This window comes from Rana temporaria, chromosome 1 (genome assembly GCF_905171775.1).
Source record: "Rana temporaria chromosome 1, aRanTem1.1, whole genome shotgun sequence".
NCBI classification, from domain to species: domain Eukaryota; kingdom Metazoa; phylum Chordata; class Amphibia; order Anura; family Ranidae; genus Rana; species Rana temporaria.
The window spans coordinates 531428074-531572252 of NC_053489.1; the positions used below are offsets into that span (position 1 = coordinate 531428074).

The 144179-nt window shown below is 43.3% G+C and overlaps 2 protein-coding genes across 4 annotated transcripts; one reads left to right on the forward strand and one right to left on the reverse strand.

Moving 5' to 3' along the window:
• The first annotated feature begins 7554 nt into the window (after positions 1-7554).
• TDO2 (tryptophan 2,3-dioxygenase) lies at positions 7555-28968 on the forward strand. 2 transcript variants are annotated; one of them, XM_040332186.1, is made up of 12 exons: positions 7555-7658; positions 7744-7849; positions 11490-11580; positions 15728-15798; positions 17833-17960; positions 18183-18369; positions 18738-18845; positions 21566-21677; positions 24142-24199; positions 24308-24387; positions 26579-26669; positions 28678-28968. In XM_040332186.1, the coding sequence occupies exons 1-12, from the start codon at positions 7624-7626 to the stop codon at positions 28829-28831; spliced, it is 1221 nt and encodes a 406-aa protein (XP_040188120.1). In that variant the 5' UTR covers positions 7555-7623; the 3' UTR covers positions 28832-28968. The 2 variants fall into 2 exon arrangements, with proteins under 2 accessions (XP_040188120.1, XP_040188126.1); XM_040332192.1 differs by lacking the exon at positions 7744-7849 and having other exon boundaries at positions 7593-7658.
• A 416-nt stretch (positions 28969-29384) lies between these two features.
• Positions 29385-82664, reverse strand: CTSO (cathepsin O). 2 transcript variants are annotated; one of them, XM_040332205.1, is made up of 8 exons: positions 82325-82664; positions 74115-74220; positions 58716-58855; positions 57540-57707; positions 54487-54608; positions 44920-45083; positions 42055-42147; positions 29385-31609 (listed from the first exon to the last, which is right to left on the reverse strand). In XM_040332205.1, exons 1-8 carry the CDS (start codon positions 82523-82525, stop codon positions 31575-31577), a joined length of 1029 nt encoding a protein of 342 aa, XP_040188139.1. In that variant the 5' UTR covers positions 82526-82664; the 3' UTR covers positions 29385-31574. The 2 variants fall into 2 exon arrangements, with proteins under 2 accessions (XP_040188139.1, XP_040188147.1); XM_040332213.1 differs by lacking the exon at positions 42055-42147.
• Positions 82665-144179: the final 61515 nt, after the last annotated feature.

Consider the following 144179-nt stretch of genomic DNA (forward strand, 5'->3'; position numbering starts at 1 on the left):
CGTAAGCGCGCCTAATTCAAATGAGTATGAGGGGGCGTGTTTTATGTAAATGGGTGGTGACCATCTTATCTTCAATTAGGTGATAGGATAAATGCTACTTACTTTAAGGTGTGAATTCCATTAGGCTGTAATCTTTTCCTATCACAATAAACAAACAAGGTGGCGTTGATCCCAGTTTACACAAACGTGTAGAAGTTCAAATTCCTTGGGCCCCTAGGATGTGTATTCAGTATTTAGTCTTTGGTGATATTATGAAGTTGGCACAAGTGTATTGTGAAATAAATGCGGATTCCATTAAATACACATACCAAGTGCCGGTATTGCTGACACCTGAAATGCCCCTCAATTTTATGTCCCCTCTCCCTGCCATAGTCCTCTCCCTATGGACTGTCACTTTCGAATGTAGAGGGCGTACCCTGAACCCCCTCACGGAAATAATATGATATGCTGAGATATCAGGGATTTTATAATCTCTTAACAGGCTATAACTGCTGGACTATAAATGGTTGAGGATACATTATAGACTTGCAGTTATGTGTTTCAGACGTGATGAAGATAGGCATTTTAAAAGGGCTAACCCTTAGCTAGTGTGGAATCTGGATGTGATATGCCTTCTATTTTTGCATTGATGGATAATAATACAAACGTATCTGCTTTTGTCCTAATGCAATTCATGTTGTGGAAATTGCGTATTGGTTTTAAAATCTTTGTCATTTATTTATTCTTTGTCAAAAAATGGCAATAAACCTATTGAAACAGAAAAACATAGAATAGCTAAAAATACCTAAATAGATTAAAGTACTCAAAGTGATCTACTGTTAGGGCCAGCAGACCCACACAAATCATAAAAAGGCTTTCTGTATCAGCCATAAGTTGTATGGCTGCAGGCGTCCAAAAAGGATTGGCATATATTAACATAGCTTGTAGATGCCCGACATGTTTCGTGACAAAGCGCTTCCTCTGGAGCTTGAGCTTAAATTCTATATGGATGATAATATAACTTAAGGCAGAGGACAACGGTCTGATGGACCGTTTTCATCAGTCAAAACCGATCGTGTGTGGGCCCCAATGGTTATTTAACCATTGGTTAAAAAAAGCCAATTTGCTTTAAATTTAACCAATGGATTCCTAACCGATGGGAAAAAAACGATCATTAGTAGGCACAACCATCGGATAAAAATACACGCATGCTCAGAATCAAGTCGACGCATGCTTGGAAGCATTGAACTTCGTTTTTTTCAGCACGTCGTTGTGTTTTACGTCACCACTTTCTGACACAATCGTTTTTTTAACCGATGGTGTGTAGGCGCGACGGACCATCAGTCAGCTTCATCGGTTAACCGATAAAACCGGTCCATCGGTCCGTTCTCATTGGATGGACTGATCGTGTGTATGCAGCATAAGAAGTTCTCTCAAGTCCCTGAGGAAGCGCTTTGTCGGGCTTCTACAAGTTACTTTATTATACGCCAATACTTTTTGGACACCTACAGCCCTACAACATATGGCTGATTAGTGAATACCCTTTTAGGATTTGCGTGGGTCTGCTGGCCATAACAGTAGCTCACCTTGAGTACTTTAATCTATTTATGTATTTTTAGCTATTCTATGTTTTTTCAGATATGAAATAAAAGTTGTTATATTTTATTTAAACCTTTGTATGTCTTGGTGCCTAAAAAGTTTTTTCACTTTCCAAGGTTTGGATTTAAGAGGATGTGGTCTTTCCTACTGGTTTAGGTATCTACAGTACCACCCTGTGATGATGCAACACATCCATTTAATAGTTCACTACGGCGTGGCAGCGACTAAAAAAGTCCTTGATTAGAGGCCAGGATGGTTAGGACATGGAGGGACAAAAAAATTATCACTTCCTGAAATTTGAGGAAAGCTCCAATTCTTCCAGTACCTTGTTAAATTACAAATGTATTGTATAGAGCTAATTGAAAAAATATATCAAGACAAAATTCTCCCAAGGGCTTTTAGGCAGCAGAAAAGTTAAAACTAAATCATAAATGGATATAAAAAATAAATGTATTGGTACAAAATGACATAAAATATCAATGACACTTTAAAAACATATGCTCTGGTATGCATGACCTCCATATGTGACCAGAAAAGATGTCCTTATATATTGGCAAATAACAATATATAGAAATATCACACCTAATGTTATCGCTCAGTCCTTGCTGAGTGATAACATTAAGTCTGGGTTCACACCATTGCGAATTGGATGGGGAATCACTGCATCCAATTTGCAATAGCAGGAGATTTTGACGGGCTTTCCTTAAAGCTGGTTCACATATCACTGAAGCAGGTCCCATGCATCTTTTGGTCCATTTCAGGTGTGAATTCAGCCCAAAATTTGGGTTGAAAACTGACTTGAAACGGTAAACCAGCACGCACCGGACTCCTGCTGTGAGACGGACCCGTCTTAGGTGTGAACCAAGCTTAAAGCGGGGGTTTACCCTAAAAACGATTTTCTAACATTACATCCAGCTCATTCTCTACATTGACAGTATGCCGTTAGTTTTTTTTTATTTGCTGTACATACTTCATACAGCCATTTTCTTCCCCGGCTTCCGGGTAGGGCCTCCCGTGGGAGTGGACGTTCCTATCCAGCAGGTGATTGACGTGATGACAAAAACAACCTCCACCCATGGCATAAGGAGCTGCCGAAAGAAGCCGAACGTCGGTGCGAAGGCGCCGTATAGCGCCGACTCGCTGTTCGGCTTCTTTCGCCAACCGTGACGCTCCTTATGCGACGGGTGGAGGTCGTTTTTGTCATCACGTCAATCACCTGCTGGATAGGAATGCCCACTCCCGCGGGAGGCCCTACCCGGAAGCCGGGGAAGAAAATAGCTGTACGAGGTATGTACAGAAAAAAAATAAAAAATAACGGCATACTGTCAATGTAGAGAGTGAGCTGGATGTAATGTTAGAAAATCGTTTTTAGGGTGAACCCCCGCTTTAAGTGTGTAATCTCTGTATATTGTTATTTGCATAAGCATATAAGGACATCTTTGCTGGTCACATATGGAGGTCATGCATACCAGAGCATATGTTTTTAAAGTGTCATTGCTATTTTATGTCATTTTGTACCAATGAAAATTATTTTTATATCCATTTAATATTGAACTTTTCTGCTGCCTAAAAGCCCTTGGAAGCATTTTATATTTGTCTTGCTTCTATTTTCGAAGGTTTGAGTGAGTAGCAGTCTATTTTTATCCAAGTGGATAGGTTCCGCTTTTTCCTATTGAAATAATATATAGAAACATTTGGTACCAGTGTCTAGCTCTGTGGGAGGGCAAATACAGCTTCATCATTTGGTTGTTGAAGTCTGCACCTCCCATATTTGGAATTAGGGATGAGCCGAACACCCCCCAGTTCCGTTCGCACCAGAACATGTGAACAGGCAAAAAAATGCGAACACCGTTAAAATCTATGGGACACAAACATGAAAAATAAAAAGTGCTAATTTTAAAGGCTTATATGCAAGTTATTGCCATAAAAAGTGTATTGGGACCCAGGTACTGCCCCAGGGGACATGTAACAATGCAAAAAGACGTTTAAAAACAACCGTTGTTTTTAATAATGCTTAGAGTGAAACAATAAAAATGAAATATTCCTTTAAATATTGTGCATGGGGGGTCCCCTTAGTCTGCTTGTATAGTGGCGCATATGTATGATGTGTTTTACAGTCCCGCAGCAAAATTAAATTTCTAAAGGAAAAAATGTCATTTAAACTTGCTCGCGGCTGTAAGTTTTTGCCGGCTCCCAGTAATATAGATAAAAATCAAGGAAAAAAACATGCCCAAAGCACCTTGCCCCAATGTTGATAGGGACAAAGGCCTCATCCCCACAACCCTTGCCTGATGGTTGTGGCGGTCTGTGGGCAGGGGGCGTATCAGAATCTGGAAGCCCCTTTTAACAAGGGGGACACCAGATCCCGGCCCCCCTGTGTGAATAGGGAATGATGTGGTCCAAGGCACTATAAGTAATTAGCCTCTATCCCAAATTTGAACAGAAAGAGAGAAAGTTTGGTCGGCGGGACTTTGAATGAGGCCAATCACTATATAGAGTAAGCATGTGGGATATAAAACACAGTATTGCTTATATGGGTTCTGACAAAAAAAGGGGATGTTTGTTGGGGACTTTGAATGAGAGATGTATACCAAAAAGCAGTCTTAGCAAAGAACATATTATTATACCTTGTGAGATCATGTACAGCATACTGAATGACAAAAAAAAGCAAACACAAAATCGCATAAACGCAGGGCATGCTAAAAACCACATATACATATTGACGCCATGGTACATGGCATATCATGGGGTAAAGACAAGTCCTGCACAACATGGGTCACTAGAAGCTGGATGGTGTTGTAAAATTTATAGTAAAACAATATAAAAGACATAAAATCATCTGTATGGACATCATGCATCTATGTAAGCCCGACACGTTTCGTGGGGGGACCAACTCAGGGGGGAATGCAATGGTGATCTATAAAAAAGACATAACCATATGGTATAATATTGTAGCTGAATAATAGGAATAAGTAATGGGCATAAGGGACAGAATCAACAGCTCTGATCCTCTGTTCACATCTATGCAGTTGATGTGAGTATTGATAGAGATGTCAATCCTGTTTCTTACACCCATTAATTATTCCTATTATTCAGCTAATGTCTGGTGATCTGATGACCGGTGGGGATATTTTTACAAAAAAGCAGGAGAGATTGAGGAATCATATGCCACGGAATAAACAAGGAAATATCAGGAAAAACATAGAACTGCAGGTCTTGAGAATCCTCTTTAGAAATCCCTTAAAGCGGGGGTTCACCCTAAAAAAAATGTTCTTTATCTACCATCCCATCCAGCATACTTGCGTCAGCTATAGTATGTTTTTTTTTTGCCGTTGTATTTACCGTTTAATCGTCCAGTTTCGTTTCAGACTCCGGCGGGGAAATAGGCGTTCCTATGAAGAGGGGAACATGATTGGCGTCCGGCTATGGCGCGTCACACGTTCCGAAAATAGCCGAAATAGGACTCGGATATATACGGCGCCTGCACAGTCAGCTACTAGTCTGTGCGCAGGCGCCGTATAGCACCGTGAAGAGCCGAGTCCTACTCCGGCTATTTTCGGAACGCGTGACGCGCCATAGCCGGACGTCAATCATGTTCCCCTCTTCATACTATAGCTGACGCATCCCTGTATGGGATGGTTCATAGATGTTTTTTAGGGTGAACCTTTAAGAGGAACTACAAGTGCATATCATCAAATCCCATTCCACATCTTGTGAGAATAGAAGTTAGAGGTACAATGCCTTGGCTGTTCTCAAACTGTGGGTATACACTGGTCAGCCATAACTTTATGACTACTGACCGGTTAAGTGAATAACTGATTATCTTGTTATAATGGCATTTGAAAGTTAGAGGGCTGTATCAGGAAGCAAGTAAACATGTTGTCACAGAAGTTGATGTGTTGAAAGCAGAAGAAATGGGCTTCACAGTGTGGTGTGTATGGGGCTGTGTAGATGAAGACCATTCAGTGTGCCCATGCTGACCCATGTCCACAGTCAAAAGCACTTACAAGGGGCATGAAAGCATCAGAACTGGACCAAGGAGAAATTAGTAAAGGTTGCCTGGTCTGATGAACCATGTTTTCTTTTACATCATATCGGTGACCGTGTGCATCCCTTACCTGGGGAAGAGATGGCACCAGGATGCAGTATAGGAAAGCAAGCTGGCAGAGACAGTGTGATGATTTGGGCAATCTTCTGCTGAGAAACCTACCCACCTACCTAAACATTAAAACCCTTCATGGAAACAGTATTCCCTGATGGCAATATACTGTAGCTATCAGGCTATAAAGCAGGAATGCCTAGACACAGTCGCATTTTAGGAAATGCACTGTTATTTTTGAGGAAGAATTAAGGACAAAAGGTACATTTGTAGAGAGTACTGCTTAGGTCAAATTGACATCCCTAAGTGTTCTATGTTCTTCCCTTTTTGAGTTAATTTTCAATTTAACCAACCTATGGTTTAAAAGTTATTTTTTTTTATTTGTCTAGAGTTTAACCACTTAAGGATCGCCTCCTGCACATATACGTCGGCAGAATGGCACGGCTGTAACGGCACGTGACCCGCGATCGGTCACAGGAGCTGAAGAACGGGGAGAGGTGTGTGTAAACACACCTTCCCCGTTCTTCACAGTGCCATTGTCATTGATCGTCTGTTCCCTGATAAAGGGAAAGACGATCAATGACATCACACGTCCAGCCCCGCCCCCCTACAGTTAGAAAAACATATGAGTTCACACTTAACCCATACAGCGCCCCCTAGTGGTTAACTTCTAAACTGCAATTGAAATTTTCACAGTAATCAATGCATTTTTATAGCACTTTTTGCTGTGAAAATTACAATGGTCCCAAAAATGAGTCAAAATTGTCCGATGTGTCCGCCATAATGTTGCAGTCACGAAAAAAACCGCTAAATACCGCCATTAGTAGAAAAAAAAATTATTGATAAAAATGCCATAAAACTATTCCTTATTTTGTAAACGTTATACATTTTGTGCAAACCAATCGTTAAACGCTTATTGCGTTTTTTTTTTTACCAAAAATAGGTAGAAGAATACGTATCGGCCTAAACTGAGGCAAAAATATGTTTTTTTTTATATCTTTTTTTGGGGATATTTATTATAGCAAAAAGTAAAAAATATTGAATTTTTTCAAAATTGTCGCTCTGTTTTTGTTTATAGTGCAAAAAATAAAAACCGCAGAGGTGATCAAATGCCACCAAAAGAAAGCTCTATTTGTGGGAAAAAAAGGATGCCAATTTTGTTTGGGAGCCACGTCGCACGCAGTTAAAACGACGCAGTGGCGAATCGCAAAAAGGGGCAAGGTCCTTAACCTGCATATTGCTCCGGGTCTTAGGTGGTTAAAAGGTAAGTGTATATTTAAACAAAAACTAATTTATTTATTAGATATTCAATAGCCATAGGTAGCTGAAAATGAACATGAATGCATACTTTTTTGAAGAAGAAGATGTAATTTGGCACTGGTTGGCCTGACACAGATCTAATCCTGGGGTTGTGGGTTTTGTTTGAAAGAATAGTTATATACTGAAGAATACGCATGTTATTGCATACCTGTAACAATTGACTATCTCGAAGATAATCCCAAGTAATACAGACGTGTTGAGGTGTGACTACCGGCACTAATAAGAATCCTCTTATCTTTTGGCTTGTACTGGTCTTTAAAGGAATGATCTGTTTTCCGTTATAATGAGATTCACCAAATTCCAGGAAGCATCTGATTTCATCCGGGAAAAGGTTTTCAGACATTTAGTACCGTTGTAAATACTAGCAGCATCAGTATTTGACGGCCTGATGACATACATTCTATTACTGCAAGTAAATATTACAACTATGTTGGTTTGAACAGTGACAGCAAACAGACACAGAGATAGCCATCTCGGTTGCCTTTTGATAAAGTTTAACATTATATGGGCAGAATGAAAGTGTGGAGAGGTGATTGGCTAGCAAAGCACACACCGCAGGTATAAATAACAGTACAACTCAAGAGCTTCAAGTTTGTTTGGTTATCGACTACAACATAAAATACACAATGAGTGGATGTCCGTTTATGGGAAGGAGATTTCAGTAAGTAGGAAATTTTGGCTATAACAATCATTAGAATAAGTCAATGTCACAGTTTATGTAATTGTAAATATGTATTCTTTTTAAGCCATACATTTAACGAACTATCTCTAGAAGACAAAAATGGGGACAGTGCACAAGATGGATTAAATAAAGCTAGCAAGGGAGGGCTCATATATGGTGATTATTTACAGGTAAGTCTTCTTATTTTGGTAAAATAAAAACACAAAACATTAAAAGGCACTATTAGGTTTTGTATATATATTTCAAATCAAAAGAATATGATTTAAAACTTCACTGTGTGATATTGAAAGCTATTACGAGTGCTGGTCACTAGCAGCAGTACGTGATAACTTAGCAAATTGTAGTAACTCACAAACATTTTTGTTGCTAATAATTATGGTTTATATTTTTAAATAGAGCTTAGCTACTACTAATGCCGCGTACACGCGATTGGTTAAAGCGATGAGAATGGTCTGATGGACCGTTTTCATTGGTTAAAACCGATCGTGTGTGGGAGCCATCGGTTATTTATCCATCGGTTAAAAAAAAGCCAACTTGTTTTAAATTTAACCTTTAACCGATAGTTAAAAACTGATCGTTAGTAGGCACAACCATCGGTTAAAAATCCACGCATGCTCAGATTCAAGTCGACGCATGCTTGGAAGCATTTAACTTTGTTTTTTTCAGCACGTTGTTGTGTTTTACGTCACCGCGTTCTGACACGATCGTTTTTTTTAACCGATGGTGTGTAGGCGCGACGGACCATCAATCAGCTTCATCGGTTAACCGATGAAAACGGTCCATCGGTCCGTTCTCTTTGGATGGACTGATCGTGTGTAGGCAGCATCACAAATATTGTTTCATGCCCATATTTTTACAGCTGCCTCGCTTAAGCTAAATTTAAATTATAGATATTAGAGGGCTGTATAACATAAATAATGTATATATAATAGTATATTAATGGGGGCGCTAGAGAATTAATTAATAACATTTTTTTTTTTATATTTTTTTATTAATTAATTCTCTAGCGCCCCCATTAATATACTAATATATATTATTTTTTTTCACTACGTCTTTCCAGTTTGGTTAGTTGGGGACAGTGGCTTATATTTAATATTTTTCATTTCACTTATTAGGCGCAAGATTTTTACACTTTTTTCATAAATAATGTATGTAAGTTATTCACGCTTATATCCCACTGGCATAAATGTCTATAAAGAATGCAGTCATGCCCAGCGCTATCTAACAAACTTCTGTTGAATGTACATGCTGGAAAACCACCATTCCGCCAGTATTTTCAGTCAATGGCTGCTAGCGCTGATCAGTGTATTCTGGCAGGAGAAGATACCTGTCTCAACATCATTTGTGTTGATGTCAGGATCTATGAGTATTTTCTTTTTTTAGTTAAAAAACTGTGTGTATATACCAAGCGTTAGCCAATGCCAGAGGTGCCTGGTTGTAATCCCCTATTTTGACATATATAAGCATGCACATTGAGGGGATTTAACCATGCATGTGTGTGCACCAATCTGTATAAAGTATTTTCAAGACATCAGATCTTGCTGTAGCATTAACCGGCAGCTAAATGTCCATGGGCATCTCTAAAGGGCAGGTGTTTATTAAGGTTGGCAACCAATAAGTGTATATATGGTGGAATATCTGCGGTAAGAGAAAATCATATATATATATATATATATATATATATGCGCGTAAAAGGTGAATATATATATATATGTGTGAAAAAAATATAACAATGGGTGTTACAATTAAAAAAACTAAATGTTCAGCTCATACAAATGTGTAAAAAAATGTGCTAACCCAAAAATGAAATTATTACTGCTTATAAACAAAGAAAACATGTGTGATAATCAATGATTGAAATAATAAATTAGTCCATAGATTGCTTTGCAGACCAATGAAGACAAAGCTTGACAGAAGACTAATCAAATGTTCTGTTCATCAACAACAGCAAACAAACAGCACCGCTTACCAGATTTGCTGGATCTCAGGTTACAGAGATCCTACGGGCATACACAAGAGGGATCACTTAGCCAGGGATGATATATCCACAGACTCCTCCGATAGCGGGATCTCTCCTCTTACTGCTGTGCCTTCATTGGTCTGCAACGCAATCAATGGACTAATTTATTATTTGCAATTATTGATTATCACACACTTTTTCTTTGTTTATAAGCAGTAATAATTTCAATTTTGGGTTAGAGCAATTTTTTTGTTACACAACCAATAAGTGTAAAAATATGTGAAAGATTAGTCTAATTTACGGCAAATAAATATATGTGTGAAAGGTATGTAAAACTTTGTGCACACTCACCGTGTGGAACTCCATCATCTCCAGTTACCATCAATTTTCTCCACCAAAAAATGCGCACAAGGCAAACACAGTCAAAAATGTATCGCCATTACCCACCACCGCACAACCCAGGGCCACTTGCAAGGAGATGGAACACTACATATTAAAATTCAGAGCCATAGAAGCATTTGTGTTATGCTGCATACACAAAATCGGTCAAACCGATGAGAACGGTCTGATGGACCGTTTTCATCGGACCAAACCGATCGTGTGTGGGCCCCATAGATTATTTATCCATAGGTTAAAAAAAAGCAATATTTTAAATTTAACCGATGGATACCTAACCGATAGAAAAAAAACGATCGTTAGTAGGCACAACCATCGGTTAAAAATCCATGCATGCTCAGAATCAAGTCGACGCATGCTTGGAAGCATTGAACTAAGTTTTTTCTCAGCATGTCGTTGTGTTTTACGTCATCGCGTTCTGACACAATTGTTTTTTTAACCGATGGTGTGTAGGCACGACTGACCATCAGTCAGCTTCATCGGTTAACCGATGAAAACGGTCCATCAGACCGTTCTCATCGGATGGACCGATCGTGTGTATGCGGCATTACTCTTTGCACTGTATTGCCTCTCCTTAATTGGCTGTCCAAATCTTAATGTGAAGGTATAGAAAACAAAAAACAGAAACACAAACATCTCATTTTTTTTAACACTGGCTTGCATTTACTTGAAATATCCAATTAGGTTTAGAGTATTTGGGGAAAGAAAATCAAAGTCTTTGCCGACGCTAAATGGGTATTTTTTAAGTTAACATGAGACAGTGTGAAAATTACTCACAACGTGGGTGAGATAGATACTGTTACAAGGTAATATGTATGAGAATCATTAAAAAAAAAGATCGTACTTGAGTTACTAAACAGAGCTGTACCATTAATCTCCTGCAGATTAGGTCCCAGACCTGGCTGTGCTGTTTTGTTGCTGTAACTAAATCACAAGACAGACTCAACAAAAATAATTTTTTAATAGGCTATTATAATCTCAAGAAAAATGATGTCATGTAAAATTTTTAGACAGTTGCAACCACTTTCAGTCGGATTTCGACTAAGAAAAGAATCAAAGGGAGCTACAAGCAACAGTTTTGATCATGTCATTGATAGGTGTTAGGTCGATTTATTGGACAACTTTCATATTGGGAAGTGGATTAAAAGGTGTTTAAATTGTGTGAAAAACATATTGTGCTATGTGTATGCTGAATGTTGTTCCCTATTGATTATATGTATGGACTAAATGAAGCATTATTTAAGACTTTAAACTGCTGATGATGTGTTCTTGTCATCTTTACTTCACAAAGTTTTATTTTAAAGCTGAATTCTTGCCAAGCAGCTAATTACAGAGAGGGGAGCTGGTTTCCCTGCCAAGGGATAATCTATTTTTACAGAAGTGAAGTAAATACGTTTTAGTATTTTAACAATAAAAAAATGTAGCAAAGCATTAAATATAGTATATTTTTATAGCTTGATAAAGTGCTGGACGCACAGGTACTACAGAGTGAGCTGAAGGGAAATAAAATCCACGATGAGCACCTTTTCATCGTCACTCATCAAGGTAAGCAAATAAAGCTGCATACAGAATTTAGAACTTTTCTTTTTATGTTGCCTTTTCAATTGTTATTAAGCCCAGGTTCACACTGGGTACGATTTGCTTTGATTTGAGATGCGATTTCACATGTGCGATTTCACATCGGCAATGACACCGTCCTAATCGGTGCGACGCCGCATCTGCGGCGCTGCACCGATTTCAAAAAGTAGTTCCTGTACTACTTTTTCCGATTTCGGCCCGCGATTTACATTGACATCTGTGCAGAAACCTGCACAGATGTCTCTTAAATCGCGGCCGAAACGGGACTGCCAGCGGGAGTGAAGCCGTGCGAGTTCAGCTCCCGCAGCCCAGTGTGAACCAGGGCTTAGTGTCATACCTGTACTTGGCAACAATTTCTTCAATATTGTTGTAACCTACTGGGAATGCAGCAATCTATTTATTATTCCAAGTATCAGTATCAACATGGAGCATGGAATGCTAGAACTTCTGCGACAGGGAAATTGCCCTTTACTTCCTATTGTGTCATCAGGACAGCAAGCGATCAAAAATGTCTCCAAGTAGGGCACAGACCGTATTAAAAAAATCGAAATAAAGCCAGAAGGTTTCTATGTATTCTATGCATTAAGGAAAAAATAAATAAAAAAAAAACATCTGTGTGCAGCAGCCCACCTAATGCTTACCTGAGCCCCATTCTCGTTCCAGCGCTGTTGCACCATAATATCGGCTGTCTGGAACTCTCCCTTCTGATTGGCTGAGACACAGCAGTGAGCGCCATTGGCTCCTGCTGCTGTCAAAGTCTGTGAGCCAATCAGGAGCGAGAGGGAGCAGGTCCAAGCCACGGCTTAATGTCTGAATGGACACACAGAGCAGTGGCTCAAATTGTCTGCCCCCACAGCAAGCTGCTTGCTGTGGGGGCACCCAGCAGGAGGAATGGGTCAGGAGAGCCGACGGGGGACCCAAGAAGAGGAGGATCTGGGCTGCTCTGTGCAAAACCACTGCACAGAGCAGGTAAGTATAACATGTTTGTTATTTTTAAACAAAAAAAAACCAAGACTTTAAATATCACTTTAAGTAGGGAAGAGATTGGACATTTGTCAGCTGTATGATTTCTCCTCACTTCCTGAGGAAAGAGTACATAGTCACATAGTAGGTGAGGTTGAAAAAAGACACAAGTCCATCATGTCCAAATTACGTGAGTGGTTATATGTCAGTATTACCTTGAATACCCCTGTATTTTGTGGTCGTTCAAGTGCTTATCTAATAGTTTCTTGAAACCATCGATGCCCCCCGCTGAGACCACAGCCTGTGGAAGGGAATTCCACATCCTTGCCACTCTTAGGCCCCATACACACGGGAGGATTTATCCGCGGATACGGTCCAGCGGACCGTTTCCACGGATAAATTCTCTCGAGGATTTCCGCGGATTTCTATGCGATGGAGTGTACTCACCATCGCATTGAAATCCGCGCCGAAATCCTCTGGCGATGACGTGTCGCGCCGTCGCCGCGATTATGAAGCGGCGACGTGCGCGACGCTGTCATATAAGGAATTCCACGCATGCGTCGAATCATTACGACGCATGCGGGGGATCCCTTCGGACGGATGGATCCGGTGAGTCTATACAGACCAGCGGATCCATCCGTTGGGATGGATTCCAGCAGATGGATTTGTTTGGCATGTCAGCAAATATTCGATCTGCTGGAATCCATCCCAGGGGAGAAATATCCGCGGAAACAGATCCGCTGGAGTGTACACACCATAGGATCTATCCGCTGAAACCCATTTGCTGGGATTTTTCAGCGGATGGATTCTATCGTGTGTATGGGGCCTAACAGTAAAGAACCCTCTACGCAGTTTAAGGTTAAACTTCTTTTCTTCTAATTTTAATGTAGTGCCAGGAGCTCTTAAAGAAAAATAAATAAGTAAATATAACACAACACAACTGCTGCTGTTTCCCTACTGTTAGCCTAAATTACAAAAGTAAAATATTTCTATATTGTTTCACTCTAATTTTAAGATTTCAATAAGAGATGTAAAAGGATCATAGGGCCAGATTCACATATAATTACGTTGCTCCTGGGCAGCGTAACATATGTGATTTACGTTACACCGCCGCAGGTTTACAGCGTAAGTGCCTTATTCTCAGAACACTTACCTGTAAACTTGCGGCGGTGTATCGTAAATGCGCTCGGCGCAAGCCTGCCCAATTCGAATGGGGCGGGCACCATTTAAATTAGGCGCGTGCTTTGCGCTAAATGACGTCGCACCGACGTCATTTGCTTAGACGTTAACGTAAATGGCGTCCAGCGGCATTCACGGACGTCTTACGCAAACAACGTTGTTTTTTAAATTTCGACGCGGGAACGACGGCCATACTTAACATGGCTTAGGACAACTAGGGCTAAGCCCTAATTTTACGTGGCGCAACTCAACGGAAACAACGTACAGTTAGATCGACGGGCCGTTCGGACGTTCGGGGATCGCCGTAAGTATTCATTTGCATATTCTACGCCGGCCGCAATGGCCTCGCCACCTAGCAACCGGCCTAGAATTGCATCCTTAAGATCCGACAGTGTAATTCAATTACACCTGTCGGATCTTAGGGCTAGCTATGCGTAACTGATTCTATGAATCAGTCGCATAGTTAGGACAGCCCTAACACAGAGATACGACGGCGTATCAGGAGATACACTGTCGTATCTCTTTGGTGAATCTGACCCATAGATCTTCAGGGTGATTACCAAGTAAAATGTTTCATAGTAACACAAATTAAAGGGGTGTTTCAGTCATTTTTAATGTTTATTAAAAGTCAGCAGCTACAAAAAGTGTACTCACCTGCTCCACGTTCCAGCGACGCGCCGGCTGGGGCTCCGCTCCTCTCCCCCCCTCTCCGGCCGGCGTCTTCATTCTAAGTGTGGGCATCCGGCCGTGACAGCTTTCGGCTTCATGGCCGGGCACCCACTGCGAATGCGCGAACGGTGCTGCGCCATCCGATTGGACAGGCGATCGCCTGGGACCTGTCACGTGTCCCAGGCGATCGCCTACAGGGAGGGGCTGCCAAAAGGCTATATGCTTATTCGCCTTAGCAGCCCCTCGGCGGAAGGAGGAAGTGGGACAGGAAGTCCCACTCCTCCGGAAGCCCCCACTCCCCCCCAAAAACAATTACATGCCAAATGTGGCATGTAAGGGGGTGAGGAGTGGATTAAGCGGAAGTTCCACTTTTGGGTGGAACTCCGCTTTAACAACTAACACTAGAAATTTAAATGTACAAGGAAAAGTCAGCTAAGCAATGCAAACTTAATTTCCAAGTGTACTTTACTTTTAGCACATGACCTAAAGGATTTGTAAAGAGAATTAAAAGAAAAAGTATAGCCAAAGCTTTTTTGGCTACACTTCTCTTGGAGATGACAGGAGTGCAGTTCGTTCTGCACTGTAACCTGTTTTCAGCCATCACTCAGCTGAGCCAGGCTTGGGACAGAATTTGACTTTACAGTCGATCTCCACTCAGATGCCTGGACTAGCAGCTGGCTCAGCCTCTCAGTGAGGCGCTGCGAGGCTGAACCATCCCCTCCCACCCTCTATAGCCCAGTACTCCAGTGAGTGTTGGAGAGGCAGAGCAGAGAGCCGGAGACTTAGGCCCCGTACACACGACCAGTTTCCTCGGCAGAATTCAGCTTCCGACCGAGTTTCTGGCTGAATTCTGCCGAGGAAACTGGTCGTGTGTACACTTTCGGCCGAGGAAGCCGATGAGGAGCTCGGCGAGGAAATAGAGAACATGTTCTCTATTTCCTCGTTGTTCTATGGGAGCTCTCAGCCCGCCGAGCTCCTCGGCGGCTTCAGTTCTGAAATGGCCGAGGAACTCGATGTGTTTGGCACGTCGAGTTCCTCGGCCGTGTGTACGAGGCCTTACAGTCACTGGCTTTCTGCTCACTGAAGGCTGGGAACCGAGTGATCCGCAGTGTTTGATCGATTGGTTCTCAGTGTTAGAGCTAGCAGCGGACAGATGCAGCATCAGATCGATGCTGCATCCATCTAGGTGAGTACAATTTGTTTTCTCTTTTTAAACACCCATACTTCTCTTTTAATATCTTCTCCTTTTTAAATCGCAGAATAATAATAATTTATCTGATTATTTTCTTGAATTTTATTGCAGCTTATGAACTTTGGTTTAAGCAAATTCTTTGGGAATTAGACTCTGTTCGGGAAATCTTTCAGAATGAACATGTAAGTAAAAACATTACACAAAGCACCAAGTGAATAATAGGTCGTCTTTTACATTGGCACATACACCATAGGCACTACTATTTCTCTGCAGTCTGTTGTTAAAGTGTATCTAAACCTAAAAACAAAAATGTAATACATTGGTGGCTATTTACGAAAGGCAAATCCACTTTGCACTACAAGTGCACTTGGAGGTGTAGTCGCTGTAAATCTGAGGTATAAAATGAGGGGAAGCTCTGCTGATTTTATCATCCAATCACATGCAAGCTAAAATGCTGTTTTTTATTTTCCTTGCATGTCCCCCTCGGATCTACAGCGACTGCACTTCCAAGTGCACCTGTAGTGTAAAGTGGCTTTGTCTTTAGTAAATAACCCCCAAAGTTTACTAATCCTTAACCCCCTCAGTGGTATTCCCCATTCAGGGTGGAATTTCAGCACCAAAAGCAGTAACCCCGAGCCAGACTCGGGATCGCCTCGCAGTGTCCACAGGCAGAGTTTACTTACCTTGTCCCTGGATCCTGCGATGCCTCCCCGCTGTGATCGAGCTGTGTCCTCACTCGATTCACAGTGCCCGTGTGCCGCCGAGCTCCGTTCCCTGCGACGTTACGGCGCACGGGGGGCGGAGATCGGCGCCAAATTCAAAAAAGTCAATACACACAATACATACAGTATACTGTAATGTTATAGATTACAGTACTGTATGTAAAAAATACTGTTCTTTCTGCCTGGAAACTGAAGGTTATCCATAGCAACCAAAAAGTGTCCCTTTATGTCAAAAGTGGTTTTAGACCAGCTAGAAAACAGCGATAATAAATTAGAATCACTGGCAGAATTGTGCGATAGTGATTTGTGGGAAAATTCGTCATCAAACAATAAAAGTAATGACAGCGACAATTCTGCAACTGAGAAAATGTCAGTGTTTTATTTATTATATTATAATTAATGATTTTGTTTTTCAAACTTTATCATACCCGGGATGTCTACTAGACTCTGGTTTGGTCAGATTTAAGCGAGTTATTCCTAAGAATTACAGGCCTACAATATAAAACACTAGCATTCCAATCAGATAAACAGATATTTCCCTGTACTTGGAGAAAATGTACTAAAAATCTAAAAAAAATGTAGGGCACTGAGGAAGGGAACGGAGCTTGGCGGCACACGGGCACTGTGAATCGAGTGAGGACACAGCTCGATCACAGCGGGGAGGCATCGCAGGATCCATGGACAAGGTAAGTAAACTCTGCCTGTGGACACTGCGAGGCGATCCCGAGTCTGGCTCGGGGTTACCGCTTACCGTTACCAAGGGCTTTCACACTGAGGCAATGCGCTGGCGGGAGAAAAAAAATCTCTTGCAAGCAGCATCTTTGGAGCGGTGAGAGGGGCGGTGTGTGTACCGCTCCTTCACTCCTCCTTCCCATTGAAAACAATGGGACACCGCGATAATACCGCCGGCAATGCGCCTTTGCCGAGGCGCATTGCCGGCGGCATTAACCCTTTTTTGTCCGCTAGCGGGGGTTAATACCGCACCGCTAGCGGCCGAATACCGCCGCAATTATGCTGCAATTCCAGCGATATAGCGCTGCTAAAAATAGCGGCGCTATACCGCCACTGCACATCCTGCCCCAGTGTGAAAGGGGCCTAATTCATCTTTACCTGAAAGCTATTACCATGGACTGCACTTTCTTGCAAACCTTCTCATGAACTGCTATTATTTTTATTTTATTTTTTAACATCATCTTAACAGATATATGAGCTTCTATAAAATGGAAAGCAATAAACATCAGGTCTTTTTTATTGCCTTAATAAAACAAAAATTAAGACAAAATATTAAAGAATCAGGTGAAAATGTGGCCCGTAGCGGATTGCGTTAAAATGGTCAGTTGCAACGGTCGTGTTCACTAATTTTGTGTGTCCTCATCTGATTTATGTTCTATATTGATAAGAATGTCAGATATTTTTGATCGGAGCACAGATTTCTGTTTATCTATGATTTCTATCTGTAAAGTGCAGTCACTCTTCTATTATGATCTCATGTAGGTGAGAGATGAAAGAAACATGCTGAAAGTTGTGACACGTTTTCACCGGATTTCTATGATTTTGAAACTGTTGGTAGAACAGTTCTCAGTTCTAGAGACCATGACCGCTATGGACTTTTTCGAATTCAGGTAGGACTTCGCTTTTAGGAGATAATGTTCCCATAACCTGAATCTCTTTATTGAAAGAAAATATTCTTAAACTGCAATGAAAAATGTATTGTCATGTTAAAGGCTGCAATAAGATAGGGCACATTATGTTTATTGTCATAGTCACTGGTCAGTTGCTTCTTCTTGGATGGGTCCTAAGTCACGTACAGAAAATATTATATTTGTTTTTCTTTTAATCCAAAGGGAGTATCTATCCCCAGCCTCTGGCTTCCAGAGCCTGCAATTCCGACTTTTAGAAAATAAAATTGGTGTTCCAGAAATTCTAAGGGTTCCCTATAACAGACGTCATTATCGTGATAACTTCAAAGGAAAAGAGAATGAAATACTGCTCAAGTCTGAGGAAGAACCCACCTTGTTGGGTTTGGTTGAGGTAAGTCACTTGATCTAAACGTAACACTGTTTGATGTCACTGGTCTTATTCTGTATAGCGGAACACAGGTCAGCTAATATGCAGCCATAGTATCCAATCAGATTTTACCATAGTCAGATCAGTTCAGTGATTGAATGCTTAGTTATTGCACATGTCAATCATATTTATGATAGTAGTCCTATAGATCTATATCTCACTACTACATCAATAAGCAAGTAGTATATAACTGGATAGTTTAGTATATGAGAGTTCAGAGATACAAATTATTTAAAAGAACAGAAAAACAGACAAATTGTATCATTCCAACCATCTAATAGGTAGATACAAATGACCATGATATTATATTCTAATATTTTACTACTTTTAAGGCATGGCTAGAACGTACACCTGGATTGGATGAAGCAGGATTTAATTTCTGGGGGGAATTACAGACCAATATATTTCAAGGATTAGAGGAAGAGCTCCAAAAAGCAAAGGTATGTATACAGTAGGTAGCCATTTTCATGACTCTACTATATAAACAGCCTTTCATTTATAATGCCAATTTCTTAATGAGGGTTGCTTATATCTGCTTTATTCATCAAACCTTACTACATGTTTGCTCATCATTACATACCTCTAAACACTTCGGGGCAGATCCACGTAGCGCGGCGCATTAATGCGCCGGGCGTAGCGTATCTAAGATACACTACGCCGCTGTAACTTACTTTTTTTTGTTTGAATCAATAACGAATTTGCGCCGTAAGTTACGGCGGCGTAGTGTATCTGTTGCGGCGTAAGGGCGCGGAATTCAAATGGAAGTGATGGGGGCGTGTTTTATGTAAATACGTCGTGACCCAACGTAAACAATGTTTTTTTTTAACTGTGCATGCGCCGTCCGTGGGGGTATCCCAGTGCGCATGCTCGAAATTAAACCGGAACCAGCAAATGCTTACGACGGTGACGTCATTCTACGCAAATTCCTATTCGCGAACGACTTATGCAAACGACGTAAAAAATTCAAAATTGTACGCGGAAGGACGGCCATACTTAACATTGAGTACGCCTCAGAACAGCAGCTTTAACTATACGCCGGAAAAAGCCGAACGCAAACAACGTTAAAAAATGCGCCGGGCCGACGTACGTTCGTGGATCGCCGTAACTAGCTAATTTGCATACTCGATGTGGAATTCGACAGGAACGCCACCTAGAAAATTTGCAGCTTAGATGCAACGGCGTACTAAGACATACGCCTGTCGGATCGATCCCAGATGTCGTCGTATCTTGTTTTGTGGATACAAAACAAAGATACAACGCGAGTATTGAATCTGCTTACCAGATTCCCGGTGGTCTCTTAGTTAAAAGAAGACCCCAGGTAGCATGAAGATTTTAAACTCTGCAGAGTCAACGCTTGAAGGGCAATCAGGCAAACGATCTCGGTTGCACTCCAGTGTTAGGGGATACGGTGACCATACTGCCGAGTTCCTTCAAAAACCTGTGTGCAGGTCTACCTAGAAGAGCTGATGCTGGTTTGAAGGCAAAGGACGATCACCCCAAATATTGATTGGATTTGGATTTCTCTTCTCTTCATTTACTTTCCATTTTTATGGATACACGATCACATGACCTTCTCCCACAGAGAGAAAGAGAGAGCGCCATCTTTTCTGGTTGGACAGAATGCAACGCAGCCAATGCGCTAGCTTGGACACTGACCCGTGTAATCGGTAGAAACCAAAATGGAAAGTAAATGAAGAGAAGAGAAATCCAAATCCAATCAATATTTGGGGTGATCGTCCTTTGCCTTCAAACCAGCATCAGCTCTTCTAGGTAGACCTGCACACAGGTTTTTGAAGGAACTCGGCAGTATGGTCACTGTATCCCCTAACACTGGAGTGCAACCGAGATCGTTTGCCTGATTGCCCTTCAAGCGTTAACTCTGCAGAGTTTAAAATCTTCATGCTACCTGGGGTCTTCTTTTAACTAAGAGACCACCGGGAATCTGGTAAGCAGATTCAATACTCGTTTGGTGGAGGTCTTCTCTTCTTTTGGATTGTCACTTATCAATACGGATTTTTCTTTTCATAATCACTGGTGAAAGGACTCTTTTTGTTTTCACTAAGGACTGTTTTTGAATATTTGCTGTCCATTCACATTCCACAATTATTCACGGATGATTTATTTCATTAGAATTTGGATACTTGTTTACATTGTATTATGTGTAGCGCATCTTGTTTTTTTCCATATGTTTCACTGTTTGTATATATCCAGTAAGACGCAGCTTCACTTGTATCACATTTGATTGCCACTCAGTAGTAGTCACTTTTTATCACCTAATTTATTAGCGCGGTTGCTTTCCCATTTTTAAAGATACAACGCGGGAAATTTAAAATTACGCCGGCGTATCAGTAGATACGCCGGCGTAATTCTTTTGTGGATCTGCCCCTTCTTTTCTGAAAAACTGGTGTTGGGAATAACAAGTGTATGCAGATCTGACCTAGAACATTCATCGGGGGATGGAGCTAAAAGTCCAGTTTTCACTAAGAGCTACTGAACCTTGTATTTGAAATTGTCTATTTTGTAGGTACAGTGGAACCTCGGTTTAAGAGTAACTTGGTTTGAGAGCGTTTTGATTTGCGAGCATCTTTTTTTTTAAATTCTGACTCGGTTTGTGAGTGTTGACTCGCAAGACGAGCAGAATTCAAGCTAAATAGGCCAGCAGTACCTCATTTGGTCTGAGGTACGGGGGCGCAGAAGCTGAGCAGAGCCCAAAATAGGCCTGCAGTACCTCATTTGGCCTGAGTAACGGGCGTGCAGGAGCCGAGAAAAGCCGAACATTGGCCTGCAGTACCCTATTTGGCCTGAGGTACGGGGAGCAGGAAATGAGCCGAAGTGTCCCCGGGCCTTTTCGGCCGTTTTCGGCACTCTCTGGCGCCCCCCACTTCTGGCCTCATTCATTAAAGTCAATGCGGAACGATTATTTTCGTTTCCATTGACTTCAATGGGAAAACTTGCTTTGATATGCGAGTACTTTGGATTACAAGCATACTCCTGGAACGGATTATGCTTGTAATCCGAGGTTCAAATGTACATTATTCAGGTAAATATTCTGATATGCCATCTTATACAACTATGTCGATTGTAAAGCATACTGGACTTAGAGAAAGAAAAGTTTGGTGTTTAAAGCATTAATTAAACAAAATTAATTCATTTTGTTAAGGCTAAACCAGATTCAGAGGATAAAGAAGAACATCTGGCAGAACTGCAGAAGCAAAGGGAAGTCTTTACTGCTTTATTTGATGAGAAGAGACATGAACATCTTGTTAGTAAAGGTACTAGTACTATTCTTTATAAAATCTTTAAATCCAAATATGTGCACTCTGCAGTCCACACATAACTACTAAATGTAAAACAAAATAAAGGTAATATGCCATTAATAAAGATAATTTTTTTTCTGATCCATCTATCTTAGCTATACATCACAAAAGATACCAGATGGAATGTACAAGCGCAGATGAAGTCCTCAAACCGTGAAAGCTTTAGGGCCCTTTCACACCAACAGACCGTATGTCCGTATTTCATCCATCTGTTTTCGGATGAAATACGAACATAATGGGATAAAGGGTGTCAGCAGATTAACATCCGCTGACACCCGATCTCATCAGTGTCCGCTATGCTCCGATTCTGCAGACGGAGGAAAATCCTATTTTTCCATCCATCTGCGGATCAGATCGGATGAACACGGACAGACGGTCCATGTTCATCCCAATCCCCTATAGAGGAGAGCACAGATCTGATAGGGCGGTCATCTGCCGGTTTAGCGGGGATCAACGGAGCGATCCCTGCTGAGCAAGCGGATGAGAAAGTACGGATCCTCATGGGATCCATACGTATGAAACGGCCCTTATTCTGTTTTCTGTACATTACATAATAAATTCTGATGCATGCAAGTGCTCATTTTCATATTCCAATTAACCCCTAAATTGCTCAATAGGAACTAGATTGTTGAAATCAGTACTTGAATCTAGCTCATTTCTAGATTTAGGCTGCACATGCTCAGTTTGGGGTGTATTGTTAGAGAGTTTTTTTTTGTTCTTGTCCATGTTATCAGCACAGGGCCAATCAGCACTGTCCAGACATAGGGTCAGGGGTTCTGTATCCTGATAGGACAGCCAGTGCAGTATGAAAACTCTGCCTAAAATCTTTAACCAGGCACTGATAGAAGTCACACGACTGCTATATACTGCTAAAAGTATAGAAGTCACACTTTATATTTACTGAAATAATTGCATTCTGTGTACTGTGAGAGACCAGATATAGTGATTGCAGGGTCCTGGGTTTAGTAACACTTTAAGTCCCACCTATATGTGATTGATAATTATGAACTAATTACATACAAAGATGGCTCTCCTGAGAAAATCCACCATAGATGGTATCTGTGGAAAAGAATAAGGCGCATTCCTTAAAAAACTGAGTATCTTTGAATTTTTGTATGGTTTCTTTCCATCACTTTATAATAATGTCCTCAGTTTCTTGCTAAGATGTGGATAACTGATGGAATGTGTTTCAGGCCTCGTACACACGACCAGTTTCCTTGGCAGAATCCATCAAGAAACTTGGTGGGAGAGCTTTTTTGCCGAGGAAACCGGTCGTGTGTACATTTTTCATCGAGGAACTCGACGAGCAAAAAAGAAAGCAAGTTCTCTTTTTCCTCGATGGGAGTCTCAAATTGGCTCGTCGAGTTCCTCTTCGGGCTGGTTTCCGACGAGAAACTCGAGCGTGTGTATGCTAAGAAATCCGCGCTAGCTCAGAATAAAGTGTGAGACGGGAGTAAAAGTAGCATTTGTAATGGAGATAACACATTTTTCAAGCTGTAACAGACTGAAAAGTGCAAATCGTCTCTTAACAAACTTTTACTTAACACGCAAACACATGAGATTAGCAAAACCAGCCCCAAGAGTTGTGCCAGTGGAATCGAACTTCCCCTGCCGTTGTATGTGTTGTATGTCACCGCGTTTGAGAACGAGGAGATTTTTGTCTTGACCGTGTGTACGCAAAGCAAGCTTGTCCAGTTCCTCGACAGGCCTAACAAGGAACTCAACGAGGAAAACAATGTGTTTAGCCCAACGAGTTCCTCGGTCGTGTGTACGAGGCCATATGCTCACGTGCTGTCTTAGACCCCATACACACTATTATATTTTCTGCAGATTTTTGTCTTCAGATTTACCAAAACCATGTAGTGCAAGGGCCTGACTGATTGCATACGAATTAAATCTCTAAAGGTTTGACCTCATATTATATGGTTTTGGCAAATCTGAAGAAAATCTAAAAGTGTGTATGGGGCCTTACTCTTTAAACAGCTGTGAAGTGACAGATGTTATTATGGCAAGTTTACGATGTTCTATACATTGTGTTTCTTAGACTACGTTGGCCAATGTTTGTACACTTTATTAAAACCCAATAAAATGTATTTGAAAGAAAAGTACAACCAATGAGCTACATTATTCTAATTGCTTTATACTAATGACAAGGGAATCTCATTGGCTGCTAAAGATGACTGTATTGGGCATGTCATCGCAGTATTATGTGCGGTTTTAAAATCCCCCCCAGAAAACATGTTCTCTTCACACATTTTACAAAATTAGAAGCAATTTATGTAAGCTTAAAAAAATAAACAGTATAAAAAAAAATGCAGTGATAATTATATCCATGTATATAATTATAATATCTAAATATCTAAATGTAGTGGAATTATATACATATTATAGGTTTTAAATGTGTAATATTTTTAAACAGGTGAAAGAAGGCTGTCATATAAAGCTCTGAAGGGGGCTTTAATGATCTACTTCTACAGGTATGCTAAAAATTTCCTACATCCAGTAGTTGTGATTTACGTATTTATATACTATATGTACTGTATATTCAGTTACCTAACAATTATTATTGACCTCTGTCGCACTAGGGAGGAACCGCGCTTCCAGGTCCCATTTCAACTGCTCACCTCGCTAATGGACATTGATGTACTGATGACCAAATGGAGATGTGTGTATTGCATTAAGCTCATTTACAGCAGTTAGCTCATATGTTCTTAGTGTTTTCAATTACAATGATATCAGGATACTCTATTATCACCATGACATGAGGTTTACATTTGTATTACAATAATCATTGTAATCGTTTTTTTTTTGTGTAGGTACAACGTGGAAGGTTTAGAAACTCTGTAAGGTTTCTTTGTTACTGCTGGAAAACTGGCCCTAGATGGATCGAAAAATGGGCCAGGAACCATATGAATTTTGATCCATGTATCAATATTCTCATTTGAGAGCTGTCAATCTTATAATCGGCTTCTCTTGAACAGGAATGTGGGAAATTTTTCATTTGATCAGCGTAGGCAGCCACCTGGCTGTAGCGCTGATCAGTGTATTCTGATAGCAGATGAAATCCCACTGTTGGAATACAATAGCAAAGCAGGGAAGATTCCTCAACCAACCTTGCTTGTGTGGGAGAATCTGTAAATGTATTTATTTTTTGATCAGCCCACTGGCTGATCATAAGAAAAAAAAATAAAGAAGATCCATCTATGGACAGCTTTACTCTATGGGGATGATTGATTTACTAACGTTGAAGAGCACAAAATCGGGTGCAGCTCTGCATAGAAACCAATCAGCTTCCAGGTTTTATTGCCAAAGCTTAATTGAACAAGCTGAAGTTCGAAGCTAATTGGCTACAGCTGAAGCAGATTGTGAGTGCACCAGTTTTAGTAAATCTTCCCCTATTTGTTTTGGTGCCCATTGTTCCTTGGACAAAACCACTTTCTGTTGTGCCTCCTAGATATAAAAGGAAATCTCACATAAAATAAAAAAAATAACCTTACTGGGCTTTAGTTTCGATTCACACCTAAGCAGTTTGCATACTCCAGGTGTATGGTTGCGTTATTTCAATACACGTTTTTGATCCATTGCAGTCTATGGAACCATAAACCAAAAAAAAGTCCCTGGCCCTTTTCATAAAATGCACAGATGTGGACATGACCCATAGGAAACGATGTTAAATGGACTGTAGTGTGCTTCTGCAAAAATGAAAATGCACAGTTGTGAACCCGGCCTAAGCCCAGGCCTAAGCTGATTAAGGTGGTAATTGAACTCAAGTGGAGCCTTATCTAAATTAAATTAGCCTCAGAACCTGTGTAATTCATATGTGTTCTGTTTTAAAGGGATGAGGTGGCAACCCTAGAACCAGGGCTCCATGTTCAATCCACTGTCCAAAGAAAGTTATGCTTACAAATGTAAAACTACAATTTGCAATTTCCACCCCCGAAAAAAGTGAGTTACAACAGATGAGGACATTTGGATCTCTAAAGGCCCCTACACGCGGTCGGACTTTTTGCCAACAAACTTCAAAACCTGCAAGTTTTCAAATTTGTCCGATCATGTGTACGCTCCATCGGACCAACTTTTTCAGGTTTCATCGGACAAAAAGTTTGGTCTGTAAACGGACAAACTTTACGTCAACAAAAGTCTGATGGTGCCTAGTCCGACCGTGTGTACAGCAAGCCATCAGACTTTTGTACAAAGTGCAAATACGCATGCTCAGAACCAATGTTAAAATCAACCAACAATAGCAGAAGTTAACCAAAGGGTGGCAGTAAAGAGCAGAAAAAAAAACATGTGATGTTGGGAGAGTTTTAGAAAAGTTTGAAGAAAAGTCCGAGCGTGTGTATGCTATGGGTGTGACCGGACAACTCCCTTCGGACAAAAATTCAAGGGAAAGTTTGTTTGATGTCCGACTGTGTGTACGAGGCTTTACAGACAATGGGGAATGAAAGATCTGTAGGTTCTTTATTATTGAATACATTGTGATTTTTAACGTTGTTTGTGGGATGCTTGTGCATGCACATTATTGCTCTATTGTAACCCATTCCTGTCTGATTATACCAAGCAATGAGAATGATCTAAGCCAGTGGTCATCAACCTTGTCCTCAGGGCCCACTAACAGGCCAGGTTTTCAAGATAACCGAAACAGATGATCTCATTTGCTGCTCAGTGATTGCAGTATTCTCGTCTGCATCTCCCCAAGGTAATACATAAAACCTGGCCTGTTAGTGGGCCCTGAGGACAGGGTTGATGACCACTGATCTAAGCAACAGCTCTTTGTTCAGGTTGCAGGAGTGGTCAGTGCAGGCAGATTGCCAAATCCACCGTTACATACTGACATCTGTCATTTTCACCCTTAGATAACCATGTGTGCATGGTGCATCGAATGATTGGCAGCAAAGCTGGGACAGGCGGTTCATCAGGTTACCACTATCTACGATCAACTGTAAGGTGAGATGATTGCTCAGAAAGTGAATGTAAGATTGTTATACACATTATATCTAGTATTATCAAATGCATTAGAAAAGGTTAATAGTTGTAAACACATAAGAAACAATAGTAAGAAAATTGCCAGTGAGTAGATATTTAATAAATATTGAACTCCAGTTGGCCATAAAACTTCAGTAAATTGTGGCATGTCCCCCAATATATAAAGTGTTAAATACTTGTTTAGTCTAGTAGAGGTGTACTTTCCTTATTCCATGCACCCCTTGCAGTTGGTGCCCCCCTCTGCTCCTGTAAATGTTGATGGCCCATCATTGTCATCAACAATTAAATACCCCAAAAAATGAGTATCTTAACTTGTGATAGCATATGTGCAACAAATACAAACTCTGTAAAACACTTCACCAAGTGAAGTACTTTTGAATATGATTGTGCATTAACACTTCAACTGCAATCCACTCCTTCACCTCATGACAACACCGTACCCAAGATGTGCTCTCATTTTTGGTATATGACCTTTAACTACTTACCTACTGGGCACTTTTACCCTCTTCCTTCTCAGGCCATTTTTTATCTTAACAATTGCGTGATCATGCAACACTGCAACTAAATCTGTATAATTTTTTGGAGACAGATAGTGCTTTCTTTTGGTGGCATTTAATCATCACTGGGTTTTTAATTTTTTGCTAAAACAATGGAAAAAAAAGACCAAAAATTGGGGAAAATTAAATTTTTTCTTAGTTTCTGTTATAAAAGTAATTTTTCTTCTTCACGATGTGTATTGATGAAGTTGTAGAGATTAGACTTCTACAGTCCCCAATCCATCTCCCGATAGTACAGAGCCTTGGGGGCACTCAGTTTGGTGTGTATTGCTAGAGCATTTTTTTATCTTGGGAGGGTGCATGTGATCGGCGCAGGGCCGACCAGCACTGTCAAAACATAGGGGCAGGGGTCATGCAGCCTCAAAAGGTCAGTCAGAGGAGAATGAAAACTCATCCTACAGGCTTTAAGCAGTGATCATCCAGACACTGATAGAAGTCACAAGACTGCTATATACTGCTGATAAGAAAAGGCATTTAGCAGTTTATATTTACTAATTGCATTTTCAAGTTCTGTGAATTGCGGGAGACCAGATATAGTGAATGCAGGGTCTGGGTTTAGTAACACTTTTACACAAGTATTTTATTTAAAAAAAAAAAAGACAATGGTTTGTGATACTAAATCTAGTATGATAAAGCGTTTTGTGTTAGGATTGAGATGTTTACTATGTTAAAAAAATACCTCACTCTCCATTATGAAAAATGCAAAACTTCTTCTCCTGCTGCAGCAGGATGGAGATTCCATCCCCTAAAAGATCAGAACCAGGATTCAGTGGGTTTGATCTCTTTACCACAGTCCTTTTAGCGGAAGAGGTCAGTGGTTTATTAAAGCGGAGCTCCACCCTATAGTGGAACTTCCGCTCATCGGAACTCCCCCCCCTCCGGTGTCACATTTGACACCTTTCAGGGGGGAGGGGGGTGCAGATACCTGTCAAAGACAGGTATTTGTACCCACTTCCGGGAGTTCTCTCTGCGGGGACTCTGCGGGTTGTACGTCACTTTCCTCCCCCGCCCGTTGTGTTCTGGGAAACACTCGGCTCCCAGAACACAACGGGAACCAGTGAGGGCGGCGCTGCTCGACTCGCGCATGCGCCATAGGGAATCGGGCAGTGAAGCCAGAGCGCTTCACTTCATGATTGCCTTACAGAGGATGGCGGTGGGGGCAGCAGAGTGACGAGCAATCGTTCGTCCTCTGCTGCTGACGCCGCTGGACTGCAGGATAGGTAAGTGCCCTAATATTAAAAGTCTGCTGACTTTTAATATTTTTTTTCGGGCGGAGATCCGCTTTAAGGCCAACAGGATCACCCATAGCTGAAATACCAATATCCGTGTGGACAGACTTGTTAAAAGGAAAATGTGTTTTAATGGACCAGACAGCACTACAGTATCTAATAACCTTTTTTCCCCTCCAACAGTGACAGATATAAAGTTTTTGTGGATCTTTTCAATCTTTCAACATTTTTGGTGCCGAGACACTGGGTACCTCGATTGAACCCGAACGTACACAAATTTCTGTACACTGCAGAATGTTGCGACAGTTCTTACTTCAGCAGTGAGGATTCTGATTGAGGACACTAAACACAGCCGTCGGACAGCTGTTCATATTGCATGTTTCCAGAGCAAATAATCCTTCATGTAAAATATTACAAATTGCTTTACTTAATAGGATGATAGCATTTCTTTATAAATTATTATATCTGAATTTATTCAAAGGCTAAAAAACACAAAATAATTCAGTCTTACAGTATGTAAGAGAAAAAAAAAGTGCTTTAAATTAAATAAAAAAGTGTGTGTGTGTGTGTGTATATGTATGTTTATGTGTGTGTGTGTGTGTATATATATATATATATATATATATATATATATATATATATATATATATATATATATATATATTCTCTTACTTAAAATGTAAGTATTCTTTCACAGCTCAATGAAGAAAAAAAAAAAAAAGTATTTGAAGTTCTATGTAGATATTTGAATGTATAATATATTTACTATTAGTGAAGATGCTAAAATTAACATGGTTCCTGCCATTTGTACTTGTATGTACATATACACACACACATATACCTGCACAGGACTATATATATGTAAAGAAACATTATTTAAATATAACTCATTTGTTGTAACTTAAAATACTTTATTTATACAAAATCAATACATAGCTTTTCGTCATTAATTAACGTACAATTTTTGGAATGTCTATACATTTGTATATTACCTCTTCTTTATATTATACACGTATATTATTTCCTTTTCTATTCATATTGAGTGTGAACTTTATTATCGGAAAAATAAATATATACATAAGTACTTAAGGAAAATATTTTAAACAGGATTGTCGGATACAGGCTTCTAATGGGAACAAATTTTAAGCCCTTAACAAATGGGAGTCCCATAAATCTTATGCTGGAGCTTATTATTTCAGTATATGAAGGTCAAACCTCGTTTGTCCCCTCCCTTTCCTGACCTACCAGGCTGCATGGTCGGATAAGGGTCTGGTATGAATTTTGCGATGGAACCCACGCCATTTTTTTTGCGTCCCCTCCTAATCCATGCCAGGTCAAAGAGTCTGGTATGGTCTTTGGGTGGGGGACCCCATGCCGTTTTTTAGCTGTCAGCGGTCATCAAGGAAGCCCGCTGACAACCAATGACTCATCGGTTGTTAGGACGTGGCGTACGGCTTCCTGGCCCGCTCCTTGGCAACCAGCTATATACAGTGAATGTAAAAAACACAATTGGATGCAGGTCCATTAAAGTCTATTACATGCAAAAGCTGCATTTTTCAGGAAAACAAGTCCCCCACCCTTTCCAAAAACACAGAGGCACAAAAATGCATTTGTTTTCTTTGTTTCAATGTTTTTCCCCTTTACCTGGTAATCTTGCAAATAACAACCTTCCTGTTCTTACGTTGACTCCTCCACTATATCTATAAAGCGAGCCAAGGTTGCCACCCAGGATGGACTTCAAACATGTTTGCTTTTGTCCATTTCAATAACATGGGGGGAATGATGGGTTTCTGTGCTTTCAGTTCAGGTATTAGATCAAAGATCACCAGGTTTTGGCATCCTAAACTAACAGTTTACTATGCATCAGTTATGAATGAACAAAGCGAGTAATTCGTACCGATCATTCACTGTATTCGTTTAGAAAGAAAGGGGCTGGTAAATTACATTTACCGGCCCTTTCAACCACTACCTATCCTGAAAGTATGCCGTGCAGCAGCCGGGGGAAAGGAGGGGGGACCAGGGGAGCACAGAGGGGGGACCCAGGCAGCAAGAGGAACAGGGACAGGAGGGACTGTATTTTCCTGCAATAGCTGAATGCTAGCGGGAGGCAAAGGAGGAAAATCAGTTGTTCAACTGCTGCAGGAAAATACAGCTGGCCGGGCCTGCTCCTCTTGTTGCCCGGGCCCCCTGGAGGATGAGCGGGGTTGCCATTGTGACCCTACTGCTATGCCCATTCCTACAAAAAAAACAAAAAAAACCACATCAATTAATCAAAAGGAAATTTGATTCTTAATATAGGGACAGAAACAACGGAACAAAACATTACAACAATACATGCTGCAAGCTATGCAGCCACATAAATCTATTAAAACCTATTACATATCATTTTCTATATTGCTGGATCATACAGCTGCACCTTTAATTATGTGGAGTATCACATTCTATGCAACAAGTGCAACTAAGATGTTATATAGGTGAAACAGGACAAAAAAAAAACATAAAATAAACCTACATTGACACACCACAAAAGAACATAATGAAGAAATTACTGCACACCTGTGGGACATCATTTTTTACAGCCAGAACATTCCATAATACATTAATGTTTCAAAAGTTTGGGAATAGGGGTGTTAAATATATCAGGGAAGGAAAACCATTGAAACTAGAAAAGAGAATCCTGTTTGACATGAGAGATACAGTAGCGGACTGGATGTGGAGCATAGCTTTCTTAATCCCTATCAATATAGTTTTATGACCATTCTTACCTCTGTGACCCCCCTTTCCTTGGTCCTTTTCTTTACTCCTTATTGGACTATTTGTCTCACTTTGATTACCCTGTGTATGTGTGTTTTTGCTAAGCTTTTAGGTATTCCTTGAGCTGAGAAAAGTAAGAAGACTCCAAAAGCTTGTTCTGAAGTTTCATTGTGACACTGCTAGGGCTTCTGTACTGTCCAAAAAAAGACAATCTTATGAAGGTAAACTGTGCCTGTATAACAATATTTTTCTGCCCGTTATGATAACCGATTTTGATGATGCATCTTCATATGGTCATTCATAAGTGTTTATATACCTTATCCAAATCACATCTCGGGAAAAGCTACAAAGTCTGCAATTCCTGTAAAAAAAAAGAAAAAAAAGAAGATTGTATATATATATATATATATATATATATATATATATATATATATATATATACATATATACACACACACACACACACGCACTGTTTTCTGTTGAAATAATACAGTGCTAATTTTTGTACTATAATTCAGAAGGAATTCGAGAACACAACTCACAAACAAAAGGTAAAAAGGCTACAAAAACATTTATAAAGATAAAACAAGCTGTCTACATATTGAGGAAATACAGTACTGCTGCAAAGCTCCCTAGGAGATTGTTGCAAAGATCTCAGCAAGGGTACAACATGCAGCACTAAAATAGGTGATGAAGTCTCATTATCCCACTGTAAGAAAAATACAGAGCAAGAATGGTGTTTGTAAAAGCACACCATGGACAAAAAAATAAAAATACTCTCCTTAAATACAATGCTGCAGTTTCAAATAGACCACCACAATGATTTTGGGCAATGGTTGAAGAAGAAATGTGACTAGCACTCTATTATGAAACCAAGCAAAGTTGTGTTTAAAGACAACGAGACCTAATTCCTACATTTAGGTAAAATGCATGTAGGCCAAGGGGCCAGAAGAACTTCCTACCAAGGAAGGAAAAAAAATAAAAAAATAAAAGAGAACATCAAGGTAGCAGGTTGCAGCTTATGCTGCATACACACCATCACTTTATGTGATGAAAAAAACCGACATTTTCTGTGAAGTAAAAAATGACGTTTTTGAAACTTCAATTTTCAAAGACGAAGTTGCCTACACACCATCGTTTTTCTCACAATGTTCTAGCAAAGCGAGGTTACGTTCTCACCCCTTTTTCCATTGAAGCTTGCTTCATAAGTAGCTTCTGGGCATGCGCGGGTGAAAAAACGTCGTTTTAAACGAAGTAAAAGTTGACGTTTTGAAAAACGACACATAAAATTGAAGCATGCTTCAATTTTTTTTTGCTTGTTTTTTAGAAGACATAAAACGACGTTTTCCCCCACACACAGTCAATTAAAGTGACGTTTTTAAAAACGTCATTTTTTTTCATCACATAAAGTGATGGTGTGTACGGGGCATTAGAGGTGTTGTAAAGGAATTTTTTCATAATAAGCATCCTTTACCTGCAGACATTCCTCTTTTCACTTCCTCATTGTTGGTTTTTGCTCAGAAGTTGCTCTATTTTTTCTCTGTTCTGTTCACTTCCTGCTTGTCTGATTTTACTGACCACCGTGACAGGAGGCTTTACTGCGTTGGTCAGTAACGTGCTCGCCCCCTCCTGGGAACTACATCTGTACGGCAGGACGCTCTCTACGTGTTAGAGACTTCAAGGAGGTGTGAATTACTGGGTGTGCCGCAATGCATACTGGGAAATGTAGTTCTTACATGAACGAGCGCCGCAAACCAGGAAGTGAAAGAGAATAGAAACTAGAATACCGGAGGTGATATAGATGAAGGAATTTAATAGGTATTTACTAGTTTTTTAACAGAATCATTACACTATTCTGTCTGTCTACCTTGCAGACATTAATTTTAGGCAAAAAAAAGGAGAAATCTAGCCAAAGCTTTTTTGGCTATACTTCTATATGGGTCACAGGAGTGCAGCTCATTATGCACTCCTGTGACCCATTGTCAACCAACAGCAGGCTAAAGTCCACTGTTGGCTGATGTCACCAAGCCGGTAAAGGGTCTGAAAAGATTGTGACCATATTGTCGGGATCCAACCAGCAGCCTGGACTGGCACCTGGCTCAGCCTCTCAGCGATCAGCCAAGAGCCAGCCGCTTCCTCCCCCTCCACTCCAATGAGCATTTAAGGGGCAGAGCAGAGAGACGCTAGGTGAGTATAAGGCCCCTTTCACACTTATACGACTTGTCCCACGATTTGTGATGGCAAAGTAGCGTGACAAGTCGTGTCCCATGATTTCCAATGACAACCATTCATATTAGTACGACTTCAAGTCGTTCCGACTTCTAAGTAGTCCCTGCACTACTTTGGTCCGATTTTGATGCCACTTACACAGGCCTTCCCTAAAATCGCGACTTTGAAGTCGCAGTAGTGTGAAAGGGGCCTAAATGTTTTTTTTTTTTGTTTTTTTACAAAGTCCATACTTCTCTTTTAAAGCTGAATTCCAGGAGTATCTGTATAGCATACTTAGACTGGTCCAGCTTGGCACAATGTAAGTATGCATACCACACACCTGACGGGCTGCTGGGGAAGTTGGTGCTACTACAATGATAGTCATGATCTTCCAGGTACTACTGGATTTCTGTGCGAGTGGCTTCCCTATCCACATGGAATGCAGGGAGTCACTAGCTCAGCACAGCCACAATTCATATATTGCCTTGTATTTTTGTCAATGACTACAAGGTATTCTCTAAATGGACGTGTTGGTGATCGCGACATTATCAACCCTCCACTCCACATTGTCCAATCAGAAAAATATTACTAATCACTAAAAAAATGAATGACTAAATAGACAACAGAATGACTCAAACAGAAGAAAATCTGTATTATAGGAGGGGCAAAGTTGGGTCCAGAATTCAATACAATTGAAATGCTGTGGGATGACGGAAATATTTCACATAGGGAATCTTATGAATTTCAGAAATGTCAATAAACAGCTTTGTTATGAAGAACAGTCTTAATTTATTCTTCAAGAGCTGCAGGAACACATTGGTTAGAGGTGGTTGTCATAAAACAGATCACATGGAAAAAGTATTAAATAAAATGCTTAACCACTTAATCACCGGGCCTATTTTGGCACTTCTCTCCTTCATGTAAAAATCACAATTTTTTTGCTAGAAAATTAATCAGAACCCCCAAACATTATATATTTTTTTTTAGCAGACATCCTAGGGAATAAAATGGCAGTCATTGCAATACTTTTTGTCACACCGTATTTGCGCAGCGGTCTTACAAGCGCACTTTTTTTGGGAAAAAATCACTTTTTTGAATTAAAAAATAAGACAACAATAATTTTTGCCCAATTTTTTTTATATATTGTGAAAGATAATGTTACGCCGAGTAAAATGATACCCAACATGACACGGTTAAAAAATGCGCCCGCTCGTGGCATGGCGTCAAACTTTTACCCTTAAAAATCTCGATAGGCGACGTTTAAAAAATTCTACAGGACCGGAAGCCGACTCGGATGCCAGCCTAGCTTTGCAGCTCTCTCTCTGCCCACAGCTTACCGGCGATTTTGGGGACTTTCCACCCACCATCCATGGGTCGTTCCAGGGCGACTAGGTCCTCTACGACCAGGGGATCATCCCAGCCCCCTCCGGGGACATCTGCGGACCTCAGGGCCTTCTTCACACAGCCCGGACTCCCCCAGGACAGGGGATCAAAGATGGCGCCGGACACAGACGCTGCTAACATGCGGTCCCCCCCGCGGCTCTCCCACTCCATCCCTGCACTGCTCCGGACGCCCGAGAGCAGTAGGACCATCCAGCAGACGATCGGGAGCGGGCGCCGCTGGTCGGGTGAGCAGACACCTCCGGCCTGGGCCCCCCCCGTCACTGATGCCTCACAGCCGAATCCGCGGGCCGCCGCCATCTTGGCACACCCGGAGCACTATACACAGTGCTCCGAGGCCTATCCCCAGCTACTGCGCTCGGCATCGGATCCGGCCATAAGCGGGGAGGGATGCAGTTCCCCGGACCCCTCGAGAGCAGCAGAGGACTTCCCAGCATTACCGCATGCTGCCCGCCCCAGCTCACATCCATTTGCTCCATCCAGGGCTGGGCAGAGCACTAGTCCCAGAGGGGACTCAGCAGGGACATCATCCCCCCCTGAGCTGCAGCACCAAGCTCACCTTGGGTCACCCACTCAAACTTCACCCCACCCAGCACCTCTGGCCTCCTATGCCCAAAAGGCATGCCCCCCTGCCTCCTCTTCAACTAGGGACAGGGAGGGGGAGGCCACCCGGTCCCAGCAGGCCTGGACCTGCGACACGCAGGGGGACTGGAGATCCGAGAGCCCTATCTGGGGACCCCCGCGGCAGACTCATAAGCAGCCTCCATCACATTCCCCCTTTCCTCCACAACCGCTGGACACTGATGCAAACCAGTCCATCCCCCCACAATGGCTTGTATACCTGCAAGCGATGCCTACCAAGGAGGACTTTAAACAGCTCATAACGGACGTGAAATCCACCTGCAGAGCTGAGATCCAAAACCTTCAATCGGGCCTCAAGCACCTGGCTGACCGAGTGGAAATGGCGGAGGAGGAAATCCAGGAAAACAAACTGGCGATCCACAGGACACAAACGCAAGGTACGGAGCATCGTACAATGCTTAGAGACATGCAACGCCACTTAGAGGACCTGGACAACAGGGGGCGTAGGAACAACATACGCGTCCGGGGGATACCGGAATCGGAGGGCCCGGAAGATGTACGCACTACTTTACACACCCTGTTCAACAATCTGATCGGGGAACCTCCGACTAAACCCATTGAAATGGACAGAGCTCACCGGGCGCTGCGCCCCAAAGGGCCCGCCTCCAAACCCAGAGACATAATATGCAGGCTAAGCTCATATCCCCTGAAGGAGGAAATAATGCGTCAGGCCCGCCTCGCCCGTCGAGTGACCTTAGACGAGGTCCCCGTCCAGCTCTTCCCGGATCTTTCGTGGATCACCTTACAGAAGCGCAGGCTACTACAGCCCTTGCTACGCACCCTGCAGGAAGAAAATATCCCGTACCGATGGGGCTTTCCGTTCAGCCTCACAGCGACTACACAAGGCAAGTCGGCGGTCCTGAGATATCCGGAGGACCTGCAAGCATTTTGTGAAGTCTTGGACATTCGGATTCCCCAGCTGCCAGATTGGGATCTCGTGGCCACACCGCCCCCGCCACCCTCAGTGTGGCAGAAAGTCCCACCGCCCAAACGACCCAGAGGCTCGGAGGGACCCAAGAGAAGCCCACACGGACACCACAGGAAGAACTGACTCAATCCCCCGGGCACGGGTCCCAATCTGCAAGACGCCCAACCTTATTTTGCCCGCCAGGGACCCCGCCCTGGACACCCATCTAGAAGCATGACCCAATCCCCGCGCCCTAGCTTTTAGTCTAGCTTAGCATAAAGGGCAAGTCTCGGCCGAGACTTTATAGAGAGACCGTTTAGGCCCCCTCCCCCATGTCCCTATTTAGCTCCCAGATGTTCTGGACTTTGATTTCTGCGGTCTTGTTGTTCAGCATGATCGCTCTAGGGTTCCCCTGGGCTCCCCTGGTACGGCCCTCAGGGGCCGGGCTGGTGAGGCCTACGGGAAGCCGCTTAGACCTGGGCCAGTTGGCCCTAACAGGTCGTGACTTAAAGTTAATGGTTTGTTATTATTGCCTCATTATAATGTTTTTTCCTTTCTCTCTTCCTTTCTCTAGACTCCTCTCTCCATCCCCTACCTCCCGTCATCGTGTGGTTCTGCTCGGCACTTCCGGAATGGTCTCGGTTCTCCTCCTGCGGTGTCTGGTTCCCGGCCTCTGGCGCCCGCATTTTCTCCATCCACATCAGATAAGTAAAGCTCCCTCCCACACCACACATCCTCATGGCTAAGATACTCTCCTTAAATGTCCACGGTTTGAATTCCAACAGAAAGAGACATCTAGCCCTGAGAGAGTTTAGGCAGTCGGGGGCAGACGTGGTTATGGTCCAGGAAACGCATCTAGACAAAGGGGGCTCCTTTGCGTTCGCATCCCGACACTACTCTCAGATATACCTTTCCTCAGGGCCCCGCAAAAAAGCCGGAGTGGCCATACTTATTAAAAAAGGGTCTCCCTTTGTTAGCTCCCACCACTATAGCGACCCACAGGGTCACTACATCATCCTCCAGGGCTCATGGCAGAACCAAAGGGTGACCTTCTGTGTTATATACGCCCCAAACGTCCGGCAGCTTGGGTTCCTGTCCAAGGTGTATGCGCGCCTCTTCCGCACTGACCATGGGATTCTAGTGATCGGGGGGGATTTCAACCTTGTCCAATCGGCCACTTCAGATCGCCACGTGGTGAGCCCCAGGGCGCCTCCTGACCGGGTGCTTAGGGACTCGAGGCTGTTCCGGCAAGTCTCCAGACGCTATGCACTTTTTGATGCCTGGCGGGTTCTCCACCCGGGCGATCGTCAATTCACATTCTACTCAGCCCCCCACCGCACGCACTCCCGAATCGATTTTTTTTTTGTGAACAACCCTGCCTTGCGGCTGGTCAAAGCAGTGCAGATCCAACCGATCTCATGGTCTGATCATGCCCCAGTGCTGATGACCTTGGCAATAGGCTCTCCAGTTGCCAAACCCTGCACCTGGCGCCTGAACACATTTCTCCTTCAGCACCTCCCCTCGAAAATGGAGTTGGAATCCACCTTGAGGAATTACTTTGAGGAAAACGACACTCCGGATATAACCCTGTCCACTCTTTGGGAGGCCCATAAGGCGGTGCTGAGGGGGAAATGCTTAGGCCTGTCCTCAGCCATGAAAAAAGACGCTCAGGCTTTGAAACAAAGTACAGAGGCGGAACTTAAGGTCTTGGAACGACGGTTGCAGGAGACGCCCACATTATCGCTTCTAAAAAAGATCTCCGCGCTGAGGGCTACCCTAGGAGAGATAGCGCTAGGCAGGGTGGAGAAAGCACTACTTAGGCTTAGACAACTGTTCTACGATAGGGGTAACAAAGCCCACTCCCTCCTGGCCAGAAAACTCCGTGACAGCGCACAAGCCGCGACCCCGCACCAGGTTAAGACCAAATCGGGAGACCTGGTTTCACACCCTAAGGACGTAGCTCACTCCTTTGCAGACTTTTACACAACTCTATACAATAACCCAGACATCCCCAGTAACCCTCCATCTCCTGACCTCACACAACGCATGACTCGATATCTGGAACAGAGTGGAGTCTCCAGACTCAAACCCTCTGACCTAGCCCCACTGAACGCGTCTATCTCGGTGGAGGAGCTGGAAGAGACCATCAAATCCTTACCCTCTCACAAAGCCCCGGGACCAGATGGTTTCCCCTATGAATACTATAAAACATTCCTCCCCCTATTGCTACCCCGCATGTGTAAACTGTTCAATGCATTTCTCAGGGACACTGCTGTCCCCAGGGACATGCAACGATCCTTCATCACGGTGATTCCAAAACCGGATAAGGACCCCTCCCTCTGTGCCAACTACAGGCCTATCGCCCTTCTAAATTCAGACTTGAAGATCTTCACTAAATTATTATCCATCCGACTGAACTCGGTTCTCCCCTCCCTTATACACAAGGACCAGGTGGGATTTGTCCCGTTACGACAAGCTGGGGACAACACCAGGAAAATAATTGACCTGGTGGAGGTGGCAAATAGAGAGGGTCAGAGGTCCATATTATTGGGCCTGGACGCCGAGAAGGCCTTTGACCGCTTGGGATGGCCCTTTCTGTTTGCTACGCTGCGTCATGTGGGATTTGAGGGACCATTCCTGCGGGCTATCCAACACCTGTACTCCGACCCATCCTCCCAAGTCAAGACCCCCTTTGCCCTCTCCACCGCGTTTTCGGTAACCAACGGCACCAGGCAGGGGTGTCCTCTGTCTCCCCTGCTGTTCGCGCTCTGCGTAGAACCCCTGGCCGCAACCATCCGTCAGAACCCAGATATTAGAGGGATCTTAGTTAGAGACCAAGAGTTCAAAATATCATTATTTGCAGACGACATCATCCTCACACTCACCCAGCCTAGGATTTCCCTCCCAAACCTGCACGCGGAGCTTGATCGTTTTGGAGCGCTCTCAGGCTACAAAATAAATGCGTCCAAATCGGAAGCGCTCCCGATCAACATCCCTGACGGGGAAGTGGCCCACCTAAGATCCAATTTCCCTTATAGCTGGAAAACCTCCTCACTGAAGTATCTGGGGATCCACATCACCCCCACCTACGCCACCATTTACCAGCAGAACTTTCCCCCTCTGTTCCGCAGCATTAGGACCCTTTTACAACAATGGAGAAAACACCACATCTCCCTACTGGGGAGAGTAGCGGCAGTAAAGATGACGATTCTCCCAAAAATACTCTACTTATTTCAAACCCTGCCCATCCCAGTGCCCTACGCCCATTTGAGAAAACTTCAGACCGATCTGCTCCAGTTTACGTGGAATTACAAGCGTCATAGAATCCCCCGGTCGGTGTTGCTAGCGGCGAGGTCGGAGGGGGGTCTGGCATACCCTGATCTAGTTAAGTACTATCAGGCGACCCAGTTGAGAGCAGTAACCTCCTGGTTCACGTTACGATCGTACAACAAATGGACACAAATAGAAAAGCTGTGGCTGGCCCCGGTGCACCCAAACAATTTATTGTGGAGTGCGGATGTGGAGGTTGACCCCGGTCGCCTGTTAGGTCCTATGGCCCAGCTCAGACGCACGTGGCGCAAATTGATACGCCAGCATAAGCTAACCTCCGACAGCTCCCTCCTGACCTCTTTCGCCGGCAACCCCAAAATCCCAGATAGCCTCACTCACAGGATGTCCGCTCCATGGACAACGAGGAACCTCTTCCACTTTGGGAACCTAGTGGATCCCCTGACTCGCAAAATGCGCACATTCGCGGACATACAGGCCAAGCATGATTTGCCGCGCCAGGAGTTCTATGGATATCTCCAGATACGCCACTATGCTCTGACTATCGCTCCAAACCTGCAGTTTTCCCCCCCCAACGGCTTTTGAAAGGCTGATATTGGCGGGTACAGCACAGAGGGGCCTGATCTCTAACATATATAAAATATTGAACTCTAGGCCCGTGGAAACGGCAGGCAAACATGCATATATGCTTAGGTGGGAAAAGGCCCTAGGCGAGGAGATCTCTGTGGAACACTGGCGGGCGATCTGGTCTCAAGCGGCAAAAACTTCGATCTGTACTTTATACAAGGAGAACATATATAAAATCCTTTACTTCTGGTACATGACACCTGATGTTCTCCACGCCATTTACCCGACCACTTCGGACCGCTGCTGGCGCTGTCAGCAGGACAGGGGAACGCTTATCCATATCTACTGGAGCTGCCCATTGATAGTCCCCTTCTGGACCTCGGTACAGCAATTACTGGACCGACTTCTAGACAGGACGCTCCCCCTGACCCCGAAAGTTTACCTATTAGGTTTGCCCCCACCGAAAATCCCTGCACCCTACAAGAAACTGACCAGACATGTCCTCACAGCAGCGAGATGTCTGGTGGCTTTACACTGGAAGCGCTCCGCCCCACCCCCCCCTGAGGCCCTGTACGCTAGGATAAAAGATGTGGAACTAATGGAGAAGATGACGGCCAGAATGCTAGACAGGCTGGAAGCCCATGATGAGGTTTGGGAGCTTTGGCACCGCCGGGAGGAGGAGCCCAGATCAGGTAGCTGAACCACACAGGTAATTTCCCACCCCATTCCCCCCCCGTCCCCTCTTTTTCCATTTCCCCTCTTCTGTTTCTTATCTTCTCTTCTTCTTCTCTATTCCCGTGAACCCACGGATGATTCAAGATTGTTCACTAGTACAATGTTGCACTGAAATGATTATCTCGCACCTTGCACTTAACCGGTTTATGTAGCTAAGGCTCAGTACGAACTACTCGTTACTTTGTGAAGAGGACACATAACTGATCAGATAGAGCTATGCAGAATGTCATATATGTAACTGACCACCTCGCTAGATGTTGCTTTCGTGTATGGTCTTGCATGTATACGTGTATTGAAAACTTCTGAATAAAACTGTTATTGATAAAAAAAAAAATTCTACAGGTTGCATTTTTTGAGTGACAGAGTAGGTCTAGGGCTAGAATTATTTCTCTCGCTCTAACGATCGCGGCGATACCTCACTTGTGTGGTTTGAACACCGTTTTCATATGCGGGCGCTACTCGCGTATGCGTTCGCTTCTGTGGGCAAAATTGATCACTTTTATTCCTATTATAAGGAATGTAAACATCCCTAGTAATAGAAAAAAGCATGACAGGTCCTCTTAAATATGAGATCTGGGGTCAAAAAGACCTCAGATCTCATATTTAGGCTTAAATGCAAAAAAAAAAAAAAAAAATTTGAAAATGTCATTTTTTCAAATGACAAAAAAAAAAATGTTGCTTTAAGAGGCTGGGCGGGACTGACGTTTTGACGTCACTTCCGCCCAGCAGAGCTATGGGGATGGGTGAAGGAGATTTTTCCTTCAGTCTCGTCCCCAGTCAGCAGCCGAACGTTCCCGATCGCCTCCGCCGCTACCGACGGCTCCGGTTGTCCATTATTGGACAACTGGACAATCATCACGTATCTTGACACATTCCATTGTAATTAGATTAGGGTGACTGTGAAACCTACATGGATATAAATAATGATGTATGTCCCCAGCCATGGGTGTAAAGTCGAAGGTCAGTTTAAGGAGAACAGTACTAAATGTTATTTACCCAACGGCAGTGAATATAATGAGCAAAATATAATTTTCTTTTGAGTGATCATTTAAACTTACCACATAAATTACCGTCTATTTTTATATGTATATAGCCATCTATACCCCAAGTTGTACCCCAAGAGTTTTTCACAATCCAGTAAGGAATATCACCTAAAAAACATTAAAACAAAAATAATATTCCACACAGGACAAAAAGTTACAAATAAAAGCACCCCAAAGTAGAGGAAGAAGTAAACATTTGCATGAAATGTGTACCAGCCATGAAAAGTATTAGCTGGTGTATATAAAGAAAGTCTCAACTGATTTTTTTTTCCAACTGTATTCCAAAGAGTAACTTAGTTCTTACATAGTGCCTAAACCCATTTCCACTTATTCCAAATACAAAGACAGAAATCAACTTCAAAGTTTTTTTGCTCATTCATTGTTCTTTATGGCAGCGTTTCCCAACTCCAGTCCTCAAGGCACACCAACAGGTCATGTTTTCAGGATTTCCCTCAGACGGAACGGCTGTGGTAATTACTAAGGCAGTGAAACTGATCAAATCACCTGTGCAAAATAATGGAAAGCCTGAAAACATGACCTGTTGGTGTGCCTTGAGGACTGGAGTTGGGAAACACTGCTTTATGATACCACGGGGTTGATTTATGAAAACTGGAGAGTGAAAAGTCAGGTGCAGTTGTGCATGGCAGCCAATCAGCTTCTAACTTCAACTTGTTCAGTTAAAGTGTAAGTAAACCCACCTATCGTTTTCAGCCAAGGAAGCTGCCATCTTTGCCGCTGTTTAATCTAAAACTGCCATGATGCTGCACATGTGATCAGTTATGACATCAGCCATTGGATGGTTTGACAGTTTAGTTGAGAGCACAACCAATGGGAGAGTTACATTTCTGGCACATGCCGGAAATTAAACGGTTTTATGGATGGGTTTACTTCCGCTTTAAGCTTTGACAAACTTGAACCCGAATTGGTTTCTTTGCAGAGCTGCACCAGATTTTGCACTCTCCAGTTTTAGAAAATCAAACCTCATGTGTCTATCTTTCTCTTTGTAGACTTAGGCCTCGTACACACGACCGAGGAACTCGGCAGGCGAAACACATAGCTTTCCTCGTTGAGTTCTTGTTAGGCTTGTCGAGGAACTCGACTAGCCAATTTTCTCCATTCCCGTCGAGGAAAAAGAGAACATGCTCTCTTTTTGGCTCAACGAGTTCCTCGACAGTTTCCTCAATGAAAAATGTACACACGACCAGTTTCCTCGGCAAAAAACCGCTCCCACTAAGTTTCTTGACGGATTCTGCCGAGGAAACTGGTCGTGTGTACGAGGCCTTACAGAGCCCTAAGGATTGTTAACTGCCAAAACAGTTTCCAACATCTTCATTGACATTTCAATATGGTAAATTTTTTTAAAGGGGTTGTAAAGGCTTGTGTTTGTTCACCCTAATGCATCCAAACCATTAAGGTAAAAAAAAACACCTGGCAGTCACCAGCCCACCAAGCCCCTGGTTTACTTACCTGAGCTCCTTCATCTCCTCGCCGGGGACGTCCCGTCCTTCTCTCCAAGGGGTCCCAGCTCTTGATTGGATAGATTGATAGCAGTGCAGCCATTGGCTCCAGCTGTCAATCAAATACAATGATGAGGGCGTTGGTGGCCAGGGCCGAGTGCGGTATTCGTATCTATGGATGCAAATGCTGGACTCGGGTACGCGCCCACAAGGTAACCCCCTCGGGAGAGCACTTCTCCTAGGAGGTTATCTAATGCAGGGAGGAGCCGCTAGAGCCGCCAAGGGACCCCAGAAGAGGATGTTCGGAGCCACTCTTGGCAAAACAAACTGCACATTGGAGGCAAGTATGACATGTTTGTTATTTAAAAAAAAAAAAACGATCCTTTACAATCACTTTAACTGGCCTTTTACAATGCCCTAATAAAACACAAAATAAAATTTTTGCCTCAAGGAACTGATGTGAGCTGTGATGCAATAGAGCAGACCAATTAGGGACCTGGACATGGAAGACAGTGGGGAAGATTTACTAAAACTAGTGCACGTAGAATCATGTGCAGCTTTTATTGTCAACGCTTACTTGAACAAACTGAAGTTAGAAGCTGATTGGTTACTATGCACAGCTGCACCAGTTTTAGTAAATCTCCCTCAATGTATGTAGAATCATATACTCTCATTTTGCCAAGAATACCGTTTTTTTTTTTCCAGACACTGTTGGCCTAATTCAACGAAAATATGGAGCAAGGGTTAGCCGTGAAAATTCAGTTTGAAAGATGATGTAAATCCCCTCCTCCTTGATAATAGTTGGCACAAGTTGTCCAGGCATTGGGATTGTTAAAAAGTTAAGCTGATGATCATGGGTTGTCTTTGGGCACCCGTAGTACCTTTATGCTGCATTTACACATTTCCTAAACAATGAGTGATAACTTTGCAATACAGCCTGTGACCATATAAATAGAGAAAACTCCTACTACAGAAGATTAGTTAGCAATGTAAATATGTTGCAGATAAAACAAATGATTATAGAGAAGAAACACTATTTTACAGAAACATGGAGATACGAATTTGTGGCTTACAGCTATAAAATACTTTGCAGAAGGTATACTGGCAATAAGGGTCATGGTGAAAATGTACTGTCCTATTAAATACTTTACAGCAGGGATCTCCAAACTACGGCCCTCCAGCTGTTGCTGAACTACACATCCCATGAGGCATTGTAAAACTCTGACATTCAAATACATGACTAGGCATGATGGTAATTGTAGTTCCTGAACAGCTAGAGGGCCATAGTTTGGAGACCCCTGCCTTACAGGAAACAAATGACACAACTACTGTATAGTAGTAGACAAAACAATGACAAATCAAACCCAACAAGGCACACCCAGGATTTCAAATAAATTAGCCATAAATATCAATGTCTTCTTACCTGATTTATCATAGCCAACTACAAGGACAGCATGGTTTGAATGGCCGCTAGAACAATGATACTGAATTATACCTCCAAGATAATCTTGCCAGCTAAGTGCATCAACAATAACGGCTAATGGACCATAGTGTATCAGCAACTTCATCATCACATCCTCAGAATCACTAAAAAATAAGCAAATTAATCAAAACCTATGCCACTAAATCAAAAGTCGCGAGAGTATTAAATATTATTTGCCGATGTGTCAGCAACCAGTAGCACACATTTAAATACATTTTTATTATTATAATTATTTGGTAAAAGTACAGGAAATAAAATAAAATAAATAGTAACATGCAAAGTTAATTCTGATTATTTGTCACAAGCAAAAACGTTACTATTCACTTTCATGTTTCTAAACTGCCCATGTAAGAAAAGTAAGTTTTCTTAGCACACCAAGAATTTTTTGGAGGAGTCAGCAGATTTATCACAGCAAGGGGAAAGAAAGCCCAAGTACATTCAAAAAGGCTCCTGAATTTAAAAGCATTTTTGATGCCTTTTAGATTTGGTGCTTCCATGAAATGACAAAGCAATAGAAATCTACTAACATTTCAAATAAAATTACAGGGACATTTTTCCAACATATCTCAACTGTATGATTTTGACACTTTTGAAGGGCAACAGTCTTCTGATAAGACTGGATTAGAAAATTATGTTTTTGTAAAAAAAAAAAAAAAAGCGCCATAAAAAAAGTGACAGTTTTGATAAAAAAAAGCAATATTTTTTACTTTTTGCTATAATAAATATCCCCCCAAAAATATATAAAAAAACGAATTTCTTTCTCAGTTTAGGCCGATATGTATTCTTCTACATATTGTTGGTAAAAAAAAAGAAAATGCAATAAGCATACTGTATATTGATTGGTTTGTGCAAAAGTTAAAGCGTTTACAAAATAGGGGATAGTTTTATGGGATTTTTATTAATCATGCCGGAGATATTCGATTTTTAATCGTGACTGCGACATTATGGCGGACACGTCGGACACTTTTGACACTATTTTGGGACCACTGTCAATTATACAGCGACCAGTGCTATAAAAATGCACCGATTACTATGTAAATGACAGGGAAGGGGTTAAACACTAGGGGGCGATCAAGGGGTTAAGTGTGTCCTAGGGAGTGATTCTAACTGTGGGGGGATGGTCTCACTAGAACTGGACAGAGATAACTGCTCCCAATGACAGGGAGCAGTAGATCCTTGTCATGTCACTAGGCAGAACAGGGAAATGCCTTGCTTATATAGGCATCTCCCTGTTTTTCCGCTCCGTGGCACGATCACCCGGTGGACATCGAGTCTGCGGGGCCCACGGGCTCGGAGCACGCAGCGGGGGCACGGGCCAACTATGCTGCGATTTAAAGGCGACATATAGGTACGTTGCTTTGCGCAGCCGTGACATTCTGTCGGCAAGCAGTTAAAAACTGCAGAGGATGAAACTACTGAAACATAATCTGTGATTAGAAAGAGGATTATCTGGACAGTTTAATTACATTTAGATGCTCAGAGATGCAGTTTCACGAAAAGACACCAAGTAGACTGTAACAAATTCACACAACGAATGCATTGCATTATACTACTCATTAAAAACTAAGACAGCATTTTGTCTATTAACATGCACTGGCTGTATATGTACAAGCAATGGGGATAATCTGCCAAGAGGTATGTGTTTGAAACTGGATAAAGTATCTCCGCTCTGATACGGAGTCTGTATCTACACCAATGTATTCACCATCTGCTGGTGTGCTTCAATCCGCATGAGACACAATTTTTTTTTTTATACATAAGATTTTTCTAGCAAGTATCACACAACTGTGCCATCCAACTATAATCCCACATTACTACTTCAACAGTCCTCTTTTAAAAAGGAAAGTATTAGCTGGATTCACGTATGCGGGCGCATCCTTGCGGCGGCGTAGCGTATCGTATTTACACTACGCCGCCGTAAGTTAGCAAGGCAAGTACTGTATTCACAAAGTACTTGCATGCTAAGTTACGGCAGCGTAGCGTAAATGCGGCGGGCGTAAGCACGCCTAATTCAAATTTGGCTGAGGGGGCGTGTTTTATGTTAATGGGGGGTGACCTGACGTGATTGACGTTATTTACGAACGGCGCATGCGCCGTCTATGTACATATCCCAGTGTGCATTGCGGCAAAGTACGCCGCAAGGACGTATTGGTTTAGACGTGGACGTAAATTACGTCCAGCCCTATTCACGGACGACTAACGCAAACAACGTAAAATTTTCAAATTTCGACGCGGGAACGACGGCCATACTTAACATTGGCTACGCCACCTAGGGGGCATGTTTATCTTTAGGCGGCCTATCTCTTACGGAAACGGCGTATCTTTACTGCGTCGGCCGGGCGTACGTTCGTGAATAGGCGTATCCAGTGATTTACATATTCTACGCCGACCGCAATGGAAGCGCCACCTAGCGGCCAGCCTAAAAAAATACACTTTAAGATACGGCGGTGTAAGACACTTACGCCGCTCGTATCTTAGCCTAATTTAAGCGTATCTGGTTACCAGAATACGCTTAAATTTGCGTCGGCGCAGATTCAGACTTAGGCTGGCATATCTACTGATACGCCAGCCTAAATCTTTCTGAATCTGCCTAATCTATATATGTGAATGTAGCTAGAACAGTAGCTGTATTTCCTTCACTTAAGGAGTTTCATCTAAAATTATAAAACGTACCAAACATTGATGCTCAGCAGGGGCACAATATCAAGATTGCTGGACATCAGTGTTTGGCACTTTTATGATTTAGCGGAGATGCCTCAAGGAATTACAACTACTGTATCATCTACATTAATATATATAGCCGATTTCCAAGAATGGTGGACTGTTGCAGTAATGATATAGGATTAAGATCGCTGAAAACACTTGCAAAATACTTGTCACAGTTCTTACCTGAGACATGCAAAAAACAGAAGAAAGCACACCAGCAGATGGTGGAAGCTATGCATTAGTGCCCCTTTCCATGACTTTCAGTATTTAGTCATGTGGAGATACTATTTATCCAGATTTACTCATGAACCTATGGACCTACTATGTACATTCATAATATTTGTAAAGGAAATAGAATAAATGTACATTTTTAAAGCTCAGCTGGTAGAAAGTACATTGACTCAAGTTAAACAAACATCAGTGCTGCAATTTACATGATAGCTGATGTCTCTTATCTCCATCTGAAAGCAAATTTTCAGAGGCCTTCATGTGTTTTAAATATTTTTGAACACTACAAATATAATCAGTTACATAAATACTGTATATGCTGTGATCTGGTTCCTTTTAATAAAACATTTGCACTGCTTTAGTGTAATATACCATAACACAAATTAATTAGACATGATAACCAAGCAGGGCCCGACTCTCGTAGAACATGAGAAACTTTTCTGTATGTGTAACCTGTTAAGAAATGTGAAATTCTGCTCAATGAGTATTTTGATGCAGACACCCATCTGAGTTCTGGACCTCCATTTGGAATGCATTACAGGCGGTCCCCGGGTTACAAACAAGATAGGGTCTGTAAATGTGTTCTCGAGTTGAATCTGTTTGCAAGTCAGAACAGGTACATTTTTTAAAAACAACTGACGCGTTTCGCATTGAACTTCAATGCTTAGTCATAGCTATGACAAAGCATTGAAGTTCAATGCGAAACGCGTCAGTTTTTCCCACTGTATGCTGGTACCTGTAGTGCATTCTTCTTTTACCCAATAAAGGGCACGTCTTTTTAAGACTTTGGAGTGCGGCTGTCCATATATTCCTTCCTTTGCATATCCTGCGCATTGCCGGCACCCGTTGGTTCTTGAGTGGACACGTGATCACCCTAGGTGTGCTCACCTGGAGCGGCAGCTTCCCTACCCAACTTTGTTTTGCTGCCTGTGCCCCTGTTCAGAAGATTTCACCTCACTTTCTGTCCCAATGACAATTGGATTTTGGTAATAAAGCATCAGTGGAGACACTTTTTTTCCCATAATAACTCTTACAGGAGAGAATTTCCCTTCCTAGGTGTAGATTTCCTCTCACTTCCTGTTTTCTCCCTCTGTTTGTAAGTAGGAGTCATTTGTAAGTCGGATGTTTGTAACTAGGGAACCGCCTGTATCAGGCCTCGTACACACGACCGAGGAACTCGTCGGGCGAAACACATAGTTTTTTTCGTCGAGTTCCTTGTTCAGGTTGTGGAGGAACTCGACAAGCTTGCTTTGCGTACACACTGGCAAGGCAAAAATCTCCTCGTTCTCAAAACGCGGTGACATACAACGGCAGGGGAAGTTCGATTCCACTGGCACAACTCTTGGGGCTGGTTTTGCTAATCTCATGTGTTTGCACTTTTCAGTCTGTTACAGCTTGAAAAATGTGTTATCTCCATTACAAATGCTACTTTTACTCCCGTCTCATACTTTATTCTGAGCAAGTGCGGGTTTCTTAGCATACACACGCTCGAGTTTCTCGTCGAAAACCAGCCCGACGAGGAACTCGACGAGCAAATTCAGACTCCCGTTGAGGAAAAAAGAGAACTTGCTCTCTTTTTTGCTCGTCGAGTTCCTCGACAGTTTCCTCGATGAAAAATGTACACAAGACCGGTTTCCTCGGCAAAAAAAACTCTCCCACCAAGTTTCTCGATGGATTCTGCCGAGGAAACTGGTCATATGTACAAGGCCTTTTACGAACAGGAATTCAGATAAATCAGCCCAAAGGGTGGCGTCATCCGCATGGAACTTCCCCTTTATAGTGCCGTTGTACGTCACCAGGCTTTGCTAGAGCATTTTTAAAAAACGACCGTGTGTGGGCAACGTCGTTTTAATGATGAAGTTGGAAAAACGTTGTTTTTTCTACATGCCGAAAAACATCGTTTTTTTTTCATGCTGAAAAATGATCGTGTGTATGCGGCATTACTTGCTATACACTTGGCAATCATTTTATATTTAAAGAAGTGCATTGAAATTGCCAACCTCAATATATATATAGAGCAGAAACAATTAAATGTCTGTCATGTTTATTAAAATCTGTCATTTTTAAAAAGCATTGGCTACCTGGTTCCTGGACCTAAAGCCATGACCTAGATACCCGAATTCTTATCTGTTGTTAAGGATAGAGGCAGCCTGACTGCAAATCTTGCTCCCCTCTAGTGAATAACTTACAAATCTTTAATATAATAGCAAAAATACAAGCATGTAAAATAAAAAAATAAAAAATGGTAAAAAAGGTAAATATTTAAATAATAACTACAGTAAATGAGGATTTTTGGTTTATCTGTATATTCTATTTCTTGGGGAGTACAAAACAAGACACAAAAGGAGGCAATATTAAACTTGATTTATGCTGCCAGCTTCAGGTGAACGGGCACTCGCCAAAGCAAGGCAGGAATCCCCATGCAGGCATAAGCCCTCCCAGTTCCACTAAGGCTAAGACTCCGTTTTGTAGGAAGCAAAGGTGGGCAAACAAGAAGGGAGCTATCTCTGCATCCTATGATGCACTCGAACAAGGGGATTTTTCAAGTAAACCAAAAATCTTAGATCATACATCACAAGATACAGAGGAGATAATATTCATGTCTATTTGGAATGTCCCAAAGCAATGAACATGAGGGGTGGGCAACACAGAGATAAGGCCATTATGCCCAAAACAAAAAACAGAAGAGGAGGACAATCCCACTACAAAGCTGCCTGCAAGACCTTTCATGTAAAACTGGCATCCACAGAGATGTAAACATCCACCTGGTAGAACTTCGTAAACATGTAAAGTAAACACAAACACTGACACTCATTTTGGAATGAGCCTTGGCCGGGAAAGAAGGAATCTTGCACTTGATACCATGCCTGAGAAATAAGCTGACAAAAAACACCTAGAGATAATGGATCAAGAAGCAGCCTGATCCCTGCGAGACCCTTTAGTTAAAACAAACAAGGAAAAAACAACTGACAAAAAGCAGTCTCCTTCAGATAAAAACTTTAACAACATCCAATGTGTGAAGCAATTTCTCCTGTGGATGTTTAGGATTAAGACAAAAATATGGCAAAACAATGTCCTGATTTAAGAGGAAAGAAGATATCAACTTAGGTAAGAAATAGGACCAAGGCCTTAAAGCGGATCTCCACCCTCATTTAAACTATAGCTCCATATTTCTACCGCTGCAAAGTAATCATGAATCGGCTATTTTGATTTTAATTAGCAAATGTGTACCTTATTTATGAGCCATGCTTCCGGTCTGCCCCCCCTCGGGTTTCCGACGGGTTTTCTGCCGTTTCCTGCGCTGCGCTGTGCCTGCTGGGAGCCAGTGTCAGAGCTCTCTAATTGTAATATTCTGCTCTGTTATCCAACATCGCGCGACTTCAGTTCTGTTGCGATGACAACAGAGACGCTCACGCCGCCGGGCACCTTCGCCAGTGCGCATCCACGAGATCGAGCGGTGGATGCTGGGACAGCATCCACCGCAAATAGGAAGTAGCTCCTTGTGGGAATCGAGCGCCCAAAGCCAAGATGGCCACGGGACGCAAACAAGAATAAAAGTATTTATTATGGACGGAATAACAGCGGAGGGGCGGCCAGACACCGGAAACGTGAGTTTAGCACAGCAGTGCTAATACATATTTGAATAGCCCATAAAAAAAAACGATTAAGCCGTGGGAGATCCGCTTTAACACCACCTTGTCCTGGTGAAAAACCAGAAAGGGTTCCTTGCAGGAAAGTGCAACCAACTTGCATGTGAATATAAAACAGGCTGATGTGCAAACCAAACAAACAAATAAATAAATGCAGAGTGGCAGCCAACATAAGCAAATGCGTCCCCACAGAATAGTAAATAAAATAAGATATATGTGGCCCTAACTCAATAAAATGTGAATAGAATATTGCATAAGCAAATCAAAAAAATGTATTAAATATAATGGATTCCACTTCAATTCAATATTCAGTGTAAAAAGTGCATGTGCAATTGATTAAATATAAAAAACTTCAAGTCCATAACGAAAAAAAATAAAAAATTCATAAAAGTGCAGCAAGTGCATGTGCAAACAAAATCGTCAAGGTCAGTGAGACATGCAATAAAAAGTGCAATAATAAAAAATGCAAATAAGTTTAATGTGTAGTCATAATCTTCTCCATCATCATCCGTAATCCACCACAGGTGTGCCCCAGCCTCACCTCAAGTAAAGGCCCCAACGGGTTTAACGGCGCTTTAGGTAGATAAAAATCATAAGGATACTATCCGATTTCCAATCTTCTCCTTGGAGTGTCAGACATGGTTGAGGTATGCAGTAATGGCGGTGGATAGGAACAAGCAGTGTTCTCCCTCTATGTTAAATATGTCCTCCTTAGACTCCTCCTCTCCTCCATTTACAACTCATAGAAGATAAAGGAAAGCTCCATAGTGTAATATTTCAATAAAATCAAATGTATTTGACAGCAGCAACTTACATATAAAATTGGAATTATCAGCATCGAGCTAATCAAGACCTTCCGATTTCGGCCGTGACCGGAAGTAGAACATCACCAGGCTCCTTCCCGCTGCTTTGTGTCACAGATCATGTAACTTTCTCAAGGGTTGGAAAAACTGTGACGCAACATGTTGGGAAGGAGTCGGGTGACATTTTACTTCCGGTCACGGCCGAGACTGGAAGTTCTTGATTAGACCGATGCTGATAATTCCAATTTTATATGCAAGTTGCTGCGGTCAAACAAATTAGATTTTATTGAAATATTACACTGTGGAGATTTCCTTCATTTTCTAAGAGTTGTAAATGGAGGCGTCTAAGGAGGACATATTTACCATAGAGGGAGAACACTGCTTGTTCCTATCCACCGCCATTACTGCATACCACAACTATGTCTGACACTCCAAGAAGAAGATTGGTAATCGGATAGTATCCTCGTGATTTTAGTCTTCTGTGTGCAGCAACCCCCCTCAGCCCCATCTCGATCCAGCAATGTTGCACGAGAGACTCAGCTGTCCAGAACTCTCCCTCCTCATTGGCTGAGACAGCAGCGAAGCACCATTGGCTCCCTCTGCTGTCAGTCAGTAAGCCAATGAGGAGAGAGAGAGGGGGCAGGGCCAAGCCACGGCTCTGTGTCTGAATGGACACACGGAGCTGCGACCTGGCTCAGGTGTCCCCATAGCAAGCTACTTGCTCTAGGGGCACTCAACAGGAGGAAGGGGCTAGGAGCACCAAAGAGGGACCCGAGAAAAGGACGATTCAGCCTGCTCTGTGGAAAACCACTGCACAAAGCAGGTAAGAAAAACATGTTTGTTATTTTTAAACAAAAAAATACGAGACTTTAGTATAATTTAAAGGTTGAAAGCTTTGGAAGCCCACAGTGGTCTTTTGTGTTTCAGTCAGTCCTGGACCTTGAGACTCTTGCTGGAAGGACTTGACTATGGAGGATTCCTAAACCTCCACAGTTTACTCTTTTCTCCAACACCGCATCCTCCTGTAAACAAGGTAGGGATGAAGAAGAGCAACTAAGTTTGCTTACCAGGCACTCTGAGCCAGTGAGAACCCCTAAAAGCTGATCACCCAGCCTAGATATGGCTTCAGAAATTCCTCCCTTTACACAATAGAAATGGAGGATTGTGCCCCTGAGATATTGGAAATAACAGGTAATAACAGGCAAGGGCAGGGATTCAGAACTAATCTGACCCTTTGGAAAGCCATTACATAACACACTTTGCAGAGGGTCCTCCTTACCTTACAGAGGAGTTTGGGAACCCATCCAATAATTTTTCGCCTCCCCTCTAATGGCTAAACAAGGCCTGTGTGTACTGCAGGAATTGGGGAAAATGGCACCTGTGCATGCACAAACATGTGTGATAATGTAATTGTGCAAGCATGACAGACCGCCCCCCTTATCGCATCTCCACTGCTGAATGTCGGTTCACTTAACTGCCCAAAAATTACAAAATAACAGGGGAACATCTACACTGTTCCACTATACAGCAGATGCACTCATATTGCCCAATATTTCACTCATCATGGTGGATGCACCCCCCACAGGGCCTTCAAAGGATTCACTTCTCTACTGTCCTAAACCTGCAGAGCACCCTGCCAGCAATGTCAGTGGTTACACTGTATCCAAGAGATAGAGTCCAGTGCCAATCGGTAGAATTTCATGCTATCTCTTCTTTTACATGTGGAATCTAGGGTCCAGTCCCTTGTGGCCTGCTGGCTGATCTGAAAAAAAAAGCCCACCTCTGCGCCACCAAGAGTATAAGGCCAGGAGAGAGAGAGAGAGAGAGAGAGAGAGAGAGAGAGAGAGAGAGGGGGGGAGGGAGAGGGAGAGAGAGAGGGAGAGAGAGAGAGAGAGAGAGAGAGAGAGAGAGAGAGAGAGAGAGAGAGAGAGAGAGAGAGAGAGAGAGATTACTTAAAGACAGGTTTAGTGGAACTGGGAGGGGTTATGTCTGAGATTCATGCCTTTTTTGTCCAGTCTCCATTTACCTAAAGGTGGCAGCATAACCCAAGCCATGAAAACAAACTAATCTGTATCTGTGACGAAAATACAACAGAGATTGATGATCAGAAAAGAGTTTACCTTAAGTCATAGGCATGATATCCTTTTATGGACACCCCATATTCCGTCGCAGGGAAATAATGGCATGATCCAGTGTGTGATTTAAAGGGGTATACCGAGGACCTCACCAGTTTAGTTTTAGACTTAAACAAAACAAATATGATTGGTAAATATTTTAAAATAATGTAGAGAGCTATAAAGAAATGTCAACCAATTCAGAATAAATTATATGAAAGTAATTCATGAGATATTTTTGGAACCAAGAAAAAGCTTTAGGAGTGTTAATTAAAGAAGCTCTAAAATCACTATAAGGTCTTTGTCAGATTGCCATCACCATTCTATTACCTTTCCAAACACTAGACAAAATGCTTCCTTACTATAAAAAAATAAATAAAATAAAAAATCCCCTATTTCTCGGACAAGATGCATGCATTCCTTTTCAGAAATGAGGAGGTCATAAAAAGGACACATCAGTCAAACGCCATCTAAGAAAGGCAGAGTTATCTTGTAGCTGACAGGTAAAGACAAGGGGGGTAATCCACAAAGATCCGGCGTAACTTAATTTTTCCCATTTAAGTTACACTGCCTTAAAATTTCTACCCAAGTGCCCGATCCACAAAGCACTTACCTAGAAATTTTTGGCTGTGTAACTTAAATTCCGCCGGCGCAAGGCGTTCCTCTTTTCATGGGGGCGATTCACATTTAAATTAGGCGCGCTCCCGCGCCGGCCATACTGCGCATGCTCGTGGCGTCATTTTCCCGACGTGCATAGCGCGAAATTACGTTACGCCGAGCTTTGTGGATTGCGACGGGTCAATAAAGTTACGCCGGCGTATCCCTTTTGAGGATCTGGCCCAAAGTTACCAGTGACATCACTGCTAAACGGCCTAGAAATTGTGTCACTGCAATGAAGGTAGTCTAGCTGCATTGGTATAGGGTACATTTTGCAAAGTTGACTAACTCAATACTTACAACTATGCTAGAAAAGATAGGAATTTAAGGCCACACTGCATGCCAGATTTTTATTTTTGCCCATAAATACACTATTTTATTTTAAAATGAAAAGTATTGCCAAAGCTTTTTTGGTCAGAATTCTCTTTTGGGTACATTTGCACTCCTGTGATCCAGAATTAGCAGATAGTAGGCTAAAACTGTCACAGAGCTGCTCTAAGCTTTGGAAGGATCCCATATTGTCGGGATCTATCCAGATGCCTCCAGCACTTAGCGTGCAGGTGAGAGCCAAAGCCAGATTCTCCCATCCCCCTCACCAGCCTGGCGCTCCAGTTAGCACCAGAGAGGCAGAGCAAAAATGCAGTGACTAGCTGACTGCTCTTAGCTCAGAGCCCATGAGAACTGAGCGACGTACAGCAGTCATTTGATCACTCATCTCTCAGGCTTAGAGCCGGTCAGGGCCAGGGATCGTACCGATGCTGCAGCATTGAGGTGAGTATGTTTGTTTTATTTATCTACCCCAAGCTTCTTCTTTAACAAGGGAGGAGCTAACTTCCTAAGGCCTAATTGAAGTCTTACATCTTTTATGAACTCTGAAATACTGCAGGTTATGTTTTTCAACTCTTTTACCTGGAAAATTAAAGAAAAAAGTGAACATATGGTGGCAGTTGCTGATGCTGCCTAACCAATATGTAATAACCTAGAGGGGGGACATGCTGGACTATCTTGGTACCGATACACTAACACATAAAAGTATCATAAAAAATTATTTTATTACATATACAAAACATACATAATTCTAAAAAACAAACATTACCCCACCCCAAAGCAACAAGTTACTACGAACGGATGACCCCGTTAAGTTTCTGTTGAGCAGTTTCCTCTACCGGTTTCGTGGACTCAGCCGTTTCTTCAGGAGGAATGATCTGTATAACAGATAGTATAATAAACCAGATAATAATAAACAGCACATAGACAATAGTACAAAAGATACAGAAAATTGTATACAATGTAATTTAATTTCTTATTTTAATTTTAAACAATGATTGTATACAATTTTCTGTATTTTTTGTACTATTGTCTATATGCTGTTTATTATACTATCTGTTATACAGCTTTTTTTTTTTTTTAATTACTGTATTTATCGGCGTATACCACGTACTCCCCCCCCCCCTTAAAATCAGGGGAAAATCGTGGGTGTGCTATATACGCCGATACTGCGGTTCCCGGGCGCCGCCGAAATAGACAGAGCCGAGCCGAGTGTACTGCGCACTCGGCTCGGCTCCACCCACAGCCATGCAAGAGGAGCCGAGAGAAGCCGAATACACAGGAAATCCGGCTCCTCTTGGCTCGGCAAAGGCGCTAAAAATCCAAAAACGGACACTCACAATGCTGGACGGACCCCGCGAGAAAGCCGCAGACGGACACCTCCAAAGCCACAGACGGACACCCACAAGGCTGGATGCACCCCGCGCAAGGCCGCAGACGGACGCTGGACAAGGCCGCCGATGGACGCAGGGCAAAAAAGTTTTTTCCCTTAAACTACCTTTCTAGGTTTGGGGTGCGCGCTACGCCGGCGCGTGGTATACCCCAATAATTACGGTATGTATGTTTTTTTTATATGTAATAAAATATTTTTTTATGATACTATATGTGTCAGTGTATAAGTACCAAGATAGTCCAGCACTTCCTCCCTCTAGGTGATCACATATTGTTTAGGCAGCATCAGCAACTGTCATCATATGTTCACTTGGTTTAATTTTCCTATTCAAATTTGGATGATGATACTTTTTGTCAACTACTACTGAACGTTATATGAGGCTATACTCAAAACTTTGACAACTATTTTACCTGAGAAATTCCTTAAAATGTCCTAACATTTTCTCTTATTGGAAATGCACTTCTTGCTTCAGCAATCTGTGTTGACATATAAAAGTAATAGCCACACGACTCATTACAGATTTCCTCAAACAGAAGTGTAGTGCTGAAGAATAGAGGGTGTTAGCAAACCTGACTGAATGTCTATTGCTGTGACTTTGAGTTAATGTATTCCTAACTGGTGTCCGATGCTTTTCTATGAAGGACAAATTATGTCAATATAGGAGAAAGGAAAATCAAACAACCTGATATAACCATTTCAAGGCACTGAGCGTTGATCCACCATTGCAGCCATTGTCCATGTACGAACAGTCAATGACCTGCTGTACACTAAGCTCCGTCAGAGGATGTCCTTTGATAGCATAGGCAGACTCCACCGTGTCAACTATGCTGAAAGCCCAGCAAGCACCACACTGAAATATAAAAGCTAAATTAATTACAGAGTTTTGTTAACTGGATATAATACCAGATTACTGTCACCAAAATGTTACAAAAGCAGCATTCTCATAAATAAAGTTACATCAGATCCACAGCAAGAACTCTGAAGGATTTAAAGTTACAGTCTAAACAAAAGCGGTGGTTCAGTTTAAGATATTAGTTGCTTGAATAGCCTACCAGAATTTAGAGAGTATTCTCTATTTTAAATTTTGGGTGAAGTAGATTTGTTCCAGGACTGTCAGTCGTTTTGTGCTCTGGGAGTCAGATGGGGGAACCTCTCCCTGTTGCTGCAAGGCTGTGACATGCTCTCAGCTGGGCTGCTTGCTTACACCTGACTGCTTCAATGACGAAGCAAACACACTGTACCCTTTAAATCTTTCGTAAACTTACTAGAAATTTAGATTCACAGTAGTTCTACTTTATTGTATCTTTGGTTTTCTTTATTTTTACACCCAAAATAACAGATCTAACCTAATCCAGTAAAGTAAAACAGTAGGGTACCCAAGTGGGATTATGTTCCACAGCAACAAATAGTGAACTTAATTTGAAACATAAAGCTGGCCATACACGGAGAACATGTTGACTGTTTTTTGATGAGCTAGAAAAATAAAAAATACCGTAAATAAGATGCAACCACTGTTTGAATATTCTGACTGTGGGTGCCACTTGTATACAATAGCCAACGAGAAGATTCCTCCATTCAGACTGTTTAGTGTGGATAGGGGAATTAATAGATTTCTCTTGTTCAGTCTCATGGGAAAAATCGTACAATGTATGGACTGCAGAGCAATATGATACATAATACTGTATGAGCAAGTTTTTCAGAAAAATTAAATGGAGACATGGAGATGCAACTGGTTAACACTTTTCTAAAGAATAAACATGTCCATTTAACACTCCCACAAATACATGTTTTGTGACAAAAAATGCACATCCATTCACTGGAGAACAAAAGCGAGACAGAAAGGACTCTTGGAACTTACATCCATCTGATTTTTCACTGATGTCACAAGATTTTTGTCTCTCCAGTCAAAACGCAATGGCAGTGCATTTTTACTTGAAAAGGTTTTATTAGGCACAATGTAATTGTCTTTCATAGCAGGGTAGCTCTTCAAGTAAATGTCTAAAGAAAGAACACAAAGTATAAATATGCCAAATATATAAACAGACAGTACAAGTGATAGTAACACATACAGAGATAGAGTGAGCACTTGAGCCAAACCCAGTGTGTGCCTCCAACCTGATTGCTCCAGGTGAAAAATAAAACAAATGGTGAAATGATGCAATGATAAAAGCAATGACTTAAAACATGTGCATAACGTTTTTAAATAACAGCTTTAGAAGGCAGCCCAGTTAAAGAGTAATGGCTAATCTTTCCAGGCGTGACCTCATCCCCGTGGCTTCTAGCGTGCGTTCCAGAGACAGGAAGTGTCAGTATCCACCGGCGCAGCCTTCTCCCAGACACCGAGACGTTCCCTCTCTGAAGGATAAATTAGCCCCCAACATCTTTAATTCCCCTTCTGTGAATTCCATGTTCCTCTCAGACCTAACTGGCTATTACCAATGTAGGAGATGTCAGGTTTTCTCCTTAAACGGATGTAGAACCAGAAGGACTACAAGTTTTAGCTCTGGATGTACGTCAAAGAGTTATACGATTGAGCCGTTCATTACCTGCTCCACGGTTAGAGTTGTATACATGTTGCAGTGCCCATGCGGCCTGCAGTATGTGGGCAGGACCAAGCGCCCACTGCAGGTACGCCTCAATGAGCATATTAACAACATCAGGAGGGTCTATACCAAACATTCAGGGGTAGATCCACTACAGCGGCGCATTATTGCGCCGGGCGTAGCGTATCTAAGATACACTACGCCGCCGTAACTTACCTTTTTTTCGAATCCTCAAAGAATTCACGCCGTAAGTTACGGCGGCGTAGTGTATCTTTGGCGGCGTAATGACGCCGCATTCAAATCTCTGTGATGGGGGCGTGTTTTATGTTAATACGTCGTGACGTAAACAACGTTTTTTTTTTTAACTGCGCATGCGCCGTCCGTGGGGGTATCCCAGTGCGCATGCTCGAAATTTACCCAGAACAAGGCAATGCTTCTACGCAAATCCCTATTCGAACGACTTACGCAAACAACGTAAACATTTCAAATTTCTACGCGGGAACGACGGCCATACTTAACATTGAGTACGCCTCATAACAGCTTTAACTATACGCCGGAAAAAGCCGAACGCAAACGACGTAAAAAAAATGCGCCGGCCGGACGTATGTTCGTTGATCGCCGTAACTAGCTAATTTGCATACTCTACGCAAATTCGACAAAAACGCCACCTAGCGGCCGCCGAAAAATTGCATCTTAGATCCGACGGCATACTAAGACGTACGCCTGTCGGATCGACCGGAGATGCCGTTGTATCTTGTGTTGAAGATACAAAACAAAGATATGATGCGGGAAATGTAAAATTACGCCGGCGTATTAATAAATACGCTGGCGTAATTCTTTTGTGGATCTGCCCCTCAGTGTGAAAACACTATTTAGCTGTACATAAAAGGGATCCAACTAATACTATTTTTCTGGGTATTGACAAGTTCAATCCCCATTGGAGGGGTAGTAACTTAGTTAGGAGTATATCAAAACTTGAGATGTCATGGGTACATAAGCTCAAATGTTATACTCCTTTTGGCCTAAATATCGATGTTGACATCAACTGTTTTATTGATAACTCGTAGGCCGGTAGGATGTTCCCACTCTCATTGAGGTGGTTGTGGGCTTTTTTTAGTACTTAATTTAGTATTTGTTTGTATTTTATTAAGAGGTAAATTATGTATTATCACTCTTGCTCCCTTTATTTCCCACGATATTTGGAGGGCGGCTATGTGGGTAGATATGCGAGGGCATGTGTACTTGATGTGAGTCCCAAGTGGCTGGATATTTGTTAACTTACCCTTAAAGCGGAGTTCCGGCCACAATTTCACTTTTTATATATAAATACCCCTGTAATACACAAGCTTAATGTATTCTAGTAAAGTTAGTCTGTAAACTAAGGTCCGTTTTGTTAGGTTGTTACAGCATTTAGACACTTTATAAAATAGAAATTGACTGGGGCCATCTTAAGTGTGGGCATCATGAAGCCAGACTGTATGACTTCCTGGATTTCAGCCTTGCAGATCTCGCACATGCTCAGTGCTGCACAAGCAGTGTAATAGGTTTCAGATCAGGTTTCAGCACCTGTACTGTCCAAGTCACATGATTCTTCGAGACTGGGGAGTGCACAGACTCCTGGAAAGTTACACCCACTACATTCCCAGGAGTCTGTGCGGTGTAGGTTAGGAAGCTTAAGCACCTAGGTGAAGGAAGTGGGAAGATTAACTATTCTGCCTAGCAACAACACTTTGAAGGCATCTAAAAAAAATTTTTTTTTTTTCTTAAAGGACTAATGACATTTTTTTAAAACTACTGATGTAATGTTATATTTATGGGTGGAACTCCACTTTAATTATGTGGCAGGGGTTTAGACATTGCTTCAAGTTTTTGAATATTTTCACAATATAGGCCTTTCTGACATATAGATGCAGTCAATAAGGTTAGATGGCCTCCTTCCTTGGTTTTAAATTCAATATAATCCCATGGTCTAAGATTTTGGCGATTAGTGTCATCAGAATCGCATATTGTTATTGGGTCATATAGTGGCCATTATCTGTTTATTGTCAGATTATTCTGATTAATACACAGTCATATGCATATATCCCATATATTTGTATTTATTTATATTTAATATATTATATATTCTTAGTTCAATTTTAATCTAATTTTAATCTATTTTTCCGCTACAGATTTAGTCGAGTATGTCCTATTTTCATTAAAATGGGTAGCATGCCGCTCGTCTCTATGAGATGTATGGTATGCTGCCTTAATAGGTTTGCTTCGGCATGCTGTTTCGGGTTTAACATGTCTGCTGGGGAGATTAACAAAATTTCCACTTTACAACTTCTTTGCCTTCCATTATTAAAAATGGCGCTATTGTGGCCTCTTTGGGATTCACAGCGAGGCTGTGACATTGAGTAACACATATAAGCAGTGGTCAGAACGCCGCCCGTATCCCGTCCCCTTTGAGACGAAACGTTCGGCAAGCGATGTTCTGACGTCATCGCGTCATCAGCTGAACCCGGAAGACACGGGCAGGCAGATCGAAGAGCTGGCCAGCTCGATAAGTTTATGCATACAGCACTGGAATTTGTTGTAAGTGCGCATTTTTAGCTTTATTAATAAATGTACCTTGGATTTTACACTATGCAGGCTCTTTTGCTTTATATGGCACATCTTGCAAAATGCATTGAATGAGGCTACCGTACATTGATGCTGTTCCTGGTGGAGATTCATGTGGAAGTTTCCAGCATATATGCGATTGTGATCTCCTGTGATAAGAGATCGTTTTTAGCTGGTAAGAGGCAGTGTGACATTAAGGTGGAGGTGCTTTTCTATCCTCACGTTTCTGGATGCTGTGGATTTCTTTTCACTTGAAGACTGAAGTTCGAACACCTTTTGGACTTTATTAGCTAGATTCAGGTAGATGTGTGCATCTGTGAGGCGGCGTAGCGTATTTACGCTACGCTGCCGTAAGTCAGAGAGGCAAGTGCTGTATTCACAAAGCACTTGCCTCCTTAGTTACGGCGGCGTAGTATGAATGGGGCGGCGTAAGCCCGCCTAATTCAAATGAGGATGAGGGGGGCGTGTTTGCTGTAAATTACTTGTGACCCGACATCATGATTGGCGGTTTTTACTAACGGCGCATGTGCCGTCCGTGTACATATCCCAGTGTGCATTGCTCCAAAGTACGCCGCAAGGACGTATTGGTTTCGACGTGAATGTAAATTACGTCCAGCCCTATTCACGGACGACTTACGCAAACGACGTAAAAATTTGAAATTTCGACGCGGGAACGACGGCCATACTTAACATTGGCTAGGCCACCTAGGGGGCAGCTTTATCTTTATGCTGACGTACCTCTTACGGAAACGGCGTATCTTTACTGCGACGAGCAAGCGTACGTTCGTGAATCGGCGTATCTAGTCATTTGCATATTCTACGCCAAACTCAACGGAAGCGCCACCTAGCGGCCAGCGGAAATATTGCACCCTAAGATACGACGGCGCAGGCCGTCGTATCTTAGCTAGGTTTAAGTGTATCTCAGTTTGAGCATACACTTAAACATACGACGACTTAGATTCCGAGTTACGACGCCGTATCTACTGATATGCCGGCGTAACTCTTTGTGAATCGAGCTATATGTGTATTAATCCATTCATTTAATTTTCTATATTTGGACTTTAAGTGAACTTATCTGTCACTGGTTCACTACAAACATTTTGTTTATATGTTTGTTTAATCACTCTCCGTTCCTTTATTGAGAGTCATATTTCATAGTTCTCCACATATCATTTATGTGTTCACCATTTTTCTATATAGGTCACTTCTATATATATTTAATTTATACTAGCACAGCTTTTTTTTTATTCCATATTCTCCCAGACACTGCAGCCATCAAGCCAACGGATCCCACTTGCTTCATGGACGTCCGGCATTACATGCCTGTTATGAATGTACCTTTGTGAGTACCTCATTTACATGTGAAATTAAAAACCATTTGATTTATTGCACTTAGAGTGGCACCTCTGTTTCATCCCCAGTACAAGTGGTAGCAATCTGCTTGCTTAGCACTTTAATTAATTAGTCTATACCTTATGGAAACATTGTTTTCTAAATTTGCCACAAGTGCTGCATAGATTCAGCTTTGTGTGCTGCTTAAAAAAGAACCTCTCATTGTTGAGCTTTCCTGAAAATACGAGTTGTCTGTCATGCTCATCCAGTGGCTTCTCTGGAAGAAGTATGCAGATTAGAGGTTCTGAGTTTGCTTTAACTTGTTCAAATATTTTATTGAAATAGAACAGAGTGTACATCAATATACTGGAGTCAGAAGGAGGTTAGATTCATGTACAATAATCCGGCACAGTATACGTCATCAATATTTAGTACGGTAAAGAGAAGAAAAATAAAAAACGAAAAAAGGAAGGGGCTTCGGCCAGGCTTGTAGGATTAAACAATGGCTGACATTAGAGGGTGGGTCCTCTGGTGGGAGGAGGATAGGTTACACCAGGGCTCAGCCAGGCCTCGAAGCATACTCGCCACCAGTTGCCCCGCCCAACCCCTACCATGTCTCGCCCCTAATCCCGCCCCTAGACACGCCCTCATAAATCTCATGAAATTACACTTAAATGTTTTATGTAGAATTAAGTAATAACTATTAACAACAACTTAATCCGTGCCCAAAAATGCAGCCTGCCCATGTCTACCAATGCAGCAAAATGTCCCCATTTTACAGCCAGAGTCCCCTCACCCACATTGCAGCCAGAGTCCCCTCACCCACATTGCAGCCAGAGTCCCAGGGCCGGCCCTATGATGGGACTAGGTGGTACCATGGGTACCAGGCAGCACTTTTAGGGGGGCAGCATTCTGCCGCCCGCCAGACCGCCCACTCCGCTGCCTGTGAGGACACTCGCAGCCAGAGGGGAGCAGTCTGCGAGTGAGAAAGGCAGGCGCCGCTCCCTCTGAGGAACCTGTTGTGCCGAGAATGGTTGCCCCGTCTGAATCTGTTCCCCCCCTGTCTCTCGGCTCCGATCGGAACTCTGCCTCTCCAGCCCTCTGCATTGCCGCTCCCTCCTACTCTAACCACAAATTCTTATGATCCTAGTACCGCCCGCCTCTCCAGCCCTCTGCATTGCCGCTCCCTCCTACTCTACCCACAAATTCTTATGATCCTAGTACCGCCCGCCTCTCCAGCCCTCTGCATTGCCGCTCCCTCCTACTCTACCCACAAATTCTTATGATCCTAGTACTGCCCGCCTCTCCAGCCCTCTGTATTGCTGCTCCCTCCTACTCTACCCACAAATTCTTATGATCCTAATACCGCTCCGTCCCTGTGAGCGTCCCCAGTACAATGTTATTACTCATTATGGCAGATTGGATAGCAGCATTTGCCCCCGGGAGACAACCTGTGTACAGGATATTTCTATGCCTATGTGGTTCGGATGACATTGACTATTTTCCTCTCTTGTCTGTCATGGCGAAACGTGTAGACGCACAGGGGACATTTATAGGCAATATACATACCTGACATCTTGTATTGTATTATATTTTTAATGTTGTTTTATGCAACTACTTTGTAATAAAATTATATATTTTTTGCTATCCCTGTCTGTGTTGCCTGTAAAGTCCGACCATTGGTTGCTTTCCTTAAGCAATTTTGTCTTTATCACATGAATAGAGCCATGACAGGTCCTCTTTATACATGAATAGAGCCATGACAGGTCCTCTTTATACATGTATAGAGCCATGACGTGCTTTTTTTTGGGGGGGAGGGGCAGCATTTCATTCTTGGTCCCAGGCAGCACAAAGTCTTGGGCTGGCACTGCAGAGTCCCCCCCACACATATTGCAGCCAGATTCTCCTCCCACACATGTTGCAGCCAGAGTCCCCCCCCCACATATTAGTCAGAGTCCCCCCCCACACACATATTAGCCAGAGTTCTCCCACCCACACATATTAGCCAGAGTCCCCCCCCACACACACACACACACACACATTAGCCAGCCCCCCCCCCCCCACACACATTAGCCAGAGTCCCCCCCACATATATTAGCCAGAGTCCCCCCCCACATATATTAGCCAGAGTCCCCCCCCCACACATATATTAGCCAGAGTCCCCCCCCCCCACACACATATATTAGCCAGAGTCCCCCCCCCCACACATATATTAGTCAGAGTTCTCCCCCCCCCACACATATTAGCCAGAGTTCTCCCCCCCCCCCCCCACACACACACATATTAGCCAGAGTTCTCCCCCCCCACACACATATTAGCTAGAGTTCTCCCCCCCCCCCACACACATATTATCTAGAGTTCTTCCCCCCCACCACACATATTAGCCAGAGTTCTTCCCCCCACCACACATATTAGCCAGAGTTCTTTCCCCCCCCCCCCGCATCCTACCTGTGCTGGGTAGGAGAGGAGGAGCCGCCGCCGAATGGTTCGCGGGGAACATTACAGCTTTTAATTCAATAGCTGTGTGTGTTCCCCGCAGCGCGCGTCTTATACAGCCCCTCCCCTCTTGTCCGGGAAACTTTGATAGACAGATCACCCATCCAATCCTGGGATGGGTGATCTGCCTATCAGTTTCCCGAAGGGGAGAAGCTGTATAAGATGCGGTTTGAACGCCGCGGCGGCTCCTCCTCTCCTCGCTCGCCCCCCCTGCTCCCAAGCAGCCCTCAAAATTTACTCGCAAAATGCGAGTGGCGAGTGTAAATTTTGAGGGCTGGGTTACACAGTATGGTCAGAGTCAGGAGTAAGGACACCCTATTAGGCTGGTTTCACACCTATGCAGTTTTAGTGCTTTTTGCAGATTTGCACTACAGTCCATTTAACGTGGTTTCCTATGGAAAACAATCTGTAGTGCAAAATGCAAAAAGCACCAAAAATGCATAGGTGTGAATCCAGCCTTAAGGTACAATTAGGCGCTTCAGAGGGGGGAGGAGGAAGAAAGATATTAACCACTTAAGACCCGGACCATTATGCAGGTAAAGGACCTGGCCAGTTTTTGCGATTCGGCGCTGCCTCGCTTTAACTGACAATTGTGCGGTCGTGCGATGTGGCACCCAAACTAAATTGGCATCCTTTTTTTTCCACAAATAGAGCTTCCTTTTGGTGGTATTTGATCACCTCTGCGTTTTTTTTTTTTTGCACTATAAACATAAATAGAGCGATATTAAATATCCCCCAAAAAAGATATAAAAAAACATTATTTTTTCTCATCGCAATAAGCATTTATCGATTGGTTTGCGCAAGATTTATAGCGTTTACAAAATAGGGGATAGTTTTATGGCATTTTTATTTATATATTTTTTTTACTACTAATGGCGGCGATCAGCGATTTTTTTTGTGACTGCGACATTATGGCAGACACATCGGACACATTTTTGGGACCATTGTCATTTTCACAGCGAAAAGTGCTATAAAAATTACAATTGCAGTTTAGGAGTTAACCACTAGGGGGCACTGAAGAGGTTAAGTGTGACCTCATATGTGTTTCTAACTGTAGGGGGCGGGGCTGGATGTGTGATGTCAGTGATCGTCTTTCCCAATATCAGGAAACAGACGATCACTGACATTGCCACAGTTAAGAACGGGGAAGGTGTGTTTAAACACGCCTCTCCCCGTTCTTCAGCTCCTGTGACCGATCGTGGGACACCGGCGGCGATCGGTTCCGTGGGTTCCGCAGTCACGGAGCTTCGGACCGGGTCACGTGCTGGCGGGGCGTGCTCGACCCACGGCTGGGCTCTTAAAGGCGACGTGCCTGTGCACAGCCGTGCCATTTCCGCCGACATATATCAGCGTTAGGCGGTCTTTAAGTGGTTAATAACTACACCAGAGTACACCTAAGGGGGAAGCCTGAGGGCCACCAACAAAATCTGTTCCTAGCCATGTAACCGAAAAGTAGGAGGAGGGTGTTGTGGTCACCCATATGAGCAGGGCAAGACTTATTGCATTCTCGAGGACCATTGGGGGGGGGGGGTGTAGATGGAAAACTAAAGAAAAGAAAAGGGTGGCTTGGAAGGTTACGAATACAAAGAGAAAGGAGGACCATAGGTGGGGTGGCTAGTAGATTATGGCTGTAAGGGATATGTCGAAATCGGGAAGTAGGGGGTAATTAAGGGCTTCCAAAATCTTTGGCAAGAAGTAAACATGTCTAGGATGACCGCTTTTAGCGAGGATCATTGCTTGAGTGATTCTGTGTTTCATTGCTAGGATATGCAGGGAGATGTCCATGCTCTCACAATAGTTTGTTTAGCTGCTGTGGTGAAGAAGTGTAATGCCGTACACATGACTGTTTTTAATGTCATGGAAAAAAGCAATGTTTTTCTCAACGCAATTCTTGTCAAGCCTGCCTTGCATACACACAATCGTAAAAAAAAATGCTCAAGCAAAACGCGGTGACACGTACGACGGCACTATAAAGGGGAAGTTCCATACGGATGGCCCCACCCTTTGGGCTGCTTTTGTGTTAGTAAAAGTTTGGTGAGAGACAATTCACGCTTTTCAGTCTTCGTGCTTTTCAGTGTGTTACAGCACGATGAATGTGCTATCTCTCATAACTTGCTTCAGAGCAAGCATTTTTTTCCCGTTGTTAAAGCCTACACACAATTAGAGCGTGTTCTAAATTTTTAATGGCCATTTTTCACGTAAAAAAAAAAAATGCTCTGGAGCCTACACACGATCGTTTTTAATGACCAATTTAAACAATTTCATTTTTCTTGTCATGAAAAACGGTCGTGTGTACGCGGCATTAGGTTAACCAGCAGACAACGGTCTGATAGACCGCTTTCATCGGTCCAAACCGATCGTGTGTGGGCCCCATAGGTTATTTAACCATAGGTTAAAAAAAAGGCCAACTTGATTTAAATTTTACCTATGGATTCCTAACCGATGGGAAAAAAACGATCGTTAGTAGGCACAACCATCGGTTAAAAATCCACGCATGCTCAGAATCAAGTCGACGCATGCTTGGAAGCATTGAACTTGTTTTTTTCAGCACGTCGTTGTGTTTTACGTCACCGCTTTCTGACACGATTGTTTTTTTAACTGATGGTGTGTAGGCACGACGGACCATCAGTCAGCTTCATCGGTTAATCTATGACAACGGTCCTTCAGACCGTTCCCATCGGATGGACTGATCACGTGTACGAGGCTTTAGAGTTTAAAATTTGCTTTAAAATTTACCTCATGCATCCTTGATTGTTTTGATTCAATGCTTTAAAGAGTAATGAAGGAAAAGAGATTATTATGGACTAGCATTTTAGGATGGATGTCAGCACCAAACGTATCCAATATTTGCATCAAGTTTACAACGTTACTGTAGGTTGTCATGTATGTAGACAGGATCCGAGTACCTGTGGGGCAGCAAATTTAACTCCATAGCAGAAAATGGTAGAATTAAAAAACATTTAAGTTACTGTGTGCTTCAGTGATATGGATCATTATTTAGAATGGTCCTGCCCATTGTCAAATTAGTAGAATACAATCTGGACACACAGTAGTTACTGATAACATGCATTTTTAAATAAGTTAACTGTTGCAAATGCTACACTCTGTTTGTAGAGTCTAAGGGCCAGATTCACAACCAGCGGGCGCAACTTAACTTTTCCGATTTAAGTTACACCGCCGCAAATTTTCTGCCTAAGTGCCCGATCCACAAAGCACTTACCTGGAAATTTGCAGCGGTGTAACTTAAATCCGTCCGGCGCAAGGCGGGCCCAATCGAATGGGGCGAGTCCCATTTAAATTAGGCGCGCTCCCGCGCCGGACGTACTGCGCATGCTCCGTCGGGTAAATTACCTGACGTGCATTGCGCTAACTGACGTCGCACCGATGTCATTTGCTTAGACTTCAACGTAAATGGCGTCCAGTGCCATTCACGGACGTCTTACGCAAACGACGTTGATGTTTAAATTGACACGGGAACGACGGCCATACTTACCATGGCTTAAGAGAACTAGGGCTAAGCCCTAGTTTTACATGGCGTAACTCGACGGAAACTACGTAGATTTAGATCGACGGGACGTTCGGGGATCGCCGTAAGTCTTCATTTGCATATTCTACGCCGGCCGCAATGGCCTCGCCACCTAGCGGCCGGCCGAGAATTGCATCCTTAAGATCCGACAGTGTAATTCAATTACACCTGTCGGATCTTAGGGCTAGCTATGCGTAACTGATTCTGTGAATCAGTCGCATAGTTAGAAACAGAGATACGACGGCGTATCAGTAGATACGCCGTCGTATCTCGTTTGTGAATCTGGCCCTAAAGTCCAAAAGAGAAAATTATGTGTATAATCCTCCCAAACAACATACTGTATATGTTATTAAGAAGAAATGCATTAGTCATTTATTGTTTAATTTCTTAAGAGCCATGAGCCCAGCAGGTGCACCAGGTACACAGGGGTGTATTGTAAATGTGTACGCTGTACTTAGCAATTAGATTGCTGGGTGCCTGGATGGTGGTGTATATTTATAGTTCTTGTTTTGATTTATTGTATATAAACCTCTGGGCTTTTTGTCATGGGGCCGCATATATATGTGTATCTGTATTTGTGCTGGGAGCTTGCCGCACAGCGTTCTCCCAGCACAGCGACCGGGATCTCACTGAGATCCCCGGGTCCCGTACTAATGAATGTGTGGAATTTTTAAGTATTTATAAATAAACAGAATAAAAAGCCCACTCTTGTCAAAACTATGCACAAATGAGAACAGCATAGTCCTAGTGTCCCAATCATCTCCATTACTTAAAGGATAAGTTCACCTTTTTGAATTTTTATTTCAGAAATGTGCATTAATTATTCTTTTTTTACTTGGAGTCTGCAAAGCATTGCACCAGCCTCAGTTCCTGCCATGCAGGACTCCTGCAGACTTGTAGTATATCTGTCTGCTCGCATCTTGTGTAAGCTATCCTCCAAATGAAGGGACAAAAAAAATATAATACAAAATTACACACATATAACAAAGTTTGCCCCTGGCTCAGAATCAATAATTAAGTTCCAAAACAAAGAGGAAATCATGCTAATCAAGACTCTCGCTTATAAATTTTATACTATGTGTATATATATATATATATATATATATATATATATATATATATATATATATATATTAGATATATATTTATTTGTGTGCCCCTTACCTTGGAGGATAGGTTACTATTAGATTATATCTATTTAGTGGTATAACCTTACTTTTTTGATTTTACATAAACTTGTTTATTTTTTGTATATACTCCTTTAGCTTTGTTTTTAAAAAAAAAAAGCTAGGTATTTGTGCTACTGAAAAAGGTACCAATATTGGAAGAGGAAAGCAGCCAGCACTTTTTGTTGATAAGCAAATATAAAAAGTCCACATGCAGCGCTAATAAAAAGCAACAGTCTTTGAAGTATTGAAAGAGGAAAAGATCATAATCCCATCACCAGTTTTCAGTGTGTATAGGGAAGCACACCATATGTGATGCATAGTAGCCCATTATGCTTTACCTTTGTACGGAAATAAGGAGGAAGTAAAACCCATCAGCGTCTAGCAGCTAGAGCAGTGGTTCTCAACCTGGGGGTTGAATGACAATTTGCCAGGGGTCACCGAATCCTGGGCTATTCCTGAAGCCCGCACAGCTTTCCCAGCCTTTTCGCAGCCGATAGAGAGATATAGAAGAGAAAGAAAGGAGAAAAAAAAAAAGAGAGAGAGTGGTACATCCTAAAATGTACCATAAGTGGTTTTAATAGTGTATGAGTGGAAGGGACTCAGGGAGCAATACATTTCCGTGGGTTAGGGGCACAAATTACATGTCTTGCCTTGGGTGTTGACAACTCGCGCTACGAAAATTTTACTGTTAGGGGTCCCCGAAACTTGGGAAATTTTATCAAGGGGCCACGGCACTAGCAAGGTTGAGAATCACTGAGCTAGAGGATCCGTTTCTCGTTGGTGCTTCTGTCTGGGGGCTCCTCTGGCTCTCGCATCTGAGAGGCATTTCCTATGTATGGAATGCAGACGCAGGACAGGATGCGTTCCAGCAGAGTATTTCCGGGTTTTCGGGTCCTCCTGGGGGTTGATTCCTCCGTGATTCGTGTTACCTGTTGACACATTTAAAAAGGGTGTGCTTTTGTGGTAGAGCCATACTACTGATGATATCCACTGGGATGAAACATGTCAGGCTGGCTGAGACACAAAAGCACGCTGAATGCCATGGGTCTTTTGTTTTATGATGATCGTTCTTATGGACTGTACATGTAAGTTGCTACAATAAATCCTTTCACAAGTGAGACGGGCTTCACAATGTGCTGCTTTATTTCCATTTGGTGATGATATTCCCGTGATTGGGTGAGTAAACAAAGTTTACTGCTTTGTTACTGCTTGGGACAAGTGAAAGGATGCAAGCTTTGGTATTTACCATCTACATACTGGTGATTGACGAGTTCAGATGTGATCCCTTGGGAAGTTATTAATCAATGCCTATCACTTGCTGATATCTGGTAAGCAGATTTGATTCTCATGTGGTGTGGTGTGCTTCCCTATACATACTGAAAACTGGTGAAGGGATTATCATCTTTTCTTCTTTCAAAGACTGTTGCTTTCTATTAGCGCCGCATATGGACTTTTTATAATTTTTTTGTTTTGTTTTATATGTACATGAGAATCCTCAACGTCAAAAGGTCCTGAGGAAGCGGGAAACAAAACAAAATACATCTATGCATATTGATCTTATTTTCAACCTTCTAGAACACAGGTGTCAAACACAAGGCCCGTGGTCCGGATCCGGCCTCCAGGCCATTTCATGTGGCCCTCACACCTCCAGCCCTCCTCTGGTCCTCCTCCAGACCATTACTTTCTGCTTTTAAGCATCCAGCGTCTTCTCAGCAGCAGCATAAGGAAAGGGGGGTGCACTGTGACGTAAGGGAGAGTGGGGGACTCAACTTCTGATGATGGGGTGGCTCTTGAATGTAAGGGGAGGGGATGCGTTGGACATCTAATCTTACAGATACAACCGGCCCTTATTAGTGCAATCATAATGCTGATGTGGCCCACAATTAAATTGAGTTTGACACCCCTGTTCTAGAACATTCAATGAAGTTGGTTGAGGTCATGGTCTCTGGATATGCAAGCTATAAAAAACTATTTTTAGAGTGTTTGTCTTCATGGATATACGTTTAATCATTGTGGAATAAATATATTTGTAATAAAATGTTTTATACTATGCAATAGTGTGGCTGGCCATTTGAGGCATATGCAAAGTCTCATTATGAAATGGCTTTCCAAAAATATTTAAATGAGGGGATGCAGCCTGTTGTGGTGAAATATCGATAACACTCCACTCCTGTGTATATTTTCCCAGAGTTTTAGTAAATCTCCCCCATCATTTTTTTTACTTTAACATTTACACTTAGATTTTGTAAACGTATTAAAACAAAAATGTGTGTGTTCATGTCACTATCATTTCCCATATCCCTGTACATTGCCTTTGCTAAGATGCCCATCTAAAAGTTTTTTTAAAATTACCGACACTCCCTTCTGACACCACCAATTGTGGAAGGTAGTGTCACATGCTTACCGCTCTAAAGCCTCGTACACACGACCGGTTTTCCCGGCAGCAAAACTGCCAGGAGAGCATTTGGCCAGGAATCCCGGCCGTGTGTATGCTCCCTAGCAGTTTTCCCCTCAGGAAAACAGCCGAGAATCCCGACGGGGAAATAGAGAACCCTACTCTCTATTTTCTCGTCCCAGCAGAGTGTTTCCCGCTGAGAAAACCGGTCGTCTGTATACTTACCTGTCCCAGGTAAACCCACGCATGCTCAATAAGAGTTCGCATGCGCGGTAGCATACAAGTTTAGTATGGGGTGTAGCAAGATGGCGGGGACGGCATCGAATGTGACAATGTGGCTCATCATAGTCGATGACATCACTGCGTTCTTGCAATTCAAAACGGTGGTTCTTTTGAATGGCCGTCTGTATGCAAGGCTTTGCAAGACAAGCTTGCCAGGAATCCTGTCAGGAACACTGATGTTTTTTTCTTGATGGGATTCCCGGCCGTGTGTACAGGGCCTTACAGTAAAAAAAAACTATTTAGTTTATGGGTAAACGGTTTCTCATCCAAATTCACTGAGTGGCCACATGTCTTCTTGAGTGATTGGAAACTAAATAGTTTCTTCCCTATGCTAGAATCACTATATAGATATTTAAATATCTCCATCATATCCCCTCTTAGGAGTCTCTTCTCCAGGTAGAATAAGTTTAATGTTTGTAGTTGATCCTCACAACTGAGTTTTGTTGCCCTTCTCTGGACCTTTTGCAGTCCCAGCACATCATTCCTGAGGACTGGAGACCAGAACTGGATGGCATACTCAAGATGTGGCCAAACCAGCATTTTTGTAAAGTGGTGGAATGGCAGCTCATTTATAGGTTTCATCAACATGACACACCTTAACAGGCTTCTGTAACGCAACACACATCAATACAATTGCCCAGAGCAGACAGGTTTGAATGGGCCTCTATTGGCAATGTGGGCATTTGCCTGCTTCCTTTTGCCCCTTCATCATCCCTCATTGGTCATTATGTAGGAGGCAGGAAGCGAAAGCTAAGTTTCAGTTTCTTGGAACTTGGTAGAGTTTGTTTGATATCATTACTGCACAAATTAATAAATACAAATGGTGTAAGACGAGTTGAACAGTGCACAAAAAAATATCCATGTATCTAAAACAAAAAGGCAAATATACCACAATGTTTTAAAAACCTACCTGAAAACTCTTGGGCTGACAAATCAGAAAACTGGTTAATTCCATAAAATGCATCTCCAGCACTGTGTGCAAACCCATTCAGATATTTGTGTCTTTCCAAGCTTTCCTGAAACACAGAAAAAAAAAAGAAGGAGGATCATCTAAAGCAGTGGTTCTCAACTCAACAGGCCAAGTTTGCAAGATAACTGAAATACATCACAGGTGATATCATTTGCTGCCCAGTGATTGCAGTATTCTAGTCTGCATTTCCCCAATGTAATACTTAAAATCTGGCCTGTTAGTGGGTCCTGAGGACAGGAGTTGAGAGCCACTGGTCTAAAGGATCTCATAATATATATATAACTGAAATCAAGAACACTGTTGCTGAAGTTAACAGTTTATCAAAATATGCATAACTTTGATTTAGGGAAGTTAAATATCCCACTGCCTACTAATATATCACAGAGGCTATGGAGGGTTTCTCAATGCCTTACTTTTTATTAAAGCGGAGATCCGCCTAAAAAATATATATTAAAAGCCAGCAGCTACAAATACTGCAGCTGCTGACTTTTAATTTATGGACACTTACCTGTCCAGGGTGCCCACGATGTCGGCAGCCGAAGCCGATCAATCGCTCGGCTCTCAGCTGCCAAAAAGTGTAGCTGCTGACTTTTAATAAACAGACACTTACCTGCTCCACTGTCCACTTTTGGGTGGAACTCCGCTTTAAGATAATTGCTGTTATTTCACAATTATATGGTGTGACTGTAAATACTGTAATGGTACAATAATTGGATCATCAATGGAATAATATAGTTATTTACTCCCCTGAATCACAGATTCGCAATGTAATGTTACTCACAAACTTCAGCAGGAACACTCTATTGTTAGCTTCTCTCCGGGCTCTCCCAATCAGCTCCTCTCGAGCCCCCAGGCTCTCTCCAAAGCCTAGCATGTGTGTATTTGTCCTTCCCCTCTTTTTATAGGTTTACTTTGCAGGACTTCTATGACCATCAAATTGTGCCTAGTATCTTGCTCTAGGGAGCACCAGGCAGAATGATGTGGCAGTGCATTGGTCACACAGTGTTGTGCCAATGGAGGCAATGGGTACTATTATCTCTCTTGTCTAGGTGAGACTGATATAGCCTGTACAACCTGCAGACTCCTGGGATATTTATATAGGATTATCAAGACAATTTATGCCGGTTCTTATAATGCACCAAAAATGTAAGTAGTGTTTACATATATTGTATAGGTATTCATATAGCACCCACAATTCAAGCAATGTTTTTTTTATAAAAATATATACGATATATATATATTTTTTTTTAATTACTCCCAATGTGAGGGCATGTGACCTGGTACTGTTCAGGGGGGGGGGGGGTGCTCTCTCGTCCCCCACTCTTTTCCTGTGGCCTGCCAGGTTGCGTGCTCGGATAAGGGTCTGGTATGGATTTTTTGGGGAACCCCACGCCATTTTTTTTATTTGGCGCAGGGTTCCCCTTAATATCCATGCCAGACCTGAAGGGCCTGGTAATTAAATTTGGGGGGACCCCCAAGGATTTTTTTTTTTTTTTTTGGTCCGGGGGTTCCACTTAATATTCATACCAGACCCACAGGGAACATGTGATACTTTACAGACATACTATAGACACCCCTCAGGTACGAAATTTAAAGGAAAATTTCACTTTTATTGTTTCACTTTAAGCATTATTAAAATCACTGCTTCCGAAAAATCTGTTTTTAAAACTTTTTTTGCATTGATACATGTCCCCTGGGGCAGGACCCGGGTCCCTAAACACTTTTTATGACAAAAATTGGCACTTTATATTTCTCCCATAGACTTTTAAAGGCTTTGGAATTTGCCGCGAACACCCCAAATTGTTCGCTATTTGGCAAAACGGGCAAACAGCCAATGTTCGAGTCGAACTCATTTTCGACCCGAACATAAAGCTCATCCCTAGTCATGACCTACAGTCTGTAAGGACGCAAGACAGAAGCAAAATTATGTTTGGAATCGTGGAAGGAGGACAGTAAGGTACGTGTTTGTAGATTTTATGAAAAGCTTTGATATTTTTGCAAAATAAGTACATGAATGTTATATTGGTATATAGGGGAGCTGGAATAAAAAAAAAAAAAAAAAAAAAAAAAAAAGTGAACTTATCCTTTAAATGTCTATAGTCTGGGCACAGGTGCACTTTGATTGCAAACTATATATATATATATATATATATATATATATATATATATACACACATACACACACACATACATACACACACACACACACACACACACACACACTATAGTCAGTCAAGGCAAAGAACAGATCATGGTATTCTACTGCCATCTTGTGGATATATTAAGACATGCCAACAAATATGTAAATAATGAAAACCTTAACTAAAAGTGTTCTCCGAGGAGCAAAAAAAAAAATCTAACCCATATAATCTTTCTGTATAAATGGAGTGGTAAAAAATAAAAAAAAGGTTTAATTATTTCAAGCCAAAAAAATAAATGGTATTAATAGCTTTGTTTGCTGCTACAGACTTACTTTGTCTGTGGCTTCATGTCTAAATACATACCAGAGATGCATTTGCAACTCAGTGGACTGTTACCAATGTCATAGAAGGCTGTTGTGGGAGTTTTAGATCTGCACTAGGGCCAGTTTACTCAGAAGACAATTAACCAACCAGCAAAGTATGGAAGAAAACAGTACTGCACAGGAAAAACATGCAAACTCCATGCAGACAAGTGAGTGGCTGTTTATTAAATGTCAGCAACTACAGTAGCGGTTGACGTTTAATATTTACACAGGAAACTGGAGCTCCTCTTTAAGGTTTATTTTTTGCCATCCATTCCACGGGGGAGATTTCCCTCCACTTCCTGTCCTATAGCCAAAACAGGAATATCCTCTCACTTCCTGTTTGGCTATAGCGCAGGAAGTGAAGGAAAATCTCCCCAATGTAAAAATCTGACAGGGGTTATTACCCTCCCTTACGCTGAAATGAAAAAAAAAAAGTTTTACCCATCGTACTACTTTAAAGTAGTACTTTCCCTTTTGGGTGTAGCTCCATTTTAAAGGTGTCATAACCTTACGCTACCAAAATGAAATTGGTTCTTTTTGCCTTTAGTTCTACTTTAGGTGGATGCAGAATCTGTCCCCTGCCGACTCTAACACCGAGCGATCTAACACCGCAGATCGCTCGGTTCTCTGGGCTCCCAGGGCATAGATCTGGAAACTGTCAGTCAGCAGCTCTCTGCAATGACAACCCCCCCCCCTCACACTCCCAGGAGCGCTGGGCTGTAGAGGGGGGATCTCGATTTCATTGTTGTGATCTTGCCCGAGCCTGGACCGGCTCTGTGACGTCAGCCGTGGCTTGCTGCCTGCTGAAAATGGGTCACATGAGTGCAGATTGAACTTTGGCTGTACTTTTCCTTTAAAGGGGTTGTAAAGGTTTGTTTTTTTATTTTCTAAATAGGTTTCTTTAACCACTTCCATACCAGGTACTTACGCAGCTTCCCGCCCAAGCCAATTTTCAGCTTTCAGCACTGTCGCACTTTGAATGGCAATTGCGCGGTCATGCTACACTGTACCCAAACAAAATTGGCGTCCTTTTTTCCCCACAAATAGAGCTTTCTTTTGGTGGTATTCGATCACCTCTGCGATTTTTTTTTTTGCGCAACAACTAAAAAAAGGCTGAAAATTTGGAAAAAAAATTACGTTTTTATTTTTTTCTGTTAATTTTTTTGTAAATAAGTTTTCTCTTTCAATTACGGGCACTGATATGGCGGCACTAATGGGCACCGATGAGATGGCACTGATGGACATCGATGAGGTAGTACTGACGGGCACAGATGAGGTGGCACTGATTGGCGGCGCTGGTATGCGACACTGATGGGCACACATAGGCGGCACTGATGGGCACACATAGGCGGCACTGATGGGCACACATAGGCGGCACTGATGGGCACACATAGGCGGCACTGATGGGCACACATAGGCGGCACTGATGGGCACTCATGGGCGGCACTGGGCACTCATAGGCGGCACAGATGGGCACTCATGGGCGGCACTGATGGATACTTATGGGTGGCACAGATGGGCACTGATAGGTGGGCACTGGGCATGGATGGGCACTGTGGGGTGGCACTGGGGTGGCACTGATGGACACTGGGGTGGCGCTGATGGACACTGGGGTGGCGCTGATGGACACTGGGGTGGCAGCACTGATTTTTGCCAGGTTGCCAGTCAGTGCCCATCGGCGGCTCTTCCTGTTTACATCGTGATCAGCCGTGGTTGGACACGGCTGATCACGTGGTAAAGAGTCTCCGCCGGAGGCTCTTTACCGAGATCGGAGATGCAGGGTGTCAGACTGACACCCCGCATCACCGATCGGCGCGATGCGCGCCCCCACGGGCGCGCGCGGCATGAAATCCTGCAGGACGTTCTAGAACGTCCTGTCAGGATTTCATAACCACTTCCCGGACGTAAATCGGCCATAGGCCGGGCGGGAAGTGGTTAAGCTAGTGCATTGTTGGTTCACCAACCTTTTCATTCGATTTCCCTTTTAAATGTTTTTTTTCTTTGTCTGAATTTCTCACTTCCTGTTTCTCCTCAGTAAGCTTGCCCCCATCATCCAAGCCATTCTGTCTGGGGGTTAGTCAGCCAGAACAGCTTACTGAGGAAGAACAGGAAGTGAGAAATTCAAACAAAGAAAACAAAGAAAAAAAACATTTAGACGGGAAATTGAAGGAAAAGGTGAGTGAACCAACAATGTATCAGCTTAAAGGAACCAATTTAGAAAATAAAAAACAAACCTTTACAAACCCTTTAATTTCAATGACTGCTTGCTTGTTCCAGGTTAGTAACTCCCCAAACAGCGACCCAGGGATGAACATAGGAGGCCCAGAGTTTACAACTCATGTAAGCAATGGTACCTTCTCATTTCTACCCTGGCAGGTTCTCTTTATGTATCAGGAAAGTTTATAATTCAAGAAGTGTTCAGATACATGCTGACTTTACATTTGACCATTGTAGGAATAAAAAAAAAAAATGTTCCCCAAAGTTTTCAATTGCTTTCCAGTTTAAGGAGCAAATAATTTGAAACGTTATGGAAAATGACTTTCAATTTGCACTGGTATGACGGGGTTCTATTCACCACAATGACGGCAGCAAGCCTCATAAAGCTTTCCTTACTTTAGGTCCACATTCTGTCCACCTCGGGACATTTTTTGGCTATGTAGTACACATTTGACACCTTTTAGGGGGAGGGGGGTGCAGATACCTTTCTAAAGACAGGTATTTGCACCTACTTGCGGCCACACAGTCTGCGGGTAGACTGCGGGCAGGACGTCAGATTCCCCCCCCCCCCCCCCACCGTTGTGTTCTGGGAAACGCAGCTCCCAGAACACAGCGAGAACCAGTCAGCACGGCGCAGCGTGACTCGCGCTTGCGCAGTAGGGAACCGGTCAGTGAAGCAGGAGCGCTTCACTTCCTGGTACCCTCACCGAGGATGGCGGTGGGGGCAGCAGAGTGACGAGTGATCGCTCGTCCTTTGCTGCGGACGGCGCTGGACTCCAGGACAGGTAAGTGTGCTCATATTAAAAGTCAGCAGCTGCAGTATTTGTAGCCGCTGGCTTTTAATATTTTTTTTTTCGGCGGACATCCGCTTTAAGTCTAAAATTATTTTTGTGTGTGCAAAAAACACCTGAAAGTGTAAAACCAGCTTTGGCAGTGAAAGGGTTAATGATGTTTTAACCCCGCCCCCCCCCCCCCAATACCAGCATACTTAATTTTACCCCAAAAATGGGACAAAAACTGAAATCACTTTTCCAAAATTTGGTCATGGGGCGTTTATTAACATTTGTATTTGTTATGTAAGCAGACATCTCAAGACTCTCGTGAAGTTCGGGAGTCTCTCGCATTTCTGCGGCAGCTCCCGCACACCCGCAAGCGCCTCACGATCTCCCGGGAATGCTCGGTGCAGCGGGGAACAGTTGTGAACACTGATCTCCTTTGTATAGATTTTAAGCTGACAGACGCTTCTGCTTCTGCAGAGAGCTTTCCCAGCTGTTTCCTGTGTGCTCCTCCCCCAGCCCCCTCTGTGTCCTTCTCCACCCACCCTCGTTCCCCGCATCCGGCTCCCCTCCTCTCCTCTCCCGCCGGCTGCGGGGGGAACTGTCTGGAATCGGACACAGTGAGCGAAATCACTTCTGTGATAACTGAGAAGAGTAAACAGTGTTTACTCTGCTCAGTTTATGAATGAATAGGAGCCTCTGTCTCCTGACTAAGTATGAGCTCCGGCGTGTTCGCACACTCCACGTGCAGAGCCCGCCAGGAAGTCGTCACTGCACTGCGCTAATCACAGGCAGGGAGACATTACCCGATCTCTGCAGCCACGCATTGGGACAATGTCTCCCTGCCTGTGATTAGCGCAGTGCCGTGCCAACTTCCTGGCGGGCTCTGCACGTGGAGTGTGCGAACACGCCGAAGCTCATCCCTACTCCTGACTAAGGATGAGCTCCGGCGTGTTCATGTGCAGAGCCCGCCAGGAAGTCGGCACTGCACTAATCGCAGGCAGTAAGGATGAGCTCTGGCGTGTTCGCATAGAACATGTGCAGAGCCCGCCAGGAAGTGTGCACCGCGCTGCGCTAATAACAGCCAGGGAGACATTTCATGATCCCTGCAGCCGAGCATCGGGACAATGTCTCCCTGCCTGTGATTAGCGCCGTGCCGACTTCCTGGCGGGCTCTGCGTGTGGAGTGTGCGAACACGCCAAAGCTCATCCCTACTCCTGACTAAGGATGAGCTCCGGCGTGTTCATGTGCAGAGCCCGCCAGGAAGTCGGCACTGCACTAATCGCAGGCAGTAAGGATGAGCTCTGGCGTGTTCGCATAGAACATGTGCAGAGCCCGCCAGGAAGTGTGCACGGCGCTGCGCTAATAACAGCCAGGGAGACATTTCACGATCCCTGCAGCCGAGCATTGGGACAATGTCTCCCTGGCTGTGATTAGCAAGGATGAGCTCCGGCGTGTTCGCATAGAACACGTGCAGAGCCCGCCAGGAAGTGAGCACAGCGCTGTGCTAATCACAGCCAGGGAGACATTGTCCCGATGCTCGGCTGCAGGGATCGTGAAATGTCTCCCTGGCTGTTATTAGCGCAGCGCCGTGCATACATCCTGGCGGGCTCTGCACGTGTTCTATGCGAACACGCCAGAGCTCATCCTTAGTGATTAGCACAGCGCCATGCTCACTTCCTGGCGGGCTCTGCACGTGTTCTATTTGAACACGCCGGAGCTCATCCTTAGCAGGCAGGGAGACATTTCCCGATGCTCGGCTGCAGAGATCGGGAAACGTCTCCCTGCCTATGATTAGCACAGCACAGTGCCGACTTCTTGGCAGGCTCTGCACGTGAAGTGTGCGAACACACCAGAGCTCATCCTTACTGCTGAGAAAGGGACTGGGGAATCTGTGTCCTCAGTTCCTTTGTCTGTCTTAAAGGGGAGATGTCAGGGGTCTGTTTAGACCCCTGACTTCTCAGCTAAGCCTCCCTAAAAAATATGAAAAAACATATTGTAAAAAAATTAAAATTAAATAAAAAAAGTGTAATTAAAAAAATAAAAATCTGACACCACTCTCCCCTGCCTTACCAAAACTGTCCACTGCCCCTAAACCCCTCCCCCCAAAAAGCATTGTGAACAAAAAATGTAAAACAAATAAAAAAATTGTAAAAAAAAAAAAATCTATTATTAATTTGTTTTTAAAAACAACTGACACCGTCCACTGCCACATATCACCCCCACCCCCTTCCACAGAAGCACTGTGAAAAATATTGAAAAGGTGATTTAAAAAATAGTTTGCCGCAGGGAGGGGGTGGTTAGGGGGCATGAAGCGCCACCTCCCTGAAATGAGGTTTTGCAGGATGGGATTTCTGTGTAAGGAAAACTGTTTTTAAAAATAGTTTTTCTTTATATAGTTAAAAAAATTAAATAATTATAATCTTAATTTGGGTACAGTGTTGCATGATGTAGGAATAGTTAAAATGACAGTCTGGTAATGAAGTGGTTAAACAGACAAACAAGTCTTCTCTTCCTCTCCAGCTGACACTCTGCTGCCCCCTGCTGGACACTCCGCCTCTGTACATTATAGGTGAACTCTCATTCACACCAATGAAGTCCCGCACACCTCCCCCATAATAATAATATCCCCCAGAGAGCACCAGGCATACCAGGAACACTCCGTATCGTTCCTCCACAGGACTCCCAGGGGCCGGGTACTTGCTGCTGAATGTCTCCAGGAAGGTGGCGAGGGTGTCATTCTCCGCACACGGCTGTGTACTGGGCTGCCCTGTGTGGTTGTGGTGACATTGTGGTCTATGGCAGAGCACAAGCTGGAAGAGGCACAGCAGAATACACAGGACACCCAGCATAGCTGCCCAATCACCTTCTCCAATACATAGAGGAAGTGACTGACACCCCACTCTGCTCTGTGACTGGAAACACCACGGGAACAGCTTCCCCGTACTGACCCGTGTCTATACACAGCAGCGCCATCTTGCTGGAGACCAGCAAATGACAGACAACTTACTCCACCTTGTCTACATTGGACTGTATTATATCCAGATGCAGGAGAAAGAAGCAGCAGTTCACCTGCTTTCTATAATGAACACAGCAAGTACAGAAGCTGATATGAAGGAGATCTATGGTCATAGCATACACATTAATTTTATAACATCAGCATTTTAATAGCAAGGCGAACATTAATTATTTAGCCACTTCAGCCCCAGAAGTGGCCAGGCCATTTTTTGTGACAGGGCACTGCGTCGCTTTAACTGTCGTGCGACATTTCACACAAACAAAATTGACGTCCCTTTTCCCCACACATAGAGCTTTCTTTTGGTGGTATTTGATCACCTCTGCAGTTTTTATTTTTTGCGCTATAAACAAAAAAAAAAAGCGAAAATTTTGAAAAATAAAATAAATATTAATACATATCCAAAAAAAAATATATATATATATATATAATATATATAAAAAATGATTCATCAGTTTATCAGTTTATGCCAATATGTATTTTTCTACATATTTTTGTTAAAAAAAACATAATAAACATATGTTGATTGGGTTGCGCAAAAGTTATAGCTACGACCAAGCATCGAAAGATGTGAAACATGTCAGCCACCCTTTTCCTTTTGTCCACCTCTTCTTTTTGACTGCACTGTTTTTGGTTGTTTAGTGTTTTGGAAAAAAAAATTTGCTGAATAAAGACATTGGGCCAGATTCACAAAAGAGATACGACGGCATCTCCTGATACGCCGTCATATCTCTGTTTTAGGGTCGTTCTAAATATGCGACTGATTCATAGAATCAGTTACGCATAGATAGCCCTAAGATCCGACAGGTGTAATTGAATTACACCGTCGGATCTTAGGATGCAATACTTCGGCCGCCGCTGGGGGGAGTTTGCGTCGTAAACCAGCGTCGGGTATGCAAATTAGTAGTTACGGCGATCCACAACGGTTTTTCGCGTTCGTTACGTCGTTGCTACTCTAGTTTCCCATCGCAAAGTTAGTCGTCGTTTTACCTGCCCTAACTTTACACAGCCCATGTTAAAGTAAGGCCGTCGTTCCCGCGTCGAATAAAAAAAAAAAAAAATTCTTGCGTAAGACGTCCGGGAATACGAAAGTACGCTACGCACGTCGCCGTTCGAAAAAATTACGTCACTTCGCGCAAAGCACGGCGGGAATTTAAAAACGGAGCATGCGCAGTAGGTCTGGCGCGGGAGCGCGCCTAATTTAAATGGCACACGCCCCTTTGAATTACGCGGGCTTACGCCGGCGGAAGTTTTCACGCAAGTGCTTGGTGAATCAGGCACTTGCGATGAAAACTTGCGGCGGTGTAACGTATATACGATACGTTAAGCCGCCGCGATTCTACGTGAATCTGGCCCATTGTTTCAAGGAGTGCGGCAGTCCAGGAATTTTCTCTATCTAATGCAAAAGTTATAGCGTTTAAAAAATAGGAGAAAGATTTGGGGACTTTTTTTTTATTGTTTTTTACTGGCAATGGTGGCAATCTGTGACCAGTGACACCAATACAGTGATCAGTGCTATAAAAGATACTTATAGCGCCGCACTGGCCCCAAAGGGCATGGTTCAGCCACTTAAAAAACCTCAGCATCCAGCCTCAACTGACACTGACGGACCGGCCAGATCTCCTATCACAGGGTCCAGTTAACCATCCGAACCACAGAGTCCTGAAGCTTTCGGCTTGGTTACTGAAAGGGTAATGCCGCGTACAGACGGTCGTTTTTTGTGATGAAAAAAACGACGTTTTAAATCATGAAATAAAACGACGTTTTTGAAACATCATTTTCAAAAACGACGTTGCCTACACACCATCGTTTTTTCACAATGCTCTAGCAAAGCGAGGTTACGTTTCACCACTTTTTTCCATTGAAGCTCGCTTCATAACTAGCTTCTGGGCATGCGCGGGTTTAAAAACGTTGTTTTTTGCTACACACGGTCAATTTCTGTGAAACAAAAAACGACGTTTTGAAAAACGACACTAAAAATTCAAGCATGTAAAGCCCCATACACACCATCAGATTATCTGCAGATTTTTATCTTCAGATTTACCAAAACCATGTAGTACAAGGGCCTGCCTGATTGCATACAAATTGAAACTCTTAAGGTTTGACCTCCTATTATATGGTTTTGGTAAATCTGAAGACAAAAATCTGCAGATAATCTGATGGTGTGTATGGGGCTTTAGAATTTTTTTTTTAAGACATAAAACAACGTTTTGCCCACACACGATCATTTTAAATGACGTTTTTTAAAACGTCGTTTTTTTCATCACAAAAAATGACCGTCTGTACGCGGCATAAGACTTCAGAACAAAAGCCTATCAGACAATTCGATCAATACCATCCTAGACAGTAGGAAACCCGTGACCAAGAAAGTGAGGAAAAAGTTTGTCTCCTGGAACAAAAACAAACTGACCCCCAGCAGAGGAATAATTCCAACAATCCTGGATTTTTTGCAAGATGGAGCAGACAAGAATATCTCCCAAGCCACGCTGAAAGTACAAGTGACAGCACTTTCCTCGTTTATGGATATCAGACTCGCAGAAGATCCACTGATAAAGTGATTTCTGATATCACTTAAAAGAACTAGACCTGCCAAAATGAACAAGACCCCAACTTTGCACATGTCCACTGTGCTTATAGGGTTTCTCTCTCCTCCATTTGAACTGAGGACAGCTCAGACAAAAATCTCACTCAAAAACTGCACTTCTTGTGGCCCTAGTATCTGCTAGAAGAGTAAGGGAAATCCAAGCCCTGTTCATGATGGAACCATACTGCCTAATACACTTAGACAAAATAATTCTCTCTCCAGACCCAGCCTTCCTACCCAAGGTCTCTTCAACATTCCATAGAACCTAAAAGAAATCATGCTTTCGCTTCCAAAAACTATGGACAACAAGAAAAGAGACATTTACAGCAAACTCGATGCAAGAAACACGCTCGTTACATACCTTGAGAGAACAAAGGATTTGCGAAAAACTACCTCTCTCTTTGTCCTCTATGTAGGAGTTAACATAGTGAAACAAGCATCCAAAAATACCATCAGCAGATGGATAAGAATGGTCATACAGACGACCTATGAGTGAGGCACAAGATCTCACACCTCCAGGAGGGATCAGAGCGCACAAAACCAGAGCCTGGGCAACCTGGGTTGCAGAAAAAGCAGGGACGACTCTGGAGCAGATCTGCAGGGCAGCGACATGGTCGAGCCTCAGTACTAGGGGTGCAACGGATCACAGTTGATCCGTGATCCTAACGGGTCACCCCCTTCGGATCGGAACACACTGTGATCCGTGGATTGCCGCGGCTCCGGAGCTAGGCCAAAGCCGCGGCCTTTCCCAATGTTATGTCCGCGGCTCCGGAGCTAGGCCGAAGCCGCAGTCTTTCCTAACGTTATGGCCGCGGCTTCGGCCTACCTCCGGAGCCACGGCCATAACGCTAGGAAAGGCCGCGGCTTCGGCCTAGCTCCGGAGCCACAGGAATAACATTAGGAAAGGCCGCGGCTTCGGCCTAGCTCCGGAGCCGCGGCCATCTTGGTACACCCGGCGGCGGCCCTCCTCTGTTTACACCCACAGAGGAGGAGCCCGTGGGGAAGAAGCACATATTAATAGAATATTAGAAAGTTAGTATCCCTCATCTGTCAGGGTTATTTAAATAACACGTACAAATCATGTACAACTAATGGGAGTCTTATAATGACATAGGGGATTTATCAAAAAATATATAAAAAAACAGACTCTAATGCGTTAGGTCATACATTTGAAGAAAATACAGAGAGAGAGTTATAAGATCCCTATAGTTGTGTACCACATGGAGCCCAGACTCATCAATCTGTACAGCATAACTACTGTATAAGTTAATTTTTATAACAATTTGGGGATTAATCTTGTATAGAACTAAAACTTTTAGGGGATTCTACTAATGAGGAGATCTACTGAGACAGAGAAATATTCTATCTCAGAGATCCTTATAACAGACATAGAGTCAATTATTGTATATATGATTGTACAATGTATATCACCAATCAGATGAGATTCAGTCCATTTGTTTTGCAGTAGCTTGCTGGGGGGCAATTAAGCGGTCCTCTTATGAGTGCTGGGATGAGTTTGAAGAGTTGAAATGGCATGTTGCTCTGAGGGAGATCCTGAGGCTGCTCTTCGTTTGGAGCCTTCTGATGTATTTTTAGGAACGGAAAGACGAAGTTCATGAATTGTGGAATTAAGGTCTTCAGCAGATTTGCAGGTATAGGAGGTGCCTTTATATGAAAAACGAAGAGCAAAGGGGAATCCCAATCGGTAAGAAATGTGGTTGCCTTGAAGGATTTGTATTTGTGGTTTCATCATCTTTCTTTTGGTTAGGGTTTGCTGTGAAAGGTCTTGGAACACCTGATATCTGTGTCCCTGGAAGATCAAAGCATCTTTATTGCGAGCTGCTTCCAGAAGTTGTTCTTTAGTTTTGAAATAATGAAGTATAATGATAATGTCTCTTGGGGGCCATCTTCTTTTCTGGGAGCTAGTGACCTGTGGATCCTATCCATTTCCAAGCGTTCCTCAGGAATTGCAGGAGCTATTTCATGGAATAGTGTAGTAATGGCAGGAAGGAGATCGGTTATAGATTCTGGTACACCACGGATTCGCAGTTTAGATCTTCTAGATCTGTTTTCATATTCTTCCAAGCGATTATTAAGGGAAATATTGTCTTCCTTAAGTAGTTCCAATTCATCATTAGAATTTGCAGTTATTTCATCCATTTCTTCCATTCTTTGTTCCAGTACAGATGTTCGTCTTCCCACCTCACAGTTTTTCTGTAATGGTATCTGAGGTGTTTTGCAGTGCCCTTTGTAGGACTCTTTCAAATTGGGAGATAAGGTCTGAATTGGGTGTAGTACCCTGTAGAATATTCGGGTTCAAACTGAGGTCAAATTCAGGTTCAGGCTCAATATCATAAGTTGTCTGAGTTTTACTCAGTTTCTGTGAGCGAGGTAATGATGAGCAGGAGGAAGATGTTGCAGCCATTTTATTTGCAGCTCTCGTCAGCACTTCAGGGACTTTTGCTGGTTTAAGTTTTGATTTTTTTACGCCGTACATCATATAATTATGTGCCTGAGAGTAATGTCTATCTGCCGGTTACCATTTCAATGTAGGAAGCGTCTTCAACTTGTATTATTTCGGTTGCTAAGTCTCAATAGGTGCAGAGCACTAGGTGGACATTACCTGCCTAGTCAGCCTCGCGCATGCGCCTGCTTCTACCTTTCACAGAAGTCAGGATATAGTGTTTCCCTCTTTCTGTAGTAAACCATCGACTAGAAAAAAGAAAAGCAACTACATTGGCTGGATGTCAGAAGATGTCTCATAGGCTATTTGGAAGCTACCAAAAGCTTTAAAACATCAGAGACCTTGTTTATTCTCTTCTCAGGAAATCGGAAAGGTAAATCGGCTTCTAAAGCAGGGATATGCAATTGGTGGACCTCCAGCTGTTGCAGAACTACAAGTCCCATGAGGCATAGCAAGACTCTGTCAGCCACAAGCAAGACACCCAGAGGTAGAAGCATGATGGGACTTGTAGTTTTGCAACATCTGGAGGTCCGCTAATTGCATATCCCTGTTCTAAAGGAACAATAGCTAGGTGGATAAAGATGGCCATCTACTTGGACCCTCCACAAGGCTTGAATGCACACTCCACAAGATCATTAGCCACAACCTGGACGGACAGAGCCAGCTCCGTCCTTCGGTTTTTGAATAAAACTGACCAAATGCCTGAGGGACCGCCTTTTAAAGAGCTGGAGGCAATGTGTTTCCTGTCCGGGGGAGGAGCTCAATCTATCAAGGGCTGTCCTGGAAGACTCTTGGAAACGCAGTTACCGGTCAGTCTAACTTTGGTTTTTGTATTGTATGCTAACAATATCCATCTTAATATGGAGTTTAGCTATGAAAGCCATTCTAACACCATCAACTATCTTGATGTCACATTGGTGGGTGATTACATCTCAGGCAGCATACAAACTTGTACCTTGTGGAAAGAGTGTGCTGGTAACTCTCTTCTTTTAGCTACAAGCTGTCACTCTACACACACATGATCTGATTGATTCCGGAAGGTGAATTTATTAGAGCACGGCGCAATTGCTCCAGTGCCGACAACTTCAAAAAGGAATGAGACATTATCGCTTCCAGACTTAAAGAGGACTGGCATATTAATAGAGGTATTGCTATAACCTCTAAAAGGACTAGAAATATACTCCTCAATAAAACAACTGCTAATAATTAGATAAGAATAATGGTAATAAGCCGCTTACTTTTGTAACCTCGTTTTTTTAGGAATATAGCCAAATTAATCTAAATACTTACCTGTCCTTAATGCTGATGAAGCTTTGATTACTGTCCTTTCAAATGGATGCAGGTTTTCCAGCAGGCGTGCTGGGACACTTGGTAACATTCTTTTTTATTCATTGTTTATTTATTGAATATTTTCAAAGGAAGAAACAGCATACAAATTCACATAAAAGAGTCAACAAAGGGGATATAATCCCAATGAAGAATAATCATAACAAGTTTTTGTGTAAATGGGAACAATATAAAATGTCAAGTGATTATCAGACATTTTAAGTATAGAAAAGAGAAAGGCCATTAAAACAAGGTTAACAATAGTTTAGGTGGTATTTTTTCACTCGTTTGATCAAGATAACATGCTCCTCAAGCACATGAACTCAGAGTTACCTGCAAATCCTCTGAGTTATATTCGGAATAATCCCATTTCCCCCATATGGCGTCAAAACACTTGGTAATATTCTATAACCCAGGTTATTTCAGTTATCAAACCCTAAATATATTAGGTTAAACACATATGGCTCTTTTAAATGTGGTTTAAAAACTTCTGGGAAGGCTGTCCACAAGGTTTAGGAGTGTGTCTATGGGATTGTTTGTTTTTATTTATTAATTGTTTTTTTTTTTTTTTTTTAATTTTTTATTATTTTTTTTTTTATTTTTTTTTTTATTTTTTTTTTTCCTTTTTTTTTTTTTTTTTCCACTTCAGACTTCAACCTCGTAGAGTGTGCGTTTGTGCGCTCATGTTCCGTTTACCAGCCCTTAGCGCCTCTAGTCTGGTTTCGCATCATTAGTGTGGTCATTATTCTTGAGTTACCCTTTCTCTTATAAAAATATATAGGTTACAAATTTTTTTTTTTTTTTTTTTTAAGTGTCTGGTTCCAAAAGAAAAACACAAAGTGATATTGCCGTTCCATCACCCAATTCCTCCCCCCCTCCCCCCCTCCCTCCCCCCCCTCCCCCTATCTCACCATAGACCATCCAAAGTACCTCCTGATGCCATCTTCTGATTTTAGAATTTTCTTTAGGTCTCAGCCCTAAGTTTTTCTACGTAACTCCAAGATCTCTTAAAATTCCTCCAGTTATCCCACTTCTTATCTTGAGCTATGTTATTGCCTTCTATTCCTTCTCTCATGTCTTCCATTCTATAGGTCTCCTCTACGGAGTCAATCCATTCCCAGATTGAGGGGCATTCTACCTCCTGCCATTTTCTCGGTATTATCCTTTTGGCAGCATTTAAGAGATGTGGGACTAGGGTTTTCTTGTCATTTTTAATATTTTCCCCTCCCCCATGAAACAGTACCACCCAAGGATCGAATTTAATTTTCTCTTTAATGATCTCTTCGATGCATCCCAAGATTTTTCTCCAAAATTCCTCTACTTTAGGGCATTTCCACCACAGATGAGCCATGGTTCCCAGGGTCCTGCATCCCCTCCAACACTCTCCCGTTTGTTCGTCCTTGAATTTGGATAATTTATCCGGAGTCATGTACCATCCAGTCAAGGATTTATAGCTCATCTCAGCTGTACGGCAATCTACTGCCGAGGAGTGGGTCAATGTCAGCATTTTCTCTATTGTGATCCTATCCCGTTTTGATCCTAATTCCCTCTCCCATTTTTTGACGAATGGAGGGACCATCGGCTCGTCCACCTTTAATAAGATCTTGTATAATTTTGAAATGGTTCCCTTGACCTTCTCTGATATACATAATTTTTCCAAGTCCGAAAGCCGCTCCCCTGACCTCAATGGGTGCGGGAGCCTTTGTATAAAGTGGGCCAGCTGCCGGTATCTCCACTCGTCAATTTCTAAAAATAATTTTTTTTTCTCTTTTAATTCTTGCAGAGTTGCAATGTGCCCATCTTTTATTACGTCTCTTAATTGGGTCGTGTCTTTTTTTATCCAGTTTCCTCCAACCTGTGCTTTTCCCGGTGCAAAATAGTCGTTATTTTTTAGTGCTAATAGTGGTGAATTAAATTCCTTTTCAATTTTTTTATACTTAATGTCCCAGATTTTTAGTGCATTTTTAGTGATCTCATGTGTGTTCTTATCAAGTGTCCTATATTGAGGGGGATTCCATATAATCTTATTTAGACTTGCCTTTGACAATTCATTTTCTATGTTAACCCACCTCTTTTCCTTGCTGGCCCTAGCCCACTCAACAACCCTTGACAGGATCGCCGCCTCGTAATATGTTTTAATGTCTGGTACTGCTAATCCTCCCTTTATTTTAGGTTGTCTTAGGATCTGGAATGATATTCTGTGTTTTTTATTTCTCCAAATAAAATTCATAATCTGTTTTTTGAGAGCTGAGAAGAGTATTCCAGGCAAACTTATAGGTATCATCTGGAATTTATAGGTAATCTTTGGTAGAATTACCATTTTACAGAAATTTATTCGTCCTATCCAGGATAAAGGTCTATTTTTTATCCTCCCCATTTCCTCCCTGATTTCGTTTAACAAGGGGATAAAATTTTTCTCATACATTTTTTTGGTTGATTTTACTAGGAAGATACCCAGATACCTGAGTGCTTTTACCCATGAGAATCGGTATTTCAGTTTTAGATCTCTTTCTTCTCGTCTGTCAACATTGAAACTTAAGATCTCGGTTTTGGCAACATTAATTTTAAAATTTGATATTTTCCCATATAACGAGCATAGGTCTAATACATTTGGTATTGAGGTTTTAGGGTCCGACAGATAGAAGAGGACATCATCGGCGAATGCCGAGAGTTTGTGTTCTTCCTCCCCTATTTTGATTCCTCTTATGTCTGAGCACCTGCGTATCCTGGATAATAGTGGCTCCAGAGAGAGCACAAACAAGAGTGGAGACAGGGGACAACCCTGCCTAGTGCCGTTTTTCATTGTCAGATCTTGTGATAGACTCCCATTTATTTTTATTTTTGCCCTCGGTTCCTGGTAGAGGGTTGTTATCCACTTTCTCATCCTTTGTCCGAACCCCATTTCCTCCAGGGTGCGTAGCATGAATCCCCAGTCTACCCTGTCGAACGCCTTTTCCGCGTCTATCGACAGGAGTAGACTGGGGGCCCCGGTCATTTTCATTTTTTGCATTATCAACAGTGCTCTGACTCCATTATCCTTCCCCTCTCTTCCTTGTATGAATCCTGTCTGGTCTGGGTGTATCATTTTTGCCATTTCTTGTTTTATTCTTGCGGCCAATATCTTTGCAAACAGTTTCACATCTGTATTTAGCAGAGATATTGGTCGATACCCGGAACAATCCCCTTTATCCTTGCCTTCCTTGTGAATAACTGTTATAATAGCTTCTGATGCCTCTCGGCTTAATAAAAAATCTTTACCCAACCCATTGAAGTATTGACATAGTTTTGGAAGAAGAATCTCCCTGCATTTTTTATAATACAAGATAGTAAAGCCGTCAGGCCCCGGACTTTTACCTGTTGCAGTGCCGGTTAGTGCTGTATTAATCTCTTTTTCCGTTATTGGTCTATCCATGACAGATGCCTCACTACTGTTTATTTTTGGCAGTCTAGCTTTCCTCAGGAAATTTACAGTTTTCTTTATTTTTTCTCCCTCCTGCTCCTTCTTTTGTTCTACCGAATAAAGTCTCTCATAGTAAAGCCTGAAGGTCTCCGCAATATCCTTTGTTGTATGCATCGTCTCTCCTTTTTCATTTTTAATTTTTTCTATATAGTTTTTTGATTTTTTTTTCTGAACTATTCTTGCTAAATGTTTATTAGTTTTATTTCCCCACAAATATCTTTCCTTAGCAATTAATTTAAATTCCTTTCGGGTTTCTTGTTCCATGATATCCTTTAGTTCGTTTCGTTTGTTGACCAATTTCAAATGCAGATCGCGTTGTTTCCCTGTTTTTTTGTGTTCCTGTTCTATGAGGAGGATCTCTTTGATTAGTTCTTCTTTTTTCCTATTCTTTTCTTTTTTTTTCCTTGCTCCTTCCGAGATCAAGGTTCCTCTTATCACTGCCTTGTGGGCGTCCCATAGTGTTGCCGCTGACAGACCCTCTACAGTGAGGAAAATAAGTATTTGAACACCCTGCTATTTTGCAAGTTCTCCCACTTGGAAATAATGGAGGGGTCTGAAATTGTTATCGTAGGTGCATGTCCACTGTGAGAGACGTAATAAAAAAAAAAAAAATCCAGAAATCACAATGTATGATTTTTTAACTATTTATTTGTATGATACAGCTGCAAATAAGTATTTGAACACCTGAGAAAATCAATGTTAATATTTGGTACAGTAGCCTTTGTTTGCAATTACAGAGGTCAAACGTTTCTTGTAGTTTTTCACCAGGTTTGCACACACTGGAGGAGGGATTTTGGCCCACTCCTCCACACAGATCTTCTCTAGATCAGTCAGGTTTCTGGGCTGTCGCTGAGAAACACGGAGTTTGAGCTCCCTCCAAAGATTCTCTATTGGGTTTAGGTCTGGAGACTGGCTAGGCCACGCCAGAACCTTGATATGCTTCTTACAGAGCCACTCCTTGGTTATCCTGGCTGTGTGCTTCGGGTCATTGTCATGTTGGAAGACCCAGCCTCGACCCATCTTCAAAGCTCTAACTGAGGGAAGGAGGTTGTTGCCCAAAATCTTGCAATACATGGCCCCGGTCATCCTCTCCTTAATACAGTGCAGTCGCCCTGTCCCATGTGCAGAAAAACACCCCCAAAGCAGGATGCTACCACCCCCATGCTTCACAGTAGGGATGGTGTTCTTGGGATGGTACTCATCATTTTTCTTCCTCCAAACACAGTTAGTGGAATTATGACCAAAAAGTTCTATTTTGGTCTCATCTGACCACATGACTTTCTCCCATGACTCCTCTGGATCAGCCAAATGGTCATTGGCAAACTTAAGACGGGCCTTGACATGTGCTGGTTTAAGCAGGGGAACCTTCCGTGCCATGCATGATTTCAAACCATGACGTCTTAGTGTATTACCAACAGTAACCTTGGAAAGGGTGGTCCCAGCTCTTTTCAGGTCATTGACCAGCTCCTCCCGTGTAGTCCTGGGCTGATTTCTCACCTTTCTTAGGATCATTGAGACCCCACGAGGTGAGATTTTGCATGGAGCCCCAGTCCGAGGGAGATTGACAGTCATGTTTAGCTTCTTCCATTTTCTAATGATTGCTCCAACAGTGGACCTTTTTTCACCAAGCTGCTTGGCAATTTCCCCATAGCCCTTTCCAGCCTTGTGGAGGTGTACAATTTTGTCTCTAGTGTCTTTGGACAGCTCTTTGGTCTTGGCCATGTTAGTAGTTGGATTCTTACTGATTGTATGGGGTGGACAGGTGTCTTTATGCAGCTAATGACCTCAAACAGGTGCATCTAATTTAGGATAATAAATGGAGTGGAGGTGGACATTTTAAAGGCAGACTAACAGGTCTTTGAGGGTCAGAAGTCTAGCTGATAGACAGGTGTTCAAATACTTATTTGCAGCTGTATCATACAAATAAATAGTTAAAAAATCATAAATTGTGATTTCTGGATTTTTTTTTTTTGGATTATGTCTCTCACAGTGGACATGCACCTACGATGACAATTTCAGACCCCTCCATGATTTCCAAGTGGGAGAACTTGCAAAATAGCAGGGTGTTCAAATACTTATTTTCCTCACTGTATATCGTTTAACGTGAAATACTCTTCCAGCTCCTTTTTTACCCTTGTTAAACTGGTCTCCTCTAGCAATAAGTGTTCATCTAGTCTCCAGTTTTGTTTAGGTCTCGGGGTTCCTGAGATGTCTATTGTGATACTTACTGGAGCATGGTCAGAGATCGTCATAGTTTCTATTTTTGTCTCTACCACTGTATCTAAGGTCCTGTGATCCACCAATATGTGGTCGATCCTTGAGTATGTCCCGTGGACCGGGAAGTAGAATGTATAGTCCCGTAGGTCAGGGTTAAAGACTCTCCACGTGTCGATCAACTGACTCCTAAACAAAGCCTCCCTAAGCTTTCTTAACTGTGTGCACCGAACACTCGATGTCTGGGATGTCTTATCTATTTTTGGGTTGAGACAAAGGTTTAAGTCTCCTCCCATAATTACTCTTCCTCTCCTAAAATCTGTTAGTTTCCCTAGTATTCCCAGCATGAATTTTATAGGCAAGACATTCGGGGCGTAAATATTTACTAGGGTACATTCCAGTTCCTCCAATCTCCCTCTCAGGAAAAGGAATCTTCCCTCTGGATCTGTCAGTCTATCGGCCACTTCAAACCGTATCCTTTTAGATATTCCAATTGCTATCCCTCTAGCTCTTTTAGATATGGTGTCCCCATAGTACCAAATAGGGAGGTCTGGAGCATGTAGTCTAATATTTGATCCTAGGGTGATATGTGTTTCCTGGAGAAAGGCAATGTCTGCTTTATATCCCTTCAATTCCTTGAGCACCTTGTGTCTCTTAGTTGGGCTATTGAGACCTTTCACATTATAAGATATACATTTGATTTGTGGCATCTTTGATTTTTTCCTTTTATCTGGTTATTTTGGTGAGATAGGTCCCCTCCCCTTCCATTCCCCTCCCCATCCCCTCCCCTAACCCTCCCCGCCCCCTCCCCTCCCCCCACTCCCTCCCCCCTCCCTCCTCTCTCCCCTTTCGGCCAATTGTTGGCCACTGGACCTTCCTCCATGTCTGGTCCAGTTTCCTCTAGGTGGGGTCCCGGGGTACCCTCCCCCCCGCTCCAGTTCTGGAGCGGGGGAGAGGGGGGACGGATAGGTTCCAAACCACCGGAGATCCCCCCAGGGAAAAACCAAAAAATCAAGAAGGTAAAAAGGGGGGGAAGAAAAAAAAAAAGAAGAAAACATTTATCAAGAACCAAGTTCAATAGAAACTTGGTCATTGCAAATTCCCTCATCCTTCTCTCTCCCTTACTCCCTCTCCTCTATTCCCACCCTGGTAAATCAGGGGTCTGAATACCCAATTTTCTACAGAACTCTTCTAGGTCCTCCGAGAATCTAAGTATCGTCGATCTTCCTTCCTTTATGCCAATTAGGCATGCTGGGTGACCCCAAGTGTATTTTATATTTAGGTCGATCATCTGCTTTAACAGTGGTTTCAATACTCGTCGTCTTGCTAGCGTCTCAGCTGATAAGTCCGAGAAAATCTGTAACTCAATCCCCTCTAGGGTTATCGGAGGTTGGCCCCTCAGTTTCTTCAACACTATTTCTTTGTCCTCATAGAGTCGGAACCTGACTATAACATCTCTTGTTCGTTCTGAGCTGGCTCTTTGTGGGTTCCCTACTCTATGGACCCTTTCAATCCTGATGGGGTCTTCTATTGGTTTTTCCAAGAGGGGATTGAAAATCTTCCTCATTATTTTCCTGAGATCTTCTCCTCTTTCTTCTGGGATTGACCTTATCCTCAGGTTTTGTCTTCGGTATCTGTTCTCTTGATCTTCTATTTTGTAGAGGATAAGTCTCTGCTGTCTTTGTGTCTGGTCTATCTGGTCTTTTATTCCTTTGACTTCTTGTTCTACCGTCTCTGTTCGTTCTTCTATTGTTACTATTCTGGACATAAAGTGTCCAAGGTCTGTGCGTAAGTTCTGAATTTCTCCTTTAATTTCATCCTTAATCGCCATTTCCATCCTTCGCAGCATCTCTGCGATTTCCCCGTTTATCGGGGACTGTATGTCTGATCGGTGTTCCTTGTTCCCCCTTCCTTCAGGTCCGTGCTCTGTATTGCTTTCTTCTCTAGATTCTATTGATATTTCACTAGTATTTCCCCCCTGGGGTTTTTTATTTACTGATTTTTGTTCTCTATTAAGTTGTTGTTGCTTTGTTCCTCCCTGGGCTCCCTGTGTTTGTGGGCTTGCTCCTTTGGTCATGAAAGGTCTAATAGAACTTGTTGTTGATGTGTTGCTCGGGGTTGTTGGAGGTCCCCCCCTTGTAGACCTGCTCGTCATTCTGCTCATATTCTTTTCCCTTTTTCTGATTCTTTTCCCCAGTTTGACTCTCCGCTACCTCTTCTCCTATCCCCCTAATCTCCTTCCTGCGCCCACTCAGTTCCCCCCTTCCCTCCAAATGGCGAGGAGGGAAAGACTGGGTGGAATGCCTGCTCTCTTCTCGTCCCCTTTCCTTCCCTTACTCCTTCCCTTCTTCTCTCCTCTTTTCCCTTAACCTTCCGCCCTTCAAAGTTTTCTAAGTGTCCCTTGATTGCTAACCATAAGCGAATTACTCTAGGTGCGGATTTGGTATAGGTCCAGCAACTTTGTAGTTCTCCTTGACCCGGGGGGGTAATCCCTCCCGTATTTGTATGTTTGATTATCTGCCTAGGTCTAGGAGATTTGGGGGAGTCTTCTGAGAGTTTAGGGTCCTGTTCAGTGTTCGCCTTTCAAGACTCTAGAGGTCTCTCTATGCACTTAGTGGAGAAAGGACCGTTTATATCAGAGGTGGGTTCGCCCCTTTCAAAAACGTGGGGTTAATTGGTTAATAGAAAGAAAAGCGGGAGAACCCCTATAAAAAAAAGAAATAAATAAGGGGGGCATACAAGGCTGCGGCTGCCTTATGCTTTCCCCCTCGTATCCTGCAGAAAAAGACCCCCGGCGCTTCCTCCAACTACGATTTTCCAGGGCCCTCTAGAGGCTGCCTTTACCCACCTTCCACGGGTCCACCTTTCCAGGGGGTACTTTCGGGTATAATCGTGAGCAATAAAGGCGGGGGGGAGATCCAACCTTGTCCCCTGCGGTGGTGAAAATTTTTTATTTTTTTTCCCCAGGTACAGAAATTTACCGTCCTTTCATGTGCTTCGGGCTGGTTCAGCTCCCCTGTCACACGACCCGGTTTTCACCTCACCCCCCTATTTTCACCTCTTTAACCCGCTGTGAGCCTGTACCCCGCCGGGCGCACTGCGCACCATTGAACAGCCAGGTATGGGGGGTGTCTATGGCGTTCTTATGTGGGTATAGTTCCTTTGGATCTCCTTATCAGCCCCATATAAGATGCTTCTATATGTTAGTAGGGGGGTATCCCCTATTAAAAGGTAGTGTGGCCCCCTTAAGTCAGTTTTTGCAGCGCCCCTTGGGTTAGGGAGTCTCTCTTGGATGGATTATTAATAGGCACTTATCATTGATACCAATAACATTTTGCACACATATTTCTTCTTCTGGTTCATTAACAGCAACTAAACAGCATCACAGTTTCTGGTAGTGCTTTACCTCATTGACCTTTTAAACATTTAATCCCCATATCAGTCCGTAACTTTACCTCTACCTTCTCCACAAGGTGCTTAATGGGGCAGGGAAACACACAAAGAGAGCAGTGTTATAATATGAGATCCAACCTTATTCCTGGTGGTTTGTATACTAAGCTGTTTCTACCGCTTCCCTGGGGATCCGAGCCTCCAGCAGCATTCTCCTCTCCTCCGTCCCCGTCCGTCACCGCCTCTCATCAGCTGCAGTCCTCCACACTTACAGCCCCCATGGCGTGTTACCCGCTGTATGGATCCGATCTGTGCGAGGAGCCTTCCCCCTTCCCCCGCTACAGCGGTCTCCAGGCAGCCGGTTTACGGGAGCCGCGTCCCACGTGCAGCAAACAGACGGAGGCTGTCGGCTCCTCTCTGAGCGCGATCCGTCCTCATCCCTCCTCAGGCTCCGAGATCTTCACTCCCCCCACCTACGAGTGCGCGCGCGTCCTCACGTGTACGCTCGCGCCATCCCAGGTTTGAATTTTGATTGCTCCTATGGGATTGTTTGACCATTCTTCCAGAAGTGCATTTGTGAGGTCAGGCATTGATGTTAGACGAGAAGGCCTGGCTTGCAGTCTCCGCTCCAATACACACCAAAAGTGTTCTGTCGGGTTGAGGTAAGGACCCCAAACTCACTCATCCATGTCTTTATGGACCTTACTTTGTGGACTGATTCCCTGTGTAATGTTGGAACAGGAATGAGCCATCTCCAAACCGTTCCCACAAAGTTGGGAGCATGAAATTTTCTAAAATGTCTTGGTATGCTGACGCTTTAAAAGTTCCCTTCACTGGAACTAAGGGGCCCAGCCCAACCACTGAAAAATAATCCCCCTCCACCAAACTTTAAACTTGGCACAATGCAGTCAGGCAAGTACCGTTCTCCTGGAAATCGCCTAACCCAGACTTGTCCATCAAATTGCCAGACAGAGAAGCGTGATTCATCACTCCAGAGCACACGTCTCCACTGCTCTAGAGTCCGGTGGCGTTGTGCTTTACACCACTGCAGATGACTCTACGCATTGCACTTGGTGATGTAAGGCTTAGATGCAGCTGCTCGCCCATTAAGCTCTTTTCCCACTGTTGTGCTAACCTGAAGGCCACATAATGTTTGAAGGTCTGTAGCTATTGAATCTGCAGACAGTTGGTGACTTCTGCGCACTGTGAGCTTCAGCATGCGCTCACCCTGCTCTATCGATTTATGTGGCCTACCACTTCGTGGCTGAGTTGCTGTTGTTCCCATTGGCTTCCAGTGTGTTAAAATACCACTAATGGCTAACCGTGGAATATTTAGTAGCAAGGACATTTTACAGATGGACTTATTGGACAGATGGCAACCTATCACAGTACCACACTTGAATTCCCTTAGCTCTTGAGAGCGGCCCATTCTTTCACAAATGTTTGCAGAAGCAGTCTGCATGCCTATGTGCTTGATAGTTGTTGAATGTTTGCCAGAAAACTGTACTTGCCATAAAAGGCTCGGTTGGTTGTATTTGTATCCCAAGCCAACATTTCCAGTCCATCCCTGTTTTAAACCATGCTTTATTGAATCGGGTCCTTATTTTTTTTTTAGGTTCAGGTAAGTAAAACGGGGGGGGGGGGGGGGGGGCATGACAGCAAGGTGTTTTTTCACCTTAAAGGCGTTCCAATGGTTCGTTTTTTATTTTCTAAATAGGTTCCTTTAAGCTAGTGCATTGTTGTTTCACTAACATTTTCCTTCGATTTCCCTTCTAAATGTTTTTTTTTCTTTGTCTGAAATTCTCACTTCCTGTTCCTCCTCAGTAAGCTGTTCAGTAAGCTGTTATGGCTGACTAACCACCACTCAAATGATGGTGGCAAGTTTACTGAGGAGAAACGGGAAGTGAGAAATTCAGACAAAGAAAAAAAACATTTACAAGGGAAATTGAAGGAAAAGGTAAGTGAACCATCAATGCACTAGCTTAAAGAAACCTATTTAGAAAATTAAAAACAAAACCTTTACAGCCACTTTAATGCATTGGATGCATTAAGGTGAAAAAACACGAAGCTTTACAACCCCTTTAAGCATACTTTCCTTCATTATAAATTATGTGTAGTCATGAATAATGTCCACATGATGGCAGCAAATGATGTGTATGCAATTTTTGTCCATACGGTACTAAATAAATTGATGAACAAATACTTGCAAATAAATATTAAAGAGGAATTTATGCACACCCTAGGATAGTACTGAAGACCAGGGATAAACTTTGGGTTGAATGCATGTTCACTTAACCTAATCACAGTTTGTTGAAGCGCCAGATAAGCTGAACATATATGACCAGTTCTCCTGGTCAAATCCTAGGCTGCTGTTTGTAAGCAGAGGTTGCTGTTAATAATACACAATAATTATTTTCAGCATACACAAACACAAATTAACTTAAATTTCTGTTAAGTCTAAAAGATAAAACTCTACTGAGTTAATGAATAAAGTTCTGTTTGTGAAGGTTTTGGGGATAATTTAAATGGGTGCTGTGGCCTGTACAGTGTGATTTAGCATTTTTTTAAGTGGCTGGAGCTGTGTGCAGGCAACATACAGTATATTACGCTATGGGGATGTAGCAGCTGTATGAATACAGCCAGGGTTAGACTGGCCATTGGGACTACAGGGAGTTTCCCGGTGGGCCGATGGCTCAGTGGGCCGGCTTAAGTGACAGCGGACCGCCGCCCCCCTCCGCTCCTCTGTCTCTCCCTTCCCGCAGTGCTCACCTCCTCTCCCTCACTGCAGCCCTCATCTGGGGGGAACAAAGAAGCAGGGGGAGGACCAGAGGAGCAGGGGGGATGTCAGAGGAGCATGGGGGAGGGGACAGACAGCTTACTCAACAGCTATGGCCTGGGAGTTTCTCACTTGTCCCATAAGGGGGGGGGGCACCAAACTGATTCTTTGCCCCAGTTGAAATAATGTCTAGCTTCCCCACTGGTACTGCCTATAAGAGTACCAGTACCAGCCATTCTACTCTAATAAAGTAGAATGGCTAGTGGTTAGTGAAGGGGGAGAGGGGGCTTGGGTGGCCGGGGGGGGGGGGTGCGGGAGTTGTCCGGCTGCCATGGGAGAGACCTGTCAGGGGGGGGGGTGCGGGAGTTGTCCGGCTGCCATGGGAGAGACCTGTCAGGGGGGGGGTGCGGGAGTTGTCCGGCTGCCATGGGAGAGACCTGTCAAAGTGGGCCAGTCTGGATGAAGTCCAGGGCCAAATTTTCATCCCAGTCCAGCCCTGAATACAGCCGCAAGTCCAATTTGACAGGCGTGTGAGTGCAGTTGTACAACCCTGGACACAAACAGTGCATTTGAGGCCACTCCCTCACACATGCACACCTGTCAAATTAGGACATGTGGCTGTGTCTGTACAGCTGATGCATCCCTATAGAGTAACAGCAGCTCCAGCTGCATGAACAAATTGCTCATTCACACTGTATGGGCCAGAGAACCAGAATGAGCCATTCATTTTTTTTTTATTTTTTTTTTTACTATTTTTTGTAACGCTTTTGGAGGGGACTTTTGTGAAATATTAAAGTTCAGACAGAACCCTGACATCTCACTTTTGACAGAGAAAGAGATTGAGGATATAGGTCCCCAATTACCTTTTTCTGCAACCTTTCTCTGCACAGTAGAGTGAATGAAAAGGCAGCATTCTGTACAGAGGTTTTCTTTTCATACATACGCTGAAGCATAGTACACACAGTTTACTATGCTTCCAATATGAATGGACATAGTGGGGTTTATTTACTAAAGTTGGAGAGTGCAAAAGCGTGTGCAGCTGTGTATGGTAGCCAATCAGCTTTTAACTTCAGCTTGTTCATTTAAGCTTTGAAAAGCCAATCAGAAGCTGATTGGTTTGTATCCAGAGCTGCCCCAGATGTTGCACTCACCAGTTTTAGTAAATAAACCCCAGTAAGTGATTGGTACCAACTATTCACTGTGTTATTTCAGGAAAGGAAGTGACTGGTGTATATGACAACCCCCCCATCCTAAAATGATCCTCTGTGCCAGCAGGAGGGAGAGAAGGGGAAGCCTGCCGTTCTGCCGTGGGGATTGGGCACACAGGGGGCCCAGACAGCAGGGGGAATCAGATCCTGGACAGGAAGGGTGATCGGTGCGATGGGGGGTGCAATACATCAAGAGTAATGTACAAGTGAATGTGAGAGATGACATCAATAAGGGAGCTAGGGAGGAGGTGGAATCCTTATGGGTAGAGCTCCAAAGGGAAGAAGCTAAGGGGAAAATATTACTGGGAGTATGCTATAGGCCCCATAACCTGAGGGAGGAGGGGGAGACGGACCTCCTATCACAATTTGGACTGCGAGTAAGCATCACATGATATGAAACATGTCAGCCACCTTTTTCCTGTTGTTCACTTCATTTTGACTGCATCGCTTTGGTTGTTTTTGGATTTTATTTGTACAATAAAGACTGTTTTAAGGAGTGCGGCTGTCCAGGATCTTCTTCTATCCAATGTACCTGTGCATAGCCAGCCCCCTTTTGATATAGTGGGACGGAAGCAAAGCCAAGGGATCAGCAGTTTTTAGAGCAGTATCATTTCTCAACACAATTTGGATTAGCAGCAAGGATGGGAAGGGTTATCATAATGGGGGATTTTATTTATCCAGACAGACTGGGCGGGGAAAACCATGCATTCGTCTAAGGCTCACCAGTTCCTAAATGTCTTGCAGGACAATTTCATGGGTCACATGGCAGATGCACCAACTAGAAACAAGGCGTTACTAGATCTACTGATTACCAACAATACAGACCTGATCACGGATGTGGAAATACGGGTCAATTTAGGAAACGGCGATCACAGGTCAATTTGCTTCAGTATAAATCACACAAATAGGAAACACAAAGACACATAGGGCCAGATCCACAAAAACCTGGCGTAACTTAAAAAATCCCATTTAAGTTACACTGCCTTAAAGTTTCTACCTAAGTGCCTGATCCACAAAGCACTTATCTAGAAATTTCAGGCTGTGTAACTAAAATTCCGCCGGCGCAAGGCGTTCCTATTCAAATGGGGCGAGTCCCATTTAAATGAGGCGCGCTCCCGCGCCGGCCGTACTGCGCATGCGCGAAGTTACGTTACGCCGAGTTTTGAGGATCGCGACGGCTTAAAAAAGTTGCGTCGGGGAAAAAAAAAATGACAGCGGCATGCATTCCTGAGGGAGAACTCCATGCCAATTTTCAAAGAAAAAAACGGCATGGGTTCCCCCCCCAGGAGCATACCAGGCCCTTAGGTCTGGCATGGGTTGTAAGGAGACCCCCCCACGCCGAAAAATTGACGTAGGGGGTCCCCCTACAATCCATACCAGACCCGTATCCTAAGCACGCTACCCGGCCGGCCAGGAAAGGAGTGGGGACGAGCGAGCGCCCCCCCCTCCTGAGCAGTGCCAGGCCGCGTGCCCTCAACATGGGGGGGTTGGGTGCTCTGGGGCAGGGGGGCGCACTGCGGGCCCCCCCACCCCAGAGCACCCTGTCCCCATGTTGATGAGGACAGGACCTCTTCCCGACAACCCTTGCCATTGGTTGTCGGGGTCTGCGGGCGGAGGCTAATCGGAATCTGGGAGTCCCCTCAAATAAGGGGGCCCCCAGATACCGGCCCCCCACCCTAAGTGAATGGATATGGGGTACATCGTACCCCTATCCATTCACCTGTAGGCAAAAAGTTAGTTAGTAAACACACAACACAAGGCTTTTTAAAATATTTTATTATTCTGCTCCGGATGCCCCCCCTGTCTTCGTTATTAGCTCAATTAGCAGGGGGGGGGCTTCTTCTTCCGCTCTCCGGGGGTCTTCCACTCTCCGGGGGTCTTCCGCTCTCCGGGGGTCTTCTCCGCTCTCCGGGGGGGCTTCTCCGGACTCCGGGGGGCTTCTTCCATCTTCTCCCCTCTTCCGCTCTTGACTCGGCGAACCCCGGTTCTTCTGCAGCTCTCCGGTGCCTTCTTCTTCAGCGCTGGCTGCCTGCTATGTTTGTGTGTTAGCTCAATTTCAAACAGGCAGCCAGCGCGGTCTTCTGTGGCGTCAGGGTCTTCTCTTCCTTTCTTCCGATGTTGCCTCGTCGCCTGTTGTCGCTGTAATGATGGAAGCGCGCCTTGCATCCCATTTATATAGGCATCACCGTCCCATCATGCTCCGGTAGGTACCCACGTGGTGGGTGCACGTGGGTAGGCACCCACCACGTGGGTACCTGCCGGAGCATGATGGGACGGTGATGCCTATATAAATGGGATGCAAGGCGCGCTTCCATCATTACAGCGACAACAGGCGACGAGGCAACATCGGAAGAAAGGAAGAGAAGACCCTGACGCCACAGAAGACCGCGCTGGCTGCCTGTTTGAAATCGAGCTAACACACAAACATAGCAGGCAGCCAGCGCTGAAGAAGAAGGCACCGGAGAGCTGCAGAAGAACCGGGGTTCGCCGAGTCAAGAGCGGAAGAGGGGAGAAGATGGAAGAAGCCCCCCGGAGTCCGGAGAAGCCCCCCCCGGAGAGCGGAGAAGACCCCCGGAGAGCGGAAGACCCCCGGAGAGTGGAAGACCCCCGGAGAGCGGAAGAAGAAGCCCCCCCTGCTAATTGAGCTAATAACGAAGACAGGGGGGGCATCCGGAGCAGAATAATAAAATATTTTAAAAAGCCTTGTGTTGTGTGTTTACTAACTAACTTTTTGCCTACAGGTGAATGGATAGGGGTACGATGTACCCCATATCCATTCACTTAGGGTGGGGGGCCGGTATCTGGGGGCCCCCTTATTTGAGGGGACTCCCAGATTCCGATAAGCCTCCGCCCGCAGACCCCGACAACCAATGGCAAGGGTTGTCGGGAAGAGGTCCTGTCCTCATCAACATGGGGACAGGGTGCTCTGGGGTGGGGGGGCCCGCAGTGCGCCCCCCTGCCCCAGAGCACCCAACCCCCCCATGTTGAGGGCACGCGGCCTGGCACGGCTCAGGAGGGGGGGGGGGGCGCTCGCTCGTCCCCACTCCTTTCCTGGCCGGCCGGGTAGCGTGCTTTGGATACGGGTCTGGTATGGATTGTAGGGGGACCCCCTACGTCAATTTTTCAGCGTAGGGGGGGTCCCCTTACAACCCATACCAGACCTAAGGGCCTGGTATGCTCCTGGGGGGGAACCCATGCCGGTTTTGTTTTTACAAATTGCCGTGGAGTTCTCCCTCGGGAAAGCATACCAAATGCCGTCGCTGGAATGGGCTTTTACATGGTGTGACTAGTTTACACTTTGTAGAACCAGCCCTAATTTTACACTTGCAAAATAACACTTACGGCGCAAAAAGGAAGCTGGAAAGCTTTGTGGATCGCCTTAAGTGCTAATTTGCATACTAGAAACGGCATTTCGACTCGAAATGCCCCCAGCGGCGGATGCGGTACTGCATCCTAAGATTAGGCAGTGTAATTCAATTACACATGCCGGATCTTCTGCCTAACTTTGGAAAAAGCCTTTTGAGGATTGTTTCCAAAGTTACACACAGACTGAACAGCAGTTAAGTCGGAGTATCTCTTTTGTGGATCTGGCCCTGAATTTCCAAAGAGCCAACTTCCCTAAACTACAAACCTTGCTAGAGGATATAAATTTGGTTAAAATCTTAGAAACAAATAACATGGAGGAGAGAGGGGTTTGCTTTAAGAGCCATTACCCAGTGCATCCCATTGGTAAATAAATTTAAAAGTGCAAACAAAAGTCCTGAATGGCTTAACTCCAATGTAAAAATGCATATAAAAGCAAAGGAGAGGGCCCTCAAAAAACACAAGGCGGAGGGATCATCATCGGCATTCAGACTTTACTAAGAATCCAACAAGATATGTAAGGGTGCAATCAGGGTGGCTAAAATAGAACACGAAAGACACAGACTGTAGCAGAAGAGAGCAAAAAAAATCCCAAGAAATTCTGTATGTATATAAACAGTAAAAAAGGGAGGACAGACCATATTGGCCCCATAAAGAATGAGGAAGAACATCTGGTTACAAAGTATGGGGAGATGGCAAAGGTATTGAATTTATTCTTCTCCTCTGTCTTCACGAGGGAATAATGAGCTTCAGTAACCAAAACTGCAGTGTTTGTCCTCATGACATATTACAGAAGGAAGCTGTTTCAACTTCACTGCACTGCAGACCACCAAGCTCTGAAGAAAGGGGTACGCCCCCGAAATGCGTCAGCCCTAACATTGATTGCAGATTTAAGCGATTATCGTGTTCTGCTGATGTTGCTGGATTTCTGCTGTACTGTCTTTTAGCCCAGGTTCACACTGGGTACGATTTGGTATGATTTGAGATGCGATTTCACATGTCAAATCGCATCTCAAATCGGCGGCATTTGCCGGCAATTGTCGGCAATGGCACTGTCCTAATTGGTGCGACGCCGCATCTGCGGCGCTGCACCGATTTCAAAAAGTAGTTCCTGTACTACTTTTTGCGATTTCGGGCCGCGATTTACATTGAACCCTGCACAGATGTCTCTTAAATCGCGGCAAAATCGCAGCCGCGAAATCGCGGTAAAATCACGATTTTACCGCGATTTTGAATTTGCAGCAGTGTGAACCTAGCCTTAAGGCCTGATTTAAAACTCCACATTGTGAGTATAATGATTGATTTTAATATTTTTAATAAAACTCATTTAGCAGTATCACACTAGGTCGGTGCGCCCTCCGTTCTCTTTTCTCTTTTCTTATATTACAGAAGGCATACTCATGGCTAACAGAGGACAGAATTAGAAACAGACTTGGGAAACTTAACATTAATAATTCACTGGGACCAGATGGCTTGCATCCGAGGGTAGTTGGGGAACTCAGTCAAGTAATTGCCAGAGCATTGTTCCTCATTTTTACTGACAGTCTACTCACTGGAATGGTACCAGCTGATTGGAGAAAAGCCAATGTAGCACCAATATTTAAAAGAGGGACAAAATAAATCCCTGGGAATTGCAGACCAGTTAGCCTAACATCAATAGTATGCAAGCTCTCAGAGCTGATGATAAGGGACTAACTCCATCAAAGGCATCTTTGTTATATAAAAATAATATAATACAAAATAATGCGGTCAAAATAAAGGTGAACTGCAGAAAACAAAATGACTAACGCGTTTCACATCGTGAGATGCTTACTCATCATGAGTAAGCATCTCACGATGTGAAACACGTTAGCCATTTTATTTTCTGCTGTTCACCTTTATTTTGACTGCATTATTTTGGATTATATTGGTTTTATATAATAAAGACACCTTTGATGGAGTGTGGCCGTCCGGGACATTTTTCTTTCTTCATGGACCTGAGCAGAGCCAGCACCTGTCGGTTTGAGTAGGGCGGGAGCTATACACGGGATCTTGAGCTTGGAGAGCGATAATCTTTCTTTCTACTAAGTTAAGCAGGGCAATAACTTCTCCGCAGGATGTTGAAACCTTGCAAGAAGATCTGAACAAATTAAGGGGGTGGGCAACTACATGGCAAATGAGGTTTAATGTAGAACAATGTAAAATACTGCATTTGGGTGGCAAAAATATGAATGCAATCAACTCACTAGGAGGTGAACCTGTAGGATGGAAAAGGACCTGAGGGTCATAGTAGATGATAGCAGCAGCTTGGCATTGCATGCCATTGCTGAGCCTAACAAAGCAAACAGAATATTGGCATGAAATAAAAAGAGGATTAAGGGAGCTGCGGTGGCTCAACGTGATTGGCACTGCGCTGACAAGCCATTCACCTCTGCAGCTATGGGTTCGGATCCCGGTCTCGGCTACATGTGAATTGAGTTTGGTGGTCTCAGCCCAGCTCCCGGTGGGTGTGCAATGCGAGGTAAGCCTGCGCTTAGTACGCCCACCCACCCCCACAAAAACCACCACACTTACACACGCACTCGAAATTGGGTTAACATGCACGCACTTTGACCACGCGGTCTCTAAAAAGAGAGGCGAAGGACTAACGGGGCTGGTTGAGCGGGCTAATCCTCTCACTCCCTTATAGGGAGTCCCTCTGCCCCGTTGGGCTTCAAAGCGGAGCAGGTAGGGCGGGCTGTGTGGGAGGACCCCCTCACACACCCGCCATTGCCACCCGGGGCATGGAGAAAGGTGGCAGATTGCCTCTGGGGGAGGCCTGCCTACTCCCAACTCCTGCAGTCTGGCTCCTCTCTCGAGTACACGCACAAAAATACACTTTAAAAAAAAAAAAAAAAAAAAAGAAATAAAAAGAGGATTAACTCCAGGGATAAAGCGATAATTCTCCCACTCTACAAGACTATGGTCTGTCTTCACCTGGAGTATGCTGTCCAGTTCTGGGCACCAGTCCTCAGGAAGGCTGTACTGGAAATGGAGTGAGTACAAAGAATGGTAACAAAGCTAATAAAGGGGCTGGAGGATATTAGTTATGAAGAAAGGTTGCGAGTACTGAACTTATTCTCTCTGGAGAAGAGACGCTTGAGAGGCGATATGATTTCAATTTACAAATACTCTACTGGAGACCTCACAATAGGGATAAAACTTTTTTGCGGAAGGAATTTTAATAAGACATGTGGCCACTCACTAAAATTAGCTTAACCTTAAACTGCGTAGAGGGTTCTTTATTGTAAGAGTGGCAAGGATGGGGAATTCCCTTCCAGAGGCCTTGGTTTTAGCGGGGGGCATCGATAGTTACAAAAATATATTAGATAAGCACCTGAGCGACTGCAACATACAGGGATATGCAATGTAATACTGACATATAATCACGCACATAGGTTTGACTTGTGTCTTTTTTCAACCTCACCTACCACTATGTAACTATAAGTATTGCCCCCTCACCCCTCCTATACTTACCTGAGTCCTATCTCGATCCAGACCGTCTGCAGTGGCACTAGAATTTCTTTCACCTCACAGGACAGAGACGCAGCAGCGGGAGCCATTGGTGTGCCGTTAAGGAGTTAGGGACCTTAGGTTGTAAGCTCCTTGAGGGAAGGGACTGATATGAATGTATAATAAGTACATAAATTGTGAAAATTGATGGTGCTATATAAGTACGGTACCTGTAATCTATATCTATATTCCACGGACAGCACATGCGCCGTAAGTGAAAAACGTCAATCACGTCGGGTCACAGAACATTGACAATAAAACAAGCCCACCTCTTCACAATTTGAATTAGGCGGGCTTACGCCGGCCGATATATGCTATGCCGCCGCAACTTACGGAGCAAGTGCTTTGAGAATACAGCACTTGCCCGTCTAAGTTGCGGAGGCGTAAAGTAAATCGGATATGTTACGCCGCCGCAAAGATACACGGAACTGAACAGAACTGCAAATGGTGTGAACTAGCACTCAAAACTAGCACTCAAAACAGAATCACTGAGGTGAAAAAAAGGATCACCCACCCCTAAAAATGACTTGCAAACTCAATCAAATCAGGTGTAGCTAATCACCTTCTCAGAGTCTTCATTTTGGGCCACAAAGCAATAAAATGTGATTATTTTAAAGGGGGGTAATTATTTTCTATAACCACTGTAAGCCTATAAAAGAGTTTTTCTCTTATGAAAACGCAGGTGTCATTTCTCTCTGGTGCCAGTCATTTGATCAAATGCCACGATGCAAGCTATGCAATCATAATTGAAGGAGTTTAGGAAATCAAGGTAAGGTAAGTAGCTAAGGTAAGACAGGTAGCTTCTTTTTACCATTTATATATTGGCGTGTAGATTTACTTATACACTTCACTATCCTTCACAGAACAAAGTTAAGGTTTCAAGTAATTGTTAATGCATGAGTTCAATATTAACTTTCCGTTTAACAACTCTTTAAACTGCGTGGCAGGAATGTCCTAGTTTTTCAGGCACTGGCCAACCCCTGTAGATTGAGTATATAGTAGTAAAAACTTAACATTATGTAAGAATTTTTTTTTAGAATAATTGCTTCATATTGTGTGTCTGGTTATTCTGTGGAGCATATAATTACATTTTAATATTTGGTTTTGACTGATACTTAAAATTTAGTCAAGTTGCAGTGTTTCAACTCCTGTTCTGCTCAGTTTCACTTCCTACTGTGGTGATGTAATTGCCTCTACAATGCAATTTGATATGATTTACACTACCGGTATATGCATTTTAGTATATGATATACAAAATGACAGCCTTTTTACCCCTGCCAAGGAGTCCTAATCCTCCAACAGATGCAAGGCAGCTGTTATATCCTGCATGTTGTGCAATCAAACATATCCAACATGGAAATGAAGATGAGCTCTCCACAGGCAGTGGATGCAGAAGCAAACTTTCCAGAGCCTATATCAACTCATATCTGACCTTCAATCATCACACTCAGGGCTGGACTGGGACAAAAATTTGGCCCTGGACTTCATCCAGACTGGCCCACTTTGACAGGTCTCTCCCATGGCGGCCTGACAACTCCCGCACCCCCCCCGGCCACCCAAGCCCCCTCTCCCCCTTTACTAGCCATAGCCACTAGCCGTTCTACTTTATTAGAGTAGAACGGCTGGTACTGGTACTCTTATAGGCGTAAAGTGGAGAAGCTAGACATTATTTCACCCGGGGCAAATAATCAGTTTGGTGTCCCCCCCTTATGGGACAAGATTAGGCAGAAGTGAGAAACTCCCAGGCCATAGCTGTTGAGTCAGCTGTCTGTCCCCTCCCCCATGCTCCTCTGTCGTTCCCTCTGGTCCTCCCCCTGCTTCTTTGCTCCCCCCAGGTGAGCTCTGCGGTGAGGGAGAGGAGGTGAGTGCTGCGGCAAGGGAGAGACAGAGGAACGGAGGGGGCAGTGGTCCGCTGTCACTGAAGCCGGCCCACTGAGCCATCGGCCCACTGGGAAACTCCCTGTAGTCCCAATGGCCAGTCCATCCCTGATCACACTTCCTCTGTGAGGATGAGGTGGGGGGTGCTGATCGGTCATTGTATGCCAATGGCACGGCCAATGCAAAGACCATCTTGAATAGGGAAGTCTACTAAGCTTTTTATCCCAATCCATGATGTCTGACCCACAAACTGGAGAGCAATTAGGTGACAGAACTGCATGCCAATAAAGCATGAGGACCCAGGGATTCATGCACTTTTAAGGGAATAGCAGCAGCAGGGTACACCAAAGCCATACACCATAGAACAAGCCAAAAAGCAAGGAATATTTATGGTGGGCCCCTGATAAAATGTGAATTAATACTATATCCTACCGACTGTATGGTTCTTACAATAATATTGTTTGTATGATCCGCTTGAGTGTTTCCGTCATATACCACTTCCTCCAGTCTGAATATAGATATTAGATATTACAGCTGCTTGCAACCAAGAACAAGGCAGGACTTGTTTGGGCTGCTGAACTGGAACATGAACTGTTTATTTGAACAAAGGCACACAGAGATATACACTCACATGGGACAATCCCTCCTCCTTTGCATAATGAAACAGGATGGGGTAAACTTTACCTCCACCAGTAGTATTACACAGGTCTATTCAAACTTCTCATCAGTAGACTTTCTTTTGGGAGGGGCTGCTGGTGAAATCCCCTCTCAGGCCCCGTGCACACGACCGAGTTTCTCTGCAGAATTCAGCCAGAAACTCGGTCGGAGCTGGATTCTGCCGAGAAACTCGGTCGTGTGTACACTTTTCAGCGAGGAACCCGTCGAGGAACTCGTCGGGCCGAAAAGAGAACATGTTCTCTATTTCCTCGTTGTTCAATGAGGAAAGTCGACCCGCCGAGCTCCTCGGCGGCCTCCACACTGAATTTGCCGAGGAACTCGATGTGTTTGGCACGTCGAGTTCCTCGGACGTGTGTACGGGGCCTCACAGCTTATCCACAGAGACATATACATCCCACAATAGGTTGCTTCCAAGGCAGACACAAACAATAGAACAATGGGATACAGCCACACTTCAAACAATCTAGTAAAGAGTCGACAACAGTATATGATACAATATACAAAATATATAATATACAATATTCCAGTTTGGTAGTACAGTGAGTCTGACTAGTGCAGATCAGATCGAGGTGCTCGGTCACCCTGTGCTTCTAATAGACACAGGCTAACTTACACATAGGATGGCTGTGGGAGCTGGACAAGGAAATTTCAGTGCTCTCCAAGGTAAGCTGGGTTCCATAAGCCCCCCCGTCCAAAGTGACTCTCGTCACATATGGCACTTGTACATATTGTATGATTTGTTATTTTTTTTTGCTACTTTTTTCACTAATGTAATGAAAATTTTCATATTTTTTGCATTATTTGTCCGACAAACAGGACTATTACATGATAGGAAACCCATTTTGTAAACCATAAAGGAATAATGGTGGACAGATAATACGCCAAGAATGTGCATTATTTTCATTTATTTTTTATTTTTATTCTGTTTGACATAAAGCATTATCAGTACCAATGAATCATTGATAACTAATAGACTGGAAGGGTGAGCCCTCACATGAGTCATTGTTAGCAACTGGTCAGTACAGCCAACTAACTAAGAAACACACCAGCAAAACAAATTACATAGCAAAAAAATTTTACATTTATCCCTTAGACCATAAAATACCTGTATGTGTATAATGATTTAAACATCAAATTTAGTAAAATTATTTTACTAAAAATTAGCCCATATATGTACATAAAAAAAAAGCTATGGGAAAAGAAAAAACATCAGATATGCAAATATCTGGGGTGAAATTTCCTCATATGAAACAAACTGACATGAACATAAATTTGGCTTTGTATCAATTTGTACAAGTCATTTTAATGCACCTATAAATCACGCTGTCTTTTTCGTTGTTGCTGCAGAATGCAGTACATCTGCTTGTAGCACCTGTTCCATGAATGCTGTGTTGAAATCTACTTTGTGGACAAAAAATAACTGCAAAGTGCTTAAAATAATTGTCCATCACAGCAAGATTTTCTTTGCTGGGAAAATATTGAATTATCATAGTAATGCACACTTTGTCATGTTTTTGGACACCAATCAAATTTAAAACAAACAAAAACAAACAACATTTTCCAAAAATAATTAGTACCATAAGGCTTCATTTCCATGGACGTTTTTGGACGTTTTTACAGCCACTTTTCTTTTTTTTGCAGCTTAAAAACGTCTCTCCATGTTAGTCTATGGCCTCATGCCCACCTTGACGTTTTTGAGCTGTAGATGGCTGAGCCGTTTTTAAGCTGCAAAAAAACCCAGGACCAGTGCGTTCTGAAGCTCCAGCCTTAGAGCTATAAAAAGGTCAGACGTTAAAAAACGCTCAAAAAATGTGCAGAATCGCTACCGCTGCGTTTTTGAGCTCCAGCTCAAAAAAAAAACAAAAAAAACATGGACAGGCGTTTTTAAGCTGTAAAAAGGCTAAAAAAAGTGGCCGTAAAAACGTCCATGGAAATGAAGCCTAACAGTTAAATTAAAGTGTTACTAAACCCACAAGAGTAAAATCTGCCTGTATATGCAGATTAGCACGCTTGGTATACTCACTATGGAGCTAAAGTTGTTAATCCTCTGCATTGTGTAAAAAGGCTCTTTGATCCTCTATGCACAGATCCTCCCCTCCCGCAGGGTCTCTCTGGGCAAGGCCAGGTAAGACACAGTAAGAGTAGTAAAGCTGCACATGCTCAGTTTGGTCTCTATTGCTTGAGAGAACAGTTCCTTGTTGAGCTGAGCTTTTCAGGTCACATGATTTTGACATCACACATTTGGGTGTGTATACAGATCCTAAATGACAGCCCAGTCCCTCCCTCCTCCTCCATGCCCATGTCACATCTTGACTGATGGATGTTCCACCTCCCATAACAGCATGAGGACACAGGGTTTAGTGGAAATCTCCTCCTACCTGAACACTCAGCACTCGGGCAAACCCTGCATTTTATCATTTGACCGTGTCATACAGATCAGCCAAAAAGGTATACAGTGCCAGTATTCACGGGAACGAGCTGACATGCCACAGTTCAATGATGGCGACTGGTCGGCAAGTGGTTAAGTTACATTACATTTAAAGTGATAATAAAGGCTATTTTTTTTTTAGATGTTTTACTGCCGTACTATCAATTTATGTTCTTGGTTTTAGATACACTTCAAGGGGGTTGTAAACCTTTGTTTTTTTATATGTACTATAATACTACTATACTATATAATCATTTTGCACAGAGCATCCCCCGAGCCTCTTCTTCTGGGGTCCCCCGCCGGCTCTCCAGGCCCCTCCTCTTCCCAGGCCGTGTCCCGATTTCCCTGGGGACATCCATGGGTGCTCGCTCATGAGTCCCGCTGCTGCATCCATTGACACAGACAGCGAGACACGGCCTGCCCCCTGTTCCCATGTCACTGGATTTATTTGACAGCAGCAGGAGCCAAACGGCTTCCGCTGCTATCGATCTGTCTAATAATGAGAAAAACAGCGGCTGGAGCCACTGTGCTTGTGCACATCGCTGGATCGGATTGGGCTCAGGTAAGAAAAAGGGGGTGGGGGGTCTGGGTAGAGCTGCAGCACAGCAGGGTTTTCACCTTAATGCATAGAATGCATTAAAGTGGTTGTAAACGCTGCAAAAAAAAAGGCATAATGAGCTAGTATGCATGTCTCCCAAAAGTGGGGAAGGGTACCTGTCAAAAACAGGTACCTGTTCTTTCCTCCCTCTATAAGATGCCACATGTTTTTTTTTTTTCTTTTTGGGCGCCGAGCGCCTGAATTACAGCGGCGTGGGGTGTTTTTGAAGCACCTAATTAGAGCCATAGGCTCTAATAGGCATAAAACAAGGTGACCTGCGAGCGTCATGCTTGGCGCTCGCAGTTCACCCAGGTGTGTTCGAAAAATGAACAAATGTTTTCTTTCCTAACACTAAACCACCAATCAGGTGCTCGGTCTGTTACCCATCACCTAATTGGCTGAAATGACAGGTGCGGTGATTGGATGGGAGACGAGACATAAGTGGCAGGCAGCGGCGAGTGGGCAGGGGTCACAGTGGCAGCATTTGATGGGCACAGTGGCAGCATTTGATAGGCGCAGTGGCAGCGTTTGATGGGCACAGTGGCAGTTTTTGATGGGCACAGTGGCAGTTTTCGATGGACACAGTGGCAGTTTTTGATGGGCACAGTGGCGAAATTTGATGGGCACATTGGCTGAAATTGATGGCACAGTGGCTGCAATTGATGTTTTTATTTTCAGTATTTTTCAGTTTGTTTACACCCCCCAAAAAATTTGGAGCACCAGCGGCCACTTGGTCTGATCCCTCACTTTTCTCATGATCATCCTTACCCCATGAGGCAAAATCTTGCATGGAGCTCCAAACTGAGGGCAATTGATGGTTATTTTGTATTTCTTATATTTGCAAATAATCGCTCCAACAGTCTGCTTCTCACCAAGCTTCTTACTGATGATTTTTTGGCCCATTCCAGCCTTGTGAGGTGAGGTTTGAATGGAAGAAATTGATTCTGTGGAAAGGTGTCTTTTATACACATAACAATTTGACCTTGGGAGCACCTTCCTAAATTGACAGGACTAATCTGTGCACCACATGAGCAGAGACTGTAGCCAGTCTGTGGGAGCCAGAATTATTATTGGTTGATAGAGGATCAAATATTTATTTTACACAATGAACTGCAACTACATTTTTAACATTTGTATCATGTGTTTGGTCTGGATTTTTGGTTGATATTCTGTCTCCTTTATTTAAAATACACTTATGATAACAATTATATACCTTTAATTTCTTTGGAAAACTTACAAAATCTGCAGGGGATCAAATATTTATTTTGCCACTGCGTGGGAACTGTTACATGCCAAAGGATTTTTTATTTCTGTCTATCCAAATCTGATTTACAAAAGTGACATCACAGGTAATTACTTTTCACGTGGTAGTGGACCGTCCTTACTCCTGCACTGAAAAATGCTCACATAATAACATGGCATGTTCTGAGCATAGTTCTGTACAGCTGTTATCCCTAGGGTGGGTGTCAATGGGTGCCTGGGCTCAGAGGAGGTGGATTAAATAAACTGGCCATAATTCAACCCAGAGGAACATTGCCCTCTGCTGGAGGAGCAGATCTTTTGTGGGGATAGCACTGGAATAAAGGTGTGTATTGCATGAAAGCTGTTTTCTGGGCTATTTAATTTCATATTGGAAATAACCAGGAGTGTGGCTTTATGTAATATAACTAGGGGGCTTATTCAAAAAGCAAAGGTATGACTTTCATATTGCTGCTGTAAAAATAAAATGAATGTGCTTTGCAAATGTGCTCTGTGCGCCACCTGCTTCAGGACTCTGAAACCAGTGGAGCACAAAAAGGACTTGAGTCGGTTTTTTGTTTGCTTCAAGTGGGATGGCATTTCCATACATACCGTATTTTCCGGTGTATAAGACGACTTTTTAACCCCCGACGGGGGTCGTCTTATACGCCGGTAACCTAATATGCAGACCGCGGCCATCTATTTTTCAAAAGCCGCGCCTCCTCTTTCTGCTGTTCCGCGATAGGCGGAACACTCAGCTTCCGAGGAGACACTGGCCCAGATTCTCAAAGGAGATACGACGGCGTATCTCCAGATACGCCGTCGTATCTCTGAGTCTGAGCGGTCGTATCTATGCGCCTGATTCTTAGAATCAGTTACGCATAGATTTCTATTAGATCCGACCGGCGTAAGTCTCTTACGCCGTCGGATCTTAAGTGCATAATTACACTGGCCGCTAGGGGCGTGTATGCTGATTTACGCCTAGAAATATGTAAATCGGCTAGATACGCGAATTCACGAACGTACGCCCGGCCGACGCAGTACAGATACGCCGTTTACGTTAGGCTTTTCCCGACGTAAAGTTACCCCTGCTATATGGTGGCGTACATGCGGCGTACCAATGTTAAGTATGGACGTCGTTCCCGCGTCTAATTTTTAAAAATGTACGCCGTTTGCGTAAGTCGTACGTGAATGGGGCTGGACGTAATTTACGTTCAAGTCGAAACCAATACGTCCTTGCGGCGTACTTTGGAGCAATGCACACTGGGAAATTCCACGGACGGCGCATGCACTGTTCGTGAAAAACGTCAATCACGTCGGGTCATGGTTAACTTACATAACACACATCCACCTCTTCACAATTTGAATTAGGCGGGCTTACGCCGGCCTATTTAAGCTACGCCGCCGCAACTTTTTTTTGAGAATACGGCACTTGCCTGTAAAAGTTGCGGAGGCGTAACGGAAATAGGATACGTTACGCCCGCACAAAGTTATGCGCATCTACGTGAATCCGGGCCACTGTGTTTAGTGTTCCGCCTATCACGGATGCCCTCTCGTCCGAGACAGTTTTTTCTGGGGAATTATTTTGGGTTGCATACTACCTACCAGGGCTGTCTTAATGAGAGGGCACACCTGGGCACTGCCCAGGGGCCCCAGCTGCATGGGGGGCCCCTGCACTTTCCCCAAAGCAGCTGGTCCTTGAGCCCGAAATTGGGGGCCCCATGATGGCACTGAGAGTGATAGATGCAAATGGGAGGCAGTCTGCCTCCTACCTACTTAATGTCTGTTTACCTGCACTGTCATCATTGTAGGGGCCCCAAAGCATTACTTTGCCCAGGGGCTCATGATGCTATTAAGATGGACCTGCTACCTACACACACTAGGAAAATGCTATGGATAGAAGCTGATTAACCTTCTGTTGCCAGCGTGTTTTGAAGTGTTAGAAGAGAGAAGAGGACTTGAAGGAAACCCAGGCAAACATGGGGAGTACATAAAAACTCCATACATGGAGTGTCCCAAGTGGGAACCAAATGTTGGGCCCCACTAGTGCAAAGAAAGAGCGCTAACAAACAAATTAGTTTTTTAGGCTTCAGTAGTTTAATTTATATTAGATATGCTCCATACTCAAAGGAAAGTATTTCAAAGCAGTTTAGGAATGTGCAGGGAATAAAAGCACATCACTGAATTTCAATGAAAGCTTAGAGAACATGAACACGTATAATGCTCATATAACCAGGATAATTGACAGGGACATAAAAACCTCCTTAATCATTCATAAGCTGTAAAAGCAACGTTCGTTAGAACTTTTTTTTTTAAGATGATTTTTGTACTGGCAATACGGATGAATACCAAAAAGGATATTGTTCTTACTTCATACATACAACTTTTTTTTAGAGAGAGAAGTTAAAGGTTTACTCAAAACGTACCGTATTTATCAGCGTATACCGCGTACTTTTTTGCCCTGAAATTCAGGGCAAAATCGTGGGTGCGCAATATATGCCGATACCCGCTTCCTGCGCCGAGTTTGAACTACTGCGCCGGCATATACCGAGCGCAGTACACTTGTGTATAGTCGGGCAGGCTTGGCTCCTCTCGCAGTCACGTCCTGGACGTACAGGACGTGACCACGAGAGAAGCCGAGCCTGCCCGACTATACATGAGTGTACTGCGCTCGGTATATGCCGGCGCAGTAGTTCAAACTCAGCGCGGGAAGTGGGGATCGAGCAAGGAGGGCACCGCAGAAGGACGCCGGACCCGATGAGGAGGACACCAGCCGCAGACGGACGCCGGACCCGACGAGGCCGCCGATGGACGCCGCGCAAGACACCAAAACTGTAAGTACTAAAATCTTTTTTTTTTTTACAGGAATGCGGGTCCACTTTAGGGGTGCGCGCTATACGCCGGAGCGCGCAATACCCCGATAAATACGGTAAATATAAGCTAAACATGTTCCATATTTCATTTTCAAAGCTTAACTGAATACGTTGAAGATAGAAGCTTATTGGTTGCCCTGCACAGCTTCTCCGGATTGTTTCTGCTGCCATTTTGATTGATTCCCCTCACTGTTTACATTTCATTCTCCTGATTATAGTACTCTAAGTACATTACTCCTGAAGTTTTCAGGCTCCTGGGCTGTGTGTAGCAAATAATATGTAACTGAACAGCTTCATTTTATTCTAATAAGTGTGCTGAGGTTTGTACATGTCTGTTAGGTCCCGGACATTAATACATTCCAATGGAAAAACGGATGACAACTATTTTCATCTGTTTTCATCCGCCACCGTCAACATCCATTTCTTTGAAAGGATGAAAGGCCTATTTTTCTTCATCCGTAAAAAAAATGGATCAGACGAAAAACAAATGTAAACTGACAAATGGTCATTTTTTGTATCTGTTTTGGCATTGGTTGTTAGGAGCAACTATCATTGTCAGTGCTGACTGTCACTGTCAGCTTTTAAATGCAATAGCTGGCTTTTTTTCCCTTAGTATTTGAAGCTGTCATTGGGGGGGGGGGCAGGAGAGGGGGAGAAGAGATGCACATATAGTGAGGGGGCAGTCTGTACAGACAGCATCCCTCACTTGCACACGCTGACTGTCATTGTCAGATTTTAAATTTAATTGTCTGCTTTTTTTTTCTATAAACTGCATTGCCAGAACTGTAAAAAAAAAAAAAAAGCATTACTCAGTGCAGACAGAGAAGAGATACAATGTATCTCTCAGTTATTTAGATCAAAGGAATGAACTTCAGTCTGTAAATGAGGGCAATTTAACCAATTAAAGACTAAACCTTTTTCTGACACTTGTTGGTTACAAGTTAAAATCAGTATTTTTTACAATGAAATTACTTAGAACATTATGTAGCGCTACCCCCGAAAGAGCCGCTGATTTGTTATTGGGATCGGCATATTGAGTTACCTTAATGTGGCGTATGGGTGCAGTTGGAGAACAAAGCAGTGAGCGAAGGTCCAGACAGTGAATACAGGGTTTTCCAATGCTTTATTCCAGGACAAACACGGCCAACATCAACATTAAATGGAAAGAGCAGGTTGATGAAGAAGAAGAAAAAAGAACCTTGCAGTGTCAGGCCCGGATATTAATTGAGCAATACTTGCTCAATAGAGTACCAAACTGTTATTCGTCGCCACTCTAGTTGGAGTGGGTAAAGTGCCCCCGGACAGACCTCTATCACAAGCCTGGCAGCCAAAGTGTCACTTAGGATTTTCTGGGAGGAACAGATCTTTCTCACAGACCTGGCTCTAGGGCCTCTGCCACAGGCCAATTACTTCAGGTGAGCTAGATGGATAAATTGAGCGAATCCTCCCAGTAGGTTTTTAGCATAGGTCACCAGATGACAGCAAAACGTACCTGTCAACATTCCGGTCACCAGATCCCCGATTGGTTCGTTCAAGCCCTGTTGGACAACATGCCTCCGGGTTCCCCTCAAGCTGACTCCCCAATCGAACGGCACCCAGCCTGGGATCCTTTCAATCAGTGGCGGCTGGTGCTCAAAATTTTTGGGGGGGCGCAAACGAAAAAAAAATTGCAGCCTCACTGTGCCCATCAAATGCAGCCACTGTGCCATCAATTGTCACCACTGTGCCATGCCATCAAACGCAGCCACTGTGCCATTAATTGTCACCACTGTGCCATGCCATCAAACGCAGCCACTGTGCCATCAATTGTCACCACTGTGCCATGCCATCAAACGCAGCCACTGTGCCATCAATTCGCACCACTGTGCCATGCCATTAAACGCAGCCACTGTGCCATGCCATCAAACGCAGCCACTGTGCCATGCCATCAAACGCAGATCATGCTCTGCTGGGGTTTTTTGCCTTCCTCTGGATCAACTGTGGGTATGGAGTTGGGTGTATGGGATTGTACTGTGTTTTTTATTTTGTTTGTTTATTTTTTGTGGTTGAACTGGATGGACTTGTGTCTTTTTTCAACCTGACTAACTATGTAACTATGTAACCACTGTGCCCTTTAATTGTCACCGCTGTGCCCTTTAATTGTCACCACTGTGCCCTTTAATTGTCCCCACTGTGCCTATTGTCGCCACTGTGCCCATTGATGTCGCCGCTGTGCCCTGTAAAGTGCCCCTCCCCCCCCCCCCCCCGCCTGGCACTTACCTTTACTGGAGTCAGCCATCCACGTCCCTCGATGTCTTCTACCACCCTCGATGACTGACAGGTGTCTCAGCCAATCAGGTTACCGGTAGCCAGAATCAGCAAACCTGATTGGCTGAGACGCCTGTCAGTCTTTTTTTTTTTTTTTTTTCTCAATCAAGATATTTATTGAAAGATTAAACATAGTATACAAATGACATTTCTTTTACATTGTTTGCAAAGATCTTATACAGGCAAGTAAGTACAAGATAGTGTCAATGTCATAGAGTAATATATTCAGTATCGTATGTTGGGGTTACATACAAGAATGCGTGACCTGGAATCATGTAACTTAATTTAGTAATTGTGGAAAAGGGAGTAGAGGGGAAGGGAGGGGTAGGAGGTGAAGGGGAGGGGCTGGGGGATGAAGGTAGGAGGGAAATGGTGGGAAAGGAAGGGAGAGTGGTTCATATGTGGTAAAAATCATTCATCTCAGCATGTAGTAACGACAGATTGGGTATACAGTGGTAATATGCATTATACATCGTAGAGAGGAACTAGAATAGTAACAAGATCTCTAAGTATATAGTATCTGAAATTCATTAGATAATGTAAACACAAGCCATGGTTGCCAAAGGACATTGAAACTGTCACTGTTTTCTTTTTTCATAGCCAATATTTCTTCCATTTTAAAAATGTACATAACTCTGTCTAGCCAATCCCTGATCTTCGGCGTACGTTTGGATTTCCAGTGTAATGGTATAAGTGTTTTAGCGGCATTTAGCAGGTGCCTAGTGAGAGTTTTCTTATACTTGCTGATCGGGAGATCATTAATGTGGAGTAGGCATGCTGCAGCGTCTAGTGTTATGGGCGTTTCCGTAATGTGCTTAATCCACTCACTCACCTCCTTCCAATAATCAAGAATAAGTGGGCATTCCCACCAGATGTGCAGGAAGGTACCAACATCTCTTTCACAACGCCAGCATGTATCGGAGGTTGTGTGGAACCACTTTTTAGCTTTCTGGGGGGTGATGTACCATTGGGTGAGGATCTTATATGAGATCTCTTGATATTTAGTGCTTAAAGAGCACTTGTGTGCCATAATGCATGCCTTTTCCCAGTGTGCATCTTCTATCAATATGCCTAGGTCGTCTTCCAATTTCAATTTATGTTTACTGATTTCAGTGGATGGTGGTTTAACTAGCCATGAATAAGCTAAGGAGGTGGTATGTGGCACCTGGGATCCTTTAATGCAAACTTTTTCAAGAGTCGTGAGTGGGCGAAGGAACGAGGTGCAATATTTGGTATTGACCAGGAAGTCTCTTAGTTGAAGGTAGAACCAGAAGCCAGGGAGCGGGTCAGGCCGTTCTTTTACTAGGGTTTCAAATGTTTTGACTGTAGGACCGCTAAAACATTGTGTGGCTAGAAGGTTAGGTGTTTCTTTTCTGTTGAGGCCTGGAAGGAAGTCTGGATTATTGAAAATTGGAGTAAGAGGGCCGGGTATTGAAGCGAGGTCATGTTTTCCTACCAGTTTGTGCCATACCATAAGGGTGTTAGCTATTAAGGGGTGTTCTATTACCCTAGTGTTCTTTGAGTGTAATGTCCAAGGATAGAACTTGGTTTGGTGAGGGGCTAACTGCTGTTCTAACTGAACCCAATCTTTTTCCTTAGAGTGGCAGTGCCAGTCAATGATTCTGGTTATATGGGATGCCTGGTGATATTTTTTATAATCTGGAAGTCCTATCCCCCCTTCATTTTTGGGCAAGGTAAGTATTCTGAAATTGATCCTGGGATTCTTGTCTGCCCACAAGAAGCGCCTCTGTATCTTACTTAGTTTGGTAAAAAAGGTATCTGGGACACGGACCGGGAGGGCGTTAAATATGTAGAGAAGCCTGGGGAGAACAGTCATTTTTAAAATCGAGGCTCTTCCAAACCAAGAGAACAATTTTGGGGTCCATTTGCTGAGGTCATCCGAAATAGATTTTAGTAGTGTGGTGTAGTTAGCGTGGAATAGTGAATCTATTGTGCTGGTGAGATGTATGCCTAGGTATTTGAGCGTGTTTGGGACCCACTTGAATGAGTAGTTTGACTGTACTCGTGTCAGAAGTTCAGGGGTCAGAGTAAGGTTTAGTGCCTCCGATTTGGATTGGTTTATTTTAAAGTGTGAGATGAATCCGAAAGTGTCAAATATTTTTTGTAGATTGGGGATAGAGGTGTGGGGTTGTGTAAGGAAGAGCAGTAAATCGTCTGCATATGCAGCCACTTTATATTCTATGTTGTTCACTTTGAATCCTCTAACATCTCTGGAAAGATTAATAGTTCTGATCAATGGTTCCAGAGAAATGATAAAAAGTATTGGAGAGAGGGGGCATCCTTGACAGGTTCCGTTCCTAATATTTATTGGGTCGGAAAGTATGTTATTTACTTTAACTCTGGCTTTGGGATTTTGATACAAGGCTGAGATCCAGGACAACATGTTTCCCCCTAGCCCTATGTGTGAGCAGGCTGCAAACATGTAGTCCCAAGAAATTCTATCAAACGCCTTTTCGGCGTCAGTAGAAAGGAGCATCCCTTCGAATTTGGATTTCTGGGTAAGATGAATTAGGTTTAATGCTTTTGTAATGTTGTCACGGGCTTCCCTACCTGGCATAAAGCCAACTTGTTCGGGGCCTATGATTTTGGTAAGTAGGGGTTTCAGCCTATTAGCCAGGATTTTGGCTAGGAGTTTCAGATCTACGTTTAGGAGTGATATGGGTCTGAAGTTGGCGCAGTCAGTATGGTCTTTGTCGGGTTTGGGGACAACAGCGATGTGTGCCAGTAGGAATGAGTTGGAGGTGTTTTTTTTTTCGCTAGATAGTTGAAGGTGGAAAGTAGGGGTGTGCATAATAGATTGGTGAAGGTCTTGTAATATTGGGAAGTGAAGCCATCCGGGCCTGGGCTTTTCCCCGCTTTTAGATCTTTGATGGCAGCTTGTATTTCCGCTATATTTATAGGTGCATCTAAATTGTAAGTTTCATTTTGGGCAAGTGAGGGTAGTCCGCTGTCCCTCAGGAAGTTAGATATAGTTTCTATTTTCGAGCTCTTTATATGAGGGGGTTTATGTTGATCTGGTAGATTATACAGTTTATCGTAGAACTTATGAAAAAGTTCTGCTATTTTTTCGGGTTCATGTCTTAGGTGGCCCCCCTTATCACTAATGGCGTGAACGTGGTTTGCTGATTTCGCATCTCTAAGGGCTTTTGCGAGGAGCTTCCCACTCTTATCTCCTTGTTCGTAAAAGATATTTTTCTTGAAGAATAGGGATCTCCTCACTTTAATGTCTAATATTAGTTTCAAGGAAGATCTGCATTTTATCAGTTCCTCCTCAACCGAAATCGATAGGGACTGTTTATGTTGAGCTTCTAGGTTGGCTATCTGTTTAGATAATCTGGTGATTTCCTTGTCCCTTTCTTTTTTTTTCCTGGATCCCCATTTTATCAGTTCCCCTCTGACTACGCTTTTGTGTGCTTCCCAGTTGTTTAAGGGAGTCGTGTCATTGGCTGGGTTATTCGTGAAGAACGAGGAGATTGTTTGGTGTATGTCATCTTTTATTATCTGGTCTGTAAGTAAGGACGCATTAAGTCTCCAGTTGAAAGTGGATTGTCTAGGTGGGCCGAGATGAAGGGATATGGCTGTTGGGGCATGATCTGAGAGGGAGATAATGCCTATTTCAGCCCTGTGGACACTTCCTAGGTCCCTTTGGGAAATGAAAATTAGGTCAATTCTCGAGTACCTTTTATGGGGTGTAGAGAAGAATGTAAAATCCTTCTCAGAAGGGTGTGTTGACCTCCATGTGTCCACCAGTGTGAGGGATTGCAGCATTAGTTTGATACGTTTTAGTATCTTATAGGAAACGTGTGTGTATCCTGAAGATGTGTCCCTCAGTGGCGAGAGAGGAATGTTGAAATCCCCTCCAAGGACGACACACCCCTCTGCGAACCAGGTGAGTTCATCGATGATCTTTTGGCAAAATGTGATGTGTGCCTTGTTAGGGAAATAGACGTTGGCCAGGGTAATAGGTGACCCTCCCCATGTGCCTTTCAGGAAGAGGTATCTACCTTCCGGGTCTGCGAGGAGATGTTTTAGTACAAAAGGGGAGTCTCTGTTAAATAAGATTGATACTCCTTTGGTTTTGGCTAGAGGATTTGTGGCATGAAAAGCTTTTGTGAAAAGGTTGTCAGTAAGTTTGGGTATGTTCTGTCCTTTAAAGTGTGTTTCTTGTAAGAAAACCACTGCAGGGCGTACTTTTTTGAGTTCACGAAACATTTTGGTTCTTTTTTCCGGAATGTTCAAGCCGTTGACGTTGTGTGAGATGAGTGCTGGTGCTTTCCCTAGAAAAGCGTAGGCCATGATGGCGGCTGTTATTCCTTAAGGATTGGTTTTGGGGGAGGGGGGTTGCACCCTTTAATTTGTGTCAGATGAGGGGGGAAGGGGGGGGTGGGGAAGAGAGGGGTGGTGAGGGGTGGGGGGGGGGAGTAGGGGATGTAGGAGAGAGGATGTGAGTTTACTCAAGTACACACCAGAGGTGTGGAGAGTCTGCAATATTCCTATTTACTAAGAATTGAAGTGCGCTCTTGGGGGTGGGTGGGAGGCGCGCGTAGGGAATGTAACAGTTCTGGTCTAACTACTAACGTATTAGCAGAAGCTAGGATTTGTGACAAATGATTAAAGGTCACAATGTTGGGGTGTTCGTAAGGAGATAGGGCCGTGGGACCCTGGGAAAGTAAGCATGAAAAAATGTCATTTTCCTTCTTTATTTGTCTTTTACTAAGGCCACATCAAAATAGTAATAAAAGGGCCAGTACAACCAACATATTCTGCAAAACTTGCATAACCTTTAACTATGTGTACTGTGAGGTAACTTTTTCCCTTCTTCTCTTTCTTTTTTCTCTGAACCTCTGTGTGAGTATACCCAGTCGTTCTATCATAGTTATAAGCTAAAAATAAATTCTAACAGTATTATGAGACGACCGGAAACTAAAACAAAGCAAAACAAATAGTCAGCCAATTGCGGCAGTTGTATAGCATAGTTGGAGTAAAGTTAGCAGAATCTTATTTCTAATAGTTGCTGTAGGTCCTGTGGTATGCTTAAAATATGATAAGATGCTGCTGTATTGCTGCTATGATATAAGTCTCTCCATTGGTGTGGAGTTTGTCCTTGGCTTAATTATCCCCTGTTCTCCCCCCGGGTAAGCATGTTCTCATTGAGGAATGAGGAGAAAAAATTATTAGATTACTCACGGTTAAGATAGACAGGGGGTCAGAGAGGAATAAACTTCTTTGTGCCATGGTGCATAGAGCCTTTAGACAGTTCTTTTCATGTGATAGCCTATGCCTGGAGATTTTGCAAAAACGTTAGTACCAAACAACATAAAAGTGTAAACGAATTTATACCAGGCCTATGAGCATACAAAAAGATTCCACTATCTATATATTTTCTTTTGTCGGGAACCTGTAAAAGTTTATGGTTTGTTATCTGTGCCGTTTCATAGTAGTGCGGTGGTGTAAAGAGAGAAAGGGAGAAGTAAGTAAATGCAAACGGAATAATCATTGCTGAGCATACCATCGGGCAGACAGTTCGTTCTTGTAGAGGTTCCTTACACTTTTCCTTTCTTCCATGCTCTGTAATAGAGGTTTTTCTTCAGGTGGTGGTCTTAATATCAAATGTAGCGCAGGTGCGCCATCTAGTGGCACTTCTGAGAATGTCCTCTCTTTACTTGAAATGGAGTGAGGCGTGTAGACTTCTGAGTAAAATGGTGGACGAGGACAGATGACAGAAATAAAAAATTAAAAATAAAAATGTAAATGAAAAGAGGAAAACAGAAAAAAAAGAAAACGGATGCCAAGCGTGTTTTAGCCTGTTGTAAGTTGTTGGACATGTCACAGAGGTTTTGTAGTAAGGGTGTAGTTTTAGAATCTTTGCACTTCTTTCACTCTTGGGCTTTTGGCGCTCTTGGAGGTTGCTGGGGAGTCGTTGAATCGGCTGTTCGGGTTGTTGCGCATATTTCTTTGCTGGAACGGGGAGAACAATGCTGGGGGGCCAGGAGAATGTTGAGGGTGGTTGACGGGGGGAGGAATGAGGAACTCTGTGTACCAGTCCGGTAAGCTGACAGGGGCGATCTGCAGGTTTTCGCAGAATTTCAATAGATCCTCCGGTACCCTGAGTAGGTACTGTTTTCCCATGTAGTTAGCCTGCAGGGCAAAGGGGAATTTCCACCTGTATGTGATATTTTTCTCTCGTAGTACCGCGAGGAGGGGTTTTAGGGCTCTTCTGTTCTTCAGGGTGATGGGGGACAGGTCCTGGAACAGCTGGATCGTAACACCTTCATGGACGATTTGATCCGCGGCTCTAGCCTTGTGTAGGATCTCCTCTTTCAGACCGAAGCTGGGGAGGCAGCAAATGATGTCCCTCGGGGGGTCATTGTCCGAGGCTCTTGGTCTGAGGGCCCTATGCGCTCTGTCGAAGTCGATCGGGGACTGCTCCGGCCTATCTATCAGGTTGTTAAAGATGGCGGAGAGAGTAGGCCTCACTTGATCGGGGTTCACTGACTCTGGGACTCCCCTCACCCGAATATTGTGTCTCCTCCCCCTATTATCAAGGTCTTCGATATGTCTGTTCATATCTATTAGATGATGGCAGTGGTTAGTCGTGATGTCGTCAAGTCTGATTAAAGCCCTGTCTCGTCTTTTCCCAGCGCGTTCTGTTACGGCCATCTGCTCTGAGAGCCGCAGGAGCTCAGTTTTGATGTCTGTGATGGCCGCTGAGAAGGAGCTTTTGATATCTGCCGCGATGTCGGTCATCATAGCGTATGTTAGAGGACCGTCAGTGGTGTCATTACCTCTGGTGGATTCCTCGGAAGCCGGGAGAGATACCTCATCATCCTCTTCCATATCTTCCTCCATGTGCAGTCTGTGTGGAGGCGCCATCTTGGAGGCCTTACTGCAGCCGTTGAAGCTGAATTTGTTGAGGTTAGTCGGTGTTATTTTACGTTTAGGAGTGTTTAGTGAGCGGAGGGATCGGTTGTGTGGCCCTCTCCGTGATTGGGAGGACATAGTCACCCAAGAACTGGCCGGTTTCAACTCCCAGGTCCCACGGGTTGCCGGAGCTCCTTTACACTGCTGCCATTCGCATCGCGCGCCAAGCCACGCCCCCTCCTGTCAGTCTTATCCAAGGAGCGCATCCCTAGTGCGTTCCTTGTATAAACTTCCGGGACCTGAGGGCTGTACTCGGAAAAGCCTATCAGAGCCGTTGGCTCTGATAGGCACTTCCGTACATCCAACCAGCTGCCGTTATTCAGATGGCCGGACATGAGCGCCGACCATCTGAACAGAACAGCGGCAGCGGCGATAATAACATAGATTCGTGCAATGCATGAATCTATGTTATTAGACTCAGTGGCAGTGAGAGTCAGAGGGGGCGGCGCTCCAGCGCCCTCTATGGACGAACCGCCACTGCTTTCAATTAAACCAAGAACCCAATAAGTCACTGGAGTCCCTTTTTACTTCAGGATGAGGGTTTATGTAGACTGCAATTCTGGCCTGATGGGCCTCGCTGGTGGGGTCCATGGATGCGCGCACCCTGAAGGTGGATGCCACACCTGGAACTGGGACCACGCGAAACTCCGTTAGCACATGACACCTGTCACAGATATACCCCTCCACACCATGCCTTGCGAGGGAGAAACTTCTCTGTTTGGCTGCTGGGGAAAGTTGCTCTGCCAGAACCCCTCTGGTGCCAACTGGTATTGCATCCTTGGAGCACAGACTGACCCAGTGGACGTTTCTGGAGTGACAGAAGTCCCAATTTTAGCAAATTTTGAATGGGAGCAAAGTAACTCTCCCATTCCCCACTAACTTTAGCGTAGTGCCCATACTGAAAGCAAGGGGGTGCTACAATTATATATATATTTTTAGCAGAGACCCTAGAGAATAAAATGGCGGTTGTTGCAATATTTGACACACGGTATTTGCGCAGCGGTCTTTCAAACACAATTTTATGGAAAAAATACACTTCCACGAATTAAAAAAAAAAACTAAGCAGTAAAGTTAGCCCTATTTTTTTGTATAATGTGAAAGATTATGTTAAGCCGCAAGAATCGTGATCTTTATTCTAAGCAAAAAAATTGTGATTCTCGTTTTATCCAGAATCGTGTAGCTCTAGTGTAAATCAAACATTTTACTCAAGTGGATGTAAAGAACTGATGTAAAAACTGATTAAAAGCTGATGTAAACTAATCTTTTTTTTCCTTGAAAAAACGTGACTGAACTGATGAAACAAACTGAAGGCATGAGTGAAAGGGGCCTTATGCCCCGTACACACGATCGGAATTTCCGATGGCCTACAATCCGATGGATTTTTTTGTCGGAATTCCGTTCAAGCTGTCTTGCACACACACTGTCAGACCAAATTCCGACCGTCCAAAATGCGGTGACGTAAAACACTACGATGAGCCGAGAAAAATTAAATTCAATGCTTCTGAGCATGCGTCGACTTGATTCTGAGCATGCATGTGTTTTTTTCTCCGTTGGAGTTGCACACAGACGATAGAAATTTCCTATCGTTTTTTTTCCATCGGAGAAAATAAAACGTGAAACAAGTCAGATGGGGCCCACACACGATCGTAATTTCCGATGAAAAAGTCCATCGGATTTTTTTCATCGGAAATTCTGATTGTGTGTACGCGGCATTAGTCTCTTGCTTGTGGCTCCATTATTAAAGGATATTTTATGGGTAAAAGATCTGTAGCAAATATATGTTGAGTATACAGGAGTAGGTTCAGGTTTAATTTAGCCTAGCTCCTTAAAGCCTTCACACTGTTAGCACAGTTTGGCCATGCCCACAATTTATCAAGGCACTCAAAGCGTGCTACTTTATATCAATTTGCCATTTAATTTTTATTTTTTGGGGGGTGTAAAAAAAAATGATTTAGTTTGGGTACCTAACATTCTAGGTACACCACTATTTTTTTACGAGTGGAAGTAGAAGGGAAGACAAGTATAGCATTTATGCTTATTGTGGGAACCTGTTACTATCCTACGTACAGGTGCTCTTCAATTAAAGTTCTGTGTGTACTCTGGAATGGGTGGAAACTGCTGGCTGTAGGGAATATCTATGGATGTTTTTTCATGTGTGTTGGATGAAAATAGTCCTCGGTGACTTTAGTAGCAGGTTGGTAATATTAGCTGTCTGCCTTGTTTGTATGGCCTGGCTTCATTTTCTAATTTAACTGGAGTGTTCCCTTAAATGCATAACTGGAATTATCATCACAAGCACACTTGTGTTTTTGGGAAATTATTAATACCTTGCGCCAATTAATTGCAATAAAAAAGCTGCTGCTCCCCTAGCTAAATTAGAGGGATACAACATTAGATAACAAATAGGTTTAGTGTGAGGGGGTGCTATTATAAGGACCATAGTCCAATATTAAAGTGCAAATGCTAGTGCAAAAATAAATAAATAAAGTGTTTTGATGCGCTGTAACAAATGATGAGAATAACGTTATACCAATGTGCCATAATAAAAAATACATCTTTGTTACATAGTAAACATTTTGTGGTGAATTCGAAAAAATAAATTAATATCTGTGAATCAATGAAAAGTCCTTTAAATAAACTTCTTCAGTGCTTGTTATCTTCAATGTGACATCAAAGGTAAATAATCCGTCACCAGCTATAAATCATACACCCAAAGTGCTCCATAAGTAGATTCTGCTTATTAGATGGATATAACCTCTTTAATTAAAAAGAAGGTCATACAGCGCTTTTAGCAAAGTATAGAAACTTGCTCAATACTGGAGACTTGTTCTTGATATGAGTCGATACTCCATGAAAGAGTTATATAAAAGATGGAAAGAGAACCAAATAGCGTAATCAAATATTAATAAATATTAAAATAAGAAGCAAAATGTCTGCTTACATAAGTGCCTTTCCCCGACACTGAGGTTACTTGCATGCTAACTGGAGCAATGGTGCCTCCCTGGCTCACGCTGACTTGTCCAGCATGAACAACCAAGGACCCAGATACAACGTGACCAAGAAGCTCCTTGACGTGCGTTTCGTATTGTTACGTCATCAGTTTTTTCCAGGTAGCCAGTATACGATTATCCTAATTTATGGAATATTTGTGTACAGCCTAAGGCTCCATGCACACTGAAGCTGATAAACTGTAGTTTATTGGCGTTTTGGCTTTTTTTTTAAAAGACCATAAACTGAACTCTATGTTAGCCTATGTGTCCCTTCACACATGGACATTTTTTAGTGTTAATGAGCAGTGGAGATTATGAGTTTTTTCTGAATGCCAGAAATTTGCGCTCAAAGTGCAGTTTTTCGGCGGGAAAAACGCTAAAAAACGCAAAATGCTAATAAACGCTCAAACACTCAAAAGCTTTGCTCACCAGCGTTTTTAGCATTGTTATGCATTGAAAAAAAAAGGTACACTGAAAAACGTGAATAAACGCTATTGCAAAAACATTGAAAGTCTCCCTGCAAAGCTACTGGTGTTTTTTAAAGCTTTTTTTTAGCTTCCAGTGTGCATGGAGCCTAAATCCTACCTTGTCTAGCTGTTACACAAGCAAGAAATTATATAACATACACTTCATTAAGCACAAATAAAATATTGTGTAATTAATAGTATGTACCAAAGTTCTCATAATTTAAAAAATCATGGCAATATTTTTTTTTTTGCTGAAGAAACATATAAGTGCTAAAAAGGATTGATTCCAATGCAGGGCTTAAGAGGTATCTAAACCCAAAAACAAAAATGTAATACACTGCTCAAAAAAATTAAAGGAATTAATTAAATCAGAACTCCTGGGATATTGATCTGGTCAGTTAAGTAGCAGAAGGGGAGGGGTGTATACAGAGGGGGTTGTTAATAAGTTTCAGCTGCTTTACTGATAATTGAAATTAACAACAGGTACACTATATGGGCCACAATGAGACGACCTCCAAAACAGGAATGTTTTTTCAGGTGGAGGTGTCTGCCATTTTTTTTCCCTACTCATCTTTTCTGACTGTTTTTCACTAGTTTTGCATTTGGCTAGGGTCAGTGTCACTACTGGTAGCACGAGGCAATACTTGGACCCTATAAAGGTTGCACAGGCAGTCCAACTCCTCCAGGATGGCACATCAATACGTGTCATTGCCAGAAGGTTTGCCGTGTCTCCCAGCACAGTCTCAAGAGCAGGGAGGAGATTCCAGGAGACAAGCAGTTACTCTAGGAGAGCTGGACATAGCCGTAGAAGGTCCTTAACTAGAGTTGAGCGAACCCGAAATGTAAAGTTCGGGTTCGGTACAGACTTTGAGTTTTTCCCGACCCCGGACCCGAATAATTGAAAAAAGTTTGGGTCCGGGATCGGAGTTCGGGGAAAAAAAATGCGCGGAGGTGCCCGCAAATTCAATAACCAGACCCTTTAGGTCTGGTATGGATATTAAGGGGAACCCCGCCGTCAATTAAAAAAAAAATGATGTGTGATTCCCCCTAAATATCCATAACCAGACCCTTCAGGTCTGGTATGGATATTCAGGGGAACCCTGCCGTCAATTTAAAAAAATGATTACGTGCGGTTCCCCCTAAATATCCATAACCAGACCCGTTATCCGAGCACGTTGACCTGGCCGGCCGCAAAAAAGAGGGGGGGGACAGAGTGCGGCCCCCCCTCTCCTGAACCGCACCAGGCCACATGCCCTCAACATGGGGAGGATGTCCCCATGTTGATGGGGACAAGGGTCTCATCCCCACAACCCTTGCCCGGTGGTTGTGGGGGTATGCGGGCGGGAGGCTTATCAGAATCTGGAAGACCCCTTTAACAAAGGGGAACCCCAGATCCTGACCCCCCCCTGTGTGAAATGGTAATGGGGTACACTGTACCCCTACCATTTCACGAAGGAAGTGTAAAGTCTTGTAAAAAACACACACACACACACACACAGTAGAATAAAGTCCTTTATTAATAAAAAAAAAGAAAGAAAAAAACTCCAGCGGTGATAATCCACTCGTTCCCGGCTTCCTGCGTTGTCCTGATCCAGCGACGGCTGCGGGTGATCTCCATCGATGAGAAGATCCAGCGATGGGTGATCTCCGCTCCAGCGATGAGAAGATCCATCCATCCAGCGCTGCAGCATCGCCGACCTCCTCTCATCGCTGGACACAGCCCAGCGAATGACGCGACTGCAGCTGTGACATTACTTATATAGGGGAGGCAGGGCCACCCGTCACCCCGCCCCCTCTGACGCACCCTCTGCTACGTCACTGGGTAAGCCCAGAGTCTTCCCTCTTCCTGGGCTTCCCTAGTGACGTAGCAGAGGGTACATCAGAGGGGGCGGGGTCACATGACGGGTGGCCCTGCCTCAATAAATATAGTGGAAAGTGCGGCGCAAACAATTGACAATTAAATAATTAAAACAATGAGTAAACAATGCAAACTGTGAAATTATAAATAAAGGCCCTGCCTCCCCTATATAAGTAATGTCACAGCTGCAGTCGCATCATTCACTGCACTGTGTCCAGCGGTGAGAGGAGGTCGGGGATGCTGCGCTCCGGATGAATGGATCTTCTCATCTCTGGAGCGGAGATCACCCGTCACTGGATCTTCTCATCGCTGGAGATCACCCGCAGCCGTCGCTGGATCAGGACAACGCAGGAAGCCGGGAACGAGTGGATTTCTCACCGCTGGAGTTTTTTTCTTTCTTTTTTTTTTTTTATTAATAAAGGACTTTATTCTACTGTGTGTGTGTTTTTTTTTTACAAGACTTTACACTTCCTTCGTGAAATGGTAGGGGTACGGTGTACCCCATTACCATTTCACACAGGGGGGTGTCAGGATCTGGGGGTCCCCTTTGTTAAAGGGGTCTTCCAGATTCTGATAAGCCTCCCGCCCGCATACCCCCACAACCACCGGGCAAGGGTTGTGGGGATGAGACCCTTGTCCCCATCAACATGGGGACATCCTCCCCATGTTGAGGGCATGTAGCCTGGTGCGGTTCAGGAGAGGGGGGGCCGCACTCTGTCCCCCCCTCTTTTCTGTGGCCGGCCAGGTCAACGTGCTCGGATAACGGGTCTGGTTATGGATATTTAGGGGGAACCGCACGTAATTTTTTTTTAAATTGACGGCGGGGTTCCCCTGAATATCCATACCAGATCTAAAGGGTCTGGTTATTGAATTTGCGGGGACCTCCGCGCATTTTTTTTTTCTAAAAGTCCGTGTCCCATTGACTACAATAGGGTTCGGAGTTCGGGTTCGGGTTCCCGAACCCAAACTTTTTTTTTTAAAGTTCGGGTTTGGACCCGAACCCGAACATCCAGGTGTCTGCTCAACTCTATCCTTAACCCATCGGCAGGATCGGTATCTTCTCCTTTGTGCAAGGAGGAACAGGATGAGCACTGCCAGAGCCCTACAAAATGACCTCCAGCAGGCCACTGGTGTGAATGTCTCTGACCAAACAATCAGAAACAGACTTCATTGGGGTGGCCTGAGGGCCCGACGTCCTCTAGTGTGCTCTGTGCTCACTGCCGGACACTGTAGAGCTCGATTGGCATTTTCCATTGAACACCAGAATTGGCAGGTCCACCACTGGTGCCCCATGCTTTTCACAGATGAGAGCATATGTGACAGACTTAAGAAGGGTCTGGAGAAGCCGCGGAGAACTTTATGCTGCCTGTAACATCGTTCAGCATGACCGGTTTGGTAGTGGGTCAGTGATGGTCTGGGGAGGCATATCCATGGAGGGACGCACAGATCTCTACAGGCTACACAATGGTACCCTGACTGCCATTAGGTATCGGGATGAAATCCTTTGACCCATCATCAGATCCTACGCTGGTGCAGTGGGTCCTGGGTTCCTCCTGGTGCACGACAATGCCCGGCCTCATGTGGCGAGAGCATGCAGCCAGTTCCTGGAGGATGAAGAAATTGATACCATTGAATGGCCCCCACGCTCACCTGACCTAAATCCAAAAGAACACCTCTGGGACATTATGTTTCGGTCCATCTGGTTGCCGCCAGGTTTCACATCAGTCTGTTCAGGAGCTCAGTGATGCTCTGGTCCAGATCTGGGAGGAAATAGCCCAGGACACCATCCATCGCCTCATTAGGAGCATGCCCTGATGTTGTCAGGCATTCATACAAGCACTTGGGGGCCATACAAACTATTGAGGACCATTTCGAGTTGTTGCAATGAAATTTCAGCAAAATGAACTAGCTTGCTACATAATTTTTTCACTTTGGTTTTCAGGGTGTCTTTGAATTCAGTCCTCTGTAGGTGGATAATTTTCATTTCCATCAAATGATATGCCATCCTTTCATTCCTAACACATTACCCAGTCCATATCAGTATAGATATCCAGCATGAGATTTTTACCCGTTGAGATCTGATATGTTTTCAAAGTGTTCCTTTCATTTTTTTTGAGCAGTGTATATTATCCAGCCAGTAGCATATTTACTGCAGCAGATAACACTAGACCTTGGAGCATCCTGGTCTTGTTACAGGAAATCCATACAATAGAACATGTGGTGTCCTGCATAATTGGTGGTTTTAATTCAAATAGGAAGTACATTATAAGCGGCAAGTGGGTTGCAGGAAAGAAAATTGTTGATTCCCCCATCAACACAGTGTTGATGGGGGAATCCCTCCTGATAAGCTATTGTGTTCTCCCGATGGGGGGAGGGGGCAATAATTGCATTAAAAATTTAACATGCTGGTTGTACCCAAGTCGATCAATGGATCAACTTCAGTACAATCAGCCTTCTCATACATGGTTTAAATCTCAACGGGTCCCTGCTGAGCCGCCAAGATTCAAACCATCTATGGCCATTTGGACAGCTGATCTTTGGCAGCAAACAACAACCTTGATGCATTTCACAGCTTAAGTGCTTACTCATAAGGTGATTATGAGGGCTGCAAAAAAAGAGGATACTAGCTGTATTGACAAGAAATAAAGGATGAAAGTAAACGGACAACTGTGGATTGTATGCATGTCTACATTCTACAGTCTAAGAATGTATTACTGACTATGAAAACAATTGTTTTGTATGGATTTACCCTTTGATGTGAACACAAAGCTGGTAAATAAGAGAGAGGTAATATTTGTGTGTCTAATTATCTCTTGAATTTTACACTCTCTATATTCCAAAAGTTATGCCTAAGATTCCAACAGTAACATTAAAAGACGTATTCAAACATTTTAATATCAGTGATATTATAACAAGTCTAGTAACCTGTAAGAAACAATTGAATTTTAGATAACTGTGGTTAGTTCTGATCTTTTGGAATATACAGTACAGCGCTCAAAGGAAATTGAAAAAAGGATCTAATGTAAACAGATCTTATATATGGCTATAATAGCTGGTGAATAATGAGAGTTGAGTCTCACAATATCAAAATAAAGTGAAAAACCATGTGTAAGGCCCCGTACACACGACCGAACATGTTTGCTGAAACTTCAGCAGACATGTTCGGTCATCTGTACAGCCGAGCGGACAGGATTTCAGCGTACATTTGCCCGCCAGACCGTTTTCGAGCGGGCAAATGTTTCTAAACTTGCTTAGAAACATGCCCGCTGGAACCTGTCCGTCGGACATGTTCGGTCGTCTGTACAGACTTACCGTACATGTCCGAGTGGCCGCCATCCCTCGCATGCGTCGAATGACTTTGACGCATGCGTGGAAGCATTGAACTGCCAGGGCCGTGCACGTCGCCGCGTCATCGTCGCGGCCTCGTTGCCGCGTATCGTGTACGCGCGGATTTCTGTATGATGGTGTGTACAGCCATCATACAGAAATCTCCGGGCGGGCATGTACGCTGAAAACGGTCCGGCGGACCGTTTTCATCGTACATGTTTGCCCGTCTGTACGAGGCCTAACACAAACATATAAGCATATGTGAAAGATTAGGGTAAACAAGGACTTAAAGAAGAAAAGTCCCACTACATTTGATAAGTGAAAACATATAAAAAATCCATTCTCATGGAATAAAGCTGTCCTTATGGGCTTAATCCCAATGGTCATCCAAAAGATAGGTAGAGGGATAGAGCGAACTTCACCTACCATAAAAAAAGGCACCCAGAAGTAGTATTGCAGTCTCCTTACCCTATTAATGTGACCACTATTACGGTGGTCTCAGCAAGCGTGGGGATTTTAGGTCTCCCTCCGGACCTTCTATGGTATGTCTGAGGCGATGCCTGTTTATCTCGAATAATCAGAGAAGAAAAGAAAAGACCATAGCGCCTCCATTACACTTGGATCTGTTTACATCGCTATTTGTATTCCATGGTCTTGTAAGTGCATAGCTTTTTGGCCCATTAAATTTACACTTTGGTATTATGCTATGGTCTTTTCTTCTCTTCTCTGATTTTTCTAGATAAACAGGCATCGCCTCAGACATACCATAGAAGGTCCGGAGGGAGACCTAAAATCCCCACGCTTGCTGAGACCACCGTAATAGTGGTCACATTAATAGGGTAAGGAGACTGCAATACTACTTCTGGGTGCCTTTTTTCTGGTGGATGAAGTTCGCTCTATCCTTCTACCTGTCTTTTGGATGACCATTTGGATTAACCCCATAAGGACAGCTTTATTCCATGAGGATGGATTTTTTATATTTTTTCACTTATCAAATGTAGTGGGACTTTTCTTCTTCTTTTATTCCTTTTTTACCCTCATTTTTCACATATGCTTATATGTTTTTTGTGTTACACATTGGTTTTTCACTTTATTTTGATATTGTGAGACTCAACTCTCATTATTCACCAGCTATTATAGCCATATATAAGATCTGTTTACATTAGATCCTTTTTTCAATTTCCTTTGAGCTCTGTACTGTATATTCCACATGTTTTTTATTATTTATTAGTAAAAATGTATTCGTTTTTTTTTTATTCATTTTTTTTTTTTTTTTATTAATTTTTGTATCACAAATTTTTGATACTGGCAGCTATTCATCTATTATTTAACACTTATTATTGGTGTTCATTATTCACATTTATTTTGAGCGCAGTGTTTTTCCTTTGGAATTTTTTTACTAGTTCTGATCTTTACTTAAATGTCCTCATATTTCTTTGAATTGATTGTGAATAGTCTCTTTTAAGAGGTGTCCCACCCAGGAGGTTGCTAGATACCTCTTCCTATAATTCTACTTTGTTTACTAAGTAGTGTAAGGTGGGTGAAGCCCAGGTGGAATAGTCAAGCAGAACTTGTGGGAGGAAGGAAGATTTTGGATATCAGCTGGATAAAGATAATCTGCATCAACATGTATGCTACAAGGCAGAGTGTACTTTTCCCTTTGGGGAAAGTGAATAACTCCTCCCTAGGGGCAATAGTTAGATACAGGACTTGTTGATGCATGATAAATGTGGGTACTAAGGCTTGTTCCCCTGGTAAATATAACATGCACTGTGAAGAATTATATGTTGCTTATACTGTGAATGATGGATACAATGTGAATCTGGTTCTATTATTAAAAGATAGCACTACTTGGCTTGATTTGTACCAAAATCTCTACAAGCAACACATTTGGACGTTCCTGTTATTAGGAAGCAGCAAAAGAGGAAGAGTGGGGTTAATAGTTACATTGTAGACTCAAAGTGATGGTGTATGACTTTGCCATGCTAAGCGCTCCTCATGTTTCTGTAGGTTGAGGGCATATGGAACATGTAAGTGCCTGCTGTGACGGTCCTGGGTGTCTGTGATATTTTTTCCTTTGGTTGGGGACTTGGAGAGCTTCAGCAAGGCTGGTCAGGGGTTCAGTCCTGGGGTTTGAGAAGGACCTGAAGTTGAGGAAATTATTTTAGGTAGCCCTGGAGACTTGATTTGGGGGGAAATGCCCTAAAGACTTGTTTTTGAGGAAGCAAATTCATATGGCCTTGAACTGAGTCATGAAGATGTGCCATGCAATGGTCTATGAAGCTAGCACAGTACTGCATTGAACATGCTTAGGGAAGTACTGCACATTTGCCAGCTGCCATGACAGAAGCCTCTGATTAGTCTGCATTTGTATTTAATAAATGTATTTTATTTTAAAGTGCTGGGTAGAGCGAGGGCAGGTTTTTAAGAATTTGCATCATTTCAGTTCCAGTTTAATCTTGTTTTAAATAAAGATCCCACTGTTTATGCATCCTAAGATCTTGTGAAATCTCAATAAAAGGAAGCTTTTCAGCTTTTGCACTTGAGATGTTAAAGACATTTTGTAATAATATTTTAATTGCAGATCTGAAGGTATGAAGTATGTCAGTTAGAGGTAGATGAAGCAATACATTACTGCACGATATGAACATTTTGAAATGCAAAATAGAATGTTTACATTAAGGATAATTCCCTCTGTGCTTTCCTATATAAACATTCAACTTCTGCTCATAGCATTTGGATATTTTTACTTTCTTGGTACAAAATGTTTCCTAAAGACTTAACAGCTTTATTTAACTATACTCGAGATCAAACATAGATGTTTCTAATTTACATTTTATTCTGCCACCAGGCAATAATATAGGTCTATGCAACATCAGTTAGTGTAGTTTGATAAATGCACAAAATGTAATTCAATAACCTAATAAGCGATATTATCAGTGATTTCAGAATTTACAGACGTTCAGCTCATGGCGATGTTCTCTGAATCTGTGATCAAGCAACACATGCATAGGTTACATACAAAATGCAATCAAAAGAATATTTATATTAAACATGGATAGTATTATCTTATTAAAACAATCAAGTAATTAAAACACAATTGAAAGTGTCCAAAAGAGAGATTATTTTTATCAAAGAAACTCTAGCTGTATGGATTGATAAAGACCTCAACACTTGGGACTAATGGTACACTGTTTAGTTTTTTTAGCATGCTGAAATTAGATTCCTAGGATATGAATGTCACTATGGTGCATATACTGCATTATCAGTTGCTGCCTGCAAGAAAGAGACAGCTGGTCCCTGATGTCACCAGATGGCAGTGTGGGACCCAGGAGTGCTGCCACAGATCAGTGGCTTACACCAGACAATTAAGGTGTCAGGAACCTGCGACCTCTGCTCTGTCTGGCAGTGTATCTTCTTGCTGAGCCACTTGGGATGCTGTAAAGCTCACTGGATAATTCCTTGAACAATCTTGCCTTGAACCTTGTTTCTACCTACACTTTAAGCTATGCCTTTGCATTTCCTGTTTGCCAGATTATTGTGCTCTCTCCAGCCAATATCTCACTCTTCTTATTCCTGTTGCCATCCGTATCTTTGCTACCACTCATAACCAACCATTTGTCTTGTTTCTCGACTATGGTTCTGCTTGATCCCAACCTGCAACCACTTGTTAATGAACTTTTGGCTTGTTTACTGACTATGCTTCTGCTTGATCCCTACCTGCTATATCTGCTACATGACCCCAGCCTGCTCACCTCTTGGTGGGATGATCTTGAGGACTGCCCCCTAGTGCTAACATGCAGTAAAAATCATGTGCTGGTAGAGGGGAAAAAAATGGGGACTGTATGCTGCGATCCCCGGCATTTTGGACCGCGTATGAGTGATGTCAGTCTGCATGCTGACGTACTTCTGATCCTGGAATAAATTCCATGTGCCGTTTTCTCCCCCTCTTCCAGCACATGGGATAATCTTGCCGGCCCTCTGGCCAATTAGATGGGGGAAAGATACTGCCCACGAATAAGGGTATAGAAAAGGCTGTAAGTGAAATGGTTATAGGTGATCATATCTCTTGAAATAAAGGCAGGGCAGCTTTTTTTCTGCTGCCGCAGACATGTCTACCAATGTAATATTTTTATTATGGCTCTAATGCAGGTAACAAAAATGTGTTGAACTCCTGATCTAAAGATAATTGACTTGTATGTCAAAGTAAAAGGTCTTCTATCAAGCTTACCTTATTGTGGTGATTGTATAAAGACCAAGCAGATTAAAGTTCATGAATATTTTCTGACTGACAGAGTGGACATTAATCCCTTGCCTGACAAAGATGAAGAGTTTGATGAGAACTTACCATCTAACTTTGCTTAGTCAATTCAATGCTTTTGCCAGTCACCTTTTTGTTGTAGAAAAGGAAAGAACAAAAATCTTTTTATGCGGTTAATTACCGGTAAGTAGGGCCTAAGTGTTTTTAAACAGCTACTGAATAACTTACTGCTTTGTGAACACTTTACATTCAATGTATGCACAGTGTCACAGTGGCTTTATGTTCTCAACTAAACTGTAAAGCCATCAAATGGATGGTGTCATAACTGATCACATGTGCAGCACCAAGGCAACTGCAGATTAAGCAAAGACTAAGGTGGCAGCTTCCTTGTCTGTAAAGAACAGGAGGGTTTAGTTCTGCTTTAAGTCTTTGTTTTGTTGTCAGCAACTAATAGCTGATGTGCTTTAACTACTTCCCACCCGGTCTTTAGACCAATGACTACTGAGTTGGACATCCAATGCGCCTTGCTAGTGCCCTGGTGGTACTCGCAGCAGCACTATCTGTCACCGGCTGTGTTCACCAGACACAGTACCATGCAATCGCTGTGACCAATCACAGCAATCACATGACAGTTGTACACAATTCATAGAGATTCATTGAGTACTATCTCTGTAATTGGTTATAGTGATCACATGTACAAACAGGGCCAATAACAGTGCACCTGTATCATGTGATAGCTGTGGTAAATCACAGCTATCACAATAGTACACAATGAATGGCTATGAATGGATGCCATTCATAAAAATAATTGCTTATAACAGTGATCATCACTGTTATAAGCAATTGTTATAAGCAATTCTAGTGAAAAAAGAAAACAACTGATCACTTCCCCAGAGTAGTATAATGTCACTATGGTAACACTACACTACTCTGGTCAAGATATGTTAAATACTGTCACCACCAATCAGTGTCTCTGATCACCACCACACCAGTCGTATGATAATGCTGCTCTGCTGACAATATGTAAAAATAATTGTGAAAAAAAGAAACACATTTTAGTTGATTTTTCCCCAAAAATTATGACAAGAAATTACAACTTCAAAAAAGTCACCATGCCTCTTACTAAATACCTCAATCTTCCTACCTATTTTCCAAAAAGGCTCCATTTAGGGGGGTTGAAATTTGTGAAGACTATTTGCATTTTTTTAGAAGAAATTAAGAAAAACTTGTTTCTGCTTTTCAATATTTTCAGAATTTTTGGGTTTATATTAGGGCTGTGGAAATTTACTATTAATTCATTGATTAATCTTACATTTTTTTGATCGATCAAAATTTTTTTGATCGTTTAAAATTATTTTGATTGGTACTCACCTCTCCGCCGCCTTCCAGGCCTTTAGGGAGTTCCGTCGGAGATCCGGTGATGTCACGGACACCGGCAGGGCTTGCCGTGTCCATCTGAAGGGCTCCTTTGATGTGCCTTCATATCTGCATGCCGGCGGGACCTTACTATCTGCCACACGCAAGGGCTGTTACACTTCCCTCTACCAATCTGGGATTCTACAGCCATCCACTGGGAGTTGTGATAGTTCCCTTCACGGGACATCTACATGCCGACGGACTGATGTTAACCTCTCCTCATCTGGATTCAGCAGTGGTATCATTTTGTAACGCCACACTAATAACTTTGCACTAAGTACAACTATAGCTGGTTCTTTCCCTAACAACTGCCATCTGTCTCTCTGAATATCCTCTCACTTCCTGCAGCCTTGCGCTCCACGGTGGTTGCAGAGGTGCGCCACCTAGCTGTACTTCCTGGTGTGCTCCTGCACGGCCTATTTAAACCCCCAGCACTGACAGTATGGCGTTCCTCTGTTCTGTCAGGACGCCACTGTCAGCTGGGGTTCCACACTCACCTGTATTGAGCAACTACCTCCCTGAACTGGACCGCCAGGACTCCCAGCACGGCGCAACCGCTTACATCAACCAGGTCCAGACCCAGAGCACGCTCATCCATCCCCAGCTATCTGTAAACCGCAAGTACCCTGCTATAGATACCAATTACTATGCACCGCACTCCATGCCTGATGATTTACTCTCATGCCTGAGTTCATTGCTATTGTTAAAAAGTACTATGGAGTTCTCTAAAGCCTAAACCTACAGCTCTCATATGTTTGTTCACTGCTACAGATACCAATTACTATGCACCTCTCTCCATGCCTGACGCCCTGCTTTCATGCTTGTGTTCACTGCTATAGATACCAATGCACCGCTCTCCATGTCTGATGCTTTGCCTACAAGCCTGTGTGCACTATTAATCAAACTAAGTATCAAGGAGCCTTCCCCAAGCCTTATCTACAACTCTTATGTCTAAGTTTGTTGCTAATGATATCAAGTATTATGCACCGCTCCTTATGCCTGATGCCTTCCTGTCATGTCGCTGTGCACTTCTAGTATATCTAAGTAATGAGGATTGCATCTCATGGCTACGCAGTACCTTACAAGGTATTAAGCTTTACTGAAGTATCTAACTATCCTGGACTGTATCTCATGTTCACTCAATACCTTACATACTATTAATGTCAGTTGCTGCTAGTATTAACCAATGAACTATGATGCTTAGACTAACTATTCCATAAGGACCCCAGATCAGTCTATACAATCCAAATACCACTGAACTCACTGCCCCAGGTCAGTGAGACCCCTAGTGTGCAGTCCTGGTACTGCGACTACTCAAATCCCCTTTACCTTAACTATATCTTTATTACCAAGATTTACTTTGATGTCGCTTATGCCGGAATAAACGCCATATACCTTACTGAGGCTGTGATGATAGAACCCAAACTCTGAACATAGTTAAGAGTGAAACCTGGGTTTGAACCTGAGAAGTCTCCGCAGTTGCGATCCATAGACCTGAACCCACTTTGGCGTATCGTTACACATTTTACACATTTTTATACCAGTATCATACTTAGCTACATGTTTTTATGACTGTTTTTGCTAAAAGTAGTTGGATCTGTATGTGCGTTATAATTAATCAAAATTAGTCAATTAATCGATTAAAAAAAAACGATTAATCGAACACAACAATTTGATCAGTAACAGCCCTAGTTTATATAGCAAAAAATAAAACCCCAGTAGTGATTAAATACCACCAAAAGCCTAACACAAAGTGGCCTACCTAGCATATCAGCATCTGATGCAGAGGAAATTGAAAAACCTTTAGAGATAACAGAGCTTCTACAAGTGATCAATACTCTAAAATCCAGGAAAAGCCTGGGCCCGGACCCAAATCTAAACCTGAAGGAGATCCAGGTGTTAAGTCCAGTCA

Bases quoted from the DNA above. Each gene is read 5' to 3' on its own strand.
- TDO2 (XM_040332186.1), top strand. From the start codon at position 7,624: ATGAGTGGATGTCCGTTTATGGGAAGGAGATTTCA. The intron at 11,581-15,727 runs GTAAGCAAATAA...ATTTTATTGCAG, and splicing joins TTTCATCGTCACTCATCAAG to CTTATGAACTTTGGTTTAAG. The intron at 24,200-24,307 runs GTATGCTAAAAA...CTGTCGCACTAG, and splicing joins TTAATGATCTACTTCTACAG to GGAGGAACCGCGCTTCCAGG.
- CTSO (XM_040332205.1), bottom strand. From the start codon at position 82,525: ATGCTGGGTGTCCTGTGTATTCTGCTGTGCCTCTTCCAGCTTGTGCTC. The intron at 74,221-82,324 runs GTATGCCTGGTG...TCTGTGTTTCAG, and splicing joins AACGATACGGAGTGTTCCTG to GAAAGCTTGGAAAGACACAA. The intron at 57,708-58,715 runs GTAAGTTCCAAG...TTTATATTTCAG, and splicing joins CAGTGAAAAATCAGATGGAT to TGTGGTGCTTGCTGGGCTTT.